The sequence below is a fragment of the Anolis carolinensis genome, chromosome 1 (assembly GCF_035594765.1).
Source record: "Anolis carolinensis isolate JA03-04 chromosome 1, rAnoCar3.1.pri, whole genome shotgun sequence".
NCBI lineage: Eukaryota > Metazoa > Chordata > Lepidosauria > Squamata > Dactyloidae > Anolis > Anolis carolinensis.
Genome location: NC_085841.1, coordinates 252,841,715 through 252,968,678, shown reverse-complemented (window position 1 = coordinate 252,968,678; position 126,964 = coordinate 252,841,715). Strand labels below are relative to the sequence as shown.

The following is a 126,964-nucleotide window of genomic DNA, read 5'->3' as shown; positions in this document are numbered from 1 at the left end:
CAGATAGGTGACTTTCAATTTCATGACTCAAATCACAGGACTGCAAAAACTTGGAACTGCACTTTGAGGCAATATAAGGAAACAAGGCAAAATCCATAAACCTGATCAAAATTATATCCAGAACTTGAGAACAAAAACAGAGCATAGCCCAGATCAAAAACCATGAAGATCTGAACAAGAATTATAATCCAGAAATGTGAAATTTAAAGAAAATATGAACAAAACACAATCCAAAAACTTGGACACTTGGACCAAGGCCCTAGAACTTAGGAGGTGTATCAACTTGAAGGCAGCATTGTTCTCACAGAGCTGTATGATTGAAGCCCACTTAAAAGCCTCAATTCCCTCCCATTACATCATTTCTCGTACACTTGTTTTTCCTCTGCTTATCTCAAAGCCGCTGGGGAAAGTGAGTCTGTCTTTCTTTCACATTCATGCGGTGCAGCTGTAGCTGTTCCAATCTAGTCACAGACTCACAGTCTCCCACATTCCTCTCAGGAGCAAACTCTGGCAGATTCTCATGGGAACAGATTTCACTTTCTCTAACATCCTGAAAACTCCCTGGATCACTAACACATCTCTCCATGCCACTTCCATCTCCCAAAACCCCCTCCTGAGACCCCACAAAATCGCCTTCCTCATCCTCTGAAGCATCAGATTCTTTGCAAACCACAACACACCAGAGCTCTAAGCTGGGAACATGTGTACGCAAAATTATTGCTCTGTGATCTATCTACTAATCATTCTACTCCCAGTATTTCTACTGGAAAATTCTGGTCACCATATAAGGCTTCACTCCCATTTATGTTCTTAATCATCTTTTAAGATAGTTTAGAACATAGAAGATAGTTTTGCTCTTGGTCCTTCCTCCCTCACAGGTGCTTCTGGTGGGAGGAAGAGACAGGGCCTTCTAAGTTATGGCCCCTCAGCCAGTGACATTAGATGAGTCCCCTCCCTCCTAGCCTTTAGAAGAAAGATAAAAACATGGCTGTGGGATCAGGCTATTTGTGAACAGGGCAGTGCAATGACAGATCTGGAAAACATGGAATTGACTATGGAAATGCCTGGACTATGACTATGGATGGCGTGATTTTAATTGTATTGTAATGTAATGTTTTAAATGTTTAATATGTTTGATTTTAATCTACGTAATTTAATTTTAATGTCTATATTATATGTTTTAAGTCATTGAATAATTGCCTCCATATAAGCCACCTTGAGTCCCCTTCAGGGTAGAAAAAGTTGGGGTAGAAATAGAGCAAACAAACAAACAAACAAACAAGAAGGCATAACAGGCACAAAGCCACCCGGCATGATATGAATCTGACTTTCTGCAGATCATGGTATGGAGATTTGAATCTGGCTTTCCACAGCCTATGGGGAAGAACCACGATTACAATATAGGGAACAGAATACGCGAACCTGCAGCTTCTCTGAACACTTACTAAGTGGATACACATGGACTTCCCAGATTTTGCATCCTTTATGACCAGAATCCTTACATAAGTACTGTACTTAACTAAGTCACTTACATAAGAACTGAATTGAGGTCATAGAACTCCACTTTTAGTTACCCCAAATTTACTTCATTTCAGCAGTTTAATTTAGGGCAAGAGAGGCTTCCTTTTGTTGCTTCTCTTGATAGTTGGGATTGCTGCTCTTGTTACATATGTCCGTGCTGAGTCTAACCAATGGTAATAGTCTCAAAGGTTTTCTTGTAAAGAATTATACTGAGTATTACTATTTGTTGGTTGCACCTAATTGACATTGCATGTTTACCGCTGTATGTATGTTGTTGGCTGCCCTGAATCCCCATTGGGGAAACAGGGTAGGAAACAAAGTTTATTATTGTTGATATGATTACAGAGGGGTTTTCCATTGCCTGAGGCAGAGAGAGTATGACTTGCCCAACACCATCCAGTGGGTTTCCAATCCCAATCTCCTCAAATACTAGCCCAACACTTAGTTACACCACATTGGTTCCTGATACTCTTTCTGGTCTAGTATTGATAATGCAGGGGCTGCAGTGGTGCAGCGGATTAAACTGCTAAGCTGCAGAACTTGCTGATTGAAAGATCAGCGGTTCAAATCTGTGGAGTGGGGTGAGCTCCCTTAGTTAGCCCCAGCTTCTACCAACCCAGAAGTTCGAAAACATGCAAATGTGAGTAGATCAATAGGTACTGCTCCAGCAGGAAAGTAATGGTGTTCCATGCAGTCATGCCAGCCACATGACCTAGGAAGTGTTTAAGGACAACGCCGGCTCTTCGGCTTAGAAGAGCCGGCACCACCCCCTAGAGACGGACTCAACTAGGCTCAATGTCAAGGGGAAACCTTTACCTTTACACTACTGATAATGCAAAGATCTATTGATCGATCAGGATCTTTCTTAAAATCATTTCATCTTAGTGTACTTGTCTATCAAAAGCTTTTCAATAATCCAAAAAAAGCCTTTTTTCCAAATTAGTTCATTTGCAGACAATTTCCCCCCTATATTTTTTCAACCCAGGCTACAAATCCATTTTTCTTAAAACATTTTAGCAATGGGCTCTTCCTAAGCTTTAATTGATTTTCATTTTGTTCTGGCATTTGTTGCTAGCATGAATACCCTTGTATATATGATGAGGCCTCTCTATTCCCTTCAGATTTTGCCCTGCCTGACGAAGAGGTGCCTTTAATCTCCTCTTTCCAAAGGCAGCAGATGCACTCTCGCTTCTTCTAACCCTTTTGGAATAATTAAGTTCTCATATCGTTTGGCTTGCCCTCATCTGCAACTTCTATATTTGCATTCTGTCATTTGGTTAATAAGACGACCGATTGATGGGAATACGATTCCAAATGCAATGCTGCTTGCCCTGAGTACAGTGAGAATAATTTTTAGTGACACGGATCAATTATTTTTATCAGTCCCCAAATATCAAATAAAAGACAACAGGCTCAAAGGTACATCTTTTAAAAATCTATAGGAACTCTTCAGATGTTGATATTGGGGCAGTTTGAAACCAGAAAAGAGAGGTCAATTAGTTAGTTAGACAAGGGTTTGCCAAAGATTTGAACACAAAGGTAAATCATTCTATTTGCAGCACTGTTCTTGCTGTGTTAGGTACAGATAAACGGCTGCAACAAATGATGTTTCCAACTATCCCGAAGTCACCTTGCCTCATCTGCAGAATTTCACAAGAAGTCTTCCATTTCTGCCTCCCCCTATGTTTTCACAGCACCTCTTTCATCTTTTTTCTTTCTTTCCACAGATAATCTGCAGAGGAAGAAATGTTAGAATATCTGCACAGTGTCCTTTGATTAGTTAAATGAAGAGACTATGCCTAACACTTACATTCTGTGGTATATCAGGCTTGTCTCTTACTGAATTTACGTTCCAGCAAATGTCCTCCAACAAGATGTCAATTCATAGAATCATAGAATCATAGAGTTGGAAGAGACCACATGGGCCATCCAGTCCAACCCCTTGCCAAGAAGCAGAAAAATTGCATTTAAAGCACCCCCGACAGATGGCCATCTAGCCTCTGCTTAAAAGCCTACAAAGAAGGAGCCTCCACCACAGTCCGGGGCAGAGAATTCCACTGCCGAACAGCCCTCACAGTGAGGAAATTCCTCCTGATGTTCAGGTGGAATCTCCTTTCCTGAAGTTTGAAGCTGTTGTTCCGTGTCCTAGTCTCCAGGACAGCAAAAACAAGCTTGCTCCCTCCTCCCTATGACTTCCCCTCACATATTTATACATGGCTATCATGCCTCCTCTCAGCCTTCTCTTCTGCAGGCTAAACATGCCTAGTTCTTTAAGCCGCTCCTGGCAGGGCTTGTTCTCCAGGCCCTTGATCATTTTAGTCACCCTCCTCTGGACACACTCGTTTGTCAACATCAATTGCGGTACCCAGAACTGGACACAGTGTGATTCCAGATGTGGTCTGACCAAGGCGGAATAGAGGGGTAGCATGACTTCCCTGGATCTAGGCACTATACTCCTATTTATGCAGGCCAAAATCCCATGGACTTTTTTTTTATTTTTGCTGCTGCTGCTGCTGCATCACATTGTAGGTTCATGTTTTACTTGTTGTCCATGAGGACTCCAATATTTTTTTCACACATACTGCTCTCAAGCCAGGCATCCCACTCTGTATCTTTGCCTTTCATTTTTTCTGCCGAAGTGGAGTATCTTACATTTGTTCCTGTTGAACTTCATTTTGTTAGTTTCAGCCCATCTCTCTGTTAAGATCGTTTTGAATTCTGCTCCTCTCTTCTGGAGTATTAGCTATCCCTCCCAATTTAGTGTCGTCTGCAAACTTGATGATCATGCCTTCTAACCCTTCATCTAAGTCATTAATAAAGATGTTGAATAGAACCAGGCCCAGGACGGGACCCTGCTTATGGCACTCCACTCGACACTTCTTTCCAGGATGAAGAGGAAGCATTGGTGAGCACCCTTTGAGTTCGTTCGCTTAACCAATTACAGATCTATCCAATTCAAATGTTTGCAAATTCCCATCGGACCTGCTAAAATTGCTCAAAGAAAATGTTTGGAATGTTATATTCTCAGATGATAGCACAACCTCTGTTGCTAAAATATCCAGTTTTCCTATGAGGTGTCATGGATTTTCTTTCTAGATAATGTGCCCTGTTTACATTCTGCCAAAAGAAATGCTAATGGTGCCCAATACTTTTGCTCAACAGAAGAGACTCAGACACATTAACAAGTGTTCCTTCTCTAAATGTTATGTTGTTGCGGTTTTTTATAAAAAGAAATTAAAACTCAGTCGTCGAGGCTGAACACCAGCACAACTTGTTTGGATTGCATGGGACGACTTCTTCTCTGCAAGCTCAAGGTAGAAAATCAATATGATTTCATTACATGGGAAAGGAAAAATAAACATAGATTAGTCTTTATTCTAATCTCAGCCTCTTCACTATAAATCTAAAATATCAGCCATAAATGGAACAACATGCGCACAAGATTCATGTTCACACTCAATTCCCGCTGGATATCATTTCCATTTACAATCATGGTTTCAAAGGATACATTTTTCTTATGCATATGAATTTGCCAAGTTATCCTAGTCTGAATCAAATCCCTGGTTCGCCTCTTTCAATACCGTCTGCTCATAGCACCTCTCCTAAATCCCAGATGAGGGCTTTTCTCCTGGAGAGAAGACAGACTTTTTATCTCATTTGCCAGGCACTTAACCAAGAACAAACAAACAAAGAAAGGTTAAGCTATTGGGTTTTGTTCCTGATCACTGTGAACTAACATGAATGCGCCTTCTAGTTGCCTGACAACTATACCAACCTTATGGATTTCATAGGTTTTGAATCTAGGGAGCGGGGTGAGCTCCCACTGTTTGCCCCAACTTCTGCCAACCCAGCAGTTTGAAAACATGCAAATGTGAGTAGATCAATAGGTTCTGCTCTGGCAGGGAAGGTAACGGCACTCCATGCAATCATGCTGGCCACATGACATTGGAGGCATTTACGGACAACACCGGCTCTTTGGCTTAGAAATGGAGATGAGCATCAACCCCCAGAGTCGGACATGACTAGACTTAACGTCAGGGGAAAACCTTTCTCTTTACCTACTATATAGATTTTAGCTCTGTTAAAGAGGGCATGTCCAGGAAAAGGAGGGCATATGGTAACCCTACTTACTGTTCTTAATGTCCTTCCTTGAAAGTTTGTCAGGGTAGGAAAGGGGATTGGATGCACAACCAACCTGACCTAAGCAGTTCCCTCTCACCTTCATGCTGCCATGTTAAAAACCTGAATTCCAGGTGCAAAGTAGACTTTCCTGAGGAAGAGCATGAACAAAGCCAAGGAACTCTTTCCCATATCTGGTTCTGGTTCTGCCTAAACTGAACTGAACCGAACCAAAGAACAGAGCATTGACTTCCCTTCCTGCCAGTTTTAGCACCAAAATGGCAATTAACATAAGCACCAATAACAATGGGGTCCCAGTGTCAGTGGAGCCATGACTCCACTTGGGGTTTTAGTCCAGACATGAAGGCAGCATCAAATGTGCAGGAAAAGTGTTTGGCACCTTGGACAGCTCTTTTCAAATCAGATTGTTTTTGTGTGTCAGGAGCAACTTGAGAAACTGCAAGTCACTTCTGGTGTGAAAGAATTGGCCCACTGCAAGAACGTTGCTCAGGGGACGCTCTGATGTTTTACCATCCTGGGGGAGGCTTCTCTCATGTCCCCGTATAGGAAGCTGGAGCTGACAGGTGGGAGCTCACCTCGCTCCCCGGATTCAAACCGCCGATCTTTCGATCAGCAGTTCTGCTGACACAAGTGTTTAACCCATTGCACCACCGGGGGATAAAAACCAGAAGATGTGTCTTGACCCACCAGCCACCACTTAATGGTTTGCTGTTTGGGTACTTTGTGGTGGTAATTGTGATGATCCAAGTGATTTTATCCATCAAGTGTTGGGGAAATTGTTCACAGTGGGCTGCTCTGGGTGGGAAAGTGAGATCTGTAGGTCATTTTTGGACTATACCTCCCAGAATCCCTCAGATCCAACAGGTTGCAGTCCAAAAAAGTGATTCCTCCCACCCAGATTCTACCTACAAACCTCTGTTGAACTATATAATCTATGAGATGAGGTTTATTCACATGTATGTATGTCTACATAGTCTTGCAGTCTTAAGGCTCTTCACCAAGTGGCTCTATTAACTCCCTGTCTCCCTTGCTTTTCCATTCTCATTTCTCATCCTTGATGGGAGTGAAGAGTGAGTGATGCAGTCAAACTCTGACATGTCTAGGCTCAAACTGTTTTTCTTGACTAAAGAAGGCTCACAGGCAGTGACACAGTTCGAGGGAAGTTATCCCAAACAGGCCACTTGAGCATGTCGTGTGCATGGATCAATTCTGTGCGCAGAGAAAGATGGATGAGAAGACAGCTGCAAAAACAAAACAAAAACATGAAACGTGGGGTGAAATACTAATGTTTACCTTGCTACTTCTGCCATACAAATGGGCTATTTCAGTAATGACCATGAGAGTCAATGAAACCAGAGTTGTGGGGATTTATTCATTGCATTCAATACCCTCAAGGCACCAGATTCCATCTCATCTAGGAAGCTTAGCATGGTTAGTAGTTAGATGGGAAGATCACCAAGGGCTTCCAGGTGCTATTTTAGATGAAGAAAATTGCAAACAATCTCTGAATAGCCCTTGCCCAAGAAAACCCTTTGAAATTCCTGGAATCACCATTACCCAACAGACAACCTGAAGACACCTACATACATTCATGCCTGTTTTCCCCCTCCCCAAGGAAACTCATGACAAAACACATGACCCTTTGGCTATATGGCCATATTTTAGCAGCCTTTTCTCCTGACATTTCACCTCCATCTGTTGCTGGCATCTTCAGAGGATCCTCAGAAGACACCAACCACAGATGCAGGTGAAACATCAGGAGAAAATGCTGCTAGAACAGGCCATACAACCTGGAAACCACACAACACCCCAGTGATTCCGGCTGTGAAAGCCTTTGACAATACATGATTCTTCTCTTCCCATCCTATTCCCATCCTGTGAATGTATTGTTTTTAAATGTATTAATTGTTTTAATGTATTTATAATTTTCTTTTAATGTCCATTTGAATCGTACACTGTTTTTAAAGCATCAAATAGTTGCCTATGTGTAAAGCCGCCTTGAGTCTCCTTCGGGGTTAAGAAAGGTGGGGTAGAAATGTCATAAATAAATAAATAAATAAATAAATAAATAATATTTATCTTCACAAAAACCCTGCAACTTGCACCCAGCATGGTCCATTGCTACACAGTTCAATCCATTAGCCATTGTGACCTAATACTGTACCTCCCTTCTCTATAAATATTAGTGCTCCATAGGAAAAATTATCAACTTACCTCTTCTATAGACCTCAAATATCTACTGTATAGTGATTTTTAAAAAAGCTTCCTTCAATGGGCGTGTCATCATTTCATTAAACCGCATGCATTGCAATAATTGCTAATACAGGTTGTCCAGAATTCCAAAACCCAAAATACTCCAAAATTCAAAATTATTTGTATTTGTGTGTGTGTGTGTGTGTGTGTGTGTCAGAAGCGACTTGAGAATGTGCAAGTTGCTTCTGGTGTGAGAGACTTGGCCATCTGCAAGGACGTTGCCCAGGGAATGCCCGGATGCTTTGATGTTTTTACCATCCTTGTGGAAAGCTTCTCTCATGTCCCCGCATGGGGAGCTGGAGCTAACAGAGGGAGCTCATCTGCACTCTCCCCAGATTCCAACCAGCATCCTTCAAGTCAGCAACCCAGCTTTTAAGTCAGCAGTCCTGCCAACACAATGGTTTAACTCATTGCGCTACCGGGGGCTCCTGCAATTGTCCATATGAATGGCTGAGATAGTTACATTTTTGCTTTCAGAGGTACACAAACTTTGTTTCATGCACAAAATTATTAAAGATATTCTATAAAATTACCTTTACAATGTGTGTAGAAGGTATAAATGAAATACGCATTCATACTTTGGCCTCGTCTCCTACGTAATACAGATATTCCAGAATCCAAAATATATAACTTCTGGTCTGAAACATTTCAGGGAAGGGGTATTCAATCTGTATTATATTAACAACAAACATTGACACATTAATTTAGGCTACAATCCTAGGCTTGCTTATCTAGGAGCAAGCCTCATTGAAATCAAGTGTAACTTGCTTTTGAGCTACATAAGCATGTTGTGAGTGGCGTTTGTAGTACACATTATCTCAATAGTAGCAAGAAGATATCATCTCTGCATAAAAGACAGTATCAGGTTTCTTGCTGTCTTTTCCTACTGAGTTACTAGTCAACCAACTCTACAGACTGACTCCTTCCCATGTGAGTGACACAACTCAGGTTGACATAAATGCACCAGAGGGACTTCTGAGAATAGTGTTGGCATCAAGAAAGCTGTCTGCAAGGGACAAAAATGTAGTTTGCATATCAGCATGTGAAGTGAATACGAAAGAGGATTGCCTTCTGACTGCCACTGGGCAAAGCAGTTGGGAGGAGCCTGGTAGCTTAGCATTGTCCTTCCTGTGCAGAAACAAACTAAGCAAAGGACTTTCCAAAGGCATCAAAATGCAGCAACACATGGCCCTTTCACACTACCAGATTATAATGCTGTGGTTCTATTTTAACTGCCATTGATCAGTACTGGGACTTGTAGTTTGGGGAGAGACATCTAGAAATCTCAGCTGGAGAACTCCTCTGGTATGTCTCAGCACTCAAACAAACCACAAATCCCAGGGTTCTGGTGATGAAACCAGAACTGCGGCCATTGAAGAGAAACCATACTGCTATGATTCTGTAGTACGAAAGGACCAAAAATATTGATGATTCAAAGGGAAAATTGTGGTTAATCTTTATGTAATCATAGCACTGAAATGAAAAAAAAAATGTTTTTCAATAGTGTCCTGGTGTTTAATGTATTTAGGGTGCTGTATTTGAAAAACACAATAAAAATGTCAGATCACACACTGTTCTTTCACAAATTCAGTCTTTTTATTAATTTGCTTGTTACTCAGTTTTGATTAAGTGTGGATGCTTTTGTTCTGACGTGATTCTAATGTGACTTTCGAACCAATTTTTGCATTTCTTATGAGTGAATTAAAGTATACTAAAAGCCTTTTAGAAGACTAAGAGGGCACTAGATTGGGAGAGCTTCCCAAATGCAGGTATCTCAAAAAGTGCTTCTACACTACAGTTTGCCACTTTAACAGCCATGGCTCTATTAGAAATAACTGCACCCAGTCTCTGGGTACATATCCCTTTGGAAATAAATGGCAATCATAACCTTATTGGAAAGGAAAAATGATGTCAAATCTGTTTGCCAAATGTGAAACTCCATGAACATTTGGAGACCACCTTTTGAAAACCAATAGTCAAGAAAAGCATGACTTTGTTAGAAGTCAACCCTGTTAACAAGTGTAATGGCACACAGGTAACTCAGTTGTTAAACTGAAGAACCATGTCTTTGAACTGCCAAGGACAAAGACATGCCACTACAAAAATATATTTGTTTAGCAGAGGATGGTTGTTTCTTTGAAGTTGAAATTGTAATTGTAATTTCCCAAAAGATATATACTCCCTTGAAACCCCTTAGTTTAAAATATGCACTCAGAGATTTTAAAAAAATTAAGTCTTCTTTGCAAAATAACATATCTTGTTCACTCACAAACATCTTGTATTGTTACACCATACAGGCACATTTCTAATTGAAGTTCAGTTATAGATAGGATGTTCTCTGTGTGTTGAGTACATAGGGTATCATTTTTAATCAATGGTCCATATTCTTTAGGTATAGTTGTACTCACTGAAGTCCATAAGTCATACTTCTCTACTGATGTCCAAACAGCAACATGCATCCACCTCCACGGAGGTGTGATGCAGACATGCAACCACCTCCACTGAGGTGTAAAGCAGACTGACTACAAAATGGAGTCCCAAGTCTAAACATGCTCAGTACAATCACATTTCTATAACTCCTCCCACACCAGACAGGTACAGTTAAACTGGAAAATCAATATAAACACAGAATACAGGTTAGCAAATATATACATTAACAAATAAATAGTGAAAGGCTTGGGAGGTTGCTATTTCCAACAGGCTCAGCAGTACTATGAAACCATGTGAGTTGTAGTTTTGCAAGATATTTAGCCTTGTCTGCCAAAGAGTGCTGGTGCCTAACCAAACTACAAATGCAAGGATTCCATAGCATTAAGCCATGGCAGTTGAAGTGGTGTCAAACTTCATTTGTCCTATAGTGTAGAACAAGCCAAAGACTATATCCTCATAGTTTGAACTAATAAATCCACTCTTTACTGGACCCTACATTTAATTTTGCTTAGGGTTTTTTTTTTAAAAGCACTACAGAGGGAAAATTCATCTTGTGTCCATAGTAACATTTCAATATCTGTCTTCCCTTCAAGAGGAAATATGGTAGGGTTTTTCTTTTCTTTTCAAAAACTGCATTATTGAGCCATTTAACACTTGAGTGCATTATGTCCATTCCTGAAACCCAGAATATGTTTTTAAATGGAGTTTGGAGTGCGGCAGAGCAGGGTCCGAGAGAGTTGTGGTAAATTTCATTCTTTTAGCAAGGAAAGTACCGTGTGTATGTTTTCTAAACAGAGTTTGATGTGATGCGTATGTATATCTGCCTTTGAAAGTGTCATTTAGTGGGATTTGCCTGGAAGGAGCCTGAACCAAACAAGATGCTAACACTAGCGGCAAACTCACTGCAAATACATTTGGACAGATGCAGAGGCAGGATGGCTTTTTAAGACTCGCACGCGCCAGCATTACGAACGCACTGAAGGCTTTCTGCCCAAGTGCCTTTGCCTACTTAAACAGCAGGAAAAAATGAAATCAAGGATCAAAGAGAAGGGGAGAAACCCTTCTGGAGGAAAAGGAGGGGAGAGGAGGAAGAGAAGATGGAGAAGGAAAAGGAAGCAACAGCTGCTATCAACTTTACAGTGCTGTGACACCTTAGAGATGAAAATATTTTATTTGGCAAGCACTTGTGTGGACTGATGCCAAATAAAATGGGTTTATCTATAAGATGGCTTTTGTAACAGATTAACATGTATCTCCACATTGAAATAATTACAATTTTCCGGAATTCCTTTATAAATCCTTTTTTGAAATCATGCATTTCCTCATGTTTACATATCTCAGTTAACAAAGCCTGTGACAAAGAAGCCCTTTTTACCAAGTCTTTTACAGTCACCCAGCTCTCATTCTCCTTTTCAAACTGAAAGTTTTTTAGCCACGTTGGCACAGGAAAGGTGGTAAAAGAGGACTGGAGAAACACTGACTTTCAGTACCAGTTTGTAGGAGTATGTCCACAGTAAACAAGGCAATCCAGCTTGAGGTGAGAAAGAATAGGATTCTGTCTGAAACAATCTTACTGGAACTGTGTGTGCCTGCCTACAACAGGCCAGGGAAACAGGAGATGCTGCCAGAATCCTTTACTGTGATGCATGAACAGCAAAATAAAGAGGAAAGGGGGAAGTAGGTTGGACTGCTTGGCCTACAGTATGCTTTTTTAAAAGTACAGACTTCAACTCCCACTAGCTAGCTGTTAGGAATTATGGGAGTTGAAGTCCAGAACACCTGGAGGGCCGAAGTTTGCCCATACCTACTCTAGATGGTTCAACGTGGTTTTGTTTATTAATGTACTTAGGCTTACAAGACCTAACTGTTTCATTTCACCTTTGCGTATCATTAGTTTTGAATAAAAAGCGTGCTAGTAAAAGGGTAAAGGTTTTCCCCTGACGTTAAGTCCAGTCGTGACCGACTCTGGGGGTTGGCGCTCAACTCCATTTCTAAGCCAAAGAGCCAGCATTGTCCATAGACACCTCCAAGGTCATGTGGCTGGCATGACTGCATGAAACGCTGTTACCTTCCTGCCAGAGCAGTACCTATTGATCTACTCACATTTGCATGTTTTCAAACTGCTAGGTTGGCAGGAGCTGGGGCTAACAGCAGGTGCTCATTCCGCTCCCGGGATTTGAACCTGGGACCTTTTGGTCCGTAAGTTCAGCAGCTCAGCGCTTTAACACACTGTGCCACCAGGGGTCCCCAAAAGCGTGCTAGCAAATGCTGAATTGGGATAAGAAACCTATCCATGTTTTTCCCTATTATTTATGTCAATGGTAACAAAGTATCTGTTAAAGAAGTAATGCCCAAGAACACATCTATTCTGTCAACTGAAGTATAATCTGTGTATGTGTGTGTGCGTACATGCCCTCGCACATATAGACAGATGTAGATATATAACATTCAAAGGCAACTCTGCAATGTGGAGATTTTATGCTACACAACTTCACTGTAGGATATTTATTATAGCTTAAAGGAAGGCAGTGAACTATACAAGGGCAATTTAACTGCCCACCACTCATCCCAAGGGCTGCATCACAGCATACCAATGCGTTGTCTTCATCCTGGAAAGAAGTGACAAGTGGAGTGCCACAAGCAGGGTTCCGTCCTGGGCCCAGTTCTGTTCAACATCTTTATTAATGACTTTATTAATAATTGGGATGCTCAGGCCTCTTTGAAAGACTTGCAGCTTGATTTGGAGGTTGCACTCCACTAGGCTTCACTTTCCCCACCTCCATTTAAATACTTATGGACATCTAAAAAATCCTAATTATTAGAAACAGTGGCTTTCTCTACAAATGTTGTGGGGAATGCATAAAAGAAGAGGAAAGGAAAGGGATATAACTAGACATAGTTGGATCATATGTTTAAAGAATACATCTCGTGAATTACAATGACAGCAATTGGACAATTTACTCAAAACTTAGCTGAATTGGTGCTATTGGTGCCATGGAATAGCCTAACCAAGAGACAGATATAGATACTCAAGGTTTCTGAAGCAACAGATTGAAATACTCAGGCCAAGAATCCTACGGGTACAATAAGCTGGCATCACTATGCTGGCACAGGGGGTGGCAGCAGGAAGTGAGGAAAGACCATAGGCATAGTACAGTAACCACAAAAGAAGTCAAGCGCTGGAGAAATAGGTTGCTTGGAGCTAGCAGATTGTGTCCGCCTTCCCTCTCCACCGTTGTGCAACCCTGGGGAAAGTGTGATCCCTTCTTCTTTCATAATACACATTTTAATTCCAATTTAAACTGTCCTGGTTCCATCCTATGGAATCTTTTATGGAGTTTGGTTTCAGGAAGGGTTATTAAAAATTCTCAGCGAGGGAGCTCCATTGGTGCCTCCGTCTGAGCAAACAACAAACTCCAGGATTCCATAGGATGTAGACATGGCTTTTAAAGTAGCATCATAATGCTGCAATCGTGTAGCCTGAATAGGTCCTTAGTGACCCAAGAGGTTCCTGCCAAAGGCTGCGGTCCTATGCACTAGGAAGAGAAGCCCTTGAAATCAAGGGCTTTGTTTCTAAGTAGAAATGCTGAGAGTGGCATCACCCATAATTATGTACTTTTCGATCCCAATGACGCCAAAAGAAGAAAACTACAAATCCCCACACTAAAATCAATGGAACTGAAAACACTGTTCCCCTGCTTCATGCAATATTTTTAGATTTGCAAAATATAGGGAGGGATTTCATACTGGCAAACTTTAACACGGAACCAGGGCTGGCATCAGCAGCTGGCATCTTTGGGTGGCTGCCAAAGCCCCAACACCCTGGCAAGAGTCCCTTGCTGATGCTGACCCCAGGGCTTCCGCTTAAGAGGTTTTCTAGCCCATGATGCCAAATAGTGCAAGCAGCTGCATCTAGCCGCTCTTTTAATCCCCTACAGCCAAGGATCATTTGACAATATGGTGGGAAATCTAAAACATAGAGAGCAAAATGTGGATATTTTAAAAACTCATAAGAATTTTATCACCCCGATGAAATTTTCTTCAGTAATCATATTTCTAACCTTGCAGAGAGTGAGACATTGAAAATATTTGCTGGGTTTTCATTCCCTTGGTAACTTTGCTACCAGTATGCTTCCGAGCTAAATACAAAGTGCTGGTTCTTACCTTTAAATCCCTAAATGGCTCAGGTCCAGACTATTTGACAAACTAGATCTCCCACTATAGACCAACTCGGACACTGCGGTCATGAGAGGAGGCTCTTCTCCCAGTCCCACCCCCGTCCCAAGCACGGCTGGTGGGAACGAGAGAAAGGGCCTTCTCTGTGGCTGCCCCCCACCTCTGGAGCTCCCTTCCTAAGGAGTTAAAAATGGCCCCCTCCCTCCCCAACTTCAAGAAACAGCTGAAGACATACCTTTGCTCACTGGCTTACAAGGAGGAGGAGGAATAGATGGTAATACTACCATTATACCTCGGATTAATAGCTACGACCCGTATCCATGCCCTGTTTGCCACACCAGCTCAATAGATATATTGAGGCATTATCTATTTGTCCCCAAGGAACTGGGAAGGCTTCTGTTTGATTTTTTGATGTTTTGCTTTTTGTCTGATATAACAGGTTGTGTTTTTTATTGAATTTTAGTTGTTAAGTCATAATTTATTTTTATATGTTGGGTTGTCAATTTTCATCATTATGGGTATATTGTTGTGTTCGGGCATTGAATGTTTGCCTTTTATGTTTGGAATCTGCCCTAGTCCCTCCAGAGAAATAGGGTGGAATATAAATAAATTATTGTTGTTGTTGTTGTTGTTGTTGTTGTTAATATTATTATTTTCCTGCTCCTTTTCTTTGGATGCCTAGACTGTATTTCTAAAGTAGACTGAAGTTACTTCAATACTAGATATTTGGAAAGTGAAAAAAAATTTCAATCAAGAGAGCAGAATGATTTCTTAAGATGGGCAATGTAGCCACACCCTTGAGACAGGCAGGCACACAGAAGGGAGGGAGGGGAAACCATTTGAGCAGGAAGCCGAAGGGACAAAACCAACACTGCTTTAAAAGCAGCATCATGAGAAATAGGTTCCCCCAGACATTAAGTCCAGTCATGTCCAACTCTGGGGGTTGGTGCTCATCTCCATGTCTAAGCTGAAGAGCCGGCGTTGTCAATAGACACTTCCAAGGTCATGTGGCTGGCATGACTGCATGGAGCACCGTTACCTTCCCGCTGGAGCGGTACCTATTGATCTACTCACATTTGCATGTTTTCGAACTGCTAGGTTGGCAGAAGCTGGAGCTAACAGCGGGCACTCACTCCGTTCCCCGGATTCAAACCTGTGACCTTTTGGTCTGCAAGCTCAGCAGCTCAGCGCTTTAACACACTGCGCCACCAGGGGCTCATGGATGAATGTAGTCCTTCAGAAATCCATGTCCTAAAGCACTTGTTTATCTAATGGCCAAAAATTCAATTGTTAATCCTAACAAGCAGGCACATGGAATCAATGGAATTTACATAACTGCTGAATTATCGATTCAACAGGTAGCAATTGGATTCAGACCAATATACCCTCTTCTTTCCTTATATAATTCTAGGCACTTTGTATTTTAAATAGCAGAACCAGCTCTTTGAATCAGAAACAAGCCAGGTGCCAATGAATAAGATCTAGGTTCTCTGTTATGTGGTATGCATAATGGGCTGCCATTAAAAAAAAAACTGTGGTATTTTCACCTGCTGGAAAAAAGCAACATCCAGCAGTTAAAACCACTGCTCTATGAGAAAAATATATCAGATTAAGAAGGCATTTAACAAGATATTTATTTCTAGTGGGTCTTTACAGGTGCCTAAAATCTGTGCTTAAAAGCTACTGTTGTCCCAGACCCATCCATAGTTTAGACCCAACTCGAAGCCATAGGTTCTGAGGGGATGGCCACTCCATAAGGTGTGGAAAGGACCATCAGTTCTCTGGCAAGGAATGGTTGAGAGTTGTAAGTCTAATTCTTGGGGAATGTGAATAACCAGGATATTTTCATGAACAGAGACAGTTGGCTGATCATATTTGTTTATACACACAGGGCCCTATATGACCTTATGCAGGAGGCCCACAATGTTATTTGAGCTATTGGGTGCCATTCTGTGCCCACTAGCAATGTGTCACTACTTTGTACAAGCTAAGAGAAGTTCCCGGTGTCCTCTTTCACTACACCTAATTTGCTTCTGTCTCAAGGCTAATTGTGCTATAGGTTATGGGCCCATGTACAGTAGTCCGCAAACACCTCTAGGACAATGATTCCAAACCTTTGGTCCTCCAGTTGTTTTGAACTTTGGTTGCCAGAAATCGCAGCCAGCTCACCAGCTATTAGGAATTGTAGGAGCTGAAGTCCAAAACATCTGGAGGACCAAAGTTTGAGAACCACTTCTCTAGGACAACACAATAAACAGCCTGACAACCATGACATTTTGCAAACTGCCTGAAAAGCCACCAAGAAACACCCAGTTAAGCCTGCAGGCTGCAAATATGCCAAACTCACACTCCCAAAAGAAAGGAAAGTGGGAACGAATGACCAACAAGCTAGATAGTATTACTTGTTAATGATGGAAATCTAAAGTTGAACTGCTTATCAAAGATGGCCTGTAAGAGGTGATACTTTCAGCAAACCCTACCATGTGGGACAAAAATAATGTTTATTCAGCCCTCCATATCCATGGAGTCTGTGTCTGTGGATTCAACCATCCATAGCTTGAGCATTTTTTAAAATCCTAAAAGCAAACCTTGATAAGACATGGATTTTGGTGTCCACTGAGGTTCCAACCTAAATTAGGTGAATTAATAATGATCCTGATTAAAATCTATCTACCTGCTTTGTATCGGAGCTCCCGGTGGCACAGTAGGTTAAACTGCTGAGCTGCTAAACTTGCTGACTGAAAGGTCGGTGGTTCAAATCCAGGGAGCAGGGTGATCTCTCGCTGTTAGCCCCAGCTTCTGCCAACCTAGTAGACATTCGAAAACATGCAAATGTGAGTAGATCAATAGATACCACTCCAGCAGGAAGGTAACAACGCTCCATGCAGTCATGCTGGCCACATGACCTGGAGATGTCTACGGACAATGCCAGCTCTTCGGCTTAGAAATGGAGATGAGCACCAACCCCCAGAATCGGACACCTTTAATTTTATCTTACCTGCTTTGTGTCCCACGTGTGGCTGCACAAGACTTATTCTGCTAAATAATCTAGCTGTAACCATGATATGTGTTGGTGGCCAGGTCTGGGGTCCTTGCAGTTCTCCTTGAGGTACATTCAGGGTTCTTGTGGGTAGAGCAAGCACCTACCTTTCAGGTGAGACCTGGGAAGTAGGTCCAAATTCCTTGTTTTCAATAGGTGAGTCCAGCTGCTCTCACTGCTTACTAGGATGTTTTAATCATTTTGCACTTCACTTCCAGAACATTTCAAACAATCTCTTGTTTCAAAGCTCAGTCACAGCTTCGCAAATCTTTGACCAAATCCATTTCAAATCCTACTTCCCATTAAAAGAGAAACATGCATAACAAAATGCACAAAAGATATACATGGCTTTCCTTTTGAAACAATTTGAAGGCTGGCTAGACATCAGGCAAGCTCAGGTTATTTTCCTGCCATCTCTCATTTCCTCCCCCCTCCTCCAGTTGCATCAGTTTCTAAAACCTTGTTCTGCAACTGTGACACCAGTGCTTCAGATTGTGGGTCCAAACCTCCAAAAAGAAACAAATCCAGTGCGTCAATGCATTATTACTAATTCATAAAGAGCTTTCAAACCTAACAGGAGTGCTTTGCAAAACAAATAAGAGAGCAAGGTGATTGTGTTACAGTTTATGTGTGTACGTGCATGCATTTGTCTCCTTCAGGGTGGTTACAAGCAATGTTGGGATTTGGTTTAAAATATACAGGCTTAGCAATGAATCACTAACTAGAAGTTAGTTTGCACCTTTCCCACCCACCTTTCCCTCCTCCCTTTCTTTATGCAAAAGATCAGACTATTTGTATGCGACTGCAGATTTTCAGAATAAATATGAAAAACCACCTGAAGAGCACCAGCCATACTTAAAGTGTGCCTTTTAATTTTATTTGCAGTATCTATATACCACCCTATAACAAATGTTATCTGGACAATGAAGTAGAACAAAGTTGCCAACTCAGACAGCAAGTATCTTGGAGTGGAGTTGCAATGTTCAGGGAGAGAAGCATAAAAGTTGGGAAAAGTTGGTGCTGGGATTATGTGGGTCATGGTAGATGCCATCAAAAAGGGGTGGCCAGCCATGAAGCTCCCCAAACGTTTCCCTAGCTGTGCCAAGCCCAAAATATTTTTTAAAAATGCTTTTTACTGGCATATAAAAAAAGATGGCAGCACACTTGCTTCTGCCTAGGAGTTCTCCAGGGGGAGCAAGGTGATCCCTGCTCAGAGGAAAATGGAAACTATATACAGAAGAACTATACAAAAGAGATGAAAGAATAGCAGATTCAGTCTAAGAGGCTGCACTCAAAAAACTTCGGGGGAAACAAATCACCAAGAACACATGGTACACAATGAGAGCTGCTTCAATCTACAGATACAGAATTTACTCTAATTCTAACTAAAATCTGTCAGCAAAAATGGAAAACACAACAGTGGCCCACACATTGGAAATGCTCAATATACATTCCATTCCACAATAAAGGGGACACTAAGGACTGCAGTAGCTACAGGATCATTGTATTAATCTCCCATGCAAGCAAATTGATGCTCAAAATTCTACAAGACTTTACCAAATTAGGGAAAGGTAAAGGTTTCCCCTGATGTTACGTCTAGTAGTGTCCGACTCTGGAGGTTTGAGCTCATCTCCATTTCTAAGCCGAAGAGCCGGCGTTGTCCGTAGACACCTCCAAGATCATGTGGCCAGCATGACTGCATGGAGCGGTACTGCCAGGGCAGTACCTATTGATCTACTCACATTTGTGAGATAGACAGAAGTTGAATATTCAATTTTAAATTGAATATGTTTATAAAACCCAACTATGATTTAAAGTGTGTGCAATGTGAATGCAAAACGTGATCAGACAAATACCAACGTTTGCTAAGTCAGTGGTTCTCAAGCTGTGGGTCCCCAAATGTTTTGGCCTTCAACTCCCAGAAATCCTAACAGCTGGGGAAATGGTTGGGATTTATGTGAGTTGTAGGCCAAAACACCTGGGGACCCACAGGTTGAGAACCACTGTGCTAAGTGTTAAAGGCATGTGCATGAGAAACCCTGGATATGTTCCTACAGCCTCGAATCTGTGTTTATGGCACTTCTGATGAACATGGGTGCCACTAGGCTTTGAATACACTGTGAATGCCTTTTGCCCATAGAAATATAGAGGGTCCATTTGCCAGGGCTCCATGACCCCATGTCTTAATGGAGATTGTCTTTTTAGCACATTTTCTTTTGTGCGAAGAAAAGCAAGGAAGACATTTTTGACAGAAGAGCTTTGCACAAAGAAGTAGAACAGGATTCACTTCTGCAATTTGGAAGGAAATAAGAGGCAGTCAAACATTCATAGAAGGTTGAAGCTCATCACGGGGCATTTCCAGACAAAGGACTTATCATTCTCTCTATTTGAAGGTGTAGCAGAACTTGGAAATATTACTTTTGAGAATGTTAATTCCCAGAAAGCTGCCTCCTTAAGGCAATGTGACCGCAAGTTGGAGAATCATAGGAATTGTAGGCCCAATAAATAACTTTTCCAAAGCTCGGGAGGCACTCTGCATCAATTCTGTCATTCAAATCAATAACATTTTTTTTCAACAGTAAGAAAAAATGGTGGGAAAAGTAGAGAAGATTACAAGTGCAGAATAACAATGTCGGTCTTGTGGAATTCAGGAAAGGGGGCAAGACAGGTTGATGGCATGCCAAAAGCCTTGTTTAGAACTGCTCTCAGTGGTTTCAACTATTGCTTAGACTTTATAGAATTGTAGAATCATAGAGTTGGAAAAGACACCCAGGGCCAGCCAGTCCAGCCATGCAGGAATACAGAATCAAAGCACCCTTTATTTATGTATTGTGTCAGAAGCGAATTGAGGATACAGTTATAATGTATATAAAAACACAAAGTTTAAAACTTGGCATTATCCTAGATTTCCTTTGACCAGAAGCTGGCCACTTGAAGTGCCTCTGGTGTCACTGTGAGAAGGTCCTCCACTGTGCATGTGGCAGGGCTCAGACTGCATTGTAGTAGGCGGTCTCTGGTTTGCTCTTCTCTGCACTCGCATGTCGTGGACTCCACTTTGTGGCCCTATTTCTTAAGGTTGGCTCTGCATCTTGTGGTGCCAGAGCACAGTCTGTTCAGTGCCTTTCAAGTTGCCCAGTCTTCTGTGTGCCTAGGGAGGAGTTTATTTATTTATTTATTTATTTATTTATTTACATCACTTTTACCCCACCTTTCTCTCCGAGGGGACTCAAAGCGGCTTACAGTAAATAGGCAAAAATTCAATGCCTAAAAACAATGTAAAAACAACAATTCATATAAAACAATCTACAAAACAACAGTTCATATAAAACAGATACCATTACAACAAACAACAGTTGGCTTGCTGTTTGATATCTGAACAGCTGAAGGACCGAAGATGTCACTGCCTTGGTCTTTTCATTACAGGCTGCTGCTTCCCGGCAGATGTCAGGTGGTGCAATACCGGCTAAACAGTATAATTTCTCCAGTAGTGTAGGCCATAGACATCCTGTGATAATGCGGCATGTCTCATTAAGAGCTACATCCACTGTTTTAATGTGGTGATATGTATTCCACACTGGGCATGCGTATTCAAAAGCACCTCTGACAGATGGTCCTCCAGCTTCAAGGAGAAGGAGACTCCACCATGCTCTGAGTCAGCATATTCCACTGCCAAACAGCTCTGACTGTAGGGAAGTTCTTCCTAAGGTTTAAGTGGAATCCATTTTCCTATAGTGTGAATCCATTGCTCAATGTCCTGCAACCTCCTCACATGCTGGGAGAGAAATGTCTTCTCCCTGCACAGAGTCCCCCAGATCCCATCACATGACACAGGGCTACTTCTGGTGGATCTCCACTGGGCTCATGAAGAAGTGGAGCCCAGAGGAGTTAGGTGTACACCCAACTCCTCATAGAACAGTGGTTCTCAACCTGGGATCCCCAGATGTTTTTGGCCTACAACTCCCAAAAATCCCAGCCAGTTTACCAGCTGTTAGGATTTCTGGGAGTTGAAGGCCAAAACATCTGGGGACCCCAGGTTGAGAACCACTGTAACAGAACAAAGCAACAGGATCCAAAGAGGAAGTATGGGAGAAATGTCATAGCAAGGCATGCCATGGACCCTAACAATAGGGAACACAGCAAGACAGTTCCCTACACTGCCCCACAATTTCCCCTGCTGTCCCCTACTTTACAAAGGGCCATCTGATAAGTCCTTAGTCTCCAGAGCAGCAGCAAACAAGTTAATACAACATCCTTTCAAATGTGTAACATAGATATCACAGATTGAACTGGCTAGCCTTTATGGTCTTTTCCAATTCTATAATTCTCTGATTCTATGCCACCAGTTAATTTTCTCTTTTAAATTATAGCCACACAGCTAAAATTGTTGCAAGCTGATCCATGGATTCAAAAGGGTTTACTCTCAAGAATAGTTGCATAAGACTCCACTCTTAGACATATTTTTTGAAAAATACTTTTAGTTTCCCCTTACCTGCTGAAACAAACATCTTTTGATTTGCATCTTTTTGCCTGGCATGTCTTTGCAAATTGTTAATATTGTATTGCTGCTAGACAAGGTCCCATCTTTGCTATTTTGTTAGAAGCATCCTACTTGTCTTGTTATCAGACTCCAGCTTGATGTTTTCTACACACCAGATGATAAAATTCCATAAATGTTCACTGTTTTCCCATTGTTGCAGGGACACATTTGTTTCCCAAATCAGTCTGAACTCCTGTTTAGGCTTAGGGTGTTTTCTTTCTTTCCTTTTTTTTATTTTTACAAAACTGCTAACACCACCTGCAAATAACCACTATGGAAGGACACACACACAAACAGACTCCTACAGAAGATGTAACACCTTCGGATTATTCTGAAGCTGAATGTTATGCTCCACTGTACATGCCATTTATGGATTTAAAGCTTAAGAGGATTTTTCATTATGGGTCTCACACAACTACACAACCATTGTAAAAAGAAGTACGGGCAGACTAAACTCTCTGATATGGCTGAAAGGGGACTTGGATCATAGGACGGAAGTGGATTTTGCTCTAGGAGGGATTAGCTTTTTCTTTTGTATTAATTAATAGAAGGCATGACACTGGGGAGTAATAATATGATCTAGTGTCATGCAGTGAATTTAACGTACAGATATCTGTGTTCAAATCATGATGTAATAAAGCTTTGGACAAAAAAGTGTCTGTCAGCATAGTTTACTGATGATGATGATGATGACTACCTTGCATTCCTGGTTGAAGCATGGTTTTTAAATTATAAATGCCTGATTTTCTACCACTAGGCTTGAGAAAGTATGTCTGAAATTTTAAAAAAAATACAAAATCTCTTTTATTGTCTGTTTGAATCCATATATTGTCCTCTGAAACTTCTCATGTACATCACTGAAAAAGACACCAATTGAAATATGTAAGTCAAATTCAACACATTTGGTACAATGGTTGCAACATTGCATTTTTGGTGTAGTTTATTATATTGTGTGACCTTCAGAGAAAATGCACTTTTAGTACACAGATTTCCACTTTATTAAGTGTTTGCATTCAGTTTTATGCTCAGCCTTATTTTACGTATTTTTACATTACAGTTTTGGTTATGTATTTTTTTCTGTTACAGTATAAGATTATGTTTGTTTTTTGTCCAGTCAGTGCCAAATAATTTTTGGATCAATGAGAAAGCTTTTGGTACTATACCAAGCATATTCCAAAATATGTCGACTTCATGATCCTAGTTCATCCTCTCACCCATAGCAAAAGTGTTGCCAAAATGTTGCATCTGTCTGTGATTTCAACTTTTATTTATTTCATGTCAAAAGCATTGCATAATAAATAAGTATAAAACTGATAAAATAAAGGGATCACAAGCAGCTAAATAGTTTTAGACCAAAAACAAGCAACAGTGACTGCATTGTCTGTAGCTTTAAACCATTCTTCCTCTGTGCATGATGAAGGGCATTGTGGGCAAGCATACAGATGCTGGGTTGTTTGTTCTGTTCCACAGTTGCACAAGTTGGAGGAGGATTCTTCTAGGTAGTGCCATTTTGCCAGGTTGTCTATTGATCTCCACTTCTGAGTCTGTTCAGGGATTTCCAAGTTGCCCATTCTTGGTTTGCCCCTAAAGGAAGACCCTTGTGGGGAGCCATCCAATTGGGATTGCCTGATTTTGCTGCCCACAGGAATATTCTTGCTGTTGCTGGGGGAACATTAAGAGGAGTGGTGGTTCTCCTGAAGCTTTTCCTTGATTTGAGTCTACTGGGAGGAAGCTGATAGCCATGCAGTGGGTGGCTTTCACAGTGTTCAACCTTATTTCACTCACAATTGGAAGCAACTTCTCATCACACATTGGGGGGGGGGGGGCAATGACGGCTAGCTTATAATGATTTCAACTGAAAGACTAACAAATATAGTCACCCCTCCTCATTTGCAGGTTTGACTTCTGTGGATTTGATTAAAATGTTCTCTCTTGGAATCTCTATGTCCTCTAGTTTGGATCTATGGTCAACTATCAATGGATGTTGACCACAGAAACATACTGAAAGGCTTAGAGATTGCAAGAGTGGTGTTCTCTCAAGTAAAAAATAATCATCATTTTAAAAAATTCATGCTTTTTCACTTTTGTGGGGGTCCGGTCCACCTAACTTCGGAGAATGTGGAGGGCTGCCAGTGCCTTCTGCCATCTCTTAATGAATCTATTGCAGTAAAGCAGCACTGCCTTCCTGTGGACAGCTCCAAGCCAATTGCTAATTGTGATTTTTTTTAAGCTTGCCTCCCAACTCCCGTTTTCATTGTCAAGTTTCTCTTTTGACCTTATATGTCCCAAGTTACTGAAGATAAAACAGCATGGAATCATGCATTTGTTGGATCCATTCCATTCACTCCACCACATTAGCATGAGTAATCCATTATTTCTTTGGTTGAAATGCCCTTTTAAAACACTCCTAGTAGCATAGCATAGTGTTTAGCCCTAAACCTATGTGTTTTGAACTTTTAGTTCTCATGGACCAAAAAAAAACCTTTCAACATCTGTTAAGAGATGTTTACACACTGTACAAGATTCTGAAACCTGTTTCATGGGATTTACTTATGGATAGCATTCAGCTATCTTTGTAAATAGGGGTGAAGTAGTTTTTGAACGAAATAACCTGAAACAATCAAGTAGTTTGATAAATTACAAAGGTTCACATCAGTGGTTTCGCTTAAAGCATTTCCCATTATTAGGTTTCAAGAAGGAGCCAAGTGACTACTGGTTCCTGTAAAATATTCCCTTATATAAATAGACGGATAGCTACATAGACAGACAGGTTATAGATAGATCACAGAAGCCTCTATTATTCACCTAAAAGGGTAAGGTAAAGATAAAAGTTTTCCCCTGACATTAAATCTAATCGTGTCCGATTCTGGGGGTTAGTGCTCATCTCCATTTCTAAGTGTTGTTTGTAGACACCTCCAAGGTCATGTGGCTAGCATGACTGCATGGAGTGCCGTTACCTTCCTGCTGGAGCAGTACCTATTGATCTACTCACATTTCCATGTTTTCAAACTAAGTTGGAAGAAGCTATGGCTAACAGCGGGAGCTCACCTCACTCCTCAGATTCAAAATGCCAACCTTTCAGTCAGCAAGTTCAGCAGCTCAGCAGTTTAATCTGCTGTGCCACCTGGAAGGGTATGTGTGCCTAAATCCATAATTCTGGCATTCACAATCTCGAGTGTAACTGAAACAAGTACTGTAAAACCTCCTTCCTCTATTTGTTAGTGGAGAGAAGAATAGAGGATCAACTCGGTGTATGTTTTAAAAAAATCATCACTAGCACAATTCACCTGGAATTTTACCCATTGGGAACCTGTGACAACACACATAAAAACACATTTCACATAATGTCGCTTCTGGAGGAAAGTCTATTATGCAATGACCTTAAAGTATATGTGGGTGTAGATGTACCTCCCAAATGCTCAGCATAATACTTTTCTGACTTAATTGGGTGGGGGCTCTTCCTTTCCTTCCTCTCTCTCTCTCTCTCTCTCTCTCTCTCTCTCTCTCTCTCTCTCTCTCTCTCTCTCTCTCTCGTTCTGTCTCTTTCTTTATGTGTGTGCACATGTATGTGTGTGCATTCTAGTAAAGCATGGGTTTTGTCTTTTAGACCAGAGCAGCAGGCTGAATTTGCTCTTGCTGTAATAGTATGTTGTTATGTCAAATGAAGATGGAGCCAGTATTCCAGCTTGTTAGGCAGCTAAGCAATTGCGCTCTTTGAATGAGGCAAAATGCCCTTGGACATACAGGAATGGGAAGGACACGTCTCTGCAAGATGGAGAAATGTATGCAAAAGAAATTGCTTGGGTATGGCAATATTCATCTTTGAAATCACGCCTTATGAAATGCAGACTAGAGGCAAAACAGGGCAAAAAATTTCCCCAGTGAGTGACATTTCAGAATCCAAGCTCATTTTTTGAGTGAATCCTCGGATTTTCATAAATGCAGAGTGAAAAAAATAATTCTCATGTATAAGTTGACACCGTGTATTAGTAGATGACACTTTTTTGGACCAAAGCTGAACCTTTTTTAATAATGATGTGTTTTTTTAATCCATTAAACAATTTTATTAAAACTATTGAATTAAAATACTTTATATTTAACACATAAATACACATTAAAAAGACAAAAGTAAATACATCTTATTAAACACTCTTCCGGCCTAGTTAAGTTAAGCCCCAAAGGCCTGCATAAATATATATTTGCCTGCTGGCAGAAAGAGGGGGGAAGGGGAGTCAACCAAGGGCCTTATCACACAAAGTTATAGTAATATTATTCCATTTTAACTGCCATGGTAGCATCATAAACAATCCTCGGATTTTCAGGTGAAGGAAGGGCACTCCGAATTTTAGGCTACAAGCTACAAACCCTAGAATTACACAGGATGTTCTCATGGCAATTAAAGTGGAGTGACAGTGTTACAACTGTATAGTGTGATTTGGCCCCAAGCCTCCTATGGGAGGAATTACTACAACTTTGGAATCTCCAAGTCTACCCAGTCAATTTTAATCACAAATTTTAAACTCATGTCTTGTATCCACTAACTTGTCATTTTTGTTCTGTGTATTTTAATATATGTATTTGTAGAAATGTGCTTTAATATGTGTATTTTATGTAATGTTTTTATGATTATGTGTTTTAGCTATGTTGTAAGTCACCTCAAGCCATGAGGAGAGGCAGATAAGAATTATTAATGTTATTATTATTATTATCTCATCAGGCAAAATGATATAAAAAATAGAAGAAAGGGGGACAAAGTTAAAACCAGAAATCTGGGCTGGGTTTTGTTTTTTCCATGTCAGGAGTGACTTGAGAAACTGCAAGTCGCTTCTGGTGTGAGAGAATTGGCCATCTGCAAGGATGCTGCCCAGGGGACACCCAGATGTTTTGATGTTTTACCATCCTTATGGAAGGCTTCTCTCATGTCCCCGCATGGAGCTGGAGCTGATAGAGCCTCCAGAGCACATCTGCGCTCTACCCGGGTTGGATTCGAACCGGCAACCTTCAGGTCAGAAACCCAGCCTTCAAGTCATCATTCCTGCTAAGTCTGGTGTCCTGGGTCTTATGAGTTGTTGTTGTAAGGTGAAACCTGCAGGTTTGGGGAAGAGAAGAAATACGGAAGTCTTCATCTCAGTTTACCAGGAGGCACAGTTAATGATTTCTTCCCTTAGCCTCCATGAATTAGAAGGCTGGTTGAGACTTAGGTCCCTTCTACACTGCCATATAATCCAGTATCTGCTTCCTGAGCCATTAAACTGAATGGCTTACATTGTGTCAGCCACTCTCTCATGCTCAGGCTGACCTAAGCCATAGGGCTGTTGTGAGAATAAAGTGGGAAGGAAAAGGAGGTCTACCACCTTGAGTTCATGGGAAAAAGTGTGGGAATGGAGACAGTAATAAAGAAATAAGATGTCCATGAACTGTATTTATCACTAAGTAGACTTGACATGAGAGCTCCAGTCTCCCCAATAGTAGGGTGAGGAAAGGCTTGAGTGTCTCAAAACTCTACATTAGTCAGAAAAGGTAATACTGGTCTACAAGAACTAGTATTGAACTAAGCACATCTAAAGCAGCTTCATTCCACCACTTTTAGTTTTGGTACAGACTGGCTTCCCTTTGTCCTGGCACTGTTACTTATCACCAAGCCTGGTATAGCCTTCCAAAAAGTTGTGAGGATGTGGCAATCAAGAAGGAATTCAACATTTTTGAGTCTGTGCTTTTCTCTCTTTTTTTCAGTTTCTTTGAAGAGTTACAGTTACAAATGAGACATGGGCAATGGGATCAGGATACTGGTTCTTAGATACTCACCTTTCATCTGTGTATGTGTTTTCTGTCTCTAAAGTCATCCCTCCACATTCACTGGGGTTGGCAGCACAGGATCCCTGTGAAAGTGAAAAATAATGCTATTTTTTTTCACCTGAGAGAACACCTCTTTAAGAATTGATAGGACCTCCAGCATGACTATATTGTAAACTTCCACTGGAAACTGACCATAGAATGTCATTGGAAGATCTACAGATTCCTAGAGAACTGTGCTCTCTAGAAATTTCTAGTTCAGTGATTCTCAACCTGGGGTCCCCAGATGTTTTTGGCCTACAACTCCCAGAAATCCCAGCCAGTTTACCAGCTGTTAGGATTTCTGGGAGCTGAAGGCCAAAAACATCTGGGGCCCCCAGGTTGAGATCCTCCAGCACACCTCTTGGAAATAGCTTTTAGAGTCACACTAAAGGACCTAGAAGTTCCTAGAGAGAATATATATAATCAAATCCATGATTAATCGAATCCACAAAAGTCAAAACTACAAATGTGGAGAGACAACTGTAATTCTATTAGGGGAGGGAGAAAAGGGAGTGACCATACTGGGTGGGACTGATGAAAGCTGTAAGTTGAAGCAGCTGGATGGTAAAAACTTACCTCTGCATCAAAGTCTATCCTGATTCCTCTGTACTGTAACTGTGTATTTCATTCCTTGGGTAGTATATGTACTTGCTACAACCCTGAGGCTATCAGGAAAGTCCAGGGATTGCTTTTGTCATCTGGAAAAGCCCTTAATTGGCAATCATGCTGTTTAGGAAACCTCAGTTTGCAAGAAATAAACATGTTGAGTGCAATCAAAGTTAGTTGCACAAATCCAATTGAAATTAATGAGATTTAAACACTCAATTGGGATCTTCAGTCCCATTAATTTCACTGCTATTTAAGCATGACAATTGCTTGCAGAGGGGGTCTCATCCATTGCAGCTGAAAAATGAAGTCTTTTATCCATTGTAGTATGGGTTTACGTATGTCCAGAACTGGCCTCAAAGTGGCCGCTGCCTGAGGCACAGCAGCAGATGGCAGCCCTATCCAAGTCAACATAAGTGGTACCCAAAGCCAAAGCAGAAAACCTCAAAAATATCTGATATGCTCCCAATGATAAGCAACAGGTCAAGTAACCCAGAATACAAGACTGAGAAAATAACTATTGTAAATCCACATTCTGCTTCTCTGACAAGCAAATTTTTCTGCTGACTACAGCCAGACTATGGCCCCCTAGTGGCGCAGCAGATTAAACAGCTGAGCTGCTGAACTTGCTGACTGAAAGGTCAGCGGTTTGAATCCAGGTAGTAGGATGAGCTCCTGCTCTTAGCCCCAGCTTCTGCCAACCTTGCAGTTTGAAAATATGCAAATATGAGTAGACCAATAAGTACCACTTCTGGGGGAAGTTAACAGTGCTCCATGCAGTCATGCCGACCATATGACCTTGGAGACGTCTACGAACAATGCCAACTCTTTGGCTTAGAAATGGAGATGAGCACCAACTCCCAGAGTTGGACACGACTAGACTTAATATCAGGGGAAAACCTTTACCTTTACAGCCAGAATATCTTGGTACATTTTGTTTATGGCAGGGGTTATAGAGAACTTCTATCTGCTGTTAGATTCCAAATCCCATAAGCCCCAACCATCATAACTGATGTTCAGGAATTATGGTAACTGTAGTCCAATATCTGGAGAGTACTGGTTCTTCCAGAGCTGCAGTAAAGAAAATAATGCAGTTTTATGGATATCCACTCAAAAGTAAGCTTGAATGAGTCAGTTGAGGTTTACTTCTACATAAGGTGACATTGGGTTTTAAAAATATCTTTTGATGCTCATGATTCATCCATTTAAGGTCACATTCATAAAACTCACCTAACCCTGGCAAGGAGTTGTGTAGTGTTACAAAATTACATATGTGAGATAGATCCATGTTTCTAAGGGGTCCATAGGAAACAATAGGTTTTAAAAGAGGCCCATAGAAAATATATCAAATACAGTAGAAGAATGTAAGGGAAATTAACTCATACCAGTAATTCACGCATACTAGATATTCCTATGGGGCCCCCAGTGGTGCCGTGGATTAAACCACTGAGCTGCTGAACTTGCTGACCGAAAGGTCAGCAGTTCGAATCCGGGGAGCGGGTGAGCCCCCGCTGTTAGCACCAGATTCTGCCAACCTAGCAGTTCAAAAACATGCAAATGTGAGAAAATCAATAGGTACCGCTCCAGCAGGAAGGTAACGGTGCTCCATGCAGTCATGTCGGCTACATAACCTAAGACGTGTCTATGGACAACACTGACAATTTGGTCTAGAAATGGAGCTGAGCACCAACTCCCAGATTCAGACACGACTAGACTTAATGTCAGGGGAAAACCTTTACCTTTAAATACTCCTAGAGACTGTTGCCTCTGTCTTATTCCTTATAAGCAATATGAATGATATATTTTCAGTACTGCTGGGTTTAACCTTTCTTGGGAAAACACTTTTCCCCTCCCTTTTTCCCTGAGATGAGGATGTGGAAAGTCTCCTTTCAGTCTAATCTTTTTCTTGCTTGCAAGCACAAAAAGCTGCATGGCCCTCTTCTTCTGAACAAAGCCTGCTTGTGTGGAGCACCAGTGACATGGTGTGGCAAGGTTAGCTAATCACAGGTATAGGCAGGTTTTTTCTTAGGCTAACAGAGCACCTGATCAACCCTTGGTTTGCCTTCCACCACAAACACAAGCCATCCTGATTCTGGTCTGCAAAAGCCAGTCCAGAGTTGTTCAGTGAACATCCAGGAAACCCAAGAATCCGAAAGTATGCAACAGTGATTTTCACCATTATTAAAGGTCAAGAGACTCTAAAGCAGGGGTCCTCAAACTTTTTAAGCCGAGGGCCGGTCCACAATCCTTCAGACTGTGGAGGGGCCGGATAATCATTAGAAAAAAATACAAACAAATTCCCATGCACACTGCATATGTCTTATTTGTAGTGCAAAAACAACAACAACAACAACAACAACAACAACAACAACAAAAGAACAATACAATATTTAAAAATAAAAACAATTTTAACCAACATACATTTATCAGGATTTCAATGGGAAGTGTGGTCCTGCTTCTGGCCAATGAGATAGTCAAGTTAATTAGGATTGTTGTTGTTGTCATTGTATGCCTTTAAGTCATTTCAGACTTTGGGTGAGCCTAAGTCTAACATTTATTTATTATTTATTTACTGCATTTATTTACTACATTTGTATCACAGCCTTCTGACCCCAAAAGGGACTCAGAATGGCTTACAAATTATATGTACATACAATGTATTATATTATTAGCATAGCACAATATTAGCATTATATATTACTATATTGAACTATATCACTATACTGTAATATTATTAGTAATATTATAAGTAATATAGAATATATAATTAATATTATATGGTATTATTGTTAGTATTATATATTATTACAATATTATTATCAATATTATATGTATATACAATATATTATATTATAAAACTGAGGGCGGGGGGCAGGTAAATGACCTTGGGGGGCCGCATCCGGCCCCTGGGCCTTAGTTTGGGGACCCCTGCTCTAAAGAGTGTAACCCAGGCATGTTGAAAATTGAGCCAAAAAATAGGAGTCAGTTAGAAAGGAGCCCTGGTGGCGAAGTGTGTTAAAGCACTGAGCAGTTGAACTTGCAGGCCGAAAGGTCCCAGGTTCAAATCCTGGGAGCGAAATGAACGCCCACTGTTAGCTCCAGCTTCTGCCAACCTAGCAGTTCGAAAACATGCCAATGTGAGTAGATCAATAGGTACCGCTCCGGCGGGAAGGTAACGGCGTTCCATGCAGTCATGCCGGCCACATGACCTTGGAGGTTTCTTAGGACAACGCCGGCTCTTCAACTTAGAAATGGAGATGAGCACCAACCCCCAGAGTCAAACACGACTGGACTTAACGTCAGGGGAAACCTTTACCTTACCTTTTACCAATTAGAATGATTCCAAAGATTTGCAATGCTGCATTTGGGATTGGCCTTACTATTAGGCAGAATGAGGCAACAACCTGAGCAGCAGCTGCTGGGGTGACATATATGACCTCTTCACATGGTCCTTTCAGGCTTTTCCATTGCACCGGCAATCACCAGTGAAAGGGAAGGTGCACAGGGTGACTCGTGGTGCCCATGTGCCCTCCTTCCTCCCCTCATCACACGGAGGGGCGTGAGAGGGTGCTTTGGCAGCCTTTCCCTCCACTCAGCAGATGGCAGAAAGGGTGGCAATCACACGGGGATTTCTAGCTCCGTCGGACCTACCCAAACAACACTGCTCCCCATGCGGCATTTCGCCTCCACTTTGGGAGAAAAGTGGGCAGGTCCTGCTATGCATTGTGTGATGGTGCACCGCAGGCCCATCCAAACTGTGAAATAATGCAGCAAAACGGGGCATTTTTGCCCTGTGTGAAGAGGTCCTTAATGTCCAAGTTTCAGAGAACAGAATTACAGAACTATCACACAAACCCATTATTCCACTACAGTTATCATTGATAGCAGATACATACCTTTGTTATCTCACCTCTCAATTAGTGCAATTGTATCAATTCACCACTTCAAAGTCCTACTATCATACTTCTGCACATCCTCCTACACTGCCTTCCTGCATTACTAATGTTTGCAATTTTAAATCTTTATTTTAGCACAATTACACAATTCCAACGAGTAAAACCAAAAAAATGATAAATATGAATATAAAACAAAGAGAAAACAGACAGCTTGGGAATAGCAAGAGGAAAGCAAGAGAGGGGGGAAGAGGAAAATCCTGCCCCTGACATGACTTTACTGCTGACATACTAGCACAGACGCGGAAAGGACCCAACACACCAAGGTAGGTGACGGGAACCTTGTGAGACTGGGAACTCTTGACAGGTTTACTCATTAATAACTAGGAATGGGAGAATTATGAATGAGAAGGCAAACCAGCAGTGGATGCACACAGCATTGTGTGAAAGGACTGGTCCAGGACTGATGATGGTCTGGTTGCAGGGCCTGTTTGTCTGCCTCATGTGATAAAGTCCTGTATATGTCTCATGGCCTGGCCTGCCTTCTCTAAGCTAGTCTCTTGCTCCACTAACAGCATTAAAGTGCTAGCTTTATTGTACTAAAGTTTTGATCCAGAACATTATACTAATGTTTTGGTCCAGAATAGAAGAGACAGCAACTGGTAGTGGCAGATTTAAAACCAGATCTTGGGTCAGCTTTTGATTGGCTACATACTAGGCAAGACGAGATCCCAGTGGGTTAAACTGAGCTGCTGAACTTGCAGACCAAAAGGTCACCAGTTCAAATTTGGGGAGCTGGGTGAGCTCCCACTGTTAGCCCCAGCTTCTGCCAACCTAGCTGTTCAAAAACATGCAAATGTGAGCAAATCAATAGGTACCGTTCTGGCAGGAAGGTAACAGAGTTCCACACAGTCATGCCAACCACATGACCTTAGAGGTGTCATTGGACAACACTGGCTCTTTGACTTGGAAATGGAGATGATTACAAACCCCCAGGGTCAGACACAGCTAGACTTAATGTCAGGGGAAAACCTTTACCTTTACCTATTAGGCAAGAGCCAAATCCATGACAGTATGGAGCCAGAAGTGAAAACTAGAAATCAGGCCCTTTCACACTACAATTATACCTCTATATTTCCACTTTAACTGCCATGGCAACATCCTGTGAAATTCTTGGATGGGTTGTTTAGAATTTCTCTGCCAGAGAATTCCTCTGGTGCTTTACAAAATGACAATATTCCTATAAAACTGCCGATGGCTAGCAATCAAATGGAGCCTTGAAGCTTAAACTATCATTTAAAGTAGAAAGGAAAAACAAAAAATGGAATATGGAAAATTGGAATAATTACCTGTTTGATCAAGTCCAATCGGACATTATAGCACATATAACTTGAGATAATGTGCAGGAGGACAAAACAGAAGAAATTAAAGAGAAATGGTTGATCTACATCAGTGGTTCTCAACCTGTGGGTCCCCAGATGTTTTGGCCTTCAACTCCCAGAAATCCCAACAGCTGGTAAACTGGCTGGTATTTCTGGGAGTTGTAGGCCAAAACATCTGGGGACCCACAGGTTGAGAACCACTGATCTACATGGAATGGATAGAAAGAGGTGAAGCCAACACAAATATCGTACAAATATTAAGAAAATTGTGTTCCTGGTTAAAGATAAGGTATTGAGAAAAATGTGGTAGGGGTATGGGGTACGGAGTGGAGAGGGGGCGGGGAGGAAAAAAGTGAAAAAGCAATAACTTTCTAAAAGAGATGAATAATCTAGAAATGCTCCATTATATATAATGCATATATGCAAAAACTATCTATTACCTATTCACAGATTGTTTTATTATGTACTTGATAAAATATTTTTTTGGAAAAAAGGAAGTAGGTCCCCCTGCATCTACAGTACTGGTATCTGCAGTCCACATCTGACAAAACATGTCCTCTCTGTTTATTTCTACATCCTCCAGCATGACTCTATGGTATTCATTGGTCAGGCATCCTTCACTTCATTGAGGTTCATTCTTATCCAGAGTTTCATTAGGAAGAATTTCCTCACTGTGAGAGCTGTTCAGCATTGGAACTCTCTGCACCAAAGCGTGGTGGAGGCTCCTTCTTTGGAGGCTTTTAAGCATGTGAATTTCCTGCTTCTTGACAGGGGGTTGGACTGGATGGCCCATGAGGTCTCTTCCAACTCAATGATTCTATGATTCTATGATTCATGTATCCATATGAAGTATGGGAATGTACACACATCATATATGGGAGTCATGTTGTATTTCACTCTGCACTAGTACCTTGTTATGTTGTCCCACGTTGCTACAGTCTCTGGCTCAAAAACTCCCCACTTGTGGAGAACTCGTGTTTCTAAAGAAGGGTTTAGGTAAGCTTTCTACCAGCTATGCTGTGTGAGGGGAATTATTTTCATATGTAAGAAAACAGTAGCATTTCAAATCTCCTCCAATCTGGTCTTCTGAAGTGGTCCACTTTAATCAAACTTCCACTTTCTAATTTCTCCAAAAGTGTCAAAATGGCTCTTTAATGGCCTGATCTGCATTCAGAAGCATGAGAGGAAAATCAAACTCCTGGGGAATAAACCAACGGGGAATTTTTTCATCTAACTGTTCACTTAGGATTTTTGTTTCAAGTTAGATTTATGCAGCCTTCTTTCTGTTTTTCATGACAATTCAGGGATTTCATAGAAATTAAGTTAATTGTTGCCCAATGTGTTGAACGTTTTCTATATTTACGCTTTTGGTATGAAGAGAAATCAAACTATGTCAGGATTTTCTTAAATAATTCTGCCTCTGGGACTAGAGCTTGTTTTTGTTTGGGGTGCTGTGTTTTTTTGTTCGTGCAGCACTGAGGGATCTCCATGGCTTTAAGAGTTAGATTCTCCTGAACACTTAAGGCATGGCTCGGAGGAGTCTGCTGAACTGATTCTGTCAAGAAGAGTTTATATATTCTTCAGGGCTCGTTAGAGGAAAGGGAGCAAATCTAAATGTATTTTGACATTTGTATTTCCAATGTTATCTGTCAAATATGCCAGGGATGGGATCACAAATTTCCTAAACACCACCGTGGCGATCTAATATATCAATTGTGGTATGTAATTCATACATATGATTTAGGCTGAAAGTCAAATGTAGAAAAACACAAGGAGATATTAAGTAGCATCCTATTAGTGACATACGCATGTGTAATTTGTGCTATGCATGAGAGATGAATTATTCATCATAGTGCAAAAGACATATTATGCTGACAAAGGAAGAAGTGGAGTTGTGCAAATAGCAATTTTAGGCACTGTGGTTGCCCATTTCACACAGGGATATGCATAGATTGCACATCATACATTTTGATTGTGCATTATATTTACATGCTGCAGCTGTGGGTGCAAGTGTTAGTCCGCTCCACAAAACAATGCCACACGCATAGCATTGGAAAGACATAGGCTGCAACTTCATTGGTTACAGTTGCAAAGTTGGGCTGGCACCTGCATGAATCCAGATACAAGCATCAAGCAAATCTGCCTGTTGATCAATGAGTCCAACCTTTTGATCCAGTACCAAAGCCCCTAGGAATGACAGGAGAGGATCCATGAGGGCTGCTACCACCTGAAATGCCACCCTGCTATCAGGGAGCACTAGAAATGGCTTCAGACTTGCACCATGCAAGCCCTCTTCTACTCCAGATCCCTAAAGGGGACCCTCTAACTAATTTCCAGAATATCATGGAAATGCACCTCCCTGATTCAGGATCCATGCAAAACTGTCCCCCTAAGTTCTGACAAAGAACATAACTAATGGCCACACACACACAGCAAAACACGCTAATAAAGGGTGTGAGAGAATTGGCCATCTGCAAGGACGTTGCTCAGGGCACACCCGGATGTTTTGTTGTTTTTTTACCATCCTTGTGGGAGGCTTCTTTCATATGCCCGCATGGAGCTGGAGCTGATAGAGGGAGCTCATCCGCGCTCTCCCCGGATTGGATTTGAACCGGGAACATTCAGGTCAGTAACCCAACCTTCAAGTCATCATTCCTGCCCGCACAAGGGTTTAACACACTGCTCTACTGGGGGCTCCTTGCTAATAAAGGATGGAAAGGGGAGAAACCAATCAGTCTGAACCATTAGTTGAAACTCATTGGCTAGCCAAGCCCACCCAGAGTTCCCAGGTGGAATTTTCATTCAAATCAGGCATTGGCCTATGGAATTCGAGTCCTGCCTTTACTCTACCTCTACCTTGTGGTGCCATGAAAGTACAGAAGGCAGAACTGCCAACTAGCAAGCTCAGGAGCAGAGGCATTGGCTCTCCAATCTGCACAGCCGCACAGAATTGTGGTGCAATAAATCACACATTCCTCTTACAGCTGCACATTGCAGTTTGAAATTACACCCAGAGCATCCAGTCATTGACAGATATTGAACAATGCCAATATTGTTCATGGAGATTCCATAGGGTTGGTGTAATACATCACTGCAAGCAACTATCTGTATTATACTGAGAGAATGTAAGATTGCAGTCATTGTGTATGTACATTATGGCCTACTTATCCACAAAGTCAATATTCACGGTTTCACATACCCATGTTCCAAAAAACATTTCCCCTGAAAGTGTTTGTGAGCCTCTCTAGATCCTCCAAGGCAATTCTATGGAATTCTACGGTTCAGGACCTGCTTATCTCCGTGACCCCCTCCTCCCCTGGGAACCCACGTGGGCCTTGAGATCTTCTGGGGAGGCCCTTCTCTTGCTCCCACCTCCGTCTCAGGCACGGTTGGGGGGGACGAGAGAGAGGACCTTCCCGGTGGTGGCCCCTCAGCTCTGGAACTCTCTCCCCAAGGAGATCAGGCTGGCACCCTCCTTGTCCATCTCTCGTAAGGACCTTAAAACGTGGCTATTTCGATGTGCTTTCAAATGAATAATTCCAGTTAGATACTAAGCTTGTCACAACTATTGCACTTTATCAATGTCCCCCCCCCTTGTTGATTTTAAGCTTTACATGAGACCTACCTGTCTTTCTTGATCACCCTATATTTTATCCTTGAGCCTCACATAGAGTCTGTACCATTTTACCCCTACATATTTTGCACTATGCTCAGACTCAAATGACTTGATATGTTTTATGTTTTATGCTGTTTATGCTGTTTTATATTATTTATTGTTTTATACTGGTTATATTATTATTGTAGTCTAATGTATGTTGATGTCAGGCTTGTCCCCATGTGAGCTGCCCCAAGTCTCCCTTGGGAGATAGGAGCGGGATAAAAGAATAAAGAATAAAGTTATATTATTATTATTATTATTATTATTATTATTATTATTATTATTATTATATGACACAGCAAACAAGATTTCGTATCACAAAATCACAAGTCGAACACTTCCCAAGTGTCTAGGACTGTGTGATGTATTTTCGGATGATGCGCGCAGATCCCAGTAGGGTGGCCTTTTGCAGTTGGCAGATCGTGATTTGGTCAATGTCTATTGTTTCCAAATGCTGGCTGAGATCTTTTAGCACGGCACCCAATGTGCCCATCACCACCGGGACCACCTGCACTGGTTTCTGCCAGAGTCTTTGCAGTTCAATCTTGAGGTCCTGATAGCTGCTGAGTTTTTCCTGTTGTTTTTCGTCAATGCGACTGTCACCTGGGATGGCAACATCAATGATCCAAACCCTTTTCTTTTCCACAACTGTGATGTTTGGTGTGTTGTGTTCCAGAACTTTGTCAGTCTGGATTCGGAAGTCCCACAGTATCTTTGCAGGCTCATTTTCCAATACTTTATATTATTATTATTATTATTATTATTATTATTATTATTATTATTATTATTTTGTCCCAAGCATAACATCATTTATTTTATTTATTTACAGTATTTATATTTTGTCCTTCTCACCTCGAAGGGGACTCAGGGCAGATTACAATGCACATATACATGGCAAACATCCAATTACATTATTAGACATACAACATACAGACAATAGAGGCAATTTAACATTTTCCAGCTTCTGGCTTCATGAGGTTCTGCTCAATTCCGGCCACAGGGGGAGCTGCTGCTTCATCATCCACTGTGACACTGAGTCCTTTTTTATGGTAGTACATCCTCATTGTTCTTCACACGCTGCCAGTAGTTTTGTGGTGTCGTAAATTAGGTTAAATTATCCTCCCCGCATTAAGCTGTACCTAGAATTCTCTACTCACAGATGCAACTGTTTTCGAGCTGCTTAGGTGGACATTGGGCAGTAAACTAGAGATTTTTGGGACACCTAGCCTCAACACTATCTGTGTACAGTACAGTACAACCTCTGTATCCACGGGGAATACATTCTCCAAACCTGAAATAAAAGATAAGATTTTGGCTATACTAGTGCTGGAAACAACTATAGAAGAACACTGGAGGACCTACAAATACTTCCATTTGGATGCTTCTCTGGGTCTTCCAATGCTATACTGGAAGTGCTGGGGCTGGCCTGTGGCACAGCTGGTTAGTAGCCAGCAGCAATAAATCACTACTGACTGAGAGGTTATTGGTTAAAGCCTGGGTTGGGATTAAGCTCCCGACCATTAATAGCCTAGCATCTGTATTCCAATCAGACACTAGAGATGAGGAAATTTAAAATGCAATAGTTTAATTTGCAAAATACATGATTGGGCGTGCAACAGGAACAAGAGTGCTACCCAGACTGACCTGCATCATGGGTTTTATAGTTGACCAGTGTAGAGTAAACATGCACAGACACAAACCAAATATTTACCCCTTTCCTTCACTTTTCCCTTCCAGCCATCATTCACTTCGATGCCTCTCTGTTTTCCCCTGTTCCAAAACAATCCTGTTTTACAAAATAATTCTCGTTTACAAAACGCTTCCCCCTCTCATCTCTTTCAGGTCATTCTGTTCTCTCTGAACCTTTCACACTTCATCTCCCACTGTGCCTGGCAAGGCTATCCTTCTCACTCCTTCCCTCCTTCTTTCTTTAATTTTCTCAAAACTTCATTCTTATAAAATTCACACTTATAAAGTCACAGTGATTAGGAAAGATATGATTCTATTGTGGGAATAATTTGACAGAAAAGTGCATCTATACCCATAGTTGTATCCATAATTCATTGATATATTGGAATACAGATATATGAGGGTTCTTCAAATGTTTTGACACGTTTCTTAAATCTATTAAGAATTTCAAAAACGAATTACATAATTTTCTACATAATTGCCTCCTTTTGCAATGCATTTTTCCCAACATCATACCAACTTTTTAATGCCATCAGCAAAAAATATTTTTGGTTGATTACATAGCCACTGATGTGACACTGCTTTTGCGTCATCTGCTTGCTGCTTGCATTTTTGCTCCTCTGTCAGTTGCTTAGGCATCCACCTGGCACACACTCTACTGAACTTGTCATGAATCAGAGAATAGGCAGATTCAGCTTTCCTGCAACCTCTTCAACTGATATTCTTCTGTTTTCTTCATTCCTCTTGGTTATGGCTGTAGCTGGATGTCTTAATAATTGTACTTAGTACTTGGTGCGCAATCAGTCATACAAGATGTTTTACTTTTGTAGCAATCCAAACTGAAGATTAGGAAGAAATTGTGTACTCAATTGTACTTTGTCCATTGCATTAGTACATTAGCCATTCCCCATACTGAGCACTCATGCAGAGAAGAATTTGTGCTCCGGGCACACCTGCCCACAAAGAAGTACATGATAGCATTCTCTTCCTCTTTGGTGCAATTTGTAAGTTTTTCAGCCATCTTCACCACAGTATGACAGCTCCTGTAAACTGCAAGGTCAGACAACTTGGCAGAGAGGCTACTCCCATGACACTCTCAGACACGACCAATTACAACTACTCCTGCCCTCTACAAGGAAACATAGAGGAAGATTTGTTTATAGAGACTTTTGTTGAATTTCCTTTACAAGAAAGAAAGAGAAAGAAATCACCATAGTGAACTTTAAAGAGGAAATATGTTTAAAGTAGCCCTTGTTGAACATTTCCTTCTACTAGAAAGTATTGTGAATATAACAAACTTATGTTTCATTGTATACTATTTTGTTGTACTTTTTACAAGTTGTTGAAACAAGTAAATGTTTGTGATTACTTCAGTATTGTAATAATGAATTATTGCTGTACTTATGGACTTATAGACATGTCAAGATATAGCTAGGAAGGGGATAACATAAGAGCATTTGTCCCTCCCCAAATAAAATGAGAGTCAGCACAGCAAAGTAGTTTGAACACAGAACTACAACTCCAAGCATATAGAAATGCAACCTAATAACGTAACAGCTACCTTTTGTGTGCATTTTCATATTTTATTCTGGTGTTACGCTGCCAAGTATTGCAACAGTGATGGCCGATCTGTGTATGTTTTATGTGTATTTCCAACACAGCAATTTATCTTCAGCCATTACAAATCTAGGCAATGCTCACAATTCTGCCCAATTTTGTAAGTGTGCATCTATTCTGCCACTCCTGTGACACTAAATCAGACTCATTTCAAGGTGATCTGACAGGTAAATTTCCAGAAAGAACAACACATTCTTCTTCCTGTTCCCGTGCTTCATTTTAATAACATGCAACAGGCCCTATTATGACATTAAATTAAAATGTATTGCACTGCATACGTTTTGGAATGTTATGCATTTGCATGCTCAAGGCTACAGCAAGGTCCACCCCAGCGCAGCTTGCGATGTATTAGATTAGCGCATTGATTTGTACACAGAGAATGCACAAACTGATGACACATTGTACTACAGCATTATAACTAAAAGCCAATGAAATATAATGTAATGCAGGGAAATGCAATGTGTTCTCAATTGTATTTAGGAATGGACTGGGCAGTGAACAGAAAAGGGTCTGAATAATAAACAAAAATATAATCTCATCTCATTTACCTGAAATCATATGAGGAAAACTTCTGGGGTTTAATTTTAATTATTCATTGTAAAGTTATATTTGATAAGAGATCTGGTCTTCTAAATCACTATCTAACAAAAGGTACAAATCCTTTTGTTGGGCATTTGAGGCTTAATTAATATATAAAATTGAGTTCTTTTTCTGGAAGCCACATCTGGTTGAGGAAAGGTAAACTTTAATTAGTGTGCTTATGCCACTCCATATGTCAACAGTTTGCTCAATTAGTGTTTTGCAAGGAGGTGGGGGAAACACATCCCCACATCTGTAATTTCCTTCATCCGGGATGCATTGTGGTTAATCAACCCCCTAGTCAACTGGATCCAAGTTTCCGATTTAGGATAAGATAGATACCATGTATGGGTAACTGTCTGCTCTGCACTCCCTTCATCTGGTACAAATGTGTCAGTGCAAACTCAGGCTGCCTAACATGTGTGAAAGTTACATGTGTGAGCAGTTAAAATGATGGAAGGCAACTTAATAAAACAAGCTCTTTTGGATGTAAACACTTACCTTAAAATATTGGTGACACAATCCTTGCAGAATATTAATACCTTGCTTATTTATTAATAATATTAATAACACCAATGCCTTAAATCAAGAAATAGTGTTCTAGGATCTACAGAGACACTTGAAAGAACACCTCAACAAGCAAGAGTCCAAAAGTGGCAGGCTAAAACCCAGAATCTCAAGCCATGGCTGATACCGAATGAGAGACTCCCCGTGGGCACACAGAAGACTAGGGTGACTTGGAAGGTGCTGAACAGACTGTGCTCCGGCACCACGAGATGCAGAGCCAATCTTAAGAAGGGGCCACAAAGTGGAGGATTCGTTGGACCTGTCCCTGGCAAATCAGGACCCCTTGGAGAGTGGTTTTCTTATCTGTGGTATTTTGGGGGGAGGGTGGGAATTATAGGAGAATTAATTCATTTTATCTCAAGGACCCTAAGTTGGAAAATACTGAACTCACTGAACACCAAGCCACACTTGAAATTCTCAGTTTTTGATTTGACAGTCCAAAAGCAGAAAACAGACCCGTAAAAATCTAGCCAGTGTAGATTTAAATATTTGAATTATAGACACTAAAAATACAAAAGCCAGCCTGAACATCACTTGTGAAAACAGCCATTGGCACAGATTGCTAATGAGCCCAATTCCACAGGTTGTGACATTTGCCGTATCACCTTGATTGCTTCATTATGTGGGGAAATCCTAACAGAGAAGTCTCTTACTCTGTGGCATTGCTTCTAAAACGTAGATCACATCAAAACCAGAGTTAGCAGGTTATGGGATTTTATGTAATACACTCCAGACTGCTCTGTGCAATTTTATATGTATTTCGGCAAGAATTTTTGTAGAATTTTGGTCCTTAGAAGGACCCTCAAAATAGCTTACAATAGTACAAACCAATAATATGCATATATTTTTTAAAAAGAGGTATAGTAGGTATATTAAGCTTATTTTCATCAAAGGCTACATGGTTGCCTTCAAAAGGCAGTTAAATCCATGGACAGAGAATCAGTGGATACAGAGGACCAATTATAATATATTTACATAGTGGCCAATTCTCTTCAAGTTTTATCCAGTTTGGGTCCCCAGATGTTACTAAACAACAACTACCATCACTTTTGATTATCCACCATGTGGACTGGGAATAATGGGAATTGCAAAATCAGACATTACATCCACAAGCCTTGTATCACAATTCAAACCCCACTACCTTGACTAAAGAGAACAAATTGTGGCCTTCCAGATCTTACTGTAATACAAAACCCATTAGGTCTAGTGCTGATGTCGAATGATGAACAATTAAGTTGCAGTCCTGCATCTGTCAGTCTTGTTGAGATGATATAGGCCAGGCAATCATTCAAGCGTGGTGGTTCTCAACCTCCGGCCCCCAGATGTTTTGGCCTTCAACTCCCAGAAATCCCAACCAATTTACCAGCTGTTAGGATTTCTGGGAGTTGTAGGCTAAAAACATCTTGGTGTAGCATATGCCATACTTTGCATGCAGAAGATCTTACAGTCAGTCCTCATTAGATCTAAGTATGGCTAGTGTAATGTTAGGCAGGTGTTTTAAGTTCCTTATACAAAGGCTGGATGTCCATCTGTTGGGAGTGCTTTAATTATGTGTTTCTGCATGGCAGAATAGGGTTGAACTGGACGGCCCTTGTGGTCTCTTACATTTCTACTATTCTATAGTTCTAAATATCAGTGTCAAACATTAACAGCTGTCTGGTGTTACAGTAAGAGTTAATTTGTATTAGTGACCCCAGTGCAAAAAGTATTGAACAGCTTGTTGGGAAAGGTTGAGAACAGATTAGGGAGTTAATGTTTCTATTACTCACATGCTTGAATAGTTCCTCCCACAGCTATTTGTGGAAGCGATGGGTCACACTTTTGCATTTTGATTTTCTTTGTTTCTACACTGTATAAACTTTGGGAGTTCATCTTCCACTGGCAATACTCATGATATGTACCTGCCCAAATCTCCCATTTAAACACTTTAGGGCAAGCATGGGCAAACTTCTGCCCTCCAGCTGTTAGGAATTGTGGGAGCTGTAGTCCAAAATACCTGGAGGGTTGAAGTTTGCCCATGCCTGTTTTAGGGGAACTGAATTGCCAGCTGGAGACAGAATCATAGAATCGTAGAGTTGGAAGAGACCTCATGGACCATCCAGTCAAACCCCCTGCAAGAAGCAGGAAAATCTCATTCAAAGCACCCCCGACAGATGGCCATCCAGCCTCTGCTTAAAAGCCTTGAAGGATGGAGCTTCCACCACATTCAGGGGCAGAGAGTTCCACTGCTGAACAGCTCTCACAGTGAGGAAGTTCTTCCTAATGTTCAGGTGGAATCACCTTTCCTGAAGTTTGTAGATAATCTGTGTATATCCAGCTGCTCAGGGGCCAAATTCTACCATTGGCTATGAAGGGATTCTGGACTCTGTCAGAGAAAAGGGCTGAAGTTTCTCTACTGTATATCATTTGCTGCATCATTAACTACCAATACTGCTTCTCTTGGCCTAGATACCCAGACATTCAATCCCATCTGATCCTGGGAGCTAAACAGGGTGAGCCCTGGTTAATACTTGGATAGAAGTCACCTGTGGATGTATGGCAACCCAATGAATTTCATAGGATATTCTTAAGAACACTCAGGCCCCTTCCACACTACCCTATATCCCAGGATCTGATCCCAGATTATCTGGCAGTGGAGACTCATATAATCCAGTTTAAAGCAGATAACCTGGGATCCGATCCTGGAATATAGGGCAGTGTAGAAGGGGCCTTATTTATAGTTTTGCCAATCCCTTCCTCTGTTATATAGTGCACAAGACCTGTATTCATTGGTGGTCAGTCTCCCATCCAAGTAGTTCCATAGTTTATGGTAGAACCTCTGCTTGGATCTGAAATGTAAGAGGGTTTTCAGTTGTTATAATGAATATACAAAATTGCACAGTCCAAATGCATCCTTATAGTGCGTTCAGTCCTCTGAATTCTTTTTTTCAGCCAAACAATAATTTCCACTCCCCTGCCCTTGAAATTAGCTCTGCATATGCTAGTCTCATTTTATTTAATCTTCCCCTTTCAATTAAATTGAATTGTCTGTGATCTTCTTAACTTCCTTTGCTTCTCTGAACTGTAAAATGAAGACTAATTTTGGCTCAACTCTTTATTTTAATGCTGTTTAGCTGCAGCTCACAGATGCTTTCTTTCACAATGCTGTTTTCAAGAGGTAATGATTCTGAATGTAAGGAGTCAATGATATTTGGTTTGAATTATTTTTGGCCAGTTCTTTTTTAAATTTCTCACTAACTACAGTAGAGTCTCACTTATCCAACACTTGCTTATCCAACGTTCTGGATTATCCAATGCATGTTTGTAGTCAATGTTTTCAATACATCGTGATATTTTGGTGGTACATTCATAAGTACAGTAATTACTACATAGCATTACTGTGTATTGAACTACTTTTTCTGTCAAATTTGTTGTATAACATGATGTTTTGGTGCTTAATTTTAAAAATCATAACCTAATTTGATGTTTAATAGGCTTTTACTTAATCCCTCCTTATTATCCAACATATTCGTTTATCCAACATTCTGCCGGCCCGTTATGTTGGATAAGTGAGACTCTACTGTACATCTAATTTCAAGAAAAGCCTTTTCTGTTACAGAAATCAACTTGTTCCTTTTTGACAAGTTTCATTAGCATATGTAAGATATACCAACACACACACATATATATGCAGTGAAACCTAGAAATCCCTTTACAGTGGCCACATTTGTGACTACATCATCATCCATTACTAATACACATTAAGCATCCCTTATCTAGAATTGACATGTATATCAGGCATCATTGCTGGCATGTTTGGACATTTGTTTTCTCATAGCCATGGACTTTTGCCTACCTAGCAGTTCAAAAACAGCAATGTGAGTAGATAAATAGGTACCGCTTTGGCGGGAAGGTAAAAGGTGCCCTTGAAAAGCATGTCAGCGGTTCGATCAAGAAGGCATCCATGGACAACAAGCTCTTTGGCATGGAAGAATGGAACAACAGCACATCCCCATGGCTGAGTTGAGCACAACTTCCAGATGCCTGAAATGAAACTGTTATGTCTTTGTCACTTGTATAATGTCATTGAATGTTTGCCATATATGTACCTGTAATCCACTCTGAGTCCCCTCAGGAAGATAGAGCGGAATATAAATAAAGTTTATTATTATTATTATTATTATTATTATTATTATTATTATTATTGCCATGGACTGTCTGGAACCCTCTTCTATGCTATATTACTGTTTTCATTTTATTCTTTTGTGCTATTGCTGTAAACTGCTTTGGGATTCACACAAACAAGCAGCAACATAGAAGAAGTGTTTCTAATAATAAATCGAAGTCAGTTTTCTCATACACTGTGACCCATGTTCATTTGATGCACATGTATTTAAGGTGATTTTCAAATCTCAGAGTATATGTTCTCCCCTCTTCCTTGCTGAAAATACTTCATTAAAGAGTGTCAAATTATCACTTGACAGAATGGTCTAATTAAAAGGCTGCTTGCAGAGTTTTATTTTAAAACGGCCTGCACTCTCAAAGCAGAAAACTGTTTTCCCTATGGAGAATGGAGCAGTTGCTAGAGGAAGTGCAAGTTCTTTGTTAGCCCGAGATTCTCTGGAAGCAGGCTTTTATCGTTTGCTGCCTTCAGGCAAGAGTCACACAGTTCCTCTTCTTCTCTTTGGGCCAAGGGATGAACTCATGCTTATGTTTGTAGTTAAAGATACCAACATATACCATTCAAGGGTTAGAGTTAAGCCACTGCATCTCTTTGTACTTTATATCAGATTGAAGCTTACTTTGCACTAGAGGTACACTTGGGAGTACATAATTCATAATTCTCAAGTACTCTGTATCCACACTCCTACATTTTATAGTTTGGAGCCATCAATATAATTGCAGAGCAGATCTGAAGTTTCAGAAGTTGAACAGCCACAGGACTGATAACAAAGCATTGTTTTAATCAGCTCATAGCCCTAATTATACTTTGACAAAATCATTGATGCTTTTATCAGCATTCCTTCACTGGGAGTAGAATTCAAAAGTAGAATGGTTGTGCAATCCCATACATCACACGTGAGAAACTTGAACCCAGGGATCAAATGTGGATTGCATGGCTTTCTCAGAAAATATGGCTTCTTCTCAGCAGATGATCCAAGCTAATATCTTCTTTATTTTCTTTTTTGGTGGGCCACTTTCCACATTTGGGTAGGGAAAACATCTCTTTCATCTGACTTGGGCCCTTCCACACAGCTGAAGAAAATCCCACATTTTCTGCTTTGAACTGGAATATATGGCACTGTGGACTCACATAACCCAGTTCTGAGCAGATATTGTGGGATTTTCTGCCTGGATATTCTGAATTATATTTCTGTATGGAAGGGCCCTAACATGAACATTAGCTGAGGCAATAGAGATAGGTCAAGAAGGGATGGTGTAGATGTGTAGGAATGGTATGGGCCATGTGCATGGGAAGAGAAGGATAAAAAAATACACATATGTGCATGCATATTTATATAATGGTGAGTGAAAGAATGAAGTAGCCATGCTCATTTTCTGCTCAGCCATGGGCGATCACCATTAGGTTTAGTAAGTGACTCTGAAACTGGAATAGTTTCCCTCAGGTTCTATGTTACTTGCTCAAACTATGTCATGCTATGGAGCTCATCCCTTTGTGAAGAATTCTCCTTTAGACCTTTCTTTTATCCTGTTCTATTTCATTCTCTTCTTTTTCCTTCTGTGCATTTGATAACCTCCCTGCCTTTCTTCCAAAGAATGATATTCTTGCAATGATCAAGATGTTAGATGGTTTAAGCCAGTGATTCTCAACTTGTGGGTCCCCAGGTGTTTTGGCCTACAACTCACAGAAATCCCAACCAATTTACCAGCTGTTAGGATTTCTGGGAGTTGAAAGCCAAAACATCTGGGGACCACTGGGTTAAGCGCTGGACCAGGACACTAGGAGACCAGGGTTCAAAACCTGCTCAGCCATAGAAGCCCACTGGCTGATCTTGGGCACGTCACACTCTCTCAGCTTCAAAGGAAGACAAAGGCAGCCGTCCACCTCCAAACTAATGTTGACTTGTGATAAAGTCAACTTTGAAGTTGCTAGAAATTGGAAATGACCTGAAGGCTTACAGTGGCAAATTAAAACATATTACAAACACATTGATGAAAGAAATAACCGTATTAACTCAGTGAAAAGCACTTTCCACAGGAGTAAAACTGTCAGAAGCCTATCTCTGTGGACTTGTATAGGAAGACACTATTAATGTCTCAGGCTTGCAGCATCTCTTCCGCAGCTCCACATCCAGACTTCATATTCTGCTTTGACAATTTCTCATAAGATTTGATTCCATTCAGATTTTCCAGATCTTTTCCCAACACCTACATCCCTGCATGCAACTTTCAACATATAGTAGAGTCTCACTTATCCAAGCCTCGCTTATCCATGCCTCTGGATTATCCAAGCCATTTCTGTAGTCAATGTTTTCAATATATCGTGATATTTTAGTGCTAAATTCGTAAATACAGTAATTACAACATAACATTACTGCACACTGAACTACTTTTTCTGTCAAATTTGTTGTATAACATGATGTTTTGGTGCTTAATTTGTAAAATCATAACCTAATTTGATGTTTAATAGGCTTTTCCTTAATCCCTCCTTATTATCCAAGATATTCACTTATCCAAGCTTCTGCTGGCCCGTTTAGCTTGGATAAGTGAGACTCTACTGTACTTCCAAAAATTACGCAAGTATCTTCCTTATCCTGACTGAGGGGGCATCTGCACTGCAGGTTGTATGTGGCTTGATACCACTTTAATTGTCATGGCTCAATGCTACGGAATCCTGGGAGTTTTAGTTTGGTGAGGCACCAGTGCCCTTTGGCAGAGAAAGTGAAGACCTTGTAAAACTACAACTCCCATTATTCTATAGGATTGAACCATGGCACTTAAAAGTGGTGTCAAACTACATAAACTTGTCGTGTAGAAGCAACTTTGGTTATAGCTAAAGTAATGAGCCTTTAGTTGTTTGATGCAAAACAGATTCGTGGACATATTTCTCATTTATTCAGTAGCTGAGTCATTTATACTGTTAAAACATATTTTGATTAAAACAGACAGTTTCAATCTGCCAAATCTGGTTTGCTCCCTTAATCATTGTTACAATCCTCTTCCTCTATATATTTGTTAGTAGAATTTGAGTCCTAATTTTATCCCCCCGTTCCTACAGTGGCTACTGTATGTTTGTGTAGTATGAGAATATTTGCCCCATTCTTTTACTTTCTTCTGTTTCAGAGAAAAATTAATAATAATGTAAGAAGACCTTTGTGAGATCGACAAAGGACTATATAGTACTGTAGTGATTTAGCTAGGACCATGGTTAGAGAATCTGTGCCTGGCAAGCCTAAGCTAAACCAGATAGGCCAGGGCAGAGAAACAAACTCAAAAGGCTGAAGACAAGACACAAAAGATTATTACTACTTGGCCAAAAAGGATCCATGTACAAGCAATTTGTTTAAAAGGTACAAGCATAAACTTACAGAACAATGAATGACATCTTATACAGTCTTGACAGCTAGTCAGACCCTGGTCCCTCCCGATTGTTGGAAAAGAGGCTGCCCAGGATCCACACTGGAATTAGCTGGAGGTTCCTTTTACATCACTACCTACAGGAAGGAAGGACAGCAGCTGGGAATTGGCCTATGTGAAGAGCCTGGGAGGTTGCAGCTTAGATAGTACAGATATGCTGATGAGTTTTTGATTAACTCAAACATCCAATTTCATTTGAAACGTAGGTGCAAAGCCCAAAAGACAAAGGTGTTGATCTTAGGCAATGAAGGACTTGGCTGTCAGTATAGAAAGTTAATGTATGCACATTTTCTAAGCCCCTGCCTTTGCAGGAGTGGCAGACTTTCAGCTGCAGGTTACATGGACAAACATCCTGAGCTTTTCTGACTAGTAAAGAACATCATCTATCTTTATATACACAGAATTTTTTATCGTGTCAGAAGTGACTTGAGAACATACTGCAAGTCACTTCTGGTGTGAGAGAATTGGCCATCTATAAAGGCGTTGCCCAGGGGATTTCCGGATGTGTTACTGGGAGGCTTCTCTCATGCCCCCACAAGCTAGAGCTGACAGGCGGAAGCTCACCCCATCTCCTGGATTCGAACTGGCAACCTACAGGTCAGCAATCCAACCTTCAGGTCAGCAGTTCACAAGGGCTTAAGTCATTGCGCCATTGCGGCTCCTATATACACACAACGATTCCAATAGTTATCTCACTTGGGAAATAGCTAGAGGGATTTAGCCAACGTCCCTGTTCCCAAGGGATTATGCAAATAGTGTCACGGGGAGGTGGCTGCCTTCAGTTACATTTTGATACCTATAGGGAACATTTTATACACAACATATAAGAAATTGATACAGTACACAGTAAGAAAAATACAAGTTACACAGAAATAATTAAGTTGATACAATTTAGACATGACAGAGTTTGGAGGGGTACAGCTGCTCCTAGGTCCATTCCCAGTCTTCTAAATCTTTGGAACTTCACAACTCTGGATCTCTGAAAAAGGTATTTAATAAAAAGGAAAAATCATATATTTATTTGTAATCACTTATTGAACTACAAATACCTCTTTTGGGGGGGGGGGGGTGCAGTGGTCAACAACAGTACTACATTATCTTGCTCTGAGAAACCAAAAAGCAAAACAACGGGACAAGAAAACTCTGGATTTCACATTACTTAACACAGAAAATGTGCAATAGAGATGCTGTCCCTAGAGAAGTGGTTCTCAACCTGTGGTTCCCCAGGTGTTTTGGCCTACAACTCCCAGAAACCCCAACCAGTTTACCAGCTGTTAGGATTTCTGGGAGTTGAAGGCCAAACATCTGGGGACCCATAGGTTGAGAATCACTGACCTAGAGGCTGAAGGGTTATTTAGAACTTTACTAGTCTTGTCCTTGGATCTGTCTATTGCTCTTACAAAGGCATCTAAATTGCAGCTTAAGGTCATAAATTCTTTAAACAAAGCTTAGAATGACAGGAGCACAAATCAGAAAAAATATTAAGTCACAAGTGCATACCATTTTTAGAGATAAACAATAAATGTGAGATTTTGGGAGAAAAAAACCCCAAGGAATGAAATGTTCCTTTTAAAAAATTAAAAACATTTCTATGTTGGCCAGTAGATGGTAGTCATGCTGATTGTTCTATGCTGCCATAGCCTTCAAACACAGTTTCTTTACTATCGATTTTTGTTTCAGTGAAAGCACTAGATATGCGCTTGTCAGGGAAATTGTTATAATCATAGTGTCAACTATGGAAAGCTGATTACAGTGAATTTGAACTGGAACTAAAATTCAAAGCACGATTAAAACTCAATCAATTTCACAACATCGTTCAACACAGAGTATTACTGCTCCACTCGAGAGTTCATAAAGGGATTGTCAAAGGCGCCCATATAGGATTTCTGTGTTCAAAACAGAATAAGTCAGGACTCACTGTGGCGACAATTTGGAACAGGTTAGGGGTAGGCATCCCCAGTTCTTATCAATCACAACTTCTGTGCTACAATTCATCTCCTGCCTGTGTGGTGGCTACATTCATGAAATGGGACTTGCGGAATCTAGAACTCAGGTTCTAATCCCCAATGAATTATGAAATCCATTAGGCCAACACCCTTGGCTTGACCTATCTGAAAGATCTATTGCGAGGATAAGCCTTGTAGGTTGCTGTGAGATTTCCAGGCTGTATGACCATGTTTCAGAAGCATTCCCACCTGACGTTTCACCCACATCTATGGCAGACATCCTCAGAGGTTGTGAAGTCTGTTGGAAAACTATGCAAGTGGGGTTTATATATCTGTGGAAGGTCTAGGGTGGGAGAAAGAACTCTTGCCTGCTTGAGACAAGTGTGAATTGGGCAAATGGTCACCTTGATTAGCAATTAATGGCTTTGCAGATTCACAGTCTGACTACTTCTTGCCTGAGGGAATCCTTTGTTGGGAGGTTAGCTGGCCCTGATTGTTTCTTGTCTGGATAAGCCTTGTGCTCACTGAAGAAAAGGTAGGATATAAATGTAACAAAGGGCTGCAAAAATGAGATGAGGGGAAGGCAACTACCTTCAGTTCAGTTACATGTATTTGCATGTAAAATTATTTAAGATGAACACTCCAATGTTATCTGGTCATTCATCCTTAAAAGTCCCTTATCCTATTCTTTCTCATTTTCATATAATCTTACCTGTGGGTATTTACACTGTAGAATTACTGCAGCACAACACCGCTTTAACAGCCATGGTTCAGTCTATGGAATCTCAGATTTGTAGCTTAGTGAGGCACCAGCACTCTTTGGCAGAGAAGACTAAAGACCTTGTAAAACCCTTACCCTTAACTTTACCTACACATTTTTGGATTTTTAAAGCCCAGGAACTCTCACATATTATTCATTATATTAAAAGGAGCCGCAGTGATGCAATGGGTTAAACCTTTGTGCTGACCTGAAGGTTGGGTTGCTGACCAGAAGGTTGCCGGTTCAAATCTGCAAGATGGGGTGAGCTCCCATCTGTCAGCTCTAGCTTGTAATGACATGAGAGAAGCCTCTCAGCAGGATGGTAACACATCCAGGAGTCCCCTGGGTAATGTCTCTGTAGACAGCCAATTCTCTCACGCCAGGAGTTACTTGCAGTATGTTCTCAAGTCGCTTCTGACATGATTAAAAAGTTCATTATATTTGCTGGGACGTGTTAATTCCACTATATGTGATATTATTGTGAAGCAGCTCCCAATTATGGCTGACACACACATACACACACTTCATACAGTTAAATAAAGAAATACACTCACCTCTGTAGTGTGGCTAGCCTCACAGGTGTATCAACCATATTACATGTCAAGGACCTTCTTGGTTGCTGCACCCAGGCTCTGGAACTCTCCTCCTACAGAGGTTGGAGTCATTCTTCCTACCCTTTCATAGGCAGGTGAAGGTATTTCATTTCAAAAGGCTTCTGAATGCTGACTGTTCAGGGGAATGGAGTCCTCCAGGGGTAAAAAAAATGACTTGAATGCACACAACAATGCACTTTAAGCCCTGGACTAATGAGAATTAGGATTGTGATTTTTTAAAGAAAGGAAAGGGATTGTGCAAGTTGTAGCTAAGGAACAAGGGCATGGGATGAAAGTGCTGTGCTGTATCATAATTGTGGACCATTGGGCTAGACATTCTCAAAGGCTTGCCTAAACATCCAAGCCTTCAATTCCCTCCAGAAGGAGGATAGGGTGTGGGCCTGCCGAATCTCCTTGGGGAGGGTGTTCCAAAGCTGGGGGACCACCACCAAGAAGGCTCTCTCCCTCATCCCCACCAACAGTGCCTTACGACTGACCAAGAGAACCTCTGTCTTGTCTGGATTAAGTTTCAGCTTGTTAGCCCTCATCCAGCATGAGAGATAGAATGGAACCTTGTGGGACCCCACAGGTCAAAGGCTGAAGGATGTAGAGATTTCTAGAAAGAAATCTCTAGGAATCTCTAGGCTTTCCAGTGCAATCATATGATCAACTTCTAATGAAAGCTGATCATAAATTCATGCTGATGGACCTAGACATTCTTAAAGTGGTGTTCTCTCAAGCACAACAAATAGGTTGTTTTTTAATTCATAGTTTTTCCACTTGTGGGGATCCTGCACCCCTAATCCCCACAAAAGTGGAGAGCCTGATATAATTATCAATGTCAGTAATGTGGGGTCATCTGAGTTCATACCTGTGAGTGTCACTTTGTTCTACTGAAGTGGGAATGAATGAACTTCAGCTACAACAGTCAGCAGAAATGCACTCAAGTTGTACAAAAATAAATGTCATATTTTGTGTAAGGGGAATGCAAAACCAGATTAGAAGCATCTTGTTTATTTCAGATAATGGTAGTCCAGGTCTCGCCTTTTATGAAAAGTGCAAAAGCACTGTTAGACTCATTTCATCCCAAGAAACGGGGATCTATCAGGCTATACAGCTCCGCATCCCTTAAAAAAGCTTGAAGAGAATTGTAAAAATAGTAAGATTGACATTCTGTTGAACCACCATTTTTTATTTTCAAAGCACACCTGATTCCCTTCATTCTCATAGCTGTTGTGCTTGACCCCCACAAAGCTTGAGAGATCTGAGAAGATAATTGCCCCTTGTGGCAAAGCTGCAGGCTAGCTGGAGTGATGGGAAAGAAGGGTTCCTTGTACAGAGCATAGCGGAACGGCTGCTATTACGCTCCTGAGCAAGTTATTGTATACTCTCTTGTACCTCTGTGCATGAGCATGAGAGGGAGCAAAAAAAAAAAAAAGAATGAAAAAAGAAAACACCCCCCCCCCAAAAGTGAATACTCAAGAGCAGAGGGGGGAAATATACCCAGAAGGTTGATATAAGTGATGAAATAATCACTCTGCCGCATAAACGTGATGGTGTCTCAGCAGACTGTGCCAGCATGAAGCAGCTATTGTCCAGGCTTTGTCCGCAGGGCACCATGCCCACTATGAACTCAGCTTACCAGCCAGCCAAGCTGCCCTTCATCCCTTGTCCCCAGCCTATCTGGCTTGGTGCCTGGATTCCTCCCAAGATGGGAAAGCTTTTCTAGGATGGCAGCCAAAACAAGAAAACAAAACCTCCCCAGGGCCATGATCTTCTGATCACTGGCTTCCGTGGAACAGGCACCTTGCCAAATCTCCATGCATATAAATATAACATGACAATTAAAGAAATATTGCTCCCACCTTTTCAACGCATATATCAACATCCAGACTGAAGTTACCTGCAGTTCTTACCAGACCAAACAACTGATTTGTTTCATTGTTTTAAGGGGTAGTCCAGACTTGCTTCAAAATATACCTCTCTGGTACACTCCTGATCCATTTAGTTTTCATGGCAAGAATACTGTGGTGGTTTGCCGTTACCTTCCCCAGGGATCGTATTTAGTTTGACCTCTCTGCCATGACCTTCCCATCTTGGGTGGCCCTGCACGGTTGAGCTCATGGCATCATCGAGGCGCACAAGCCCCAGCACCACAACAAGATAACAATCCTTTGCATGGGAGAGCTCTGGCGTGGACTGGTCCATGAGGTCACGAAGAGTCGGAAACAACTGCGTGAATGAAGAAGAAGAAGAAAGGTACACTCCTAGGGTGGTATTTAATCACCTGCTAGCCAGTGAACAGGGCTCCCTGGTGGCGCAGCGGGTAAAACCATTGAGCTACTGAACTTGCTGACCAAAAGGTTAGCAGTTCGAATCCAGGGAGCAGGGTGGGCTCCTGCTGTTAGCCCCAGCTTCTGCCAACCTAGTAGTTTGAAAACATGCAACTGTGAATAGATCAATAAGTATCGCTTCGGCAGGAAGGTAATGGCATTCCATGCAATCATGCTGGCCACATGACCTTGTAGGTGTCTTTGGGCAACAGTGGCTCTTTGCCTTAGAAATGGAGATGAGCGCCAACCCCCAGAGTCGGACACAACTAAACTTAATGTCAGGGGGAAAATTTTACCTTTAGCTAGTGAACAACAATCATGATTTTTTCCAACACAGCCTGGAACCTTCTTGATCTGAAGTTATGCTAGCCTCAGTGCTTTTTATCAGACATTGTACAAGGAGGTATCCAGTACCTCCTTAAGAAATGATTTCTACCACAGCTGTACAGTGGCTATCAAGTAGTTCCACTATGCCAATCCAAAAAAGATATGGGACATGTCAAGAGAATTCTGCCTTGCTTCCACTCAACCATTTTCCCAGTCATCAATGGAAATATACTGGCACAGTATTATATTTTGCCAGACACAGGGAATGTAGAATACGAACTGGGTGACACAGAGAATGTATAATACGAACTGGGTGACACAGGGAATGTAGGATACGAACTGTTAATATAGGATACGAACCATCCCTGCCATATGTAGAAAGTCAGGAAGGATTCTTTTAAATTGTGGAAGAACTGCACCTTAGGAATGATATCCCGGCATGTGTTCAGTGAATTTAGACAGGTTAGGTTTATTGTACTACAAGATCAACTGTCATCAGTGACAGCAATAGAACATCGATAATGTTTCAGTACAGTTAGTGGTGTAGCTCCAGGGCCGGCCCCACCATAAGCCAAAGAGCCGGCATTGTCCGCAGACACCTCCAAGGTCATGTGGCCGGCATGACTGCATGGAGCGCTGTTACCTTCCCGCCGGAGCGGTACCTATTAATCTATTCACATTTGCATGTTTTTGAACTGCTAGGTTGCCAGAAGCTGGGGCTAACAGCAGAAGCTCATCCTGCTCCCCGGATTCAAAATGCCGACCTTTTGGTCACCATGTTCAGCAGCTCAGCTGTTTAACCTGCTGCGCCACCAGGGGCTCTACCAGACCCTTCTATTTAAGTTTAATAAAATTATAAAATGACAGAAATAACAAATTAAACATCTTCCATTTCTCCAGATGTTTCAAAGTGACTTGAACTGTCCTCCTTCTCCCATTATATAAAATTAAAGGACATCTATCAGCCTCACACAGCATACTTCAGCCCCTGAATATCTCATTCATTCCAGTAGCAACTACCACATGGTCCACCACAATAACCCTGCATGCTGGGATTCAATCACAGAATCAATCAAGTAAATACAACTGGCCCTCCACGTCTGCGAGTTTAACTTTTGTGCACTGGATTATTTCTGGATTTGCGTAATATGTTCTCGCTAAGAACCTCTAGGTCGGTGGTTCTCAACCTGTGGTTCCCCAGGTGTTTTGGCCAACAACTCCCAGAAATCCCAACCAGTTTACCAGCTGTTAGGATTTCTGGGAGTTGAAGGCCAAAACATCTGGGGACCCACAGGTTGAGAACCACTGCTCTAGGACTTCAAGCAGAACTCTACAGACAAAGTTGTGCTGGAGTATAGCAACTGCTAAAGAGAACACTTCTCCGTTTAATGCAATTCTATAGTCAATATCCATCAGAAGCTAATCATAGAGTCATGCTGGAGGACCTAGGCCACTTCCACACAGCTGAATAAAATCCCACAATATCTGCTTTGAGCTGGAATATATGGCAGTGTAGACCCAGTTCAAAGCAGACATTGTGGGATTTTCTGCCTTTATATTCTCAGTTATATTTCTGTGTCGAAGGGCTCCTAGAGGTTCCTAGAGAGGCGTTTACTCAGTTTTAAAAATAGTATTTTTATTTTATTTCACAATTTAGCTATTTCCAACAGAAGTCTGTGCCTTAACAACACAAAAGTGAAGGGTCTATTTTATAGGAGTGGCCACTGCAAGATAAATTTAAAAAGTCTTAGATTACAATATAAACTCCCTGATTGTCTTGCTTTAAACAACAGGCCCTGCCAATTGTTTGCAACCAGAACCCATCTTCACTGCCTGTCTGATTATATTCATAAGTTTCCCCTTTGTTCACAGTAGGGGTTAAATATCATCATCTTTGCTGAAGTAGAACATTGGGTTTCGCTGCTTTCTGCTGGCAATCCCAGCAAGCATTTGGGGTCTAATGGAACAGAACTGCAAGGGGCCAACGAGTGACATTGTTTTCAATAGATCAGCTTTCTCCCTGTTGAGCTGGGGTAATTTCTATTATCTCTTTTTTACACCCTTTGGCACTTCCAGGGCTATAAGTGTCTGGCTATTGATAGCATGCAGGGAGGATATACCAAAAAAGTCTCCACACCCTCCATGCGAAGAAGCCCTGGTTTTTGCAGCTGTAAAATGTGCTTGCTAATAGAAAATTAAAGGCTGCACCAGACTCCCATTTCTGAGAAGAAACTGGTTTTTATCTTGTCCCAGCATGCTGGGAGCGGAATAAACCGTCTGTCATTATTTCATCTCTGTGGGTTTCTTCAAACTGGATTTCACATATAATTCCCTTTTCTCCCCTTCTTCTGCTTCCAAAATGCTATCGGCTTTGGGCTCTGTCACTGTACTGCTGTGCTGCTGCTACAAGCTGTAGGGAGAAGAATAGCCTTTTAAAAATACTCCCCAATGCAATAGTCTCTGGGATTGGAGAAAAGATAGCAAATCAAAGAGAAAGGTTCTTTCTTAACTTGGTCCTCTTCCTAGTTATGTAGTTGCAGATGTGAGGGTAAGTCATAGGTAAGAGGGAGCAAGCTTGTTTTTTGCTGCCCTGGAGACCAGAACGTGGAACAATGGCTTCAAACTACAGGAAAGGAGATTCCACCTAAACATTAGGAAGAACTTCCTCACTGTGAGAGCTGTTCAGCAGCGGAACTCTCTGCACTGGAGTGGTGGAGGCTCCTTCTTTGGAGGCTTTTAAGCAGGGGCTGGATGGCCATCTGTCGGGAGTGCTTTGAATGCGATTTCCTGCTTCTCGGCAGGGGGTTGGATTGGATGGCCCATGGGGTCTCTTCCAACTTTATGATTCTATAGGACTGTAGTTGAAGAATCATTGCACTTTTAAAAGAAAAAAATGCCTTCCCTCAGGCAGGGAGCAGTCAGGCTTTGAAGCTGCAAGGCCATTAAATTCTAATTAAGCTGGCCAGTTGCAACATTCACACTGGCCTCCAGCAGACAAGAGTTCTTTCTCCCACCGTGGGCATTCCACAGATATATGAACACCACTTGCCTAGTTTCCAACAGACCTCACAACCTCTGAGGATGTCTGCCATAGATGTGGGCGAAACGCCAGGAAAGAATGCTTCGGAAACATGGCCATACAGCAACCCAGTATGCCCAACCAAGAAAGCCTTTGACGACACAAAAAGCCTTCTGTTTGACCTTTTTCCACCTACGCCATGAGAAAATGTTCTGCCTTATGAAGAAGGAGTATATAACCTCATAAATAAATCAACACATTTCTTAATTGATCAACAGGTTGAAAACCACTGCCCTATACTAAAGATGGTTTTTCCTGGCGGAAAGGGGCAGGCATACTTATTGATCCAAACCAGGAGGGATATCCTTAAGCTCCACCTTTGTAAAATTAACAGAAAAGTGACTACAGTAGTCTCGCTTATTCAACATAAATGAGCCGGCAGAACGTTGGATAAGCGAAAATGTTGGATAGTAAGGAAGGATTAAGGAAAAGCCTATTAAACGTCAAATTACGTTATGATTTTACAAATTAAGCACCAAAACATCATGTTTTACATTAAATCAACAGAAAAAGCAGTTCAATACATGGCAACGTTATGGAATAATTACTGTATTTACGAATTTAGCACCAAAAAATTGCAATGTATTGAAAACATTGACTACAAAAACATTGACTACTGAAAATTTGACTACAAATAAAGGTAGAATTGCATAAAATGAACTTACAGTAACAACATTGTCAGAAGTTAAATCCATAGAAAGTTCAGTCCTGTGAAGATTTTTTTAAATCTGTGATCCGTGTCTGCCTAGAGAAACAGCTGTGGATCCAGGCGGGAGGCAGACTGCATTGGATAATACAGAACATTGGATGAGTGAAGATTGTATTCTCAAACTGTGGGTGAGGGAGCCTAACAAAAAGAACTGGGACTTTTACAGCTCCATCACAGTCCTATACTGTTTATTATTACAGTGTACGTGTGTGTTCATATCTCTTAATAAGAGGTTGGTTTACAGGCATGGGCAAACTTCGGCCCTCCAGTTGTTTTGGACTTCAATTCCCATAATCCCTAACAGCTGGTAAACTGGCTGGGATTTCTGAGAGTTGAAGTCCAACCCACCTGGAGGGCCCAAGTGTGCTAGAAAAACCAAATGAGTTGGTTTTTTTTCTGCTACGTTTCCGGTTCCAATTCAAGGTTCTGGTTATTACCTATAAAGCCTTAAAGGGTTCAGATCCAGCTTATCTTTCTGATCGCATCTTTCGCTACCAACCTGCACGAGCGTTAAGATCTTCTGGAGAGGCCCTTCTCTTGCTCCCGTCTTGAACACTATTGGCAGGGACGAGGGAACGGGCCTTCTCAGTGGTGGCTCCGGCTCTGGAACTCCCTCCCCAAAGAAATTAGATTAATCCTCACATTGGAGTCTTTCCAGAAAAACTTGAAAACCTGGCTATATCAATGTGCTTTCGATTAAATCGGCACATCTCTACTTCATAGAATCATAGAGTTAGAAGCGACCTCATGGGCCATCCAGTCCAACCTCCTGTCGGGAAGAAATCGCATTCAAAGCACCCCTGACAGATGGCTATCCAGCTTCTGCTTAAAAGCCTCCAAAGAAGGAGCCTCCACCACACTCCAGGGCAGAGAGTTCCATTGCTGAACAGCTCTCACAGTCAGGAAGTTCTTCCTAATGTTCAGGTGGAATCTCCTTTCCTGGAGTTTGAAGCCATTGTTCTCCATGCTAGTCTCCAGGGCAGCAGAAAACAAGCTTGCTCCCTCCTCCCTACGACTTCCGCTCACATATTTATACATGGCTATCATGTCTCCTCTCAGACTTCTCTTCTGCAAGCTAAACATACCCAGCTCTTTCAGCCGCTCCTTGTAGGGCTTGTTCTCCAGAACTCACCTATAGTATTGTACTGATTTATGTCTCTCCTAAGCAATGGCCTTATTCCTACTATACACAGATTTTATCCCTTGGCCCAACTCTGAATATGCCCACGGCACTGATCAGTTGTTGGATTATTGAATTATGATGTTCGATGTTTTTATATATTTTATGTATTAATTTTGGAATTTAATTTTATGCTATGTATCATTGTGCTTTTAAGGCTTGATCCCCATGTATGCCACCACAAGTCCCTTTGGGGAGATGGGGCGGGATATAAGAATAAGTTGTCGTTGTTGTTGTTATGACTGTGCCATGAAATGAGGCTTATCTCGAAAGTGTGTCACCAATAGGAATTGTCCAGAAAGCTCTGGTCTTCTGGGAAACTTGCAAAACATGAGCAGCCTACTACAACTTCCAACCCAAGGCTATGGGAGTTGCAGTTTTGCAATGCATGTGCCAAACCACAACTCCCATTGCATTGCACCAGGGAAGTTCAAGTGGTGTGGAACTGCATGCATTCATTCCACAGCCTTGGATTAACTGAAACCAAATGCATTCCGTAACGGATTGGCCTACCTTGCAGGGTTGGTGGGTAAAGGCAGATCAAGGCCTTGCTTGGAAAAGCTAAGCCAGGCAGGGGGAGGAATGATCAGGCAGCTTGACATATGGAAGTACAGTCTGATTGGTTGTTGAAATTCGAGGGAGTTGCTTAGCAACAGGAGGCAGGCTGAGCCAGAGAGATTTAAGTGCTATTCAAACAGAGAATTAGTCAGATAGGATTTGGTTTTTGAAGAGTTAGGTAGTGGAGTTTAGAAGAGGAAGGAAGAGTTTGGGAACTATTAGTGAGAAACCTCTTTGAGGGAAAAGTTTAATTAGCCTTCAGGGAGAAGTGCTAAGGATCACCCATATCTTTTATCTGGGACTATTTCCTCATCAGTTGCACTTTTCTTGCTTTGTCAACTTGATATAGCCACAGGGTCCATCCCCATCCCAAGTTGCTCTCACAAATTGCAACACTTTATTGATTATCTCGCATTTACAAAACTCACTCAGTGCACTTTGCCCAGTTCGTTTTTATGACTGTTATTTTGGTGTTTAAATCATGTTTTATTAAGCTTGCCATTTTATTATGAGTAAAATTTTATCATTGTGCATTTTTTTTTCTTTTGATGTGTTTTATTTTGTTTATTGTATTTACCTGGGTTTTACCCCATGTAAGCCGCCCCGGGTCCCTTTGGGGAGATTGAGGTGGGGTATAAAAATAAAGTTATTATTATTATTAACTGAAGTGAGCCTCTAAGGCAGGGGTCCCCAAACTTTTTAAACAGAGGGCCGGTCCACAATCTTTCAGACTGTTGAGGGGCCGAATTATCATTTGGAAAAAAATTACAAACAAATTCCTATGCATACTGCACATGTCTTATTTGTAGTGCAACAACAACAACAACAATGAAAGAACAATACAATATTTAAAAATGAAAACAATTTTAACCAACATAAACCTATTAGGATTTCAATGGAAAGTGTGGGCCTGCTACTGGCCAATGAGATAGTCAAGTTAATTAGGATTGTTGTTGTTGTTGTGTGCCTTCAAGTCATGTCAGACTTTGGCCGAGCCTAAGTCTAAAATTAATTATTTACTGCATTTATTTACTACATTTATATCCCACCATTCTCACCCCGAAGGGGACTCTGAGCAGCTGTATGTACATAAAATGTATTATATTATTAGCATAACCCAATATTAGCATTATATATTACTATATTGAACTATACCACTATACTATTATATAATATGTAATATATAACATATAATTAATATTATTATATGGTATTACTATTAGTATTATATTGTATAACATAAAATTATTATCAATATTATATGTATATACAATATATTACTAAAACTGATATAAAAATATTATATTATAAAACTGAGGGCAGGGGCCAGGTAAATGACCTTGGAGGGCCGCATCCGGCCCCCGGGCCTTAGTTTGGGGACCCCTGCTCTAAGGGTTAGAGTGCTTGTGTTTAGCGCCTCTGGAAGAGAGGACTCAAAGGTTTTAAAAAGCCTGTTTATATTCCTTTGTGAGGGAACATATTTTCAAGAAACTCAAGCACCCTTGACAGATGGCCATCCTTAAAAGCCTCCAATGAAGGAGCCCCAACCACATTCTGGGGCAGAGAGTTCCAGTGCTGAACAGCTCTCACAGTAAGGAAGTTCTTCCTAAGGTTGAGGTGGAATCTCCTTTCCTGTAGTTTGAAGCCATTGTTCCGCATCCTATCCTCCAGGTCAGCAGAAAACAAGCTTTCTCCATCCTCTCTATGACTTCCCCTCACATATTTGTACATGGCTATCATGTCTCCTCTCAGCCTTCTCTTCTGCAGGCTAAAAATGTCCAGCTCTTTAAGCTGCTCCTCATAGGGCTTGTTCTCCAGATCCTTGATCATTTTAGTCACGCTCCTCTGGACACATTCCAGCTTGTCAACGTCTCCCTTCAGTTGCGGTGCCCAGAATTAGACAGTGTTCCAGGTGTGGTCCAACCAAGGCAGAATAGAGGGGTGGCATGACTTCCCTGGATCTAAACGCTATACCCCTATTTATGCAGGCCAAAATCCTGTTGGCTTTTTTTAGCCGCAGCATCACATTGTAGGCTCATGTTTAACTTGATCTGTTTCACATGTACTGCTGTTGAGCCAGGCATCGTCCCCCATTCTGTATCTTTGCATTTCATTTTTTTCTGCCTAAATGGAGTATCTTGCATTTGTCCCTGTTGAACTTCATTTGTTAGTTTTGGCCCATCTCTCTAATCTGTTAAAATCGTTTTGAATTCTGCTCCTGTCTTCTGGAATATTAGCAATCCCTCCCAGTTTGGTGTCTTCTGCAAACTTGATGATCACTTCAAGTGTTCCTGTCTCTCCTTCCTGTTCATCATAATGAGGTGGCCTGTCTGCTTTTTTAACTATCGCTCTCAAAGAGAGTTTCCCTCCATCTTTGGGTCTCTCTGGGTGCTGGCTGTGGTGTGCTGTGGCATATATACAGTAGAGCCTCACTTATCCAACATTCTGTATTATCCAACACATTTTTGTAGTCAATGTTTTCAATATATCATGATACTTTGGTGCTAAATTCGTAAATACAGTAATTACTACATAGCATTACTGCGTATTGAACTACTTTTTCTGTCAAATTTGTTGTTAAACATGTTTTGGTGCTTAATTTGTAAAATCATAACCTAATTTGATGTGTAATAGGCTTTTCCTTAATCCCTCCTTATTATCCAACATATTCGCTTATCCAACGTTCTGCCGGCCCGTTTATGTTGGATAAGTGAGACTCTACTGTATGTTCTAAATGGCGGCAGCAAAAGGACATGAATTATAAACAGTGGCGGCAAAAAAATAAATAATATATTTTGGCGGCAGTTCGGCCGCGTCCTCTATACTTTCTTTTGGTGTTGTTGAGGCAAAGCCAACCTTCTGGTTGTCGATCCTGCGTGCCTTTGCAGTTTTGGGGAAAACTTGGGAGCCAACGCTGTAGGCTTGCAACAAGCATGCCCAAAGCTCACACGTGGGGCCTGGAGCCACGGAGGAGAAGGAGGCGCGTAAAAAACCACACACTGGGATACGAAACAGAGGCGGGGAGAAGGAGAAAGAGGAGGAGCCCGGCGCCTTTGGCTCCGCCAGAGTCTGAACGCGGGAGGAAAAGGAGACAAGGCTGCCTCCCTCCCTCTCCTTCCCTGCCCTGGCCCCCGAGAGCGGTGAGTAAACCCAGCTAGTGGGGCAAACTGGTGGGAGACAGGGACTCCCCAGATTGAGCCTTCCTTTACTTGGATGGTCCCTTGCTTGCAAGCTATTTTCTGGCCGCACATGCCCAGGGAAATAGGGAAAGAAGCAAGGCTGGGCTATAGTGAGTGGGAGGAGGGGAGAGAAGAGGGGCTTGGACCCTAAATCTTGCTGGGAAATCTTGCCGCTCTCTCTCTCCTTCCCTGCCAACAAAAGCAAAGGAAGAATTCTGTGCTTCCTGTCCATGCCTCGGCCTTACTATAGGTTCCTCCTGATCTTATCACACACAAAAAGAAAGGATCCACCTCGCTTCCTCCTCCTGCGCGTCATTTCTTCCCTTTCCCGGCCAGCCCCGCCTCCCAGTGAAGGCATCTACACACTGTAGGCTGAATGCAGTTTGACACCGCTTCAACTGCAGTTGCTCAAGGCTGTGAGGTGTGTGGTTTGGTGAGGCACCAGCACTCTTGGGCAGAGAAGGTTAAAGTCTTTGCCAAGCTGCAACCCCCAGGATTCCTTAGCATTGAGCCTTGACAGGTGAAAGTGGTGTCAGACTGCATTTATTTTACTGTGTAGATCAGGCATGGGCCAACTTGGGCCCTCCAGGTGTTTTGGACTGCAACACCCAACACCGGCTGTTAGGAATGGTAGGAGTTGAAGTCCAAAACTCCTGGAGGGAGGGCCCAAGTTGGCCCATACTTGGTGTAGACACATGCACTGTGTGTTTGTTGCTTTGTGGGCATTGGTGTTGCTGGAGTAGTCCTGCATGGCCATACTCCAGGTGCATCTACACTTGAGAATTAATCCTGTTTGACACCACTTGAACGTTCATAGCTCAATGCTATGGAATCACTGGAGATGTGGTTTGATGAGTCTAGCCCTCCTTGATAGAGAAGCCCCAAGACTTTGTGATACTCCAACTATCTTGATTCTAGAACAAGCCCTGGCAAACTTCGGCCCTCCAAGTGTTTTGGACTGCAACTTCCACCATTCCTAACAGCCGGTAGGCTGTTAGGAATGGTGGGAGTTGCAGTCCAAAACACCTGGAGGGCCGAAGTTTGCCCATGCTTGTAACCATGGCGGTCAAAGTGATGTCATGTCGAGTGTGTGTGTGTGTTTGTGGCCACAGTTGAAAAGCAAACAAACACACAGCCCCTTTCTTTCCTCCACACACCTGATGTTGACTTTGGCCTGTTGTGGAAGACTCTGGCCAAAGGCAACGTCCAACTGTGGCCATTGGAAAGGCTTCTCTTTCCAGAGCATGTGCCTTGACCCCAGAAGGAAATATGTGTTTGGTGATGGTGAGATTTCATTGTGAAATAACTAGAAATCAGTAAGATCTCTGTGTAAACACACTGAGATTTACACTGTTGGCATGTAACATGTGGCACTCCCTCATTGGTACGGCTTCCTTCCTGTAAGATGTGCTTAGTTTTTTCCATTCTCTTGATCTCAATGCTGTTTCTCAAGCCTCTAATAATTTAATCCAGAACAATTAACTGTAAACACTTTATTTTCTGTTGTCCTCTGTGCTAGAAGTGCAACAAACCACAAACCTCTCATAGGACCCTTCCATGCAGCCATATAACCCAGAATATCAAGGCAGAAAATGTGGGATTTCACACAACTGTGTGGAAGGGGCTTCATTAATTTAGTACAGTGGTTCTCAACCTGTGGGTCCCCAGGTGTTTAGGCCTACAATGCTCAGAAATCTCAGCCAGTTTACCAGCTGTTATTTATTTGCAGTATTTATATTCCACCCTTCTTACCCCGAAGGGGACTCAGGGCAGATCACAATGTACACATATAAGGCAAACATTCAATGCCATATGAACATAGAGACAGACACAGAGGCAATTTAACCTTCTCCAGCTTCCTGAGGGTATGCTTGATTCCGGCCACAGGGGAGCAGCTGCTTCATCATCCACTGTGATGCCGACTTCCTCATTCCAAACGCTGCTGGATGATTTTATGGTGTCGTAAAATAGTTAAATTAGCCTCCCCACATAGTGGTACCTAAATTTCCTATTTGATAGATGCAACTATATTTCGGGTTGCTTAGGTCAGCAACGAGCAGGGCTATTTTTTATTTTAATGGTCGGGTACTGACCTCAACACGGGCTGGTCTCAAACTCATTACCTCTTGGTCATAGTGATTTATTGCAGCTGGCTACTAAGCAGCCTGCACCACAGCCTGGCTGTTTTAGGATTTCCTGTTAGGATTTCTAGGAGTTGAAGGCCAAAACATTTGGGGGACCCACAAGTTGAGAACCACTAATTTAGTACCTCCTGATGAATTGCTTTGTGTGTGTATGTACCTTTCAAGTTGCCTGTGTGCCTATGGCAACCCATTAATTTCATAGGGATTTCTTACTCCAGGAATGTTGACAGGTGGTTTTGCCAGTACCTACCTCTCAAATATAACTTTCAACACCTGCTATGTGTACTAACCAGGCCTGACCCTGCTTAGATTCCAAGATCAGATGGTATCTGATGCTTTTAAAGCAGTGTTTCTCAAACTGTTCTCCTCCCGGTGTTCCCAGAAAAGTATTCAATGAGTTGCGGTACTAAAGTGAAATTAACCAAACTACCGAAGGCCAAATGTTTCATATTCCAGTTAGTATTTGGAAAAGTAAGAAGTTGTCACCCATCAAGCACACATCTATGGGTGATGCATGATAATGGAGCTACATATTATGGGACCCAAATGGGATATTTTTATTAGCAGGCAGAATGGCATCATCTCATGCTTTCCCTGGGGATGGATTTTGTGCCATAATAAATGCATTAGGCTGAGTTGTGCTTGCAGAACAGCTTTTAGTCCATGTGCAGCAGTAATATATAGTTAGGTGTTGTATTGTGATGGAAAAACTTTGGGTAGCTTTGGAGAACGTTCAGTTATGGGCTATTTGTTTTACAAAAGATTTGATCCCAGTCCAGGTGAAGCAGCTAGAGGTGGTTTAATGATATGGGATAGAAACAAGCGCTTGCATTTTTGGATTATGTTTATGGGCATGGCTATAGGGACAGTAGATTCTGAAATTTTGATTTTGATGTGTTTCTTTTTTCACCTTAACCCTCCCCCCCCCAAAAAGCCCTTTATGATAGGGACTCTTTTAGGGGTTGCACAAGAGCTTCAAATGGAAAATAAAGGTGAAAATGAACTTGCCACTCCTTTGTGTTTACAGAAGCCTCAAGGCCTTTCTACAGACACAACTTAGGATCCAAGCCTAATGCATTTATTGTGGCACAAGCTTTTGTGAAATAGCTTTGAATCATTTAATGGAGATCTTTTAAAAGTTTAAACCATCCTAACTTGGTGGTGCCACAAAGCCCTTTGTTGTCCTGACACATAACAGTGCCTGCCTCTGTCATCTGTTCGTAATAACTCTTAATTTTCCAGAACTGATCAAGAAATACAGTAAAGTTCCCAATTATTAAGCACCTCAGTGATGCATTGTGGTTGCTGTTACATACCTTCAAGTTGACTCTGACTTAATGATGACCCTGTCATAGGATTTTCTTGGCATGATTTGTTTTGAGGATGTTTGCCATTGCCTTGTTCCTAGGTTTTCTTTATTTTTTTTGTGTCAGGAGCGACTTGAGAAATAGCAAGTCGCTTCTGGTGTGAGAGAATTGGCTGTCTGCAAGGATGTCACCCAGAGGACACCTGGATGTTTGATGTTTTACCATCCCTGTGGGAGGCTTCTGTCACGTTCCTTCATGGGGAGCTAGAGCTGACAGAAGGAGCTCACCCCGCTCCCTGGATTCAAACCGTCAATCTGTCAGCAGTCCTGCCAGCACAAGGGTTTAAACCATTAGGTTGTTAGGTTGAGAGAGTATGACTTGCTCAAGGGCACTTTGAGTTTCCGTAGCAGGGGTTGGTTGCACAGGCCCCTTTCTCTAGAACAGTGGTTCCCAACCTTTGGGCCTCCAGGTGTTTTGGACTTCAACTCCCAGAAATCCCAGCCAGCTTACCAGCTGTTAGGAACTGTGGGAATTGAAGTCCAAAACACCTGGAGGCCCAAAGGTTGGGAACCACTGCTCTGTGCAGTTTGGCATCACTTTAATTACAATGGCTCAATGCTATGAAACCCTGAGAGTTGTAGTTTGGTGAAGCACCAGCATTCTTTGGCAGAGGAGGCTAAAGATCTTGTGAAACTTCAACTCCTATAATTGAGCCATGGCAGTTAAAGCAGTGTCGAACTGCATTAATTTTAGAATGGAGATGCAGTCTCAGGCTATCCTCCTTTGAGGATCTGAATTAGCCTGGTAATTTTTGACCCGGGGAATTAATTCCAGCCAATAGTTAAGCCCATTACCACAGTGTGTTGAGTTCCATTGGTTATTACAGAAACCTATGTTTGAAAGACAATAAGGGCCCTTCTATACAGGCCCTATGTCCCAGGATCTGAACCCAGGTTTTCTGCTTTAAACTGGATTATATGAGTCCCCACTGCCAGATAATCTGGGATAAACAGAAAACCTGGGATCAGATCCTGGGATGTAGGACCTGTCTGGAAGGGCCCTAAATTAAAACATAGGGGTTGCTTCACAAATGTTGTGGTTTATACACTTCTTTTTAAAAAGGGATGTCCTTTCTCTAACTTTGGAAACATTTGACATACAGTTGTTGTTGTTATGGTTATTTATATACCACTTTTTCTCTCCTCAAGGAAACTCAAAGCGGCTCAAAATTGGCCCTCATTTGCAAGTTTTAGTTTTGTGAATTAGATTATTCTGTGTAACTTGGCTTCACATAAACATTTTTAACATAAGAAAGCATCCTTGGTTGACAAAAGCCTCACCTGCTGCCCCTTTTATATTGCTCGATTATAACATTGTGAGTCCATCTGGAGTGCATGACAATAAGTTTGGGTGTCTCAGACCAAACTACAAACCCAAGTATTCCTTAGGCCAGTGGTTCTCAACCTGTGGGTCCTCAGACGTTTTGGCCTACAACAGAAATTCCAGCCAGTTTACCAGCTGTTAGGATCTCTGGGAGTTGAAGGCCAAAACATCTGGGGACCCACAGGTTGAGAATCACTGCCTTAGGATGTGGCCGTGGCAGTTAAAAGTGGAACAGTAGGGCTGTAATTGTGAAGTGTGAAAGCACCCTGAAGCAGAAAAATAGGCATTGAAGCCCCTCACAAGTGGAAATGTTGCAAATTGAAGAGCCACTCTTTTAGCAGAGAGAACACCTCTCTAAGAATATCGTGGTCCTCTAGCTCAACTCAAGGGTCGATGTCTCCTAGATGTTGACCATAGATTTGTGCTGGGCATACTTGTTTGTTGATATTGGTGTGTCTATCAATACATTTGTTCAGATTTTGTGGAAACCTGTATGGTAACAGGCTTGTCTTAGAGCTCGCTGAAGTTGCCATCTAGATTTAAAATAAAAGTGTTTCCTGTGTTGTCGAAGGCTTTCATGACTGGAATCACTGGGTTGCCATGAGTTTTCCAGGCTGTAAGGCCATGTTCTCTCCTAACATTTTGCCCACATCTATGGCAGGCATCCTCAATGGTTGTGAGGTCTGGAAACTACGCAAGGGCAATTTATATATCTGGAAGGTCCAGGGTGGCAGAAAGAACTCTTGTCTGTTGGAGGCAAGTATGAATGTTGCAATTAATCACCTTGATTAGCATTGAAAAGCCTTGCAGCCTCAAAGCCTAGCTGATTCCTGCCTGACAAAAGCTCTTTCTCCCATCTTAGACCTTCCACAGATATATAAACCTCACTGACCTAGTTTCCAGTATACCTCACAACCTCTGAGGATGCCTGCCATAGATGTGGGTGAAACATCAGGAGATAATATTTCTGTAACATGGCCATACAACCCGGAAAACTCACAGCAGCCCAAAAGTGTTTCTTGTTTATTGCACTGGTACTGTTGCATATGAAATTCCCAATGAGTTGAACAGTTTTCCCGAAGTGGGAACTACAGATCCCATCAGCCTCAATTGACATAGTGTTAAAGGAGCTCATGGAAGTTGAAGTTCAAGCACATTTTGGGGAGGTTCTGCTCCAGTGTGGCTCAGGTTTTTTTTTTTTGAATAAATTTTTATTGGTTTTACAAAGGGTAGTGCAAATAGTAAAAAAAAAAAAAAGAGGTATGGGGATACCTGTGAGGGAAGGGGGTTTGTATGGGCTTGTGTAGGATGTAGCAGAATAGGGTAGAGGGTATAGGGAGGGGAGCAAAGGGGGAGGGTATGTAGGAAAAGTCTAGGGAGGGAGGGGGGTATCTGTGGACTTCCTTCCTCTATCTTCAAGTTGTATGATTTCTGTTTGAAAAAATAACGTTCATTTTATTCTTCCGGTTTCCCTTTCGACGTTTCCACATCCGATTCTTCTCCCGGTGCGTTTCCTTGGTTAAATCTGAAAATTCATTTTTCTTTGTTTATTTTAAGATATTCTTTTATTGGGGTCCAATCAGTTTGTGGTTTTTTTTGGGATTCCCTGTGTGTCTTTCAATTGGTAAGTTAAAATGTCCATTTTCATTATCTTGAGTGCCGCATTTCCAACATTTTCCTTGCTCTTTTTCATAGTATTTGGCCAGCTTCTGAGATGTGATGTACCATTGGTATATCATCTTATACCAGTTTTCTTTAAAATCTAAACAATATGTATATTTTAATTTACGGTTTCAACATTTCTCCCAGTTCTTCCGCTGTATTGAGTGGCCAATATTGCGAGCCCATTTTATCATACAATCTTTCAGTGTCTCCGTTTCCATTGATCATTGTAGCAGAAGTTTACAGATTTTCGTAATTTCCTTTTTTTCCACTTTAATTATTTGGTCCCATGTTGATTCTTTGGTCATAAAGCCCAGTTTTTTATCTTTGTTGAAAAACTCTTTTAGTTGTCTGTATTGGAACCATGATACATTCCTGTACATATTATGAATTTCTTCTTGTGATTTTAACGTATAATCTCCATTTTGCTTTCTTAGAATTTCACTGTAAACCGGCCACTTTTCTCATGCTAATTCTCTTTTTTGGATCGCTTCTAATGGGGAAATCCATAAGGGGGTCTTTGGGTATAATCTCTCTTTGTATCTTTCCCATGTTTTTATTATTGCCGACCTAACGAAGTGGTTGCCGAAATTCTTCTCTTTTGTCTTTCTGTCATACCACAGGTATGAATGCCACCCACCTCTAAGGTCGAAGCCTTCTAGAGTTAAAATTTTGTTCTGTTTTAGAGTCATCCAATCTTTAATCCACAGTAGTGTGCAGGATTCATGATATAATTTAAAATCTGGTAATCCAAAGCCTCCTCTCCTTCTTTCATCTGTTAGATTTTTTAACTTTATTCTTGGTTTCCTTCCCTGCCAAATAAATTTGGCCCGGTCTTTGTTCCAATTTTTAAATGTCAAATCATTCCTAATTATCGGTATTGTTTGGAATAGAAATAAAATCTTAGGGAGTATATTCATCTTTATAGCTGCGATTCTGCCCATCATTGAGAGATTTAGATCAGGTTATTGTAAGTGACACAAGGGTCAGTATTTCCAAACATCCCGTAAACAGAAGAAAAAGGCAAGATTGCCCCATAGAGAAGAAATAAGTTCAAATATTGATTGCTGGGGTTCTAATAGGCAAGGGCATGTGAGATCAGAATCTAAGCACAGGCTAGGTTATAGAAAGTTAATGAATGCACCAGCTAAGGTTTCTATTTGTGTTGCAGTGTCCTCACTTCCTCACCTTTTGTTCTGGGCAATGCACACACGTTTATGGCAGGAATGTGATCCTCCTAAGAACATTTATATTGCTTTCTGAATACAATCAGTGCATTGAACTACACCACATGCAAGAAAGAACTGAAAGCCAAGCATGCAGGGAGAAGAGGGACATCATACAGTATCAAAATCCCTTCTTTCTAAGATTCAAATATGCTAAGCCAGGCTGTGTTGCTCATTACAGTAGGCAAAAATTCAAATGTACAATTTAGTGAGTGGTTAATATTTACATCACAAATGTGGAACACAGCAAAACAACTATTAGATTAGATGCCCTCCCAACAGGAAGATGAACAGTGTAAATAAGCCCGTTGTTTAATATTTTATCGCTTGACTATTTCCCAAACAAATTTCATTTATAGCAACAAATGGACATCGTCTAAATCCAAGGTTCCCAAAGTATTTCATAGCATGTCTTCCTAAGCAAGTATTTAAACAAGCCAAATCTCCCTAAAACATTATTAAGAGGGAATGGCTTCTAGGGAGCTGAATAAGGCGGTGGGCATTTATCTTTTCAAGTTCGCCAGTAGGCAATATAAAGAAGATAAATAAGCTGCAGAGGAAAATGGACACAGCTTCTTATAATCAGCACCTAAAATACTATACAGAGCTACACTTCCCAAAACCAGTGAAGTAAACACACAGATGGATAAAAATAAATGGCTAATTTAATAGAGTAATAGCAAAAGTTGCACCAACAATTCAGTACAGTAAAATATATTCTGTGGCTGGAATTTGTATGTGGTAGTATTTGGAAATGATCACAAGCATTATAAAAGAAAAATAATATAGTAACACCTGTCAAGGGCCATGCAATGCAGTCTTGCACGTGGTACCTGAGGGGTCCAGTTCAGCTGATTAGGGGTGCATCTCCACTGTAGAATTATTACAGTTCGATACCAATTGAACTGCTAAATATCAATGCTGTGGAATTGTGGGAGTTGTCATTTGGTGAATTATCAGCATTCTTTGGCAAAGAAGACCCAAGACATGTTGTCAAAGGCTTTCATGGCTGGAATCACTGGGTTGCTGTGAGTTTTCCAGGCTGTATGGCTATGTTCCAGAAGCATTCTCTCCTGACGTTTCACCCACATCTATGGCAGGGATCCTCAGAGGTTGTGAGGTATATTGGAAACTAGGCAAGGGAGGTTTACATATCTCTGAAAGGTCCAAGGTGAGAGAAAGAACTCTTGTCTGTTGCAGGCAAGTGTGAATGTTGCAATTAATCACCTTGATTAGCATTGAAAAGTCTTGCAGCTTCAAAGCCTTGCTGCTTCCTGCCTGGTGGAATCCTTTGTTGGGAGGTGTTCGTTGGCCCTGATTGTTTCTTGTCAGGAATTCCCCTGTCTTCTGAGTGTTGTTATTTATTTACTGTCCTAATTTTAGAATTTTTAAAATACTGGTAGCCAGATTTCGTTTCCTCCTTTCTGTTGAAATTGTCCACATGTTTGTGGATTTCAATGGCCAGGCCTTGAAACTGTAAGGCGTTTCAGTGCCAATCAAGGTGATTAATTGCAGCATTCACAACATTCAGACAGGTGTTCTTTCTCTCACCCTGGACTTTCCACAGATGGTATATAAACCTCACTAGCCTAGTTTCCAGTATACCACACAACTTCTGAGAATGCCTGCCATAGATATGGGCGAAACGTTAGGAGAGAATGCTTCTGGGACATGGCCATACAGCCCGGAAAACTCACAGCAACCCAAGGCTCAAGACCTTATAAAACTGCAGTTCCAATGATTCCTTAGCATTACACCATATCAGTTAACGTGTTGGCAAAGTGCATTAATTCTACAGTGGAGATACACCCTTGTACGGGGATGTACTTCTAATCATCTAATGAACCAGGCAACACAAAATGTCTTTTCCAATGGAATAACTTATCAAATCGAATTTTCCCACATGGTATTTTGCTTTAAATACACAATATTCCATGTTGTTGCCCTTTAAGTTGGGAAACTCTTTCTGTATTCAGGGAAATATCTTTGCAAAGTACAGCATGCTTTTTCAGTCTCATTAATTCCTTTATTAATGAAGCAATGATACATAAGAATTCTGAAAAATGTTGTAAGAGAAGTTTTGAAGGCAAAAATGAAAGCAGGAAATACCTAGTGTCTGCTTCCTGACATAGTTCGTAATACTATTCATGCCTTACAGAATCTTCTTCAACTTAGGACCAAGGGATTTGAAATAAAGCTTTTTCTGTATGAGTGTCTTTGGTTTTAAGATATATGTGAACTGGAAATTTAGTAACAAGGTAGAAGAGGGCCTTCTCCTTGGCTACTAGTGTTTTGAATTTTTTAATTATGATTTTATGTTTTACCTATTTTTTATTATTGCTAGCTGCCTTGGTGCTATTTTTAGTGGAAAGGCAAGGTAAAATAAGTAAAAACTAGTGCACTAGTTAGCGTGCTGAATAAAGCCTTAGGAATGCTTCTCTTCGCTCATATCCTGCTGGGTGACTTTGGGGTATTTATTAACTCTTAGCCTAATGTAGGAGCCCGTGGTGGCACAGCGGGTTAAACCACTGAGCTGTTGAACTTGCTGACTGAAAAGTTGGCAGTTCGAATCTGAGGAGCGAGGTGAGCTCCCGCAGTTAGCCCCAGCTTCTGCCAACCTAGCAGTTCGAAAACATGCAAATGTGAGTAGATCAATAGGTACTGCTCCGGCAGGAAGGTAACGGCACTCCATGCGACAAATGCAAATGCTTCAGCAAGAATATGTCCAGTGTAATCAGTAATCTCCTGTCTACCTCTGGAACAGCCTTAGGATCCCAGTGTGTATTCGATCTCAATAGTTTAGCCACTGGCCATGTTGGCTGGGGAATTCTGAGAGCTGTAGTCCAGAAAAACATTTCCAAGCTCAGATTTTTAACAGCTATTCCATACTGGCTTAGTATACCACACATCTCCCAACAATTACAGAATCATAAAGTTGGAAGAAACCCCAAGGGCCATCCAGTCCAACCCCTTGCCATGCAGGTAAAGCACAACCCAAGTGTCCCCAACAGATGGCCATCCACCTTCTGCTTAAAAACCTCCAGAGAAGGAGACTCTATTATCTGAGGCATGCCAAGTTAGTCACATAATGTTCAGTAATTATTACTGTTCAGGTTTTAAATCACTGATGTTGTTTTATGTGGCTATAATGTTTTAATTTTACTGACCTTTGTTTTAATCTATGTTGTTCAGGCTTGTCCCGTGTGAGCCGCCCTGAGTCTCATCAGAGAGATGGAGGAGGGATAGAAAAATAAAAGTATTATTATTATTATTATTATTATTATTATTACTATCCTATCTTTCATAGCTTTCTCTAGTTTTTACCACTTCCTTCATGGCTTGCTGCACATGTGTTTATGGGAATACACTAAATCTTTTTCTATTCGTTTATTATTTTTATGTTGTTCTTCTCTTCCCAGGAACTCACCCATTGTATTCTTGTAATAATGTTGTAAGATGACTTAGTCTGAGAGCTAGAAACTGGCCTCAAGTCATGGCTGAATACTGATGTTTGTGGCTGAATAAGCATTCATTTTAAAAGTTAACTAAGTTATGCATTATACACAGAGACACTGAGATATACAGTTTCCATGGCTTCATGATAAATAATTTGGTAGGATTTGGATATTTTATCTCAAATAACTATATGGGGTTCTTAGGATTCTCTCTTCCAGTAGACAGGTTCAGAAAAGACCACATTGCTCATTTTTGAAAACATTTTGTTTTGCAATCTGAGTTTCCTGACCATGTGCACCAGTGCTTTGTTCTCTTGCCATCCCTCCACATTTCTTGCTTTTGCAAATTTGATTATTCGTGGATTTGATTAGAAGTATTCTCTCTGTGAATCTGTCAGTTCTCCAGTGTGATTTTATGGTCAACTTCCTCAAGTCATGCTAGAGATTTCTAGATTGAACATCTCTCTAGGTCCTCCAATGCAATTCTGTGACCAGCATACAACAGGAATTAACCCTGGCATTATGCTGGAAGCAGATATCCCTAAACAAGTATTTTCTCAGGTCAAAAAAATCATAATTTCTATATTCACTTTTTTTTTCACTTTCACAGGGATCATATGCTTCTAACCCCCAAGAATATGAAGGGATGATGGTATATGTAACTATTTGCTAGGCAAAAAATATTGGTCTTCCTTTCACCAGAATACAGGGGATCAGGTGATTGTAGCAAAGAGACAGCAGGAGCTCCGAGTAATAAATGTCAGCCTTTATTAATGGGAATGAATTAACTTTGTTTACTGTCAGTTGTTTGGCATAGAAACTGGGAAAGTTTCCAAGAGAGGTACAACTTTCAAGAATGTCAGACAGGTAAGAGCTAAGATTAATTAAGGCTCAGTTACTTGATCACGCAAGCAGGAGTACTGACGTGTAAAATGCAATGAGCCGCTAAGTATAAGTAAAGGGGTTGATCATTTTATGGGGAAACGGGACCATGGAGTATTTCTCAAAATGGAACTGTTTCCACTGCTCTCTCATGCTCCCCAAGCCATATTGTTTGACCAAAGACATATCTGGGATTCAGGAATATTAATTAGTAATAGGTTCCAGCAGAGGCTTTAGCTCTTAAAAAGCATGGAACATATTGACCATTGGTTAGGCTTATTCATTTGTAGTGTTTCATAATATTGCTCATTACCTCCAAATATTAGAATTTTATTACATGATAGGTTTGTTGCATGATTGCACATACTTGATTTTTCCTTATCCCACAACATTGTGACTCCAGTTGTTGCATTGCATGTCCATAGTTATTTGATCACATCTTCAAATTAACTGAGAAAAATGCATTAAATAGTTCCAATATAGCTGCAATTCTTGTGTCTGGTGTGATCATTTCATTCTGCTTCAGTTCTGATATGCCAACCGTCATGTGGTATGACTGCATATGGATCTCTCCGTCCCTATTCCTAGGCAGGGTTGCTTTTACTCCCTTTCCCAGATTTTCTTCTTCTTTAATGACCTGCTGTGGCAGGTCATCAGAATGCCACAAGCACATAATTATAGCAGCTCCCTCTGTTTCCAAAAAGCATAGACATTGCAATTGTGACAATAAAAAAGAAATATTTAAACAATGTGCATGTGTTACAGAGAGTGGTCACAGGTAGAAGACAGGGTCAAGCAAGGAAGTGTGGAAGATGGATTGTGGAGATGTGCATAACCATAGCATTACTGGGGAAAAGATGTGAATGTTTCTCTACCAATATGTTTCTGATTGCTTAAACAACACCACTGCTAAAGACATGCTGGTGTAATAAAGCCTTTAGCCTGGGAAAGCCTGGAATTCTAAAGGTTCCCTTTCTTTTTCATCTTCACAATACCCCTGTGAACTAAGGGTTCTAGTAATTTTTGACAGGTAGTCAATGGTGAAGGAAATGAACTTTTTGAAGCTACAGTTAGAAAGGGAACTTGGACCCAGTCACTTTAGCCCTCCACTGGGTCGTGCTGGTTTTCGAATTTCCTCCAGTGGATCCTAGTCCCACAGCAAGTTACCAACAAGATTGTGAAGATTATTGAAAATCTGAAATAACACATTGCTCTTGGGGTTTTTTCCTTGCTCCTCTTTCTTCTGTTCTGGTCTGTTCGTGCTGCAGAACTAGGTAGTGAAATTCTGAAGTGAGACAACAAACTGAAAAAGAACATTTACTGAAACACTGAGAAAAAACAACTGCCACCGCCACTGGTCTTACTAATACCACTTTCACTAAACAAATTCTAGCCATAATCTGAGACGGATCATTGAATGAAGATTTAGGTTTATTACACTAGGAAGTAAAAAACTAAGTTAGAAACAAGAGATTTCGTGAAATAGAAACAAGCTTAGTAGTGATTTTGTTTGTTAATCTATTCCTTTGAGGATTAGAGTCCGCCAATGCTTGTCACTTAGTAGATATAATGAAAATTTCACATCTTGTATTTAGCTCATCTAATATGATTGATAGTAGCAAAGATGTCCAAACAATTATGATTAAACAACAAACATATATTGCGTAGGTTTTAGGGTCTCCTGAGACAGACTAAGATCTCGCCTTTTGCCATACTAGCCAGAGAAGGGGATGAGTCCTTTTTAAATAGTTGCTCTGGGTCCCTCTACGAGGGCGGGATATAAAACAAAGTAACTCAATAAATAAGAGAAAAGGTATAGTACTCACATTGAAATCCAAGTTTTTGGAGCTGATTTTTAACTAATGTTTTTAGACTTATACATAAGTGTATAGGATAAATGTTTAAAATAAGTAAGCAAAATATAACTAGCAAATACCAACAAAACGTGGATAGTACACTTCTTGCAGCAGCATATTATGCGGGATTAGGCTTGTGAACCCTATCATGAAGATTAACCTAATCTCATTGAAGAGTAAGACACTTGATTTACAGCTTATTTTACCAAGCTATAAATCCCAGATTTCAGTAGGATGGGGCCAGGACCACTAAAGTTGCATCAAGCTGTATATTATAAAAATAGTCATAATCACAACAGTTGGAACAGGTATATTTTAAAGTGTAACTCTGACCGTGGGGGGGGGGGGGGTGTGCAAGCTTTGGTTAGCAAAGGAAAGGGTTAACACTCCTGTGGTTTTTGTTTTGCTCTTTTGTGCTGCTGTTCAGAAGATTTCACCTAACTTTCTGTCCTTGGGATCATTGCATTTTGAAAATTCTGGCTTGTTATGGAAATAAGGATTTGTGAGAAAGCTTCAGTGGGAGACCCCTTTTACCAAGATAACTCTTTCAGGAGTGAATTCCTCTTTCAAGGGACCAATTTCTCTTACTTCCTGTTGTCTCACCCCCATTCTTAACTCTGGGATATTTTTAAATCAGATGTTTGTAACTCAGGGACTCCCTGTACCTGCATCATACAAACAAGCTGATAAGTCAAAGATGTGGGATATGTGTGTGATCTGAGGGTGCCATCATATCTTATGGTTCACCTTGCTAGCAGGGGATAGTAGGAGGCCTAGTCCAATCCTACCAGGTTCCTCAACTCTTCAGTAAGTATCTTGGCCCTTGTGCAACTTCATTCCACACTTACACAGGGATGGCTATTGTACTATCTGGAAGAAGCATAATATTTTCTCATCTAGAAAATACGCAGAGTTTTTTCTTTCTTTCTTGGAACATGTGATGTCTTTGAAATGGTCTTGCTAGCTTGAGGAATATAAAGCAGACAGTGTAGTACAGATGAAAAACAGATGCATGATCTGTTTGCAGTTGTGAGTAAGAAACCAATGTTGGCTTTCTAAAAAACAAATATATCCTGTTGCTTATTTGTTGTGTCTTGCTAGAAGAGCCACAACTCACAGGTGGATGTGATGTTGTCCTGCTTATTCTTAAAGGCCAAATCCAGCTAAGCTCGGAGAAAAGTGATTCAATCCCAAATGGATTCAGCTGGGCTCTCAGCGTCAAGTGTGTACTTATGCAGAATGCTGAGTCAAATGCCTTGATGCTCTTCTGCAAAAGCAACTATATTTATATATAGCTGATTATGTAATATGCCTTAAGGCTGGATATTGTGCCTCTGTTTGCAGCAGCAGAACATACACTTCTAATACTAGGATTTCCGTGCTGATGGCAAAATACAGTTTGTCCGTGGACATAGATATTGAAAACCAGTTTTATTCCCCACACTCCATGCAGTGGCAATAATTGGAATACTTTCTTTGGGTGCTAATAGACCAAAAAGAAGACAACATCAAATTAAAGCGAGCATTCAACTTCTACATTCATTGAAGAGGCATCTTTGTTCAGTTCAGCTTCTGCAACTTTAATACCAAAACAAAAGAGAAAAGCCAAGCCAAACCTGCATAGCAGGTGAGCACATCTACTATGCCAAATTTGGCAGGTGTCATATAACCACATCTAAAATATGCAAGAGTGCAATAGAACAGTTTTATATTGCTAACGTTTGGTTTGTTGTTAATGTGCATATTGTGCTATGTATGCCGTGGTCAGTCTTGCAGGTATCAGAATATTGTCAGGAGATCTTGAACTCTTTGTTTCCATCAGGGAAATATGGCGTTAAATACAGCTTGAGTATCCCTTATTCAGAAATGTTTTGGATTTCAGGGGTGTTTTTCCAGATTTTGTATTTGTACATAATGAGAGGGGTTTTTTCATGTCAGGAGCGACTTGAGAAACTGCAAGTTGCTTCTGCTGTGAGAGACGGCCATCTGCAAGGATATTGCCCAGGGGACGCTTGGATGTTTTACCATCCTGTGGGAGGCTTCTCTTATGTCCTGCATTGGAAACTGGAGCTAACAGACAGGAGCTCACTCTGCTCCCTGGATTCGAACCACCAACCTTTTGATCAGCAGTCCTGCCGGCACAATAATGAGAGATGACAGCCAGGTCTAAACATGGAATTGTTTTATACACACCTTCTACACTTAACCAGGAGGTAATTTTATACAATGTTTTAAATTATTTTGCGCATGAAACAAAGTCTGTATCCATTATATCACCAGAAAGCAAATATCTCACCCAACCATATGGATAATTTTGAAGCATTTTGGATTTCAAAATTCCTGATAAAAGATTATCAATCTGTTGTTTTGTTAATGTATCATTTGTGGTTTAGTGTTTACAAGATTCAAGAAATCTATCTCCTACCACATTGCCTCATGATGTTTCCCTGTATGTCATAGTACTTTTGAACACCCTGAAATGCATGGAATAATGCATTAAATCCTTGCCAACCTAATGGAGATTACCCAAGATCTACCAATAGTATCATGCAGTATACATGATGAATGTTTACTGTTAATTTGTGTGAGTGTTACGTACACTCTGTCAGTTCATCTACCATTTTACAGCAGTTCATTGACCTTGTAATACATGGATGCTTGAGAGGGAAGACTGAAATTTGTAGCCCAAGTATAAAGGAGCCCCTATCACTTCTTCTCATACAGAAATGTGTTGCTCCATTTCGTCTTTTATCTCTTAGACAGAAAACACTGACAGGTAGTGATACAACATATTTTATCTTATTTGTAGGGGAACGTCTGCTGGTTGCCGCTCCCTCTCCTTTTTGACTCTGTCAGATGGTTTCCCTTTCCCTGATATCCTGGTTTTCAGTTTGTTTTTTCCTTCCTCCTCTTTTATTTCCTCAGCAACATGGAGTTACAAATTAAATTATGTTGAAGTGTCTTGTCTCGTAGAGCTAATGCCTTGTGTCTCTAAAACTGCTTCACATTTATAAATATTAGGTGAAAGCTAGCTGAAATACTGTTTGTTAAAAACATTTCTAGACTACCTTTTAGGTCCTAAATAATGATCTACAAATGTTTTTTTTTTTAATATTAAAACCCTCAAAAGCTGTCTCTCAACACCCATTTTATAATATATCAATAACAGTGTTAAATGATAAAGTGCGAGGGTGTTAACGTTAATACAGGCAAAAAAAGATAAAATCAAATCAGTAATTATACATAAGGCATATAGCAGAGAAGGCAGTGAATAAACACCTGGGCCTCTGTGCCATTTAAGGTCTCTTCTTGATGGGAAGATTGACATATCCTTCTTCCAGTGAAATGGAGTTCTGAACATAAAGAACTGCTATGGAAAAAAAAACCCTATAGATCAGAGCTTTCCAAAGTATGTGTCGTGACACGTTTGCAGTGTGTAGATGTTTTACATAAACATAACAATACATCTCTAAGTCTATATGAAACAGGCAATACCAATGTTATGATTGAGCCTCATGGCTCTGTTACTGACAGGCGTGGGCGTAAGACTCCTCGAGAGTCAGATACTCTCGAGGAGCGAGAGAGAAAAAGACTGCGAGACATATTTGCAGCACCTTCTGACGAGGAGTCTTTCGAAGGGTTTACGGAGAGAATGGAGGAGGGGCTGGTTAGCTCAGAGGAGGATGAGATGGATTGGACTCGGGTAAGGGAGGAAGTGGGTGCCACTGGCCATGATGGGACAGAAGATGAATGGGGACCTTCAGGATTAGACCCATGGTTTAGCTGGAGGGATGGGACGGGATCCACAGCTGGAGATGCTGTTGGGCGTAGTCAGAGGTGTTCCAGCTCTGACGAGGAAAGTGATGAGGAAACGCCCGGGTTAAGGAGGACACCTGACAGTGATGAAGATTTGTAACTGGCATAAAATGGGGCTTGGGAGCAATTGCAAATTGCGTTGGGCAAGGTAATCTGGGCAAACGCTTGGGATCCGTGTGTGTGTGGGACGCTTCCCTGAAGACTTGTGTGCTTTCCTGTGCTGTGACGTAAGTTGATTGGAATCCAGGGTCAGACGGCGGGAGGGATTGTGTGGGCATTTGTTTGTGCAAACCTGTGCTTACTCTTATTAGCTTGACCCTCCGTCGTCTTCTTGACGGACGCCATCTCCTGCTTTGAGAACTCGGACTGAACTGACCACGGCTTGTCTTCCCCCCTTCTTGGACTTGGAAAAACTACAAACGTCTGCTTCTGGCTTTGATCTACGGAACGGAACTGGTCTACTCAACTGCTACAATCCTTGGCTGTTTTACTCGTGTTGGAGATCCTGTCTGCTGTGTGTGTGGGTGTGATGAACCATGGGCCTTGTAGTCCTGCTCAGGACATTGTAATCCCTGATGAAGATGAAAACTTGGGTTTTTTACCTTCCCAGTCTGAACTGGATTCCTCTCAGCCAGTTCTTTCCCAGGCAGATCTGGAAACCTTGCACCTGCAAGAAAGTTGTGCCCCAGAAGTATGTCAAACAACCCCAGAGCCTACTTCTCCCGTGTTCTTGCGCCGGGAGTTTTGTAAACAACAGAGAAGTTTGGATTCAGCTTCGCGCAGGAGTGCGAGGATAGCAGCTAAGAATGTTGCCAATTAACATTGGTTCTCGTGAGAATCTTTAAGGAGTTTAACATCTGGTCTCAGAGTTTAGCTTTCGTTTCTGATTCCCAGAGAACCGCTTTGGTGAGAAAGTTGGACTCTATATAGGTGTTTTGCCCGCGTAGCAACTTCGCGGAGTCAATTCGTCAGCCTACGGAGCGAGTTGTGTCTGGACAGCGCGCTCCGATTCAAGCCTCGTTTCAGCTCAAGCCTTGCCTTGCTATCCAGCCTTCGCCTTGCTTCCCAGCCTTTGTTTACCGACGGACTTTGCCTTGTTTCCCAGGACTAATCCTTGCCTTGTTTCACGGATTTTACCAAGTTATTCCACGGACCTTGTTCTTGTTCTTAGTTACCTTGTTCCACGTTCAAGCCTTGTTTCAAGTATCGAGTTATTTCCTAGCCACGCTCAAGTTTTATGGACTAAAGGACCTTGTCATCTCCCCTCACTTTGCTTGGCAAAGTGAGTGTTTCGGTTATTGGATTACAACTTTGGACCTTAATATTTCTTATTGGACATTGCTTTTTTGGACTAATTCTGACCTTTCCTGAAGGGTCTAATTCTGGACTATTTTCTATACTTGTTTTTATTAACTTTATATATTCCTTCAATAAAGATATTAGTTAGATTCTGGCCTCTGTGTATGGTTATTGGTGCCTCTGCCGCCTGGGTCGTGACAGTTTGACTCCGCCACCCATAAGCACCAACTAACCGAGGCCAGGATGTCTACCGGAGCCGCGCCGGCTGGACAGCCGCTCAGCTACACCATCAGCAAGGACGAAGTGGACCGCATCCGTGACAGACTCAACGCGCAGGATGGAGAAATAAAAGGGTTGAGGGAGCGCGGAGTTCGCCTCCCGGCCATGGCGTTGCCTACCAAGTTTTCTGGAGAAGCTGCTAAGGTTCATGTTTTCCGCCGCCAATGTCAAGCTTATCTAGAGGCCCGTGATGCCGAGTTTCCCCAAGAAGACATCAAGGTGGCGTGGGTCTACAGTCTTCTAGACGGACCAGCGGCTAGCTGGGCGACGGCCCTGTTTGATCAAGCCTCCCCCCACCTAAGTTCAGCACAACGCTTCTTGGATCACCTTAAGGAGACCTGGGGAATCGAGGACAATTTGGAGGCAGCCGGTCACAAACTCCGGCGCCTCCTTCAAGGAGACAGACCCATGTCTCAGTACATAGCCGAGTTCCGCGTGCTGGCCCACAACACCGGCTGGAACGATGTAGCCCTCAGAGGACAATTTCGGGAGGGTCTCAACATTGAAATGCTGGAAGAAATCTCCAAGGTGGATCCTCCCCAGACCCTCGAGGCACTCATTGATCAATGTTTACGGGCTGAAGTCATGATTGCCAACAGGAAACAATGGGTTCGAGGCCAGGGCGGTAGAGCCGGGGCAAAACCCCCCGCTCCCGCCAGTGTTCAGCCACGTCCGGTGTGGAGACCCCCGCCGCCAACCCCATACCCCAGAGGAGGCGAGGAGGTGCCGATGCAGTTGGGCAATGTGCGTCCCAGACTAGATGCCGCCGAGAAGGCCCGTCGTCAACGCTTGAACCTCTGCTGGTACTGCGGGAACGGGGGCCACTTCGCCAGAGAGTGCCCAGCCAAGGGGAAGCCTGCTGCCCGGCTTGCGGCGGCGTCCTCCACGGAGTCGAAGGCGTCTGAGCCGACTGGCACACAGCCGGCGGGGGAAGCCAACGACCGGGTGTAGAGAGGCTCGCCAACCCGGTCAAAAAATCCATCCAAGAGCCGCCAACCGGGGTCCTGTTCCTTCTCGTGGTCACATTATGGTCAGCAAAAAGGGGACCCGTCATGATCCACGCCATGATAGACTCTGGAGCTACCAACAATTTCATCGATAGAGAGTATGCCGACTCTCTGGGATTACAATATCATGATTTCAAGAATGCCCGTGTGGTGCAAGCCATAGACGGCCGTCCCCTCAAGACGGGGCCCGTAAGCCAGTGGTCGGAACCCACCAGGATGTGGATAAGGGAACATATGGAAGAGATTTCCTTCTTTGTTACCGAGGTTCCCCATTTCCCTGTGATTTTGGGAATTCCATGGCTGACACTCCACGACCCTAACATCTCCTGGTCCAACAGAGAACTGCAGTTTGCTTCACCGTACTGCCAAAACCATTGCCTCGTAGCCAAGGTATGCCATGCCACAGACTCCGAGCCCATTATCACCTTGCCAAAGAAGTACTCCGAGTATTGGGATGTATTCAATGAGAAAGAAGCCGAAAAATTACCCCCACATAGACCTTATGACTGTGCCATTGACTTGGTGGAGGGGGCCCCGATTCCGCGAGGGCATCTCTACTCCCTGACTGAACCAGAGCAAGAAGCTCTCAGGGAATTCTTAGAGACAAACCTTCGCAAGGGGTTCATCAGACCCTCTCAATCCCCAGCCGCCTCCCCAGTGATGTTTGTGAAGAAGAAGTCAGGGGAATTACGCTTGGTGGTGGACTACAGAGCATTGAACAATATCACCAAGCGGAACAGCTATCCCCTGCCCTTAATCTCGGATCTACTGGACCGACTTCGAGGAGCCAAGGTCTACACCAAGCTGGATCTTCGGGGGGCTTATAATCTAGTTCGCATCAGAGAAGGGGACGAGTGGAAGACCGCCTTCCAGACTAAATTCGGATTATTCGAGTCCCGAGTTATGAATTTCGGTTTATGCGGAGCTCCCGCAACGTTCCAGCATTTTGTCAACGATATTTTTCAGGACTATCTAGACAGATTCTTGATAATCTACCTGGACGATTTTTTGGTGTTTTCCAGATCACAATCAGAACATGAGAACCACGTCAAAATGGTGTTGCAACGACTGCGGGATCATGGACTTTATGCCAAGCTAGAAAAATGCGCTTTTGATCTACAAGAGGTAGATTTCCTTGGCTACCGCATCTCGCCCCTAGGGCTTTCCATGGATCCAGCCAAAGTTTCAGCAGTATTGGAATGGCGGGCGCCAACTAACAAGAAAGAGGTGCAGCGTTTCTTGGGGTTCGCGAACTACTACCGCAAGTTCATTCCAGATTTTGCCCGCTGGTCCGACCCCATCACTAGCTGCATCCGTGGAAAGCAGCCTTTCCGCTGGACTGATCAAGCAGAGAAAGGGTTCCAGCAACTGAAGAAACTATTCACCTCCCAGCCAATTCTACAGCACCCAAATCCTGGAACCCCTTTTGTGGTGCAAGCGGACGCCTCTGATGTGGCAATTGGGGCTGTACTCTTACAACCGGTGGGAGATCACCTCCACCCCTGTGCCTTTTATTCTCGTCAACTAACCACACCAGAGAGGAATTACACCATTTGGGAAAAAGAACTACTGGCCATAAAGGCAGCCTTTGAAACTTGGAGACATTGGCTAGAAGGGGCCAAATTCCCCATTGAAGTCCACACTGATCATCGTAATCTAGAACATCTAAGAACTGCCCGCAAACTAAATCAGAGGCAGCAACGTTGGGCTTTATTCTTTGAACGTTTCAACTTCCAGATCCATTATGTGACCCCAGCTCAAACCAAGCAAGCAGACGCCCTGTCACGTAAACCGGAATACGCTGCAGGACGCAAGGAGACCTTTGAATCCCAACTGCTACAACCTGAGAACTTTGCCACGCTCACAGTGGGGAACACCAAATCCAGTCCCATTGGTTCAACTTCCCCTACTCCAGGACCCATCTGTGCTCAAGAAATCAGGGCTAGTCAGCAAGCAGATGCCTGGGCGCAGGACCAACTTCGCCAAGGTCTGCATTTTCCCTTTTCGCTTAAAGATGGGCTGCTCTGCTATAGAAATCATGTTTATATCCCACCCGGACCGGGCAGGGAAAAAGCGCTTCGTCTGTGTCATGACTGCAAACCAGCAGGACACTTCGGACTATTTAAAACCATGCATTTGATCCTAAGAGATTTTTGGTGGCCCAAGATCCGCAAGGATGTGGAAAAATATGTCAACACCTGCCCAGTATGCCAGCGCTCCAAGATACGAAGGGAGAAGCCCTCAGGGCTTTTGCACCCCCTTCCTACCCCATCTCGCCCATGGGAAATAATTTCCGCGGATTTCATCACTGACCTACCACCTTCCTGTGGATTCACCACGATCTTAGTGGTGGTGGACCTATTCACCAAGTTAGCCCATTTCATTCCCTGCGAAGGCCTCCCCACGGCCAAAGAAACTGCGGATCTATTTCTTCAGCATGTTTTCAGACTACATGGATTGCCCAAGAGTTTAGTCACAGACCGTGGATCTCAATTCACCTCTCGTTTTTGGAAGGCACTACAAAAACTACTGGGCATAGACTCTCGCTTATCTTCAGCTCATCATCCCCAAACAGATGGGCAAACGGAGCGCACCAATGCCACTTTGGAGCAGTATCTTCGCTGTTATGTAAACTACCAACAGGACAATTGGGCTTCTCTGTTACCACTGTCTGAGTTTGCCTACAATAATGGAGTTCAAGCTTCTACAAAAGAAACGCCGTTCTTTGCAAACTACGGTTTCCATCCACGTTTCTTCCCCCCTGTCATTGAAACTTCAGAAGTTCCCGCAGCAGAGGATTGGCTGCAGGAACTCACAGCGGTGCAACAACTTTTGCTCCAGCAACTGGACCAAGCCAAGGAGGACTATAAACGCCACGCTGACAAACACCGCCAGCCGGGCCCCGAAATCAAGGTAGGAGATCGGGTTTTTCTGTCCACTCGCTTTCTGCCCTCCCACCGCCCATGCCGGAAGTTAGATGCCCGCTTCATTGGCCCCTATCCAGTGGTGGCGCAATTAAACCCCGTGACTTTCAAACTCCAACTTCCGCGTTCAATGCGCATTCACCCAGTGTTTCACCGTTCCCTGCTCCTTCCGGCGGATGGTGTGCGTCCTGATACAGACCAACCGGCCCCCCCTCCTGTTTTGATGAATGGGGAGGAGGAGTTCGAGGTTGAGGACATTTTGGATTCTCGCTTTCATCGCCGCCGCCTACAATATCTCATTGACTGGGTGGGTTTTGGGCCTGAGGAACGCTCTTGGGAAGACGCCTCCACAGTCCATGCTCCTGATCTAACCCGTCGCTTCCATCTGACCTATCCCACCAAACCACGACCTCGCGCCTCGGGGAGAGGACCCCAGGTTGGGAGGGGCCCTGAGGAGGGGGATAGTGTGATGAACCATGGGCCTTGTAGTCCTGCTCAGGACATTGTAATCCCTGATGAAGATGAAAACTTGGGTTTTTTACCTTCCCAGTCTGAACTGGATTCCTCTCAGCCAGTTCTTTCCCAGGCAGATCTGGAAACCTTGCACCTGCAAGAAAGTTGTGCCCCAGAAGTATGTCAAACAACCCCAGAGCCTACTTCTCCCGTGTTCTTGCGCCGGGAGTTTTGTAAACAACAGAGAAGTTTGGATTCAGCTTCGCGCAGGAGTGCGAGGATAGCAGCTAAGAATGTTGCCAATTAACATTGGTTCTCGTGAGAATCTTTAAGGAGTTTAACATCTGGTCTCAGAGTTTAGCTTTCGTTTCTGATTCCCAGAGAACCGCTTTGGTGAGAAAGTTGGACTCTATATAGGTGTTTTGCCCGCGTAGCAACTTCGCGGAGTCAATTCGTCAGCCTACGGAGCGAGTTGTGTCTGGACAGCGCGCTCCGATTCAAGCCTCGTTTCAGCTCAAGCCTTGCCTTGCTATCCAGCCTTCGCCTTGCTTCCCAGCCTTTGTTTACCGACGGACTTTGCCTTGTTTCCCAGGACTAATCCTTGCCTTGTTTCACGGATTTTACCAAGTTATTCCACGGACCTTGTTCTTGTTCTTAGTTACCTTGTTCCACGTTCAAGCCTTGTTTCAAGTATCGAGTTATTTCCTAGCCACGCTCAAGTTTTATGGACTAAAGGACCTTGTCATCTCCCCTCACTTTGCTTGGCAAAGTGAGTGTTTCGGTTATTGGATTACAACTTTGGACCTTAATATTTCTTATTGGACATTGCTTTTTTGGACTAATTCTGACCTTTCCTGAAGGGTCTAATTCTGGACTATTTTCTATACTTGTTTTTATTAACTTTATATATTCCTTCAATAAAGATATTAGTTAGATTCTGGCCTCTGTGTATGGTTATTGGTGCCTCTGCCGCCTGGGTCGTGACAGTGGGGGAGCGACGCAAGTTACTCTAAGCACAGTGTTGGCAGCAGAGAGGAATCTGCTGCCAATTAGTTGCATTCTTTGTATCTTTTGTTCCTTGGCTTTCGTTTCGTTTATACCCAGGCTGACGCAAGCAGTTTGTTTTTACCCGGATTAAACTCCGGTTTAATCCGGTTTATCTTTTGAACATTTACTTTTGCCCCTTTTTGCTCCTAAAGGCAAAAACTGCCTGGCCCTTGTGTTTTACGGGCATTTTTGAGTTCTGTAATCTAATAAACTCTGTTACTTTGAATCTTGTGGCGTTCTGTCCTTGACAGATTGCCCAACGCCCATAAAAAGTTTATTGCAGCAATAAACCCGTCAGGAAGACGATGGATGAGTTACGGGCCAAAGTAGACCAATTGCAAACGGCTTTTACCGTTAGCCAAACAGCTCAGGCTGTGAAAGGACATGTTTTGACTCCTGAACGCTTTGACGGAACCAGGTGCAAGTTGCCAACCTTCTTGGCACAAGTGGAGCTTTATTTTTCTCAGCTCAGTGCTCATGCTTTTCCTACAGACACTAGCAAGGTGGCCTTTATTTTGAGTTTGTTGACCGGTCCCGCAGGACAATGGGCCACTAATTTAATTTTGGGAAATGACCCAGTCAAGGACAATTTGAATAATTTCAAAAAGTTGTTAACTGATACTTTTGGGGATCCTCTCCGCACGGAGAACGCTGGGTGGGCTCTGTATCGGTTGAAACAGGGAAAGGGGACTGTTTTGGATTACTTAAATAAGTTTAACCTGTATCGCCACCAGCTGGATTGGGGGGAAAATGCATTCATGCTTTTATTTACTGCCGGGTTAAGTGATATGCTCCAGGATGAATTAGCACGCTTGGAGCCGGCTGAAAGCTGGGACGCCTTAGTAGCTAAGGTGCTGCGTTTAGACGCAAGGTTCGAGGCTCGTAAACACTCAAAAGCAATGTGTGCGCCACCCATGCATGTAACCAGGGCACCTGTGGTGATGGGGGAAGAGCCCATGGAGCTTGGGGTCTTTAAAAAGCTGTCTACAGAGGAAAAGAGCCGTAGGAGGCAGCTGGGCTTGTGTTTGTACTGTGGGAATGCTGGGCATTTTGCCAAAAATTGTAATGTGAAACCTTCCCAGCTTTCGGGAAAAGGCCAGCCCTAGTGCGACGTGAGTCCAACGCACTAGGGCTCCTCAAGCAGTCAACTGAGGGGAGGAAGCATGTTTTCGTACCCATTACATTATCTGTTGGGGGAAGGGAACTTGTTTCTACTTTGGCACTGCTGGACTCAGGAGCTACGGTCTCCTATGTAGATATTGAGTTTGCTAAGAAGCATGGCATTCCTAGAGTGCGCAAGGCATGCGACGTGTGGGTGGAAGGAGCAGATGGGAGACTGCTGGAGACTGGGGTGGTTAACCATGAAACCTCAGCAGTAACGTGGGAGGTGCAGGGAGTAACGGGAACGTTTGTGTGGGATATTACGAGCTTGCCTAGATATGATGTGATCCTGGGGATGGATTGGCTAGCTGTAGTAAACCCACAAGTAGATTGGGCAACACGTAAAGTGATCTTAAAGAGGCAGGATTGTTGCACTCTAAATGTTACTCATTCTGATATGGAGGGAGTGCCTGCTGAGTATGGGGAGTTCTCGGATGTATTTTGTAAAAGAGAAGCGGACAAATTACCACCGCACAGGCCATATGATTGCGCCATCAAGTTGGCAGAAGGTGCGAAACTGCCAGCAGGGAGGCTGTATGCCTTGACTGTACCGGAAAGGCAAGCTTTGCGGGAGTTTCTAGATGAAAATTTAGCCAAGGGGTTTATTCGCCCATCTAGTTCTCCAACTGCGGCACCAGTATTCTTTGTAGCCAAAAAGACTGGGGAACTTAGGCTGGTCTGTGACTATCGGATCCTAAACAAATACACCATTCGGGATAGGTACCCGCTCCCTTTAATCTCGGAACTGTTATCAAGGGTGCAAGGGGCTAAGGTCTTTACCAAGCTTGACCTGCGGGGGGCCTATAACTTAATCCGTATACGGGAAGGGGATGAATGGAAGACGGCATTTAACACATGTTTCGGATGCCACGAGTTCCGAGTCATGCCTTTTGGGCTTTGTAATGCTCCTGCGGTATTCCAGAGGTTCATGAACGATGTGTTCAGGGACCTAATTGATCAATTTTTAGTGATTTATTTGGATGATATCTTGATTTTTTCTAAAGACGAGAAAGAACATCGTCAACATGTCAAGCAGGTTCTGCACCGACTGCGGGCTAATGGGCTTTTCGCCAAGGCTTCCAAGTGCGTCTTTCATGTGCCTGAAGTGGAGTTCCTAGGTCATGTAGTGTCAGGTAGGGAACTTAAAATGGACCCACATAAGGTTGACGCCGTCAACTCATGGCAGGAGCTGAAGACTAAGAAGGATGTACAAAGGTTCTTGGGTTTCGCTAATTACTACCGGGAGTTTATTCCGAATTTTGCAAAGCTCACGGTACCTTTGACGCAGCTTCTGCGCAAGAAACAGCCATTTGTGTGGGGGCGGGAAGCTCACGAGGCGTTTCTACAACTAAAGTCTAGTTTTCAATCGGACAACATACTAACCCATCCTGATGTTGACAGACCGTTCGTGGTAGAAGCGGACGCTTCTAGCTACGCGTTGGGGGCTGTATTGTCTCAGAAGGATTCCTCAGGGACCTTGCGTCCCTGTGGATTTTACTCGCGGCAACTAACACCCTTCGAGCAGAACTATACCATATGGGAGAAGGAGTTGTTGGCGATTAAGGTGGCGTTTGAGGTGTGGCGGCACTGGCTTGAAGGGGCACGGCACCAGATCGTGGTCAGATCTGATCACAAGAACTTAGAGCACTTGCAAACAGCAAAGAAGTTAAACCAGCGTCAAATCCGCTGGGCTTTGTTTTTCTCCAGGTTTAACTTCAAGGTGCAGTTCGTGGAGGGGAAGGCAAACTTGCGGGCCGATGCTTTATCCCGCAAGCCGGAATTTAAGACCAATGAGCAGGTAGTATGTCAGACCATCTTGCCTACTGCCTCTCTGTGTGTTGTAGATAATGAGCTTGGGTTACATGACCAGATCCTTGAGGCTCAGAAGGATGATGTGTGGACTCAGGAGCAACTGATGCTGCTCTCTGCAGGTAACCGTACCATACTGCCGCATCTCCAGGATCAAGACGGGGTATTGGTGCGTAGGGGGCAGGTTTACGTACCAGTAGGGACCCTCAGGTTGGAGGTGATTAGAGCCCACCATGACGAACCCATGGCTGGGCACTTTGGCAGGTTCAAGACCGTACAGCTTATCACCAGGAGCTACTGGTGGCCAAAGATGCGGCAAGACATTCTGCGCTTTTGTGACAGCTGCGCCGTTTGTCAGCAGAGTAAGACGCCTGTTGGGCGCCCTAGAGGGTTGTTATCGTCTTTACCTGTTCCGGAGAGGCCATGGCAAATCATTTCCATGGATTTTATTTCAGATTTGCCTAAGTCTGGGGGTTATACTTGTATTTGGGTGGTGGTGGATTTATTTAGTAAACTGGCTCATTTTATTCCTTGTTCAACCATTCCGGCGGCCCCTACGTTGGCCTTACTATTTACAAAGCACATCTATCGTTTGCACGGAGCACCCGAGGTGATTATTTCAGATAGGGCTCCGCAATTTGTGTCACGCTTTTGGAAACATTTCCATGAGTGTTTGGGGACTAAGTTAAACGTGTCTTCAGCTTTCCATCCGCAAACGGATGGACAGTCGGAACGGGTTAATGGGCTCTTAGAGCAGTATCTGCGTTGTTTTTGTTTAGATCAACCCACGGCTTGGGTAAAGTGGTTACCGGTGGCGGAATTTGCTTACAACAATGCGGTGCACACGTCTAGTCAGCATACGCCATTTGAGCTAACTTATGGTTTTCACCCACGGGGAGGTGTGGCGCCGTCGACCAATGTGGTCTCTTCGGACCCTGTGTACCGCTCTTCGGAAATGGCTGCATTGCATGATGTTGCCCGTCGCTTACTGTTGGAAGCTAAGGCAACGCAGAAGACTCAGGCTGACCGCCACAGGCAGGCAGGGGAGGAGTTGGAAGAAGGGGATTTGGTGTGGTTATCTTCCAAACATATTAAACAGGCTGGGGGAAAGTTTGCGCCTCGGTATTTGGGTCCCTTTCCTATCGTTAAAAAGATTTCTTCTGTTGCGTTTCGTTTGCGTTTACCGTCTAGTTTAAAGGTCCATCCAGTCTTTCATCGTTCACTATTGAAACTTGATACCTCTAGTCGTCGTGGTGCTATAGCGGAGGGTATCACTGCCACTTCTCCGCCATCGGGGGAGGAGGCCTTTGTGAGAGGGGATAGTGTTATGATTGAGCCTCATGGCTCTGTTACTGACAGGCGTGGGCGTAAGACTCCTCGAGAGTCAGATACTCTCGAGGAGCGAGAGAGAAAAAGACTGCGAGACATATTTGCAGCACCTTCTGACGAGGAGTCTTTCGAAGGGTTTACGGAGAGAATGGAGGAGGGGCTGGTTAGCTCAGAGGAGGATGAGATGGATTGGACTCGGGTAAGGGAGGAAGTGGGTGCCACTGGCCATGATGGGACAGAAGATGAATGGGGACCTTCAGGATTAGACCCATGGTTTAGCTGGAGGGATGGGACGGGATCCACAGCTGGAGATGCTGTTGGGCGTAGTCAGAGGTGTTCCAGCTCTGACGAGGAAAGTGATGAGGAAACGCCCGGGTTAAGGAGGACACCTGACAGTGATGAAGATTTGTAACTGGCATAAAATGGGGCTTGGGAGCAATTGCAAATTGCGTTGGGCAAGGTAATCTGGGCAAACGCTTGGGATCCGTGTGTGTGTGGGACGCTTCCCTGAAGACTTGTGTGCTTTCCTGTGCTGTGACGTAAGTTGATTGGAATCCAGGGTCAGACGGCGGGAGGGATTGTGTGGGCATTTGTTTGTGCAAACCTGTGCTTACTCTTATTAGCTTGACCCTCCGTCGTCTTCTTGACGGACGCCATCTCCTGCTTTGAGAACTCGGACTGAACTGACCACGGCTTGTCTTCCCCCCTTCTTGGACTTGGAAAAACTACAAACGTCTGCTTCTGGCTTTGATCTACGGAACGGAACTGGTCTACTCAACTGCTACAATCCTTGGCTGTTTTACTCGTGTTGGAGATCCTGTCTGCTGTGTGTGTGGGGGAGCGACGCAAGTTACTCTAAGCACAGTGTTGGCAGCAGAGAGGAATCTGCTGCCAATTAGTTGCATTCTTTGTATCTTTTGTTCCTTGGCTTTCGTTTCGTTTATACCCAGGCTGACGCAAGCAGTTTGTTTTTACCCGGATTAAACTCCGGTTTAATCCGGTTTATCTTTTGAACATTTACTTTTGCCCCTTTTTGCTCCTAAAGGCAAAAACTGCCTGGCCCTTGTGTTTTACGGGCATTTTTGAGTTCTGTAATCTAATAAACTCTGTTACTTTGAATCTTGTGGCGTTCTGTCCTTGACAACCAATTTGCATGTATTTTTATGCAGCAAATTAGTATGGTGCACTAAAAATATAAATAAAATGTTTTCATGTGATAAGTTGGTTCCCATCCATTTGTGTATGTGTCTGTATGTCTTACGAGGGGTTCTTTCTACCTTCAGTTTGCTAATAAAACTGAATTATTGGGTTGCAAGATGATGCATGTGTAAAAAGTGTGTCACCAACATGAAATGTTTGCAAAGCTCTGCTGTCGATGATCATGTCAGTCAGGCCCAGATATTGGTCTGAGATTATGTACAGGATGATTGTGGCTCTTCAACTGACTTGATCATAGATTGTTTAAACTTTAGTTTAGACAGATGGGGTCTGAGAACACACCAATGAAATTAGTACAATATGCATGACATACTTGGATTGCCTAATCCCCACCAGTGCTCAGGTGAATTTTACATGCGTTGGTATAAAATTATATATACAAAACTACCGTATCTTTAAAGGCATCCCCACACAGAAGACATTATACTATTATCCCTAACAGACATCTATCATTCTCTGGGCACTTGACAGTATTACAGAAACCTCAACAAACACATTTTATCAACATGACTGCACTGTAAGTTACTGTACATCATATTTCTGAGATACTGAGCATAGAAGAACCGGAACCCAATGAGGAAATGGTTGTTGAACATGGAAGAGAAGTATAGCCCACATATGATCCTCAAGTGTACACTAGTCTTAGAGTAGTTCCCTGTATTTCTGTGTCTGTTCCACCTATTTTGCCTAGTTTTCAGTCTCAGTTGCTTGTATTTCCATGTATGTTCCACCTCTTTTGCAAGACTGAGAGAATGAGGAAATCAGGAAATTCCATTTCAGTGTGGCCTTCCACTGGATTCAGAGTTTCTGTCTTTAGACACAGTTTACATTTAAATGCCACAGTGACCACAGTGGACGTGGTTACATATGTAAACAGAGGCCCCGAGTCATCCACAGCTTATCTTTCATAGCTAAAGACATTTGGGTGGGGATGCTATACATGTATAGACTGGTACATGTGGTTAAGAGCAGATAGAACAAAGATTGTGCAGGTTGCTTACTCAAATTGAAATTATGGTACATGAGCTGTATGAACTTTACAGAGGACATACAGTAGAGTTTCACTTATCCAAGCTAAACGGGCCGGCAGAACCTTGGATAAGCGAATATCTTGGATAATGAGGGATTAAGGAAAAGCGTATTAAACATCAAATTAGGTTATGATTTTACAAATTAAGCACCAAAACATCATGTTATAAACAAATTTGACAGAAAAAGTAGTTCAATACGCAGTAATGTTATGTTGTAATTACTGTATTTATGAATTTAGCCCCAAAATATCGCGGTATATTGAAAACATTGACTGCAAAAATGGCTTGGATAATCCAGAAACTTGGATAAGCGAGGCTTGGATAAGTGAGATTCTACTGTATTTCTAAAAGTATCTTCTATTTGAGTGGTTCTTGCCTTTGACTTTCTAGATATTTTGAGCCTCTGTTCCCAGGATGTCTGGATGGAGCCTCTAGAACTTGATGCCCTGGGCTGAGAAACACTGTACCATTTGAAGCATTGTCCTTTCCAAGCCTTATATAAATTAAATTATAAGGAGGGAAGTCAGGAACGTTGGAATTGCCTGTCCAAATTAACACACCTAGACTCAGGGTATACAGGTCACCTGACATTAAGTCAGTGGTTTAGCCTGCTGCGCCTCCAGGAGTGCCTTGAAAATAACAAAAATTTAAAAAAAAATCCAAAAAACAAATCTTGGTTTTTGTCATTTTGTCTAAGAGGCAGCACTTTACTACATCATTGCAGAAAATGGGTCTTGAATGTCCACAGATTTTGGTATCCATGTGAGTCCTGGATCCAAACCCCAGTAATACCAAGACCCTACTACAGTACTTAAATCCTTAATGCCACGGTATGTATGGTCTTTTATTAATTGTCAATACAGTATTATCAGATGGTACTTAACAATGACACCGGCACGACTGCAATGTAAGCTCCTGTACATCGTATTTCTGAGATACTGAGCATAGAAGAACCGGAACCCAATGAGGAAAATGGTTGTCGAACATGGAAGGGAAGTAGAGCCCGCATATGATCCTCAAGTATACACTAGTCATAGAGCAACATTAAAGAATTAACCTCCCAGTGTTCAGTTCTAATGCTTTAAAACCATTTTTTTCTTGTCTTGCCAGCTGTGTTATGGCTCAAATTGCTTCCGGAAGGCTGCATTCTTTGAGAAATTGTTTCCTCACAGGAGTAATTTCCTGAAAGAAAATTACTAGCTCTGCTGACCGGTCATATTTAGTTAGGCGTCCTAAATGACAATAACCCAATCCCTGGATCCTCAGGTTACATTGTCTCCATTCCATGATCAATTCATATATGTAATCTTTTCTTTTCTTTTTTTTTACACATCCTATTTTGTTCTTCTCTTGATATACTAGGAAACATCTGTGCAGTACAGCATCTGGAAGGCCATAATCTGCTCACTCGTCTTTGCAAAGCTACAAACATGCTTTACCACCAGAGTCCCCAATGGCAGAGTGGGTTAAACCACTGAGCTGCTGAACTTGCTGACCAAAAGGTCAGCAGTTTGAATTCGGGGAGTGGAGTGAGCTCCTGCTGTTAGCCCCAGCTTCTGCCAACCTAGCAGTTAGAAATCATGCAAATGTGAGTAGATCAATAGGTACCACTCCAGCGGAAAGGTCGCAGCGCTCCATGCAGTCATGCCGGCCACATGACCTTGGAGGTGTCTAGAGACATGAGATGATCATCATCCCCCAGAGTCAGACACAATTAGACTTAATGTCAGGGGGAAACCTTTACCTTTACCTTAGAAACAATGCTGCCTGAGTCAGCAGTAATTCTTTCCTCCCAGGTCCAAATTTTATGTTTTTGCTATGCCTCAAATGACTTGTCGGAAAAGGGCTTCGTTCATCTCCCAAAATGGGGTCATCCCATCTAATCCTCTGTCCATTTATTCCAGATTCGAGGTTTCCCTATAGTTAATATAGTATAGGTATTCCTGAATAAACTCCTTTGTGCCCACTTCAGCCCCTTTGTTTCAATTTGCAGCTGCTATGGATGCATTTCATTTTATTTTTAAATATTCTGGAGAAAAGCTCACCTTGCACTCCAGGGAAAGTACATTTGATCAGTGTGGTCCATGTTCATCAAATCTGCCAGAGACACTAAACAGTTCTAGGTGTTAATATTAGTTATTTCATTATACTATACTTGATTATTTATATTTCATGTCAGGAACAAGAAAATCCTAAACTAAATAGGAAGTCATGCTAATAAAAAAGAGGCCTCGGTTAACGCAAAAACCTAGGCTGTCAGATTTTCAAGCAATAATATTTTTATTACCAGATGGATTCACGCAGGTCATTCTGTTATTGCATCAAAAGTAAATGCATTCAGAAAATCTCATGGACTTTGTTTTATGAGAGGAATGATATGTTAGCTTCCATGCAGATCATTTTTGGTGTTTATCTTGAGCAAAGAGATGTTTGATTTGCACCTTCACAATCTTACAGTATTTATATCTTACTTGTAGTTCAGGGGACATGAAAGGTACCATCCAAAGTTCAATGTTGGTAATTTAATTTTACTGGGATTACCAAGATTTGGTATGCTTCTGTAGCTTGGAAAGCTCTTGATGTTCTACCAGAAGACACAGGAATCTCACCCCTTCTTGTTTTAGTAACATACCTATGTACAATATCCAAAGTGCTATGCCATGTTCACAAATATTTTGCATCCCCCTGAGTGAAGATGAGGGGCTAACTCTTCAACATAGGCTGTGGTCTTATGGGCGCTTATCTGACAGCAAGGCTGAATGAGAAGAAAGAAGTTTCCTTTGGGACCAACCCTATTATTAGGGAGAGTGATCCAGTTTCCTCTGGTGGCAGATGCTTGGTGGTGTGTGCAATTGTGTAGACCCCAATTTCTTCCCTATGTTGGAGGTTCTTGAGTTGGACCTGCTTAGATATAGTTGTGTAGTATTGGTCCATCTACGGCAGTGGTTCTCAACCTATGGGTCCCTAGATGTTTTGGCCTCCAGCTCCCAGAAATCCTAACAGCTGGCAAACTGGCTGGGATTTCTGGGAGTTGTAGGCCAAAACACCTGGGGATCCACAGGTTGAGAAACACTGACACTATTTTAAACAAAATAGAAAAAGAGTGACAGCCAGCTTTGCCTGGGCATTAATATTGGGTGACCTTGCTGGCAGAGAAGGCAGCTTGCTCTAACAGATTTTATTTCCACCCCATGCCTGTGTGTTTGTGCACGTGCACATACACACTTGGTTTTTTTAGTGTCTTTGATGCTATTTTTGCAAATTGTATGCAGGTGGTGCCAAGTTATTACCTTTCTGACTGGGAAGTCATGTTCAGCTAGAGACTGAAAAGGAATAATCTTTGATTAAAAGGTGTATTACCTTCCAAGACCTGTTCAGATCCCAGCAGGAATGTGTCACCTGTTCATTTGCTCCCGGGGAAGTCTCTCTAGTTTTGAATGAGGAATGAACTGGCTTTGTTTCCCTTCTAATGAAGCAGCTGCAGACAACATACTGTTTTAGATCCATTAGAAGATGGTGTTTTTTCTGTCCATAGCCTTTATTATTTATTTGGGAATACAAATCTTTTTACTGGACATTGGCCATCAAACCAGGGGACTAAAACAGGTTCTTAAGTTTTTATTTTAAATGTATTTTAGGGTTTTTAAGAGTGCCTTTTAATTTATTTCCAGGGTAATATACCAGGAAGAATAAAACCTTTTAAAAAAAATAAATACAAAACAGCTGATACCAAATAAGACAGTTTCCCACAGTCATATAGTGTGCTGGAGTTATACTTAAAGCAAGGCTTACATTTCTGTGCTATGGATGAGTCGGAGAGTACTTGACTACCTAGCTCAGCAGTTTTCAACCTGTGGGTCCCCAGATGTTTTGGCCTTCAACTCCCAGTGATCCTGACAGCTGGTAAACTAGCTGGGATTTCTGGGGATTGTAGGCCAAAACGCCTGGGGACCCAGAGGTTGAGAACCACTGACCTAGCTAGACATTAAGATCTTTCTGCTTTGAAGAAATTACAATTTGCTTACATTTTCAAAAAAGAATCTCAAAATCATTGCTGTATTTCATCGTCCAGCCATGAGATTAGTGCCAGCCCCACCAGTTTTCTTTTTAATTTAATGATTCGTTATAAGAATTTTCAGAGGTGATTTTTGATTTCTTCCCAAACTTCCAAATGATTAGATAGAATGTTGATGGTTCTAACTCGCTCAAGGAAGAATAGACAATCCATACTGCTATCTAATTCAGTCAAAGAATAATTGGCTTTGATAAAAAGAATGTGGTAAGACCTAAAAACATTGATGCACCTATCTGTGTAAGGTTTCTGGGAGAAGCAATTCACTCTAATTTTTTGGCCAGGAAAATGAAAATCCAAAGTGTTCAAGGCGCAGAAAAACAGACTTTGGGCCACATGCAACCCCAGCACCAACCAGAGTAAAAGTGTTCCTATTGTAATAAGCAAAAAGTCCTGTTTTCAAGGGTTTTCTTGTGCTGAAATCATGGTGTCCTGCCGGACCTTGTAGACTTACTAACATTGGCCACAAATAAAACTGTTGTGATAATCAGGTTATTGATATTTCAGTTGCCCACGAGATCAAGTCTTTCCTTTGGAGGAAAAAACAAAGCATCTGTGTTTAGAGACATGATTTATCCTGGAACACTACAATTCATTGCTTCTTCATCCAACAGTTATTAGTATAGAAAACTGGAATTTGTTTCTACCCATCTTAAAAACAAAAGCTAATTGTGCAAAGAAGGGACAGTGTTTGTGTGTGAGAGAAAGATCAGTTTGATCTAAGTGCATACCACACATGAATCATTCACACAGTATATGGGATTAGACCACCAACAATGTATGGTGCCACCTTCCCAAACCATTTTACTAACCCACACTACCTCTTGGAAATAGTTCATACAAGTTAACTTAATCCTCTCAAGCTCATGAGAACACAGAGATTAAAATAGCGGTACTGCCGAAATCTGCTTTTAATTACAGAGGCTGTACCTATTTTGCTCCTGGTTTTGGTTTTCATTGTCAAACAGTTTAATCATCCAGTTTTATTCACATGACAATCTCTCTTGTCTTGCCCTGTGAAAAACATGTTAGGTGTAAGCACATATTTTCTCTTGTTTAGCTTGAATGGTAATTTCAGTATAGAAATCCCAAACGGGGAGAGTCGAAGCCAATTTGCTACTCCTCAGGGAAAGCCAGTTGTATTTTTGAAAACTTGTAGGACCATTATTAGGTGAGAAGTCTCTGAGTAAATCCTCCCTCGACGTACAGGATGTTAAAGTCAGAAAATACACTTCTTTTGGTTTTACAATGGAATCTCAGAAAAATAACACAGGCTTTGTAGCCTTTCGTCACATCAAATAATTTATTTTGAAACAAGCACGAAAGTGTATAGGAATTAAAACACAGAAACCCGTATGTGTATTCTGTATTAGGAGTAAGAGCATCTCTATTAAGCTCCTCCTTTCTTTTTTTAAAAAATAATCTTTATTAGTTTTAACAGAATAATAAAAAGCAAAATCCCAAATTGGGCGAAAAAGAAAAGGAGAGAAAAGGTTAAGAGAAGAAAGGAAGGAAATGTAAAAAAAAAAAAGATTTTTAAAAGTGAATATAAAAATGACTTCTCGGCAGTTTCTTCAAGGTAATTTGCCTTTTCTTTCTTCCTTAATTTCTCCTTAAGTTCTAACTCCTTTTCTTATTTCCTTCTCCTTTCTGTTGAGGTTATCTTTCTTTCTCTTTATATTTTATCTTTCCTTTCCTATTAAGCTCCTCCTTTCAAATCACTTTGTAACTTTCTTCTATATCTATATAAATAAAAATATAAATGTTCGTTTGTGAGGGACCTCATAACTCCCAAACTACTGTATGGATTGCTTCAAAATTTGGATGCAATGTAGCTTTCGAACTGGAGAATGTTTTAAGATATTCACATACCTACTATTATACACATGTCACACCTTAGACAGTTTAAACCATACTTTGGTTCACAAACAGCACCATCTGCTGGACAAACAAGCAACAACCGCTGTACTACAAACAACTGTTTAAGAAAGGAGGAGAAAGGCGCGTGGAGACAGCGAGGGCTGAGGAAAAACCAGAAGCGGCAGGGGAAAGGGAAGGGAGGAATGCGGCAGAGGGGAAGAAGGGCCTTTCCCTCCGCCTCAAATATAGGCCACAATGGGAATTGCCTCCAAGGCAGTGGTGCAGGCGGAAAAGGCCTGCAGGGAGGCCTGAGGTCTGAGGATGATTGACTGACAGGGAAAGGAAGGGAGGCTTTTAGAAAGAGCCTCCTTACACTTAGAGAGGGGGAGGTCTTTGGAGCCCCACCCACCCACTAATAAGAACTAGAACAACAATAATAGGGAGGAGGGGGAACTCCCAGGGGTTGCTCCCTGGGAGGGGCATATGGCCTCTCCCAGCAGGAAAATAACACGGATCTTATCAGTCCTTACTGGTATTCCAATTTCTGGAGGTCCACCTTTCCCTATTATGTGCTTGATTTCTTCCCAGTTTTCTCAGGACTGGGGAAATTTTACAATATATGATAAATTATTAAAACAAATGAGATACCAAAATTTAAAAAGCATTAAATGACCAAAGATAGCCTTTTCCAGAAGATTGCAATATGCAGCTTCATATGAGAAGATATTATAGTCTGCATCAAAGCCATATGTGGGGTTTAATATTTTGTGACCATCATTTTGAATTGGTAGGGAGTTCTTCGTTGTTATGGAAGAAGGATGTAATACAGCATGATCCTATATACATCTACATGAAACAGCTGGGTGAGCTCATCCGGAGTTTTGGAGTTCGATGCCATCTGTACGCAGATGACACCCAGCTCTACTACTTATTTCCACCCAATGCCAAGGAAGCTGCCCAGGTCCTGAACCAGTGCCTGACAGCTGTGATGGGCTGAATAAGAACTAACAAACTGAAACTCAATCCTGACAAGACAGGGGTCCTCTTGGTCAGTTGTAGGGCCGATCAGGGTATAAGGTGGCTCAATGGGGTTACACTCCCCATAAGGACACAGGTCCACAGATTGGGGTTCCTCCTGGACTCGGCACTGGCTTGTGAAGCTCAGGTGTGGACAGTGGCTGAGAGGCCCTTCACACAATTAAAACTTGTGTGCCAAATGCTTTTAAATTTATTCCAATACCAACTGGATTTTTAATTTGTTATTAATAGGAGCTAATCTTTTACCTCTTATGTATAATATATTTTATTCCAGCACAAAATTTTATAGTTTGTGATGTTTTGATGTTTAATTTAATATTTGCATGCTGCTTTTATTTATTTATTACAGTTCATTGTTTTGTGTTGTTTTGGTTGTTATTATTACTATGTATATTGTATTTTTCTTGTAAGCCACCCTGAGTCCCTTTTGGGAGAGGGGTCGGGATACAAATAAAGTTTGTTTATTTTATCTACAGACCCAATATTTGTACTTTCATTTACCCATGGTCAAAATATGTAATCTCTTAGGCATTTTCTAGATCTTCCAGTACAAGGTTATGGTGTTACTTGTTGTAGAAATTGCTCTTTTTAGAAAGACTTATCAGCCTATCCTGGATTGACTGTGCAGGTTGGTTCTAGAAACCTTGAAAATAACTTCTACCCTCTGTATTTTCAATAATGCTTTTAGCTTTTAATTGTTTTTAGCTTTTTATATAGCATTGTCATTGTTTTGTTTGGTGAATAACTCAGAAAATTTTTCATGGGATAGCTGAACACATAAGTAAATGACACTTTTGTGCAAAGAGCCATTCTCACTTGCAGCCTTTTCTTTAATTGTTTTCAGCTTAACGGGATGCCAGTGGGCGACATGGGGAAGCCACTGCTGGGCCACCAGAATGGAGGCAGCGACCCAAGCCTGGTCCCAGGAACCAGTGGCAGGACAATTGGGGTCCTGGGAAGTGGAGACTTTGCCCGCTCCTTGTCCATGCGCCTGGTGTGCTCCGGTTTCAAAGTGGTGGTTGGAAGCCGGAACCCCAAGCGCAGCGCCAGCCTCTTCCCTTCAGCTGCTGAAGTGACGTTCCAGGCAGACGCTATCAAGAAGACAGATATTATCTTTGTAGCAGTTTTCAGAGAACATTACACCACACTCTGCGACCTCAGCGATGAGCTGTCTGGCAAAATATTGGTTGACGTTAGCAACAATGCGGAAATAAACCATCACAAAGAATCAAATGCAGAGTACTTGGCATCACTTTTCCCAGCGTGTACTGTCGTCAAAGGATTTAATGTCATCTCAGCATGGACCTTACAGTCAGGCGCCAGGGATGGCAATAAACAGGTACTACTTTTCTAGTGTGTTTATCCATTTTCTGTAAGTATCATCATACGTACAAACTCCAAAAGGAAGGAAAGGTAGCAAGGAAGAATGTGCCCAAAATACTATGGTACACGTTGAGTACCCCTTCTCCTAAATGTTTGGAACCTGAAGTGTTTTGGATTTTGGAATACTTGTATTTGCATATTCATACATGGGACCCAAGTCTAAACATGAAATTCATTTTTTCATATAACCTAGCCTGAAGGTATTTTTGTGCAATATTTTTAAATAGTTTAGTACATGAAAAAAGTTTATATACATTGAACCATCAGACAGCAAAGATCACTATCTTAACCACACATTTGGTTAATTTGGATTTTGGAGCCTTTGGGTTTATATATAAAGGATGTTCAATATGTAATTCCCATCCTCCCTACCACCTGCATATGTCTATTCGCGAATTCTATCACGTGCATGTCTTCAAATAACTAATTTTTGTGTCTTGTCAGGCAACAGACAGCCTGGTGCCTTGCACACATTTTTACACCTTAAGACTCTTTAGCCTTAAATAAAACAGTATATCCTGAGCTTTGTAGCTGTGATAACTTACAGCCTAAATCAGGAATGGCAATCACATGGCTCTGCAAATGTTGCTGGATTGCAACTCAGAGCAGCCCTAGTTTATGTGACTAAAGGTGAGGAATGCTGAGATCTGCAATCCAACAACATCTAGAACAGTGGTTCCCAACCTGGGGTACCCAGATGCTTTTGGCCTACAACTCCCAGAAATCCCAGCCAGTTTATCAGCTGTCAAGATTTCTGGGAGTTGATGGCCAAAACCATATGGCGACCCCAGGTTGAGAACCATTGATCCAGAAGCAGTTGAGAGCCAGCATGGTGTAATGGCTTGAGCACTAGACAATAACTCTGGAGAGCATGGTTCAAATCCCCTCTCAGGTGTAGAACCCCACTTTAGGCAACTGTAGGCAAGGCACACTCCCTTATTCTCAATGGGAAACAAAGGCAAACCCATCTTCTGTACAAATCTTGCCAAGAAAACCCAGTAATAAGGGTTGCCATAAATAAGGGCCTCCATAAATCAGAAACGATTTGAAGGCACACAATATCTGGAAGGCTACATGGCAACGAAGGTCTGCATAGTGAAAGCAATGATATTCCCCATAGTAACCTATGGATGCAAATTGAAACTTAAGACAATTTGAGATATTTTCAAATGAAGTGAAGGTCTTCACTATAAAGCCTTGTGGGTGTTCATGGCAGTTCTCTGGCTCATGTCCTAAAACTGACGCTAACATTTCCTCATAGGGTGGTGGACTTTCTATCTTGGGAGATCTTTAAACAGATGGCTTCTTTCAGGAGTGCTTTACTCATATCTTGACTATTTTATATATGTAATTTTTGTGTTATTGTGATTATCCGGGGTTGGCTCCATGTTAGCCGCCCCGAGTCCCTTCAGGGAAATGGAGGCGGGATATAAAAATAAAGTTGTTGTTGTTGTTGTTGTTGTCGTCATCATCATCATCATCATCATCCTATATAGCAGGGGTTGGACTAGATGTTCCTTATGATCCCCCGGTGGCACAGTGGGTTAAACACTTGTGCCAGCAGGACTGCTGACCGACAGGTCGGTGGTTTGTAATCCAGGGAGAGCGGGTGAGTTCCCTCTGTCAGCACCAGCTCCCCATATGAGGACATGAGAGAAGTCTCTCACAAGGATGGTAAAACATCTGGGCATCTCCTGGGCAATGTCCTTGCAGACGGCTAATTCTCTCACACCAGAAGCAACTTGCAATTTCTCAAGTTGCTCCTGACACGAAAAAAAAGATCTTTTCCAACTCTAGGAGCCTATATTTCTCCAGTTCTGTTCAGAAAGGAGGCTCAGTGACAATGATGCACATATACAGTAATGTTCTGCTAACAAATTCCCAGGCATGTGCCTGGGACTGCTTGCTAGCTGTGTTGTGCATTGCTCAGATTCCTTTAGTTGTGCCCTTTTCCTCTGCATCTTGTTTTGGTTTGTCAGTCCTTCACTTACCTTCTTTTTGCCACAGGTCTACATTTGCTGTGACAACCAGGAAGCCAAACGTGCCGTCGGGGAAATTGCTCATATGCTGGGCTTCACACCCGTGGACATGGGTGCCTTGGTCTCAGCCCGTGAGATTGAGAACATCCCCCTCCGCCTCCTCCCTGCTTGGAAGATCCCTGTCTTCTTGGCCCTGGGTCTCTTTCTCTGCTTCTACACCTACAACTTTATTCGACAGGTTTTGCACCCATACATCCTGGATAAAAAGAATAAGTTCTATAAGATGCCCGTGGAGGTCGTCAACACCACCCTGCCTTGTGTCGCCTACGTCATGCTCTCCCTTGTCTACCTGCCTGGAGTGCTGGCCGCTGCCTTCCAGCTCTACCACTGCACCAAGTACAAGCGTTTCCCAGACTGGCTTGACCAGTGGTTGCAACACAGAAAGCAGATAGGGCTGCTGAGCTTCTTCTGCGCAGCTCTGCATGCTGTGTACAGCTTGTGCTTACCCATGCGCCGGTCCCACCGGTACCTGTTACTCAATGAAGCTGTCAAGCAGGTACTGTGCAATTACAATATATACTCATGTATAAGTCAACCTCACATAGAAGCTGGGGGCAGATTTGGGGGCCAAAATTACAGATTTTGATATGACTCATGGGTAAATTGAAAGCCATTTCATGGAGAGGGGAAATGATCAGTTACCTACCCAGGGAGCTGGTCCACTCTTACCATCACTCCAATTTGTCTACCCAGGAATCACAACAGAGGAAGTAGAAGGGGATCATTCTCCCAGGACAAACTAAACTCTTGCCTTTTGCCAACCTACTCAGAAAAAGAGATGGATCATTACAGTGTAAAGATACAACACTTACATTGACTTGTGAATAGGTTGACTCAGATTTTTTTAGTCAATTTTTTTACTAAAATTTTTAGACTGATACATATACAGTAGTTCTTTGGATGGCTGACCAGGAGTCTTAGGATTAATGGGGTTTACATACATAGGGTTGCAATAAGTTAAAATAGGCATGACGAGAAATTCCAAGAGCCACAAAGCCCTTGGTGATAAATGAATTTATTTATGTATTTGTAGGAGCCCCCAGTGGTGCAGCGGATTAAACCTCTGCATTGCTGAACTTGCTGACCGAAAGGTTGGCAGTTTGAATTCGGGGAGTGGAGTGAACTCCCACTGTTAGCCCCAGCTTCTGCCAACCTAGCAATTCGAAAACATGCAAATGTGAGTAGATAAATAGGTACCTTTTCTGCGGGAAGGTAACCGTGCTCCATGCAGTCATGCTGGCCACATGACCTTGGAGGTGTCTACGGATAACGCCGGCTCTTCAGGTTAGAAATGGAGATGACCACTCCCCAGAGTTGGGCACGACTAGACTTAATGTCAGGGGAAAACTTTTACCTTTACCTTTATGTATTTGTAAATTAGCTAGTTACATTAATATCTCAGTGAGTTCAAGGCAGCATATATGGGCGCTCTCTTTATCTCTACAACAACACTGAGGTAAACAGAGAGAGTGACTAGTTTAAAGTCACACAGATGTTATCTTTCCCTTTAAGTGTTGCCAAGTTTTCAAAATAGCAACAGGACAGATCATATTCATGACATGGAGGGCTGGCAAGAAGGAAGTCGCTGTTAACGAAGTTTGTAATCTACCTGAATACCAAATGGAAATAATAATTTCAGTTAACTTGCCATGGATTTCTTTTTAAATTAACATATTGTCCACATTCATACGTCACATGAAATGCACATTTCTTATGAAATGCACATTTCTTATGTTTTTGGCATCTTGTTCATTCTGTGGAAAAGGAAAAGCTTTCCAACCCTTAAATAGAGACATCCCTCATATTAAAGAAGGAGCCCCCAGTGGCACAGTGGGTTAAACCCTTGTGCCTGCAGGACTGATGGCTTAAAAGTTGGGTTGCTGACCTGAAGGTTGCCGGTTCGAATCTAACCTGTGGAGAGCGTAGATGAGCTCCCTCTATCAGCTCCAGCTCCCCATTTGGGGACATGAGAGAAGCCTCCCACAAGGATGGTAAAAACATCGAAACATCTGGGCGTCCCCTGGGCAACATCCTCTCACACCAGAAGCTACTTGCAGTTTCTCAAGTCGCTCCTGACATGAATATATATATATATATATATATATATATATATATATATATATATATATATATATATTAAAAAAAGCCATTGTGATATAGTGGTTGACTCCTACTTCGTAGACCAGAGTTCCCCAGTTGGCCATGAAAACCATTGGGTGGCCTTGGAGCTCACACACACTCAGCCTCTGAAAATATTATGGTAAGGTTTAGCTTAGTGTCACCATAAGTCAGAAAGTATTAGAAAGCATACAGCAACAAACCTGTAGACTTAAATATCTGCTTGCCTTTAAATAAGGGACATTCCTTCTAATAAGGGACACTGGCAACTCTACTCCACTCCAAATGCTTACTGCTACACCATTTATATAACCATTTCCTGTTTCTTAGATTTGCCCAACCATTTGCTGGGTTTTTTTTAAATAATGTCATGGGATGCAAGTCTGTACGTCCTATTTATTTATTTTTTATTTCCGATATTTCTACCCCGCCCTTCTCCCCGAGGGGACTCAGGGCGGCTTACACAACTGGCAGGATCACTACCAGTATATCATAATACAATAAAATAATAATAAAATAAACCTCCTAACTAGTGACCAACCTGAATTTGGTACAAGTCCCACAGCAAGGTCCTAATTTCACCTGTTTGTTTTCTGTGACTCTTGTCCACAGATCCCAGGTGCGTCTTCTCTGCCTATTTCTTCCTTTTATCGCCCTCTTTTTTTCTCTTTTCCAAGCAACATTCTTGCTTCAAGAATCACATCGATTTAATAAAATAAATGGATTGGGCCTAAGTGTCAGGCTCCGTAATATAGTACAAATCCCATTTCTTTTTTCCCATTAGCCTGAAACATGTCTCTCCTAAATGCACTTAAACCAAATCCCATTAAGCCGCTGAGCAGCCAAGTTCGCAGAGAGCTGTGTTTGTGGTCGCAGCTCTGTAACTGGAGCTGACTCTCCATGTCAGTGGCAAAGCGGGGACAGAGCTGGCATGCACCCACATTTTTGGAAAGTCCCCCAGAGGTCAGTGAGAACGTGGTGGGTGTTCTGAACCCTCTTGTGGCTTGACTTTGAGACATGTAAAAAAATCACATTTCACAGGCATTTGATTACGGAGATGGGAACCGAGAATGCTTTTTGTCTCAAATCCACTTGTCTGTCTTTTTGATTCCAGCTGTCAACTTCGCTCACATAGGCAAATGTGGAATCAGTTATTCATTTATTTTTTGTACCACAATTGGTTTCATTCAAGGGCATCTGATGGCCAAAGGCAATCACATTGTTTTCTGAGTGTGGGTAGCAAACGGTATCCCCTTCAATGTGTTGTCGAAGGCTTTCATGGCCAGAATCACTAGGTTGCTGTGAGTTTTCTGGGCTGTATGGCCATGTTCCAGAGGCATTCTCTCCTGATGTTTCACTCACATCTATGTAAGGCATCCTCAAAGGTTGTGAGATTTGTTGGAAATTAGGCAAGTGGGATTTATATATCTGTGGAAGGTCCAGGGTTAGAGAAAAAAACTCTCTGCCTGAGGCAAGTGTGAATGTTGCAACTGATCAACCTTGATTAGCATTGAATAACTTTGCAGCTTCAGAGCTTGGCTGCTTCCTGAGGAAATCCTTTGTTGGGAGGTGTTAGCTGACCCTGATTGTTTCTTGTCTGGAATTCCCATGGTTTGGGGTGTTGTTCTTTATTTACTGTCCTGATTCTAGAGGTTTTTTAAAAATACTGGTAGCCAGATTTTGTTTATTTTCATGGCTTCCTTCTTTCTGTTGAAATTGTCCCCATGCTTGTGGATTTCAATGACTGCACTGTGCAGTCTGACATAGTGGTTGTGAGAGTGGTCCAGAATTTCTGTGTTCTCAAATAATATGCTGTGCCCAGGTTGGTTCATCAAGTGCTCTGCTATGATTGACTTCTCTGGTTGAGTTAGTCTGCAGTGCCTTTCATGTTCCTTGATTCGTGTTTGGGCAATTCTGCATTTGGTGGCCCCTATGTAAACTTGTCCCCTTCCTACTTCCACCGACCTCAAGGGGCAGAGTCTGTAAGGCAGGGGTAGACAACTGTAGAGGGCAATGGGGGCACATTAGCCCCCTCGGAGACCTCAGTTTTCTGCATAAAAATAAATATTAATCCAAACAGATTTAGGGAGTGTGGGGACACTTCACCATATTTGGGGTTCTATTGACATGTAGGAGCATTTTTGAGCAAGTAATATTACCATAATTGAACATTTTGGCAAAGTGCTTTTTTGTTCCATACAATCATAAGGCTTTTAAAGAAGAAGGTTTTAAGATCATGTCAAGTGGTTGATTTTTATATCAGTGGTTCTCAATCTGTGGGTCCCCAGATGTTTTTGGCCTTCAATTCCCAGAAATCCTAACAGCCTGGGATTTCTAGGAGTTGTAGGCCAAAAACATCTGGGGTTCCAGGGTTGAGAACCATTACTTTATATGTTTTTAACTATAACTCCCAGAAATCCCAGCCAGTTTACCAGCTGTTAGGATTTCTGGGAGATGAAGGCCAAAATATCTGGGGACCCACAGGTTGAGAACTACTGTTCTAAATGCTCCACTACTCATAGAAGTATGATTCTATAATATACTTCTGCTGGAAGTGGTTCATTTCAATAGGATTCACTATTATCTATGGTTTCATATTCCCATGAAAAGTATCCCTTGCCATTACGGCGGTCATTACGACAGTTCCGGCCCTGCTTTCTTGTCCGTATGTATCTCCCTCTATGATCCACCTCGGAAGTTAAGATTGTCGGGGGAGGCACTGCTCTCGAACCCACCACCCTCGCAGGCGTAACTGGTGTGGATGAAAGACAGGGCCTTCTCAGTGGTGTCCTCTCATCTGTGGAACTCCCTTCCTAATGAAATCAGGTCGGCCCCCTCCCTTCTGTCCTTTTGGAAAAAAACTCAGAACATAGCTGTGGGACCAGGCATTCAAGCACCAAACACAGCAGTAATAATAAGAACAATTTATGTGACTGATAATGGACCGACTCTGGACTATGACTTAGACTCGTGCAGTTTTCAAATGATGTTTTATAATTGTTGTTTCAATTATCTGTTTTAACTGTAATTGTTTTGTAATTGTTTGTTTTGGCCTCTAATGACTGCCAGTTGTGAAGCTGCCCTGATCCCCCCCCCCCTCCGGGGGAGTGAGAAGGACAGGATACAAATGTATAAAATAAATAAATATGAAATAAATAAATGATGATAATAACTTTATTTATACCCCGCCACCATCTCCCAGAAAGAACTCAGGGTGGCTTACAGAAGCACATACAAGTGCCATAGCACATAAAAATAGAGGTAAAATTACATTATCAATAACAACATCAGTTAAGATAAAAACAACACATTACAAAAAGTCCAGTTTAAAAATCAATAAAATTGTCCTATTCGTGAAACTGTCACACCGGAGAATCACTATCTACTAACTTCTAATCTGTATGTGCCTTCAGCGTTCTTTATTTAACCTTTATGTATTTGTCGTTGTTCCCTCAGGTGGAGAAGAAAGCCGATGCCTGGGTAGAGGAGGAAGTTTGGAGAATGGAGGTCTACATTTCTTTCGGCATCATGGCCCTGGGCTTACTCTCATTACTTGCCATAACTTCACTTCCTTCCATCTCCAACTCACTCAATTGGAGAGAATTCAGTTTCATTCAGGTAAATTTTACAGGACACAGTCCTCAGTCTATTTTCTCTGAACCAAACCAAGCATGACTTGGTAACCATTCACCTATCTGTTCTGTCAATACCAGTCTTCTATCAGCAAAAGGAGTGCTCAGCTCTTCCCCCTTGCCAACACACAGTCAATGGTTGCAATCACAATTCTCCTTTCCTGGCTTCAGCACTGAAACAGGAGGAGAGAGAAGTAGCTAAAGAAAACCGGATAGGAAATGAGTTGCAGAGGGAAGCGTTCAGCAGCCCCCTTTCCCACCCACTTCTTATTACTGGAGCAAGACTGCAGCCTACCTTTTATATGTGGAAAATAATTTACTTACACCCTTCTGTCTAGTTCAGCTCTTATATAGACACAGGACATCTTTTAGTCTCTTCTAACTTAAAATATTAGCCGATTTATTTATTTATTTATTGTGTCAGAAGCGAACCAAGGGTACAAGTTGTAATGTATTTGTATTTGTAATGTATTGTAATATAATGTAATGTATTTGAAAACAAAGTTTTTTAAAAACAACAACAACAACAACTTGGCATTATACTAAATGTCCTTTGACCAGTAGCTGGCTACTTGAAGTGCCTCTGGTATTGCTGTAAGAAGGTCCTCCATTGTGCATGTGGCAGGGCTCAGGCTGCATTGTCATAGGTGGCCTGTGGTTTGCTCTTGCCACACTCGCATGTCGTGGACTTCACTTTGTAGCCCCATTTCGTAAGACTGGCTCTGCATCTCATGGTGCCAGAGCACAGTCTGTTCAGGGCCTTCCAAGTCACCCAGTCTTCTGTATGCCCAGGAGAGAGTCTCTCATCTGGCGTCAGCCACTAATTGAGGTTCTGGGTTTTAGCCTGAGGTGAGGTGTTCCTGCGATATATTGAAGCATGAGCTGTTATGTGCCCATTCTTCAGATGCATAAAAGCCTGTATTTCAGCAAATGGTGGGGAAAAGATTGCAATAAGGTATGAAACGAAAGAAATTAAAGTTAGAAAAGCAGATAATTTAGAAACTGGTCAAAGTTCAGCTCTCATTTATCTTCCAAATAGCCACATTCCACATTTTATAAGAAGTGTGCATGTTAATATAGGATCAACTGCATTTTGCTTCACCAGAAAAAAATATTCTGTACGTTAATGGTTTGGGACATTGGACCAGACTGAGAACAAATCAAACACAGCTTCTTCTACTGAGTCAGACCGTTGGTCCTTTTTGCTCAGTTTTATTCATCCCTGATTGGCTGTAGCTCTCCAGGCATGAATCCTTCCCAGCCTTCCTTAGAGATGCAAGGGACTGGATTTGGAATACTTTGCATTCCTAGTATGCTAATATGCATTGTTTGCTACTGAGCTAGTGCCCTTCATCTAAATGGCCTCTAGGTCCAGATTCCCCCTATGGAATGTAGAGTCATCTTGAAATAACAACTTTTCTTCAGATGCTTCGGAAAAATGTTTTGCTTGGTCCACATACCACTGAAACCCCTAGTGATGCCACTGGGTTTCAGAAAGGAACAAAAGACATAAGTAAAACATTTAATATTTCTTTACTATGATTATTGTTGCTGAATTAATTAATTAATTAAGATTATGAAACTTTTTTAAAAAATGCAACCGATGTTCTGTAAGCCGACTGAAAAAATGGCTTTCTGCATGGCTCCCTCTATCCCTAAAATATCCTGAATATGTAACCCATAGGGTGGGTTACAACGGGAAGGAACCCTTGACCATACAGATATTTTAGCCGGTAACTTCCATCAGCCATCTGCCTCAATCCAGCATGTTCAGTAATAAAATATTATGGGAGTTGGACTCCAAAATATTATTGCACTCTTGGGTGAAAACCATACCCGTGAAAGAAGCTAATGGCACAACAACCATATTTCTGAATCCCCCACAGTTACACCACAGACAAAAGGGACTTTCACATTAGGTATGCTTGCCTTTGATAGGAACAGGAACTCAAGTATGGAGGAAATGCAGTGTATTATAAAATATCACTGTTGCAGAGATGAATCCTGGTCTCTTAGCAATATCAAACCATGCCTCTCCTGCTCAGAAATTGCTCTACAAATCTAGTTAGATCCCTCTTCATTTCCTGCCCTAACATTTCTTGCTGAGCGCCTGCTCTGTTTGTTGCACTAGTCTTATAAGTCAGAAAATGCAAAATACCTTTCAGGCCATTTTGCAGTCTCCTCTTGCTGCCAGGCAAGGAATGGTTCTTCCAGACAAACAGCCAGCTCTCTCTTAGTTCAGCCAGGCAAAACATGAGTTTAGGTAAATTGTGGAAGATTTCCATTCAGCCCTTAATTCAGCACTTCGGAAAATAATCCATTTTGGCCTAAAGCTCCAACTCAAGTTGAAATTCAGAAACCCAAAGTTTTACACCACTTTATTCACTATCGCTGAAAATCCAAAACCTCGCATTGATTGTTTTTATTTTTCTGCCAGAATTGGAGGCAACTGGTAGTTATAGTATTCAAAACACAAACAGATGCAGATCTTTTGTGGTATTCAAAACACATGTAGATATTAGCATAGGACTGGGGAAACCTTCTGCTATAAAGTTTTAAGAACTTTTTTTTTGTTGAGAAAATGAATTTGTAGGTAACTTCTTTATTTCATAGCACAATGTGGAGAAATTTACAACCATAGTTCACTTTTTTCTGGGAATCAAAGCTAACACAGTTCAGAAGGACATGTGTATCCAAATACAAATACTGCTATCCTCTTAGTTTCCTAAACTAATAGGAAAGCCCCTGTGCCTCACCAGGCGAGAGAGGGGGGCAACTGTGCACTTGTAACTGTGTAAGGCTGTATTAGGTATTTCCTTGGTGCAACGTTTGACAAGGCCAGCCACTTATAGAACTGGGAGTTATGTTAGTGCAATGACCCTTATGGAGGCTAGCCTATGTTCTTCTTTGAACAACTTAATCCACCACGTGTTTTTTCCCAGTGTTAGAAGTGAAGACGACTGACATCCATGAGATCAAGTGAACTTAAATCCTCAGCTTTATTTGACTTTGCACCAGGCTTCAAAAATGTCAAAAAGTACTGACAAAATACAAAACTGCTGTGTTTGCAAAATTTCAAGATTGGTTATTAAATATAGGAAGCCAGCAGGTGTTGTGGTTGGAGTGTTTGACTAGGACTTTGGGAAACCATGATTGGAATCCCTTTTTGGCTGTGGAAATTTACCTTGGGCAAATCAGATTCTCTGAGTTTCAAAGGCAACACCAAACCTCCTCTTAATGAATTTTGGCAAGAAATCATAATTACGATGCATAGTATACAGAATATTCAACATCTAATGTTTATTGCAAGCAATTCTTTCCATTTCTGTAGACATTTCCAGCTGAACTTTGAGGAGCACAAATTCTCTGCCCTGAACCATGGTCTTTGTTGTTTTTCTGCCCTCCAGCGGTGGAAGGTTGTATGTGTAAAGAAGGCATCTTTAAAAGACAAAAACTTTAAAATCTCCACAGAGAGACTTTTTTTTATAAAAACATTGCCTTTCCCTGGGTTATTTTCTATAGATATGTATTAAGCTGTAGTCCTTTGTAGTCCTGCAGCTTGACCGCAGTGGGAGTTACTTCTGAAGGAGATGACAGGGATCACATAAACATTAGATTATCTAATCATCAATTATCTCTGCTTTACGTGATTTTGTTTAAGCAAACATGTACCTCAGTGGGGATAATGGCATGGATCCCAAACTAGATGGCTGAAAGCTTTTTTCTTTGTAAAAACTACCATATATACTCTTAGATCAGCCAAGTTTTTCAGCCCTTTTTGAGTTGAAAAGCCTGCATCGGCTTATAATGGGGGCAGCGGAGCCTGGAGGCCACTGTTTGCAATATATGATATATTTCTCTCCTCTTCTCTCCCTTTATCAGTGTGTTTTCTTTTCCACATCCTCCCTCCTCTTAACCAAGGGAATGTTTTGAAAAGGAAAATGAGAGGGAGATAAGCCCTTGCAAGTCAGGAAGAAGAAGAAAAATAGCCATTAATCTTATAAAAACATTCTCCCCTGAAATATTTGTTAATCTCTCCAACAGATATATAGGTATTTCCCCCTGCAAGCCTTTGCAGTCCCTATGTACTTATATAGCTCTATCTATCTATCTATCTATCTATATACATTAATTTTATATATGATTTTCCCCCTCATATGTTTGCAGATATTTGCATATCCTGTATATATATAAATATCTAGAGATTTCCATGCACCTCCATTATTTTTATATATGAATTTTCCCTCACATGTTTTGCAAACCTCTGCAAATCCTATATAGATATAATTATCTATATATAGAGAGATGTCTAGATAGATATAGGGCTTGCAAATATTGCAGGAGGGAAATGCACGTATAGAGAGAGGGTTTGCAAACATGTCAGGAAAATGCATATGTGAAATTAGTTTATTATTATATATTTTTGATGCCATATTGTTTTTGTTGACCCTACTTTTCCACTTACAGAGCTTAGCTTACTGTTTTTCTTTGAAATACGGTAGATATTCAAAAACATTTAACCTACTAATGCCTCAATTAATGTAATTTTATTGGTATCTATTTTTATTTTGAAATTTACTAGTAGCTGCTGCATTTCCCACACTCGCCTTATACTCGTCAATAAGTTTTCCCAGTTTTTTGTGGTAAAAGTGGGTGCCTCAGCTTATATTTGGGTCAACTTATACTTGAGTATATACAGTATGCTGATTCATAGAGGCTCTCACTGATAGAAAGTGGAGTTCACGCTCTTCTCCTATAGTACCCATTGCCATTTTCCCCTGCAGCTTCATATTTGGAGGGTACAAGGAGCTGTAGGAGGAGAGAGGAATATAGAATCACCTGCAATAAACAGGATTTTTCAGCAAGGACAGGTATTAACAGAAGTCCTTAGGATCCAAACCAGTGAATCTTGAAAAATTATAAGACTGTACCTTCCAGTCCTTATCCTTAGGGATGGTTCAGTGTATTTAGCCACATTCAAGGGCTCTGGGGTTGTTGTTTTTTATTTTTAAGATGGTCTCTGTCCAAGGAATTTCTAGTTTGTAAAGTGGGGTCCAGTTTTCAGCCAGAACGCAATTTTATACAACATTTTAAATAACGTTCTGATAAACCAAAGTTTTTGTACATCAAAGTGTCAGAAAGCAAAGATGTCAGAAAGCAAAGCTATGTGTGTGGACAATTTTGGATGTTGGAAGATTCCAGGGTTGCTCAGCCTATAATAACACTTTTTTTCTCCTTCCCCTTTTCAGTCCAGCCTTGGCTTTGTTGCGCTGGTGATCAGCACTCTCCATACCTTGACATATGGCTGGGGAAGGGCCTTCGATGAGAGCCAATACAAGTTCTACCTGCCTCCTACCTTCACCCTCACACTGCTGGTGCCGTGTGTCATCATCCTGGCTAAACTTTTCTTCCATCTTCCTTGTATGAACGAAAGACTGCGGCGCATCAGGAAAGGGTGGGAAAGGGGCAGGTATGTCAAATTCACCTTGCCCAGAGCATCGGGGGAGTTCTCAAGTGGAGAAAGCAGCAGCATTGTGTGATACTTCACTTTCTTTCTGTTATACTATTCAAACGCACTATGAAGGTTCTGAGTTTTATAAGGTGTTTTTTTTTTTTTTTTTCACTGAGTGGTGGGCTGCTATCCTGTTTGGGATATTTTGGAGGGGAAGTTACAAACATAGCCAATGGGTGGAACAGCATATAGAATAGACAGATAATTCTCTAGCAAAAAATAATAATAATAGGTTGCCTTAAAAATTCAGTGCAAAACTTCAGCTTTGCTATTTTAAAGCTAGAAAACAGCACTACTCTGGAAATAGAATCACATTCAGTGTAAAATATGGATATAATTTAAGAATAATTTTCTCTGTGGTTGTTTGGATATCCACCAGCTGGTGGCTTGTCTAAAGGCAGCAATCCTTTATGCACTTGTACAGCAGCAAGTACACTATACATATTTAATAATTATTTATTATTAAAAGCACTTAGGATTGCTCTGCAAGTGATGGTCTTTAATGCACCAGAATTAGTTTAAATAGGAAAGATGGGTGCTGAGTAAATTTTCTAGCAAATACTTTGTGTTGAATTCAGCAGGATTAATTTTCAGGTAAAAATCCAGGTAAGTATATGTAGGACCACAGCCTTGACAGGCCGTTCAGACAACCTAAATATTCTCTAGATCAGTGGCTCTCACCCTGTGGGTCCCCAGATGTTTGGCCTGCAACTCCCAGAAATCCTAACAGCTGGTAAACTGGCTGGGATTTCTGAGAGTTGTAGACCAAAACACTGGGGACCCACAGGTTGAGAACCACTGGTCTAGATCAGTGTTTCTCAGACTACTACTCCAGATGTTTTGGACTCCTCCAAGAAATCCCAGCCATCTTACCAGCTGTTTGGAATTGTGGGAGCTAAAGTCCAAAACATCTGAAGGAGCACAGTTTGAGAAACACTGTTCTAGACAAAGCTCTAGAAAGCAACTGACACTTAGTGTAGCAATATTCCAGCCTTTTCCTTTACATGCAATACATTTACACTTGATGCTCTTCATGTAAAAGTAGCAGTTGGATAGCAACTGCCATTCCAAAGACTAAGCTGGCAGCTATCCACTGTAATGGACAAAAAACAGCACATTTGATGTATAGCTCCTTCCCATATCTTCCTTTCTCTGTCATTCTCTAGTCTGCTTATCTTCTATAGTTCAAGGAAAAGAACTTTCATATATTTACAAGAATGGCTTGGAAATAATGTACAGAGAAAGGAAAACACATATCGCAGCATATGAGGCACATATCACAGTCACAACTTAAATTCATTCCCTTTGAAAATTGAAGGTAAAGACATCATGTGTCTTTGTGTATTAAATGTTTGTTTATTTAATTGGTCAACTGTGGCCAATTTTAGATAATATTAGGTTGCTTTGCACATCATCTGTCCCCATCAGCTATGCTGACTAAGTCCCAGCAGTGTCTTAAGGGCCACAGTTGTTCATCCCCACTGTATTTCCATCTCTTTGCTATTAGGCCAACTCAGAACCTAATGGAGACCCTGTGATATGGATCCCTAAAATATTGGAAAACTAATTTTCTTCTCCAAATCAAGTTCTCACGTTTCTTGGCACCAGTATGTATAGCGGTCAAATGAGGAACAGATTCTTCAGCCCAGGAACATGTGTTTCATGAGTCAGGCATGACCTGGCCACAGCTGTAATACAACAAAACTGACTTTGAAGAACCTCTATAAAGAGTGGCGAGACCGTTGAACAGCCAATGCAAATTGGAATGACGCTGTTTCAAGCTCCCATCTGTGTTGTCCAAACTAAACTAAAAATCATAGTGACACTTTGTTACCAAGCTTAACGCAAATGGAGGCTGACAGCTGACATTATCATATGATCAATGGCACTGCAGATGTTTTCGGCTGAAGTTCAAAACATTGGGAGGTACAGATATGGAAAACCACTCAACTATTCAATCAGGGGAATAGGCTAATTGCTTGACTATAACCACCATATGTGTAAAAATGGTTTTCTTGTGTACATACATGTCAACACAATCAACAGATAATATATGTATCCATTTCACCACCACATAGCAACCCTCCTGAACTTTTTGGATTATATCTTTTAATACAAGGCCCACTAGTTGTTACCTATCGCTACCTGCATACAGCTAGAATAGTAGTCAGGCCTCTGGTGTTTTCCCCATTTTTTAAGGAGAAATGACACTGTGATATATAGACAGAACTGTTCCCCACTAGCCAATTCTGTGGGATCACAAGCACCATCTACACATCTCATAAGCACAGTGGCATCACAAGCACCATCTGCACATCTCAAAACAACATTTTATTATCTGCCGTCTTATGTGTTCAATAGGAACCCCATTTTATCACATATTGCAGGATCGTGATTGTCAAAATTCAAAGGAAACATAAACGTACATATTACACATGGGGTCTTGAATTTCCTCAGATTCAGTTATTGAGGAAATGGATGCAAAAGTTGTTCACATAGAAACATGGGATGAAATATGACAGCGTCCCTTTATGTTACTCTCAGGCAAAATGTCAGGAAAATCTTTTAAAACTATTTGGCAATTCTGCAAGGGTTTCTTGGTCATGAGTCCCTTGCATTGAAGAATTATAGATGTTAGACACTGAGTAAAATTATGGATGTTGGACACTGAGTTAAAGCAGTAGAAACAGTACAAATGAGCAGATAGTGGGTTGAGCGAATTAGCTTCCTCCCTACCCTGAAGTTTTTTTAGCACAAATGTCAGCAGGCAGTGCTGCTGGTGCATGCAACTGACTGCAGGGAACCATCCATGCAAACTGAAACTTCAGTAGTATAGGATTCAAGCTCTTAGGAAGTATGTAGGCATCCATCTATATACATAAAGCTGCCCTTTTTTGCACACACTGGATTAAGTCTAATTGACACACCCTTGCTAGGTAGAGCCGTTTGGCATGGGCCTGATCCCCACTTATCAGCTTCCAGCTCACCAAAGGTTTGGGAAATCTTGAAGTGGACCATATGGAACTCTGAAAGGTATCCAAAACACTTGCACAGTAGAAGAATCTGACAGGCAAACAAGAACTCTTTTACACTGTTTACATGAGCTGACCTTGCTACATAGATATAGTTTTCAAGTAATCTAAAATGTACTGCTCTTGTGTGATCATAACCCTAGAGCGGTGTTTTTCAACCCGTGGGTCCCCAAGTGTTTTTGACCTACAACTCCCAGAAATCCCAGCGAGTTTACCAGCTGTTAGGATTTCTGGGAGTTGAAGGCCAAAACATCTGGGGACCCACAGGTTGAGAACCACTGTCTAAAGACTGTGGAGCAAAATATCCTTTCCCCATTGATCTTACTTGTAGCAAAGTGCAAAGCAGCTTCAAATACAACTAAGGGATGAATGAGAAGACTCTTCAACTTGGCTTGTGGCTTTTCTGTGCTTCTTTTGGGGGAGCTCTGTGGCTATTTCATGTCTCCAAAATGTATGGTATATCACTCTCGTTAAACCATGCTTAACTATGCTAAGAGAGGGTTTATAACGCATACAGTTCTACACAGTCTTGTTCAGAACCTATGTTACATAGTATGGCTGCTGTGAACTGTGACATCCCCTCTTCCAAAAAGTTTGTATTAACCTTTTTATCAAGGCTAGTAGCAAAACCAAGAAAGATTTTTTAAGAGAGGTGATTTGAACAATTTATACCCAGTGGGTAATAGAAACCAAAGAAAGCTGTGACTTCCAGTCATACTGTTAATGCTAGAGGTGAGGTAGAACCCCTCCCAAAGCTATCAGATATATTAGGACAGTGGTTCTCAACCTATGGGTTCTCAGATGCTTTGGCCTTCAACTCCCAGAAATCCTAACAGCTGGTAAACTGGCTGGGATTTCTGGGGCTTGTAGGCCAAAACACCTGGGGACCCACAGGTTGAGAGCCACAGCAATAGACCATCTGATCCAACATATCAAAAGATGCACATATAGTTACATTCACACACATTTGTCACATTTCCTCAATAATCCCAACTGCTTTTCATGCAAATATTGAAATGGCCAAGTTTCACAACTCATCTAGATGTCTGCAAGAATTTGAAAAATAATTCTGATCCAGAGTGAGCTTTTCAAAAAAAAATTTGAAAGAAGAAACACAATGTCCTTTATAAATACTTTCTGCATAGTTAATTATAAGTACTGGGAGAGAAGGATTATGTAAGCTCGGATAAAAATATACCAATGTTATTTCTCTATTTGTATTCTGTATGGATATACTGCTGTGATATAAGAGATACAGTCTATTGCCTGTATCAGTGTTTTCTGCACTGCCTAATTTGTGCCTTGAGAGTTTTAACCAGCTACTATCCTGCTTCCAAATAAGTCTTTTGTTCTTGTTGTCATTGTGTATAAAATACATAACTGGAACATATCCATGAAATGGAAACTTTGATGCTAGCTGTTATTTGCTATCTATCCCACCAATATTTACAGTAAAAGGCTATTTCTAAAGTCTCTGCATTGTTTTTACTTTAAAGCACAATTTCTTCGTCCCTTATCACAGCATTTCTCAACCTGGGGGTCGGGACCCCTGTGTCACGACCCAGGCTACAGAGCACCAATAACCATACGCAGAGGCCAGACTCTATCTAATATCTTTATTAAGGAAATATATAAAGTTAATAAAAGCAAATGTAAAAGTTAGTCCAGAAGCAGACCTTTCAGGAAAGGTCAAAATTAGTCCAAGGAAACAATGTCCAATATGAAATATTAAGGTCCAAAGTTGTAATCCAATAACCGAAACACTCACTTTGCCAGGCAAAGTGAGGGGAGATGACAAGGTCCTTTAGTCCATGAACTTGAGCAAGGCTAGGAAATAACTTGATACTTGAAACAAGGCTTGAATCGTGGAACAAGGTAACGAGGAACAAGAACAAGGTCCGTGGAATAACTTGGTAAAATCCGTGAAACAAGGCAAGGTTTAGTCCTGGGAAACAAGGCAAGGTCCGTAGGTAAACAAAGGCTGGGAAACAGGAGCGAAGGCTGGAAACAAGGACAAGGCTTGAGCAGGAACGAGGCTTGAAACGGAGCGCGCTGTTCAGACACAACTCGCTCCGGAGGCTGACGAATTGACTCCGCAAAGTTACTCCGCGGGTAAAACACCTATATAGAGTCTAACTTTCCCGCCGAGAGCAGTTCTCTGGGAACCAGAAACGAAAGCTAATCTCTGAGACCAGATGTTTGACTCCTTAAAGATTCTCATGGAAAGCAGGCTTAATTGGCTAAATTCTTAGCAATTATTCTAGCACTCCTGCGTGAGGCCGCTTCCAAACCTCTCTGTTGTTTACAAAACTCATGGCGAGAAAACACAGGAGAAGTAGCCTCAGTGTTTGTTTGACATACTTCTGGAACATAACCCTCTTGCAGGTGCAAGGTTCCCAGATCTGGCTGGGAAGAATCTGTCTGGGAAGAATCCAGTTCTGACTGGGAAGGTAAAAAACCCAAGTTTTCTTCTTCATCAGGCATCACAATGTCATGAGCAGGACTACAAGGCCCATGGGTCATCACACTATCCCCCTCCTCAAGCCCCCTCCCAAACTGGGACTCTCTCCCCGAGGCGCGAGGTCGTGGCTTGGCGGGATAGGTCTGATGAAAGCGACGGGTTAGATCAGGAGCATGGACTGTGGAGGCGTCTTCCCAAGAGCGTTCCTCAGGGCCAAAACCCACCCAGTCAATGAGATATTGCAGGCGGCGGCGGTGAAAGCGAGAATCCAAAATGTCCTGAACCTCGAACTCGTCCTCCCCATCCACCAAAATAGGGACGGGGGCCGGCCGGTCTACATCTGGCCGCACACCATCCGCCGGAAGGAGCAGGGAGCGGTGAAACACTGGGTGAATGCGCATTGAACGCGGAAGTTGGAGTTTGAAAGTCACGGGGTTTAATTGCGCCACCACTGGATAGGGACCAATGAAACGGGCATCTAACTTCCGGCAAGGGCGATGGGAGGGCAAAAAGCGAGTGGACAGAAAAACCCGATCTCCTACCTTGATTTCGGGGCCCGGCTGGCGATGTTTGTCCGCGTGACGTTTATAGTCCTCCTTGGCTTGTTCCAGTTGCTGGAGCAAAAGTTGTTGTACCGCTGTGAGTTCCTGCAGCCATTCTTCTGCTGCGGGAACTTCTGAAGTTTCAATGACAGGGGGAAAGAAACGTGGATGGAAGCCGTAGTTTGCAAAGAACGGCGTTTCTTTTGTAGAAGCCTGGACTCCATTGTTGTAGGCAAACTCCGACAGTGGTAACAGAGAAGCCCAATTGTCCTGTTGGTAGTTTACATAACAGCGAAGGTACTGTTCCAAAGTGGCATTGGTGCGCTCCGTTTGCCCATCCGTTTGGGGATGATGAGCTGAAGATAAACGAGAGTCTATGCCCAATAGTTTTTGTAGTGCCTTCCAGAAACGAGAGGTGAATTGGGATCCACGGTCTGTGACCAAACTCTTGGGCAATCCATGTAGTCTGAAAACATGTTGGAGGAATAAATCTGCAGTCTCTTGGGCCGTGGGAAGGCCTTCACAGGGAATGAAATGGGCTAACTTGGTGAAAAGGTCCACCACCACTAGGATCGTGGTGAATCCACAGGAAGGTGGTAAGTCAGTGATAAAATCCGCAGAAATTATTTCCCATGGGCGAGATGGGGTAGGAAGGGGGTGTAGAAGCCCTGAGGGCTTCTCCCTTCTTATCTTGGAGCGCTGGCATACTGGGCAGGTGTTGACATATTTTTCCACATCTTTGCGGATCTTGGGCCACCAGAAATCTCTTAGGATCAAATGCATGGTTTTAAATAGTCCGAAATGCCCTGCTGGTTTGCAGTCATGACACAGACGAAGTGCTTTTTCCCTGCCCGGTCCGGGTGGGATATAAACATGATTTCTATAGCAAAGCAGTCCATCTTTAAGCGAAAAGGGAAAATGCAGACCTTGACGAAGTTGGTCCTGCGCCCAGGCATCTGCTTGCTGACTAGCCCTGATTTCTTGAGCACAGATGGGTCCTGGAGTAGAGGGAGTTGAATCAATGGGAGTGGATTTGGTGTTCCCCACTGTGAGCGTGGCAAAGTTCTCGGGTTGTAGTAGTTGGGATTCAAAGGTCTCCTTGCGTCCTGCAACGTATTCCGGTTTACGTGACAGGGCGTCTGCTTGCTTGGTTTGGGCTGGGGTCACATAATGAATCTGGAAGTTGAAACGTTCAAAGAATAAAGCCCAACGTTGCTGCCTCTGATTTAGCTTGCGGGCAGTTCTTAGATGTTCTAGATTCCGATGATCAGTGTGGACTTCAATGGGAAATTTGGCCCCTTCTAGCCAATGTCTCCAAGTTTCAAAAGCTGCCTTTATGGCTAATAGTTCTTTTTCCCAAATGGTATAGTTCCTCTCTGGTGCGGTAAGTTGACGAGAATAATAGGCACAAGGATGAAGGTGATCTCCCACCGGTTGTAGGAGCACAGCCCCAATTGCCACATCAGAGGCGTCCGCTTGCACCACAAAAAGGGTTTCAGGATCTGGATGCTGAAGGATTGGCTGGGATGTGAATAATTTCTTTAGTTGCTGGAACCCTTTCTCTGCTTGATCAGTCCAGCGGAAGGGCTGTTTCCCACGGATGCAGCTGGTGATTGGGTCAGACCAGCGGGCAAAATCTGGAATGAACTTGCGGTAATAGTTCGCGAACCCCAAGAATCGCTGCACCTCTTTCTTGTTGGTTGGCGCCCGCCATTCCAATACTGCTGAAACTTTTGCCGGGTCCATGGAGAGCCCTAGAGGCGAGATGCGGTACCCCAGGAAATCTACCTCTTGTAGATCAAAAGCGCATTTTTCCAGCTTGGCATAAAGTCCATGATCCCGCAATCGTTGTAACACCATTTTAACGTGGTTCTCATGTTCTGATTGTGATCTAGAAAACACCAAAAAATCGTCCAGGTAGATGATCAAGAACCGATCTAGATAGTCCTGAAAAATGTCATTGACAAAATGCTGGAACGTTGCGGGAGCTCCGCATAATCCATAATTCATAACTCGGGACTCGAATAATCCGAATTTAGTCTGGAAGGCGGTCTTCCACTCGTCCCCTTCTCTGATGCGAACTAGATTATAAGCCCCCCGTAGGTCCAGCTTGGTGTAGACCTTGGCTCCTCGAAGTCGGTCTAATAGATCCGAGATTAAGGGCAGGGGATAGCTGTTCCGCTTAGTGATATTGTTCAATGCTCTGTAGTCCACCACCAAGCGTAATTCCCCTGACTTCTTCTTCACAAACATCACTGGGGAGGCGGCTGGGGATTGAGAGGGTCTGATGAATCCCTTGCGAAGGTTTGTCTCTATGAATTCCCTGAGAGCTTCTTGCTCTGGTTCAGTCAGGGAGTAGAGATGCCCTCGCGGGATCGGGGCCCCCTCCACCAAGTCAATGGCACAGTCATAAGGCCTATGTGGGGGTAATTTTTCGGCTTCTTTTTCATTGAATACATCCCAATACTCGGAGTACTTCTTTGGCAAGGTGATAATGGGCTCGGTGTCTGTGGCATGGCAGACCTTGGCTACGAGGCAATGGTTTTGGCAGTACTTTGAAGCAAACTGCAGTTCTCTGTTGGACCAGGAGATGCTTGGGTCGTGAAGTGTCAGCCATGGAATCCCCAAAATCACAGGGAAATGGGGAACCTCAGTAACAAAGAAGGAAATCTCTTCCATATGTTCCCTTATCCACATCCTGGTGGGTTCCGACCACTGGCTTACGGGGCCCGTCTTGAGAGGACGGCCATCGATGGCTTGCACCACACGGGCATTCTTGAAGTCATGATATTGTAATCCCAGAGAGTCGGCATACTCTCTATCAATGAAATTGTTGGTAGCTCCTGAGTCTATCATGGCGTGGATCATGACGGGTCCCTTTTTTGCTGAACATAAGGTGACCACTAGAAGGAACAGGACCCCGGTTGGCGGCTCTTGAATGGGTTTCTTGACCGGGTTGGCGAGCCTCTCTACGCCCGGTCGTTGGCTTCCCCCGCCGGCTGTGTGCCAGCCGCCTCAGACGCCTTCGTCTCCGTGGAGGACGCCGCCGCAAGACGGGCGGCGGGCTTCCCTTTGGCTGGGCACTCTCTGGCGAAGTGGCCCCCATTTCCGCAATACCAACAGAGATTTAGGCGTTGGCGGCGGGCCTTCTCGGTGGCATCTAATCTGGGACGCACATTGCCCAACTGCATCGGCACCTCCTCGCTCCCTCTGGGGTATGGGAATGGTGGTGGGGGTCTCCACACTGGACGCGGCTGAACGCTGGCGGGAGCGGGGGGTTTTGCCCCAGCTCTACCGCTCTGGCCTCGTACCCACTGTTTCCTGTTGGCAATCATGACTTCAGCCCGTAAACATTGATCGATGAGTGCTTCAAGCGTTTGGGGAGGATCCACCTTGGAGATTTCCTCCAGCATTTCAATGTTGAGACCCTCCCGAAATGGTCCTCTGAGGGCAACATCGTTCCAGCCGGTGTTGTGGGCCAGCACTCGGAACTCGGCTATGTACTGAGACATGGGTCTGTCTCCTTGGAAGAGGCGGCGGAGTTTGTGACCGGCTGCCTCCAAATTGTCCTCGATTCCCCAAGTCTCCTTAAGGTGGTCCAAGAAACGTTGCGCTGACCTTAGGTGTGGAGAGGCTTGGTCGAACAGTGCCGTCGCCCAGTTGGCCGCTGGCCCGTCTAGGAGACTGTAAACCCACGCCACCTTGATGTCTTCTTGGGGAAACTCGGCAGCACGGGCCTCTAGATAAGCTTGGCATTGGCGACGGAAAACATGAACCTTAGAAGCTTCTCCAGTAAACTTGGTTGGCAACGCCATGGCCGGA

General features: G+C 42.2%; 1 protein-coding gene and 1 long non-coding RNA gene across 6 annotated transcripts; one reads left to right on the top strand and one right to left on the bottom strand.

The window, feature by feature from the left end:
* Positions 1 to 48,952: 48,952 nt before the first annotated feature.
* Positions 48,953 to 62,230, bottom strand: LOC134295318 (uncharacterized). Its single transcript, XR_010001860.1, has 3 exons — positions 60,942 to 62,230; positions 59,205 to 59,320; positions 48,953 to 50,480 (listed from the first exon to the last, which is right to left on the bottom strand). It is a non-coding gene; the product is annotated as an uncharacterized LOC134295318 (long non-coding RNA).
* Positions 62,231 to 63,886: 1,656 nt separating this feature from the next.
* On the top strand, positions 63,887 to 121,612 carry steap3 (STEAP3 metalloreductase). 5 transcript variants are annotated; one of them, XM_008120787.3, is made up of 6 exons: positions 63,887 to 64,126; positions 103,268 to 103,762; positions 105,814 to 106,341; positions 111,420 to 111,581; positions 116,845 to 117,065; positions 118,615 to 121,612. In XM_008120787.3, exons 1-6 carry the CDS (start codon positions 63,920 to 63,922, stop codon positions 118,643 to 118,645), a joined length of 1,644 nt encoding a protein of 547 aa, XP_008118994.2. In that variant the 5' UTR covers positions 63,887 to 63,919; the 3' UTR covers positions 118,646 to 121,612. The 5 variants fall into 5 exon arrangements, with proteins under 5 accessions (XP_008118994.2, XP_008118990.2, XP_062823492.1 ...); XM_008120783.3 differs by lacking the exon at positions 118,615 to 121,612 and having other exon boundaries at positions 116,845 to 117,195; XM_062967422.1 differs by lacking the exons at positions 63,887 to 64,126; positions 118,615 to 121,612 and adding an exon at positions 75,090 to 75,143 and having other exon boundaries at positions 116,845 to 117,195.
* Positions 121,613 to 126,964: the final 5,352 nt, after the last annotated feature.

Bases quoted from the DNA above. Each gene is read 5' to 3' on its own strand.
- steap3 (XM_008120783.3), top strand. From the start codon at position 63,920: ATGCCCAAAGCTCACACGTGGGGCCTGGAGCCACGGAGGAGAAGGAGG. The intron at 103,763-105,813 runs GTACTACTTTTC...TTTTTGCCACAG, and splicing joins CCAGGGATGGCAATAAACAG to GTCTACATTTGCTGTGACAA. The intron at 111,582-116,844 runs GTAAATTTTACA...TCCCCTTTTCAG, and splicing joins GAGAATTCAGTTTCATTCAG to TCCAGCCTTGGCTTTGTTGC.